We start from the raw sequence: 144,179 nt of genomic DNA, 5'->3' as shown, positions 1-144,179 counted from the left end.
TTTCCCCCCTCACCCTAAACCTATGCCCTCTAGTTCTGGACTCCTCAACCCCAGGGAAAAGATTTTGTCTATTTACACTATCCATGCCCCTCATAATTTTGTAAACCTCTATAACGTCACCCCTCAGCCTCTGACGCTGCAGGGAAAACAGCCCCAGCCTGTTCAGCCTCTCCCTATAGCTCAAAACCTCCAACCCTGGCAACATCCTTGTAAATCTTTTCTGAACCCTTCCAAGTTTCACAACATCTTTCTGATAGGAAGGAGACCAATTGCATGCAATATTCCAACAGTGGCCTAACCAATGTCCTGTACAGCCACATGTACTCCCAAACCCTGTACTCAATGCTCTGACCATTAAAGGAAAGCAAACCAAATGCCTTCTTCACTATCCTATCTACCTATGACTCCACTTTCAAGAAGCTATGAACCTGCACTCCAAGGTCTCTTTGTTCAACAACACTCCCCAGGACTTTACCATTAAGTGTATAAGTCCTGCTAAGAATTGCGTTCCCAATTGCAGCACCTCACATTTATCTGAATTAAACTCTATCTGCCACTTCTCAGCCCATTGGCCCATCTGGTCCAGATCCAGTTGTAATCTGAGGTAACCCTCTCCGCTGTCCACTACACCTCCAATTTTGGTGTCATCTGCAAACTTACTAACTGTACCTCTTATACGCGCATCCAAATCATTTATGTAAATGACAAAAAGTAGAGGACCCAGCACCAATCCTTATGGCACTCCACTGATCACAGGCCTCCAGTCTGAAAAACAACCCTCCAACACCAGCCTCTGTCTTCTACCTTTGAGCCAGTTCTGTATCCAAATGGCTGGTTCTCCCTCTATTCCGTGAGATTTAACCTTGCTAATCAGTCTCCTCCTTTCCAACTATGTCCTCGCTATCATACCAGTGCATCTCTTTATCATTTTCCTCAAGTTTAAGTTGATTGACAATTCCATTAGAAGGGAAATGGTGCATATTGGTATTTTCGCTGGACTAGTCATCCAGAAAACTTGGCTAATATTTGGAGCAAAAACAGAGAATGCTGGAGAAACTCAGCAGATCTGGTGTCAACCATGTAGAGGGAAACAAAGTGAGCATTTTGAGTGCAGTAACCCGGCTTCAGAACTGATATCAAGCTGTTTATCTTGACGATTGCTAGGGGGGGGGGGGTGTGGTGGGTGAATAGAGGGGAAAAGGATTGACTGGCTAGGTGGACAGAATCCCGAGATAGGAAGAGAGGAGAAATATTAGGCTGTCAAAGGGATTATTGATAGTAAGCCAGGGAAGAAGAAAAGGTGATAATGGAGACCATGAGAGGGTGAAATTGGGGTGAATGTTATAAGCAGCCTATATCATGACAGGACCTGGGGGTTTGGCTCTAAAATGATTGAATTTGATATTGAGTCCAGAAGCCTGTAGAGTTCCCAAGCAGAAAATGAGATGCTGATCTTCCAGCTTGTGCCGAGGTTTGGTGGAGCACAGCAGCAAGCCTGAGACAGAGATGTTGTCCAGGCAATAGAGTGTGGGGAAGTGACAGGCAACTGGAAGTTAAGGTTTCATTTTTGCAGACAGAACATAGGTGTTCTGCTAAGTGGACATACAATCAGTGTTTCACCTCCCCGGCGTGGTAGAGACCACAATGTGAGCAGCAAATGATTGAGTGAAGTGCAGATAAAGTGCTGCTGCACCTGGAAGGCATGTCTGGAGCCTTGGATAGAGAGGAAGGAGTTAAAAGGGTAGGTGTGGCTCCTTCCACAATTACATGAGAAGGGTGTTGGGAGTGAAGGAGGGATGGACCAGGGTGTCACAGAGGGAATGGTCCCTGCAAAAGGCAGACAAGGGAAGGGAGGGGAAAGTGTGTTTGGTGGCGGTATCCCACTGGGAGGTGATGGAAATGGCAGCTAATGATTCTCTGGATGTGGATGATGGTGGGATGGTAGATGAGAACAAAGGGGTCTTTATCGCTGTTGCGGAGCAAAGATTGGGGTGAGGGCCAAAGTGCAGGAGAAGGGTCAGACCCAGCTAAGAGCCCTGTCAATTACAGTGCTGGGGTATCCCTGGTTGAGGAAGATAGTGGACATTTCTCATGCTACCCTGTGGAATGTGACATCATCAAGATGACGGACACGGAGGTACTGGGAGAATGGAACAGAGTCTTTACAGGAGATAGGGTGTAAGGATGTACAGTCAAGGTAACTGTGGGAGTCAGTGGGTTTATAATGGATATTGGTGTAGATTCTATCCCCAGAAATTGAAACAGATGTTGAGGAAGAAATGGACCGGGTGAAGATAAGTGCAGGATGGAAATTGCAAACAAAACTTATATAGTTATGAACAAGCAAGGGAAGCAGCACCAATGATGTCCTTGAAAGAGTTGTGGGGAGTGGAGAACCTGAGTAGGATTTGAACAAGGAATGTTCCACCTGCCCCACAACGAGACAGGCAGAACTGGGGCCTATGTGGGACCCAGGGCCACCCATTTGATTTGAAGAAGGTGGAAGGAGTTAAAGGAGAAGTTCTTCAAAGTGAGGACAAGCTGTCCCAGGCAAAGGGGGGTTGTTGCCGATCGGAATGGTTCAGGGCTTTACTCTGGGAAAAAGCAGAGAACCCGGAGATCATCCTGGTGGGGGATGGACATGTGAAGGGAATTACCATGTCCATAGTAAAGCTGAAACACGGGAACTGGAAATTCTGACATAAATCATCAGAAGAATCATGGATATAAGTGGGGAAGGACTGGATAAGAGGAGAAGAGATTGAGTCGAGGCAGGAAGGGATGAGTTCTGTGGACAGGTTCAGACACAAGCAATGGATTTGCCCAGTTAGAGCGGTTTGTGGATTCTAGGGAGAAGGTGGAAGTGGGCTGTAAGGCGTTAAGGGAGTATGAGTCTGGAGGCTGATCTGGGGATGATCACAGATGATATAAGGTTGGTGACATTCGTGGACACAACGATCTGATATTTGATGGTGGGGTGATGGTCCGGGGGATATAGGAGGACGTGGCGGAGAGCTGGAGCTCAGCCTCTGTCATGTAAAGTTCAGTCTGCCAGACAATAACTGCACCTCCCTGGTTAGCATCCTTCATTACAAGGTCAGGGTTGGACCTGAGAGCACAGAGTGCTGTCCGTTCAGAGGGATGGAATGGGTAAGAGGGGGGGAAGAACAATTAAAGAGCTGACCAATGTCACATTGACAGGTCTCGATCAACACATTGAGTGTAGATAAAAGGTCAAAGGGAGGGGTCGTAGTATTGGAGGTGGGTGAAGTGGGTCTGTGGGACAGGGAGAGGACTTTGTCCAAAGAAATGGGCATGGAGGTGGAAGCGATGAAAGGAGAGTTCATGTCATGCCGTGCCCCAAATTTATTGAGGTGGTGAGGCAGAGGGATAAAACAGAGACCTTTGCCCAATATAGAATGTTCAGCATCAGACAGCAGAAAAGATGGGAAATAAGTAAACTCCTGGCAAGAGGTAGGGATAGGAGAGGGAACAGAGTCCGAGGGGAGAGGAGGGGAGGAAGCCTCCAGACGGGCATGTTGAAATGTTGCATCTTGTGTTCCCTAATGCCTGAAGAAGAGAAAAAGTTTCTTGTTAGAACAAGGGTTACGGGGAGAAAGCAGGAGAATGGAGATGTGAAAAACTCACGTGTTATGATTGAATGGTTGAGAAGACTTGATGGGCTGAATGGCCTAATTTCCACTCATGTGTCTTATGGTCGTTAAATAGGCCAGAGAATGAAGTGGAACTGGATGGCAGGCCAGCTCTGAGCCAACATGAGATGGTGCTGATGGAGAGAGAGTACTCGAGAATGTGCATATGGCAGGGCATGAATGTGGATTGGATGGTGTCTTGACGCTGACAATTCTGTGTCGTAATCACTGAGCTATCCACAATAGGAACAGAAGTGCTAATATAGATACCTTTGTCAGTGCATCACTTGCTTTTCCTATGTTTGTATTTTAGTGTGAAATCAGATAAAGTGGTGGCATCCGAACTTTGGACTGTGGACTGCATCAAGTCCATTTCCCAATTTGGACCAGTGTGTCATGTACATCTTCACTGAAAGAAAATCACTCCAATCCTGAACAATCCCTTCCATTCACAATGAGAGCTTCAGAATGTGTTCTATCTCAACAAGACCAGAGAAGAAACAATCCTTCAATGGAGAATACCAGAGATAATGCTGCTGGTTCTCTCATGGAGACAACAACATTGGAGCATGTCTCTCAGTTCCAGGAGCACTCTTCTCCTCCTCCTCTTTTCAGACTTTGTTTAGGGACCCAAACAGCTGAAGAGGGGCAATGCCTTAAACAAGATGGTGGAAGCCGCATGTGTGTTCAGTCTACCATGCCCATGTGCTCCCTCTATCACCAACCTTCTTCCTTCTTTTTATTTATTTAATTTTATTTCCTTCATTTAACTTTTGAATCAAATTGAGCTTGTCTTCCTTTTGCTGCTGTGGTGGTGGAGACAGGTTGCGGGAGCTGTCAAGCAATGGATCCAGTCCATTCCTCTTGGCCAGCCTCTCATGCCGATGAACTGGGTCTGTTCCTTTCCTTTGGTTTTTTGCCAGTGTCTGCAACGGAGGCAGAGTGAATGATCCCTCCATCCTTGGGGGGTTAATCTGGGCGGTCCATTGGTCCTTGGAGGTTGAGAATGGGTCCTAGTCCTTGAGAGGTGAGACAGCCTCCTGGCTATGGTGGCAGCTGGAGTACCAGCAATGATGAGGCAGCTTTGGCAGAGGCGCAACTCTGGGTCTGGTCAGCAGCAGCGGGGGTTACTTGATCGTGTCTCCTCCTTGGTTTTGCATCCTCAGGGAGAGCTTAAGAAATCCTGAAGCCACTTAAGAAATTAAGAAGCTGTGGACAGAAAAAAAGAGATATTTGTCTTAACTATGTGCATTGTTTGTTTCTAATCTAATTAAAATAGCGCTGGATAATTATGGTAACTTATACACATTTTACTGTATTTTCATAAATACTTGTAATAATAAATTACTATATATTATGGAAGTCTGAGAATAATTGCTATACCAGCAGTGAAAATGCACTTGACTTGTTTGTATCTCCAAGCCTTTTTTTTAAAACAGAGGTGTTAATCTATTTAAAATGAGCAATTTAACACTGGAGCACTGAACAGGTTAGTATCGAGTGAATGCATTAAGATGGTGACTTCACAAGACTGAATAATGTAAAATAGCAACTGGAGGAAGGAGGGATAGCAACTAGGTTTAAGATGTCTCACATAAAATAAGAGGGAGAGAAGGAAAATGGTTAAATGTGGAAAGGTGTCACATTTTGGATGCACCACCTGGAAGGGTGACAGAAGAAGAATCTTTAGAAATTTTCTAAAAAGGAATTGGACAATTTCACGAAAAGCAATTATTTGCAGAGCTACTGAAGCATGTGTGGGACTAATTGGATAACTCAGCCACAATGGTTCAATACCTATTGCACGATTCGATGGTGGTTGGAGTTATAATCAAACAAATGTGGCTAATAACATGCTTAAATGTATGTGATGCACTTCCTGCAGAAATTGCTCATTATGAGTTCCTACATGGACATTAATTTCAACTTTTATGTTAATTTGTGGAACACAGACCCAAGCTGCTGCCTCGAAAGATTGCTGCTTCCTTTGTTGGACAACTTCTGTATGGCAATTGATCCAATGAAAAACAGAGTTGAATAGCCACCTAGCTCGCGTTCATTTCACCTTCAGATAATCATGTATCTAATGGGTGGCCTACTGTGTTTTCTGCCTTGTGAACAGTTTAGCTCTCCCTTACATTGCAAACCACAGCCTTCTTCGGTCAACTATTGTCCACCTCACGGCCATCTTTACCACCTCCTTAATATCTTCCCAGATCCTAAGACCAATAACGTTTGCATAATGTAGGCAGATGCCAGTGTGTGGGACAACCCCTTAACATGGAAGAAGGACTTGCATTTATACAGCAACTTTCATAGCCTTCGGATGTTCAAAGACATTTTACAATCAACAAGGTACCTTTGAAATATAGCTCTGGTGGCAATGGAGGAAATAGCTATTTCACAAAATCCTACTATCAAAATGTGATAATAGCTAGACAGTATGTTTTAATGGTGTTGATTAAGGGATAATTCCACCACTTTGTTGAAAAAAATGCTATAGTTCTTTTTGCAACCATACATGAGTGCACCTGGACCTTTCATTTAACTTCTCATTCAACAATGCAGCATTCCCTCTGTACTATGCTTGTCTACATTACGTTCTTGCAGAACAAGAGCCCACAGCATCCAAGACTCAGAGGTGAGAGTGCCAGCTACCTTTATCCTGAACTCAAAATCTTTGAAAGTGTTTTGATGAGATGTGCTGCGTCCCCAGTGCAAATCAGTGGCTCGGTGATGTGGACAACAGGCTTGAGAATGAAAAGAATTCGACCCAGGATGTAGTACAGGGAGTATTAGCATTTCTGCTTTATCTGGACACTAACAAATATAGGGATAACTAAGACGGTAATAACTGTGAGTTGTTGAGATGAATGGCTACATTATCACGTCAGCCAATCTCAGGACTGAAAAGCTCTGGGTTAAAGAAGACTGGTTTGCCCAACGTGGTTTTAAATCTCTAATGGTCTGGGGAGGAATTACCTTGTTTACTAGTTATGCAAGAGCCAAGATTTAAAAACTGTACTTTTTATTTCTGTGCACTTCAGCACGATTTAGAATGGCTAATACCATCTCACAGGTCCTTTTCCTTATGTGTGGCTGTGGAACTCAACAGAGAGCAGTATAGCAAAGGAACAGGCTCTTCAGCCCACAATGTTGTTCCAAACACAACACCAAATTAAATTAATCCCTTCTGCCTGCCCTTGGTTCACGTCCCTTCATTCCCTGTATATTCATGTGCTTATCTAAAATTCTCATAAACATCCCTAATGTATCTGCCAAAGTATTATTAAGCTACACCATGACGTACTGACTCTCGCACTCAATTCCCCAATCAATAAAGGCAACCATGCCATTCACCTTCTTTCCCACCCTATCTTCTTATGTGGCCATTTTCAGGGAGCTATGGACATGAACCCCAAGATCACTCTGCACATCAATGCTGTTCAGGATCCTGCCTTTAACTGTATACTTTTGCTTAACATTTGATCTCCCAAAGTGCAGCACCTCACATTTACACGAATTAAACTCCATCAGCCATTTCTCCACCCATATCTGCAACTGATCTTTATTCTGCTCTATCCTTTAACAAACCTTCTACATTATCGACGACTCCACTGACCTTTATGTCATCTGCAAACTTATTAACCCACCCATCTATGTTTTCATCCCAAGTTATTTATATCACAAACAGCAAAGGTCCCAATACGGATCCCGATGGGGCATCACTAGTTACAGATCTCCAACCAGAAAAGCACCTTTCCACCATTACCCTTTACCTTCTATGGGCAAACCAATTCTGAATCCATGCAGCCAAGTCACTGTGGATTCCATACATCTTAACCTTCTGGTTGAGCCTACCATGAGGAACCTTGTTGAAAGGGGAAGATTTGCACGAAATGCTGGTGTAATTTTGCCTTTAAAAGGTTTTGGAGATCTAGAATAGTTTGGATGTGGCCCAGATTCTATTGCTTCTGCTCCAGAAACCGATGGCTTTGTATTCTTAAAGCACCAGGCTCCTGCGTCTCAGGAATGTGCTGTAGTTAGGTAGATCAAATGTAAGAAATCAAAGATTAGAAAAAAGGAGAATGGAAAAAACTTAAGTTACTTAGGAGAAAATTAACTAGTTTCCTCTTTTTTTATATTGATAGTTTTCTATTCATTTTAACTTAAAATTAATAACTGGCCATCAGATACCACACTCCCTGTACTCTGATGTTCTACCTTGCAATTAACGATGACAGATTTCATGATTCAGGCAATTGGCACACACATTGTTGTTTGACATTAGCAGCCCCGGGGTGCTCATGTGTTGCAAATTGCTACTTGTAATATATGCAGGAGTTTCTGGTTCTTAGGTTTAAGCATGTTATAAGTTAGTCAGAGGCACATCTCTGGCCATTCAATAGCTCACAGTGATTCTAGCCACCGGGTGACATAGTGGCTCAGTGGTTAGCACTACTGCCTCACAGCACCAGGGACCCGAGTTCAATTCCAACCTCAGGCGACTGTGTGTATTGGTTTCCTCCCACAATCCAAAGATGTGCAGGTTTAGGTGGATTGGCCCAAGTTAAATTGCCCGTAGTGATAAGGGAATAGGTCTGGGTGGGTTACTCGTCGATGGGGCCTCTTTCTGCACTGTAGGGAATCTAATCTACTCAGACTTGATACTAAATACCAGAAAGTTAATTGTCTTTGTTAGCTTCTGACATATTGAAAAGTTGCTTTTTTTTTATCATTTCTATTCTTTCTCTTCACGTTTTGTGACAGATGATAGTCATGACATTTGAAATAATTTTCATATTCTCCATTTAAGTTATCCGTTAGAATTTGTGTCCCCTTTATTGCTTCCATATGTTCTTCTGTCAGCAGGATATAGATAGGAGTCAAAACGTTTGGTGCTGGAAAAGCACAGCCAGTCAGACAGCATCTGAGGAGCAGGAGAGTCGACGTTTCAAGTATAAGCTCTTCATCAGGAATGTGGTGGTGGCCCAAGGGGGCTGAGAGATAAATGAGAGGGGGGGTGGGGTTGGGGGGAAGATAGCTGGGAATGCGATAGGTAGATGAATGTGGGAGGGTGATGATGATAGGTCGGAGTGGAGATTGGAGCGGATAGGTGAGAAAGAAGATGGGCAGGTAGGACAGTTCAAGGGGGCGGTGCCAAGTTGGAGGGGAGATGAGGAAACTGGTGAAATAAACATTAATTCCTGGTGGTGGGAGGGTCCCAAGGCAGAAGATGAGGGATTCTTCCTCCAGTTGTTGGGTGGCTAAGGTTTGGCGATGGAGGCGGCCCAGGCCTTGGCGGAGTGGGAGCGGGAGTTGAAGTGATCGGCCACAGGGCGGTGGGGTTGTTTCGTGCATGGAACATAAAATGGTAACCAGGGTTAAAGATTGAGAGATTGTTCTAGAAGGAGATTGGAATTTATTTGCCAGACTATTAATTATTGGAATGAGTGAAGTGGACACTAATTAAATACGGCTTCACACATTGGGAATGTTACCTTTCCTGAAAATGTGTTGCTGGAAAAGCGCAGCAGGTCAGGCAGCATCCAAGGAGCAGGAGAATCGACGTTTCGGGCATGAGCCCCTCTTCAGGGCTCATGCCCGAAACGTCGATTCTTCTGCTCCTTGGATGCTGCCTGACCTGCTGCGCTTTTCCAGCAACACACTTTCAGCTCTGATCTCCAGCATCTGCAGTCCTCACTTTCTCCTAGAATGTTACCTTTTCCTCTGGCGAATCACAGTGGGGCCCTCATCGAGACAATGAAAATTCTCATGCTTTCTAGAGACATGAGTTAACCCACTTTCATCCATTAATGTGATCCCAATTGGTTCAACATGGATATGGGTTACTTTAGCATTAATTCAAGTCAATTACTGAAAGTTCTAGTGAGGTGAGTGGAAAAGGATGTCAAGAATGGTATTTTGATTCTGAGTCAATACAAGGCCAACAACATCATGTCTGCTGAAAAGGTTTGAGGCCAGTTGGAGGAACACAATTTTTTATCTCCTGGTCACGTATCCCAAACAGCAGGCAATATTGCAATTGACAAGAAATATCTCCAACAGTTCTTGCAATAAGAAATGGCACAACCCAATAGCATTACGCTCATTATGGACATGGAAGAGAGTGCCATGTTCCTCAGGAGACAGCGATACAGATCTACACCTAGTACCAATGCCCACAATGTTCTCCAGAACGTTCATAGAAAATGCTCATATAAAATGAATGGTTCTGATTGCATTTGCAGCCTGACCCAGTAAGCAGGTGATTATAAACAATTCTGGCTTTGAGCTCTTTGTAATGTGAAAGAAGAGCCCTTCAGGCCCATTGAATCTATACAGTCGATCTTCCACTTTCCAGCACTTGGTCCATATCCTTGGTTGTTATGATATTTCAAATGCTCATCCAAGTACCTTTTCAAGTTTGAGAGCTTTCCCGCATCTACTACCCTCCCTTGCAGTATATTCTGGATTGCACCACCACCCTCGCTTCCCCCAAAAGAGGTGAAAAACATTTCACCCACTCCCTTCTAAACCTCCTGCCTTTCATCTTAAAAGTGTAACCCCTTGCTATTTGTTGTGTTGCCACAGGGCCTGCTCTCTCACTGGGGAGAAACGACTAGTGGTGATTTAACCTGAGGGTCACCAGACCTCTAGAACTGCATACAATACTCCAACCAAAGTTCTGTGCTGCTCCAACATTACCTCCCTGCTCCATTTGCTTTCTTAATTACTCACTTACGTTCAATGATCTGTGAAGATGCACCTCAAGATCCCTCTGTTCCTCTGAGCTTCCTCATGTCTTACTATTCATTGAGAACTCCCTTGTCTTGTTACCCCTTCTCACACTTAGAGAGATAGAGTTGTACAGTGTGGAAACAGACCCTTTGGTCCAACTCGTCCATGCCAACTTGATATCCTAACCTCATCTAGTCCCATTTCCTGGCTCTTGGCCTATATCCCTCTAAACCTTTCCTATTCAGATATCCATCCAGATGCCTTTTAAATGTTGTAATTGTACCAGCCTCTACCACTTCCTCTGGCAGCTCATTCCATACACACATCACCCTCTGCATGAAAAAATTGCTCCTTAAGTCCCTTTTGAATCTTTCCCCTCTCACCCTAAATGTTTGCCCTCTAGTTCTGGACTCCCCCACCCCAGGGAAAAGACCTGGTCTGTTTATCCTATCCATATCCCTTATGATTTTATAAAGTCCAAGATGGAGATTGGGAAAAAGTTGTAGCTGTAAGAGTTGCTCCTTTTGAGGTATTTTAGGTGTTGGAGGTGATTCCCTTGAAGTCCAGGAGCTGCAATTACTGTTTTATATGCTGTTGCATTGTTTTGACTTTTTTTCCCCCAAAGTTCCAAAACAATGGCACTATTAAGAGGGAGAAAGACAGACAAAAGGCAGTGAGCATATGGTCAGTGAGGGACAGAGAGAGAAAAAACCCTACACTGTTAACTAACACAGCAGTGAGTCTGCACAGTTACTGCCTTTACTGTTTGAGTTCACTTAACAAGGTTAAATTCCATCAACCACTGATTTGTGCTTGGCATTCTGCAAGAACATCGATCCCAGTTCCTCCTTTCAAACAATAAGTAGAAATAGCCATATAATCAGTGTCCATTGTAACTTTGATCACTTGGTCAAGTTACTTTTGTTCGAAAAAACTGCAGATGCTGGAAATCAAAAACAAAACCAAACCAGAAAAGCTCTGGAAAAGCTCAGCAGCTTTAGTAGCATCTGTGGAGAGATAAACGGAGTTAACATTTTGAACCCAGTGACTCTTTTTCAGAAGGGATACTGGTCCAGGAACATTAACCCTGATTTCTCCCCACAGATGCTGCCAGACTCGCTGAGTTTTTCTAGCAATTTCCATTTTATTTTTACTGTTTCACTGTTGTTTAGGATGCCATTCAGTGAAAGCTCTTTATAGATATCAGCCAAAGTCTTGATCACCAGAAAAGTGTGCTGTGCTATATTTGAGAAATTGGGGACAAAGTTCACTGTGTTACAATCTCCATGTGAAGTCTAACTGCAGGATAGATCTCAGAATGTGGAATAGTCAAATGATCAGGACTGAAAATTATAGACATGTGGAGGAGCTGGTGTTGGACTGGAGTGGACAAAGTTAAAAATCACACAACACCAAGTTACAGTCAAACCTGTTGGACTATAACATGGTGTTGTGTGAAAATTATAGAGAGCAGTACTTAGCACCAAACAAAGGTTCATTGTTCAAACATGTGCCAATGACTATTCTAAAATACATAAGTGATGTCTTCAGAGCATGATGGAAATTCCATCTCTTTAAGACTGAAATAACTGCAGATGCCAGTATCCCATCACCAAGCCATTCTTTATTTACTTGTGCACAATACCGGCTGTGGCCAGCCAGCTCAGGGTCAGTCCCCTGAACTGAGGAGATTCTAAACTTCCTGGTTATATTTATTTTTTTCTCACCTGGCTATATGTTTTTTTTTTAACCAGTACAAATTATGAACAGTTAACATAAACAGCCATATACAGAGAAACAGCAACTTACAGGGAAAGGGGCGGCAAAGCCAAGCCTCAAACACAACCGTACAACCAATTCACAGGGAAACGAGAACAAATCCCACTTTCAGTCATCACAAAAGTAGCAGTAACAAATACGTACAAGACAGTCCAATCAGAGAAGGAACAGTGCAATAAAACAGACACCATTAGCAACCCAGCAAGCCACCCGTTCCTTCCACTTTCCAGCCACTCTATGACAGCCCACCCCTATGTCCCTCCCAGCTCTTGGTCTGCCCCGTGTCCCTTCTGGCTCTTGGTCTCCCCTGACACACCTTCCGGCCACCTCAAGGACAGCCCATCCCTCTTCCCCACCCACTCCCGGAGGACAACAGTGATCAGGACAGTTTACCCACCTTCCGGCTTTTCTCCTGGTTATAGTTTTCTAAGCAGAAAGCAACAGCAGCAGGAAGACACTGACAGAGGCCCAAACAGCTCAAGGTCAGTCCCCTAAACTGAGGAGATTCTAAATCTCCTGGTTATATCGGTCAACTAGGGCTTTCCTGATTGTCCCAGGTTAACAACCCCAATCCAGTTTTTCGTACTTTATGAGGTCCAACTGGTTCCAATCACTACAAGGGCCATGGTGAAAAATGGAACATGATTGACTTCCTCCAGCACCAGCAACAAGGGTAATGGACCTCACCCTTGTTCATATAAAACATGGTGTGCTCAAGAATGGCGTCCGTAATTATCTTCTCAGAAAAGTAACTTGTACTGACAGCTCCTTGTGTGCAGATTCGGAGAATGCCACATTCTCATAGAATCATAGAATTCCTGCAGCGTGAAAGCAGTCCATTCGGCCTATTGAGTCTACACTGACCCTCCGATCAGCATCCCACCCAGAACCATTCCTCCGATCTTATCCCTATAATCCCACATTTCTCATGGCGAATCCACCTCACCTGCACATCCCTGGGACACTATGGGGAATTTAGCATGGCCAATCCACCCTAACCTGACATCTTTGGACTGTGGGAGGAAACCAGATGAAATCCATGCAGAAACAGGGAGAATGTGCAAACTCCACACAGACAGTTGCCCAAGGGCGGAATTGAACCAAGATCCCTGGCGCTGTGAGGCAGCAGTTTTCACCTGAGATTTGTCAGGCTCATGAAGTTGGTACTCTCACTCAGATGATGATGATTCATAAATATGCAATTTTTAAGCAAATGTAGTAGGAGAAAAGAAACTTGGAGCAAGATATTCCTACCACATCTCAACTATCAATCTCCAGTCCCCATCCCTTTTATGACCTAAAGAACAATTTACGATTAAATGAATGAATATGGCAATGTTAGATGATAAATGTGTACAAGTGTCCCTCTGAAGTTTAAATTATCTTGCACAGAGTAAATTATTGCTATGGTAGATGCCATGATTTGCAATAGATATGAAAAATAACTTGGAATTATGCACAGAATGAATCCAGATTTCAACTATCCACACTCATAATTTATTTGACCATTTCATGCACAATCCATGTTCAAAGTTCAGCAGATCTGCTGCCATTGCCATGAAAAGGTAATCCACACTATGTTGACATTTTTCACTTCTCTTCAATTATGACAAAATACCATCAACATAAAGTGGTAACGTAGTTTTTCTCTCACCAAGCATATGGCTTACCTCCTGAGTATTTCCAGAATTTTCTGTTTTTATTTCAGATTTCCATCATTTGCGATATTTTTCTATTCTGATATATTCTAACCCAGTAGCACTGGTGACAGTCTTAACACCCCCACTAGCGCTGTGGCTCCGACATGTTAACTCACCACAGTCCGAATGCATGCTGTCCTAATGCGTACAATTCCATTCCACACTTAACAGTCTATCTGATCAACTGTGAGATCAGGAATTTATTTTTGGTATTAACAAAGCTTAGTAAACCACCTGATTAGTTACTACATCATTTATTTTCCCATTTCCACTGATAGTGGAGGCTATTATCCAGCTTCTATAGCCAGTGTAGGGAGATTGGTGGAAAGGGAAGGAGTTCAAGAAAAATAAACAGATGGGGTAAAGAATGGCAGATAGGAATTAATTGGTGCACTTGCAGCAATACTCAGGGGAATTGACTGGTTGGCACGATGGACTGCTCCTTTAGCAAAGTGAAGAGGGAATACAAATCATAGAGTCAGAGAGTTATAGAGATGTACAGCACAGAAACAGACCCTTTGATCCAACTCATCCGTGCTGACTAGATATCCCAAACCAATCTAGTCCCACTTGCCAGAACCCGGCCCATATCCCTCCAAATCCTTCCTATTCATATACTCATCTGGCTGCCCTTTTAAACATTGCAATTGTACTAGCCTCCACCACTTCCTCTGGCAGCTCATTCCATACACGTACCACCCTCTGCATGAAAAAGTTGCTCCTTAGGTCTCTTTTATATCTTTCCCCTCTCACCCGAAACCTATGCCCTCTAGTTCTGGACTCCCCGATCCCAGGAAAAAGACTTTGTCTATTTATCCTATCCATGCCCCTTATAAACTTCTATAAGATCACCCCTCAGCCTCCGAAGCTCCAGGGAAAACAACCCCAGTCTATTCAGCCTCTCCCTATAACTCAAATCCTCCAACCCTGGCAACATCCATGTAAATCTTTTCTGAACCCTTTCAAGTTTCAGAACATCCTTCCTATTGGAAGGAGACCAGAATTACACGCAATATTCCAAAAGCAGTCTAACCAATGTCCTGTACAGCTGCAACATGACCTCCCAACTCCTGTACTCAATACTCTGACCAATAAAGGAAAGCATATCAAACACCTTCTCCACTATCCTATCTACCTACGACTCTACTTTCAAGGAGCTATGAATCTGCACTCCAAGGTCTCTTTGTTCAGCAATGCTCCCTAGGACCTTACCATTAAGTGTATAAGTCCTGCTAAGATTTGCTTTCCCAAAATGCAGCACCTTGCATTTATCTAAATTAAACTCCATCTGCCACTCCTCAGCCCATTGGCCCATCTGATCAAGATCCCGTTATAATCTGAGGTAACCTTCTTCACTGTTCACTGCACCTTAAGTTATTCTAAATTCCTCTTTCTTTGGTTGTATTTTAACTATAGCGTTCGAATAAATTGTGTTTTGCTTAATATTAAGTTAACCTGACATATATGTAATAAACTGGAGGTTGACCCCCTCTGTGAATTAAACACCCAAAGAGAAACATCTTATCCAACAATCTGTGAAAAGGGTGTGAAAAATGGTGTAAGCATCTTTCAGCATCTCTTAGTGGTTAAATAAAATAAATTTCTGACACTCACTTTAAAATCAACAAGTGATTATTTACTTATCTAACTCGAACAGTGAACAAATGAACTAAACTTTTAACAAACTGAATAAATCCCTTCTAGCTACTAACTATTCTTGAATAAAATAAGAATTTCATAGATTCACAGAGTTGCACAGCAATGGACACAAACCCTTCGGTCCAACTCGGCCATGCCGACCAGATATCCTAAATTGCTCTAGCCCCTTTTGCCATCATTTGGTCTCTCGAAACCCTTCCTATTCATACACCCATCCAGATGCCTTTTAAATATTATCATTGTACCAGCCTCCACCACTTTGACTGGCAACTCATTTCATACACGCACCACACGCTGCGTGAAAAAAACTGCCCCTTGGGCCCTTTTAAATATTTCCCTTCTCACCCTACAATGTGGAAACAGACCCTTCGGCCCAACTCGTCCATGCTGACCAGATATCCCAAATTAATCTCGTCCCATTTGCCAGCACTTGGTCCATACCCCTCTTAACCCTTCCTATTCATATACCCATCCAGATGCCTTTTAAATGTTGCAACTGTACCAGCCTCCACCACTTCCTCTGGCAGCTCACTGTATAAAAGCACCACCCTCGGATGAAATAGTTACCCCTGAGGTCCCTTTTAAATCTTTCCTCTCTCACCCTAAACCTATGCCCTCTAGTTCTGGATTCCCCCACCCCAGGGAATAGACCTTGTCTATTTATCCTATGCATGCTCCTCATGATTTTATAAACTTCTGTAAGGTCATCCCTCAGCATTTGACACTCCAGGGAAAATAGCTTCAGCCTATTCAGCCTCTCCCTGTAGCTCAAATCCTCCAACACTGACAATATCCTTGTAAGTCTTTTCTGTGACAGTTGGACAAGGGATTAAGGATGTTAAAAAATAAAAAACCTGAATTTCAACACTGCTACCTACTTATTTCCTATTTTCTGCTAACTATCAGATTTCTAAGCACCTTTTTTAAAATATGTAACTAGATCTGTTTCAATTCACCTGCACGTTTTGTTTACAGATTCAGACCTGAGTCATCATTCAATTTCCACTTACATTGTTTCTTTTAAACTTCTTTCCTCTTTAGCCTCCTAGAACTCTCTTCTCAAGGGCATAGGTTTAGGGTGAGAGGGGAAAAATTTAAAAGGGACCTAAGGGGCAACTTTTTTGAACAGTGCGTGAATGGAATGAGCTGCCAGAGGAAGTGGTAGAGGCTAGAACAATTACAGCATTTAAAAGGCATTTGGTTGGGAATGTGAATAGGAAGAGTTTAGAGGGCTTGGGACTAGATTAGGTTAGGATATCTGGTCAGCATGGATAAGTTGGACCGAAGGGTCTGTTTCCGTGTTGAACATCTCTATACTCTATGACTCTATTCACTTGCCTACTGTCAGTTCTCCACTCTCAGGTGCGTGTGTCCACCCAATTCCCTACTTCAATCTATCAGTATTCCTGGACCTTCCCACCCTTGTGCTCCTGTTCCAGGTATGGATTTCTGGTCACAAAGCCAACAACTTCCACTGTGCCTCTCTTTGCATCCTCTGATAGGCTTATGGAGGCATTTGGAACAATTCCTCCGATTATTCTCTTCCTTAACTTGTTACCCAGTGTGCCGTCTGCAGGCTAAACCTGGCAACCTACTTCCTATCTGACTCTCTCCTCCCACTGCTGACCCTGTGGGCTCTGGCAATAGATTAATCTCACCATCCCTCTCTCGCCATAATGTCCATTTCCTTGTGAATAAAACCTTTGCCATCCAACTATGGATTAGTCGAGAGACATCATAAGCTTAACAAAACCTGGCTGAGGAATTACAACACCTAGTCCCATAAAGAAGCCTTCATTTCCTGGCTGCATATTCTCGGAAAGTCTGTTGCAATGCTGGTCTGGTACTTATGATCAGATCCCAACTTGGCCTTAGCCTCTTTTCCTGTGGCATGTTTCTTGGACCACCTTGTATTATTCCACCCCTCCAACCTCTTTTTCAAACTCAGCATTCTCTATCATACTCCCAAGAACAAGAACATTTCCCCAAGGAGATATTTTCAGTGTTTTCTCTCATCGCTGAGATTCTGCACCAAATGCATTCTCACCCTCAGCATTTTCAAGCTGCTTCTCAACTCATCATGTTTCCTCAGCTGAGTTAATTGCCCCCTTATTCCCTCTCCCTCCATGTAAGCTACCCAATCCATATTCATGGACAGCATCTAGACCTTGCCATCTTAGGGTATCCTAATAATGCCATTGTATCAAATACAGATAAAGTCATCTCTTCTCTCTTTTTTGTATTGTTCATTACCCACATGCTTTCATATCACAGCCCTATCTCCCTCTGTATCTATCCCAGGGAATAAAAAGTAGAAAATCATAATTCACTTCCAGCTGTACTTTCAGAATCCCAGCTGTCAATTCTTTGATCCTTCCTGTGCTGCAACCTTACTGCCATTGCTGATTTGTAGATCTGCCTTCAATGTCCTAGTTTTCAAGAACATCATTCATCTCTCTCACCCTGATATTCCCCTGCTACTGCTCTCATCTCTCCTCCTTAAAGTCTAAGGGGCATAGAGTTAAGTGGAAATGGTAGATAACTGTCTTAGCCACCCACCGTCAGATCAGTTGGACCAGTTAAAAACTTTAGGTCCTGCTCTTGTTTGCTAATACTGCTCCCTGTTCTTGGATGATTCTAGAATAAAAGAATACCCACTCTCCCAATTTCTTTTGTCTTCTGCAAATTATCTTTCTACACCCCTTTCCCCTTTACCCTCACCTCCAACAACAAACATGAGGAGACCATAGACTCCATTGTATCTAAGATCAAAATCACTGATCTGTTGCTTCTGTCACTTCTTTCCCTTCCAGAACTATGTGTCTGGATTTTTTAAAACTTCAATCGTCAACCATACCCTAGTTCTGAACTCAAATCTCCCCTGTCTTTTTTCTCCTTTCATACTCTCTCTGAGATCATCTTGTCCATGAGATCCACCTCCTGCTTCCTCAATCTGATGAATTACCAACCTCCCATCTAGCTCCCCATGTTAGCCGATAGGCCTAACCAGTCTTTCCTTTCAGATGCTGTCCTCCCGCCTTGAAACTGCTTACCACCCCCTACTCAAAACAAAAGTAAAACTCGATGTAATCCTCCCTGCAAATGACCATCCCATCTCCATTCTACATCTCTTCTCCTAAGTCCTTGGATCTGCTGTTGTCTCCCCAATGCACTCACACTTTGAGATCTCAACGTTTGAATATTTCCAATCATGTTTCCAGTGCTACAGAAATTTTCTGTCAAAGATTACATTCAATGTAACTGTGGCAAAGTTAAACACTCCCTCCTCTTCCTTCTTAACCTGCCTTTAACACCATTGGTCACACCATCCTCCTCCAACACTTTTACAATGTCATCCAGCTGGGTAGGATTGCTTTTGCCTGCTTCCATTCTGATGTATCCAACTATAATCAGAGTAACTCCTACAATGGTTTCATTGTATTTTCCTGCACTGTTACCTCTGCTGTTCTCCATTGACCTTTTAAAGAATCCCTGCAAGGTGGAAAGAGGCCATTTGGACCACCAGGTCTGTACTGACTCTCTGAAGAGCATCCCACCCACCTAGACCCCCACTCTTATCTCTATAACCCAACATTTAATCCATGGCCAATCTGCCAAACTACCCAATCTACACATCCCTGGACACTACAGGGCAATTTAACATGCCCAATTCACCTAATGTACTCATCTCTGCTGTATGGGAGGAAACTGGCGTATCCACACAGACACAGGGAGAATGTGCAAGCTCCACACAGACAGTTGCCCAAGGCTGGAATTGTACTCAGTTCCCTGGCACTATGAGGCAGCAGTGCTAACCACTGAGCCATCGTGTGTATTTCTCGTGAACCTCTCAACACCTACATCAGGAAGTGGGCAGGTTAGCTTTCACATGTACGCTGACAACAGCTAGCCCTACCTCACCAGAAACTCTTGTCAATTCCTCAGCTATTGCTAAATTATCAGCCTACTAACCTGACAGCCAGTGCTGAATGAGCAGAAATCTCCTTCAATTCAATATGGGGAAAACATAACCATTGTTTACACTTCCTGCTCCAAATCCCCCTCCCTACTTACTGACTCTATGGCAACTGTCTGAGATTAATCCAGATGGATTGCAATCACATTTAACTCTTTGATGACCTTCCAATCTCCTGTCTACGCTGTCTCTATGACTGCCTGGCTCTACCCCTGTAGCAAAGAACAAAGAAAATTTACAGCCCAGGAACAGGCCCTTCAGCCCTCCAGGCCTGAGCTGATCCAAATCTACTGTCTAAACCTGCCGCCCAATTCCTAAGTATTTGTATCCCTCTGCTCCCCACCTACTCATGCATCTGTCCAGACGCATCTTAAATGAATCTACCGTGCCTGCCTCTACCACCTCTGCTGGCAACGTGTTCCAGACTCCCAACACTCTCTGTGTAAAGTACTTGCCGTGTGTATCCCCCTTAAACGTTTCATTTCTCACCTGGAAAGTGTGGCCTCTCGTTATTGAATCCTTCACCCTGGGAAAAGCTTATCTCTATCTCCCCTGTCTATACCCTTCATGATTTTGTAGACCTCAATCAGGTCCCCCCTCAATCTCCTTTTTTCTAATGAAAACAAACCTAACCTACTCAACCTCTCTTCATAGCTAGCACCTTCCATACCAGGCAACATCTTTGTAAACCTTCTTTGCACCCTCTCCAAAGAGTCCAGATCCTTTTGGTAACGTGGCAATGAGAACTGTACACAGTATTCTAAATGCGGCCGAACCAACGTCATGTACAATTTTAATATGACCTGCCAGCTCTTATACTCAATACACTGGCCGATGAAGGCAAGCATACTATATGCCTTCTTGACCACTCTATCCACCTGTGCAGCAACCTTCAGGGTACAATGGACCTGCACTCCCAGATCTCTCTGCCCACCAACTTTTCCCAAGGCTTTTCCGTTCACTGCATAATTTAGTCTAGAATTAGTCTTGCCAAAATGCATCACCTCACATTTGTCTGGATTGAATTCCATCTGCCACTTCTCCGCCCAATCCTCCAGTCTATCTATATCCTCCTGTATTCTTTGACAGTCCCTTATGCTTTCTGCTACCCCACCAATCTTTGTGTCATCTGCAAACTTGCTGATCATACCAACAATGCCCTCTTCCAGATCATTTATGTATATCACAAACAACAGTGGCCCCAGCACTGACCCCTGTGGAACACCACTGGTCACCTTTCTCCATTTCGAGAAACTCCCTTCAACTACTACTCTCTGTCTCCCTGTTGCTCAACCAATTCTTTATCCACCTAGCTAGAACATCCTGCACACCATGTTACTTCACTTTCTCTATTAGTTTACCATGGGGAACCTTATCAAGTGCCTTACTAAAATCCATGTATATGATATCAACACCCCTTCCTTCATCTATCAACTTGATCACTTCCTCAAAGAACTCTATTAAGTTGGTAAGGCACGATCTCACCTGCACAAAACCATGTTGCCTATCACTGATAAGCCCATTCTTTTCTAAATATAAATAGATCCTATCCCTCAGTACCTTCTCCAGCAACTTTCCCACCACTGACATGAGGCTCACTGGTCTGTAGTTACCCGGAATATCCCTTCTAACCTTCTTGTGTAGGGGGACAACATGAGCAACCCCCAGTCGTCTGGCACCTCACCTGTGTTTAAGGATGCCACAAAGATATCTGTCAGGGCCCTGGCTATTTCCTCTCTTGCCTCCTTCAACAACCTGGAATAGATCCCACCCGGTCCTGGGGATTTGTCCACCTTAATAACCTCTAGCCTACCCAACACATCTTCCCTACTTATGTCAATGTGATCCAAACTAATCAAACTTCTATCTCTAATCTCAAGATTCATTATGTCCCTCTTCTCAGTGAACACTGATGCAAAGTAATCATTCAGAATCTCATCCATTCTCTCAGGTTCAATACACAGCCTTCCTTCATTATCCTTTCCTGGACCAATCCTTTCTCTAGTTACCCACTTGCTTCTTATATAAGAATAAAAGACTTTGGGATTCTCCTTAATTCTGCTCACTAAAGCTATTTCATGACCCCTTTTAGCCCACTTGATTTCTCATTTAAGACTAGTCCCACTCTTCCAATATTTCTCCAGAGCCCATTCTGTTCTTAGCTGCCTGGACCTTATGTTCGCTTCCCTTTTCCTCTTGGCTAGTCTTACAATTTCTCCTGTCATCCATGTTGACAAATCTTGCCTTCAATGGGACATGCCTATTCTGCACTATCTTTAACCTATCTTTGAAAGCCTCCCACATATCAAATGTGGACTTCCCTTCAAAGAGCTGTGTCCAATCCACATTTCCCAGCTCCTGCCTAATTCTGATATAATTGGCCTTGGCCCAGTTTAGTACTCTTCCCTTAGGACCATTCTCATCTTTGTCTACGAGTATTCTAAAACTTACAGAATTGTGGCCATTGTTCTCAAAGAGATCCCCCACCACAACTTCTACCACCTGCCTGGCTCATTCCCCAATACCAAGTCTAATATAGCCCCTTCCCTTGTCGGATTATTGACATACTGCTCTAGAAAACTCTACTGGACGCTTCCCACAAATTCTACGCAATCCAGAACCCTGACGCTAAGTGCATCCCAGTCAATGTTGGGAAAATTAAAATCTCCAATCACCACTACCCTATCGCCTCTACATCTTTCCATAATCTGTTTACCTATTTGTTCTTCCACCTCACCCTCACTGTTGGGAGGCCTGTAATACAGCCCCAACAATGTAACAGCACCCTCTTATTTCTCAGCTCTACCCATAATGCCTCACTACTCAAGCCCTCCATAATGTCCTCCTTTAGTATGGCCATGATATCATCCCTGACCAGCAAAACATTGACCGGTTTTACCCTGTCTCAGCTTGCACACTGTTAAAACACTCACTTGTGCTCTGGTTATCTCTGACGTTTGAGTGCACTCAAGCCCTCTGCAAGCTTGAGCTGATCTGAAACTCTGCTGCCTGCATCATCACTGGCACCAAGTTCCATTTGCTTGTCGCTCTTGGGCTCACTGACATTTGCTTCCAATCAAGCAATATCTTCATTTTAAAAAATTCTTGTCCAAGTTTTCAAGTCTCTCTGTGACCTCAACCCTCTCTACTTCTTTAATCTTTTCCAGCCCCATAAATGTCCAAGGTCTCTGTACTCCTCCAATTCTGGGGTCTTGCACAACCTCGACCTAAATTGCTCCATCATTTGGATCCACTCCTTCAATGTTGTAGACCTAAACTCTACTGTGTCTCCTCCTTACATCTCTCCAGCTCCCCCTCCCTTTTTTCCTTTAATGTCTTCTTTAAGACATATCTCTTTGACCAAGCTTTTAGTCATCTGTCCTAAAATGTCCTTATGTGCCCCTGTAGCATATTTTGTTTTATAAGCTCTGTGAAATGCCTTGCTGCATTTTATTACATCAGAGAAACTGTATAAATGTAATTTGTTGCTGGTATCTATTGTAAAGTCCAAGTAGGTTTTGCTCCAGGAATCATTTTCTTGTGATTTCAGGAGGAAAGGTTATGAAATTACCTGTTGTTACATGTACTCAATGTGCTTTATTTATGTACATCTGAGAAACCAAGAGGCAATTCAGTGACATCCTGGTATTCCAAATGGACATCACTCTGCAATTAAGATTCCATTAACAAACACTAAAGACTGTCATTAACTGCATGAGGCATCCAGAGACCTTTGTCCTTATGGCATTGGTGCAGTATTGAGGAAGTGAGTCACTTCACTGAATGTACCCTACTGTGATTAGCTCAGCAACTGTTCCTCTCTGCATGGACGTGTCTGGATACTTCTCAGTTCTTGCCTTCTAAACATCTGGCCAAGTTACAAACTGCTTTATGAGCAGTCACGGAACAAGCTAATTTTGATGGGATCATTCCAATCTTAAAATTGTTGTAAAGTTCAGGAAAAATACAGGCATCTGCAAAACACACAGTCATGGATGCAATAATATGATTATACCTCTGCCAATTTGGCCCACCTCTGGATTGTCAACTTTACGGTGTTATAGTCATCTATGTCCTATCTCTGACAAATTGAAAATATAGTCATAACAAATCCATTAACTGAATAGGGAAGAGAGTCATAGAGTCCTACAGCACAGAAACAGATCCTTTGTTCCAAACGTGATGACCAGACTTCTCAGTCTGACCCAGTCCCATTTTCCAGCACTTGGCCCATATTCCTCTCAACCCTTCCTATTCATATAGCCACCCAGACGCCTTTTAAATGTTGTAATGAAACCAGCCTCCACCACTTCCTCTGGAGCCTCATTACAAGCACACACCATCCTCTGCGTGAAAAAGTAACCCCTCAGGTCTTCTTAAATCTATGTCCTCTCCTTTTGGACTCCCCACCCTATTCACCCTTTTCATGATTTCATAAACCTCTATAAGGCCACTCCTCAGTCTCCAATGCTCCAGGGGAAAAAGCCCAACCTCTCCCTACAGCTCAAACCTTCCAGTCCATTCTTGTAAACCTTTTCTGCACCCTCTCAAGCGTTACAACATCCTTCCCATAGAAGGGTAACCAGAACTGTATGCAGTATTTGTGCCATACAAATGCCAGGCAATTACCATCTCCAATAGCAGACAATCTAACCACCATCTCTTGGCATTCAACAGTGTTACCATCACTGAATCCCCCACCATCAACATCCTGGGTGTTGCCACTGGCCAGTAACTCAAGGGAGGAATGAATAAAAAGTCCCCTTATCACTAATGCCCAATGTTGTCAAATCCTCTAATTTAATTAAGTTTATGGATGGTGTACTGGCTATTTTCATATGATTCACAGGATAAGTGGGAAAGGGCATTTGTCACGTCTGCTGAATCAAACACATAAGATCAACAAATCCTTCTGGGATTGGAAACAATGGCTATGCTGACTACCTCACAATATAAAAGAAAGATCTTCCATTTGCTTGACTCAACAGGTATTGTAAAAGATATCACGAAACTTGGCACTGCTAAACAACAGTTGTGGGTTTATTATTGTATCAGAAGCAGCCAAACATGACAAATGTTATTAATTACACGTAGGAAAGTTTCAAACAACAGTATTTTCTTTTGTTTCCATCTTACAGATTCACAGCAGAGTCTGTAGGACCTGGACATGCTGAGTCATTATAGACATGATGAATCAGTTTAAAAACTGGAAGAACTGCGGATGCCATAAATCAGAAACAAAAACAGAAGTTGCTGGAAAAGCTCAGCAGGTCTGGCAGCATTTGTGGAGAGGAATCAGAGTTAACGTTTCAGGTTGAGTGACCTTTCCTCAGAACTGATGGTAGCTAGGAAAATGTTGGTTGGTATGCAGAAGATAGGGTGGGGGTGAGGGGCTAAGGACTAAACAATAGGTGGGGATAGAGCCCAAAGAAAGAGAAGAACAGTTGGACAGACAACGGAGTGGGTAACAATCTATCCAGGAGAGTGAATAGTTATTAATGGCAACTGTTTGTGGCTAACAATGGGTTGGGTGTAATAGCAGACTCTGTGATAACAAGGCCTAGTGGGTAGAGGTAGGGGTAAGGACAGGGGAAGGCTCAAGTCCTAAAGTTGTTGAACTCGATATTAAGTCTGGAGTGCTGCAGGGTTCCCAAGTGGAAAATGAGGCGCTGTTCTTCCAGCTTGCACTGAGCTCCACTGGAGCACTGCAGCAAGCCTGAGACAAAAGTGTTGGCCAGGGAACAGGGGACTGATGAATCAGTTTGTTGGACAAGAAAGTTGGAATAGAACCTTCATACAGAAGGTTTTTGTTTGCATAAAAGTTGCGTCACATCAAGAACTGTGAGGGTCAGTAGGCTTGATGAAGCTGAGCTACTCAAAGTCAGAGTCCATCTTTAACAATCCTGAAATGTTATTTTAAAAACCAGGGTCAAGTAAAATTCACAGAAATGGGTCCAGGCACACAGAACGTTAACTGTCTGACCCATTCACGGTGGGACAGCATGTCAGGTTTCAGTACAGGGTTTGTCAGTGGCTTTTTAACAAATCATTGCATTTGTATCTGACCCCCAAGTTTCGTAAACAATTATAGAGACTGGGCTTCCTGAGGAATCTACTCCTCCACTACAGTATATTTCAGCTGAAGTATTTACTGGAACCCTCTGTGGGCCAGTGTTGAAGAATGGGTGAAGAGTCAAAAGATACAGGCAATGTGACAGAACCAATCAAGGTAAATCATTATTTCAGTGACAGATCATCAGGTATAGAGTCATAGAGATATACAGCACAGAAACAGACCCTTCCGTACAACTTACCCATGCCAACCAGATATCCTAAATGAATCTACTCCCATTTGCTAGCACTTGGTCCACATCCATCTAAACCCTTCCTATTCATATACACAATCAGATACCTTTTAAATGTTGTAATTGTACCAGTCTCCACCACTTCCACCAGCAGCTCATTCCATTCATGTATCCCCCTCTACATGAAGAAGTTGCCCCTTACGTTCTTTTTAAATTTTTCCTCTCTCACCCTAAACCTATGGCCTCTAGTTCTGGGCTCACCCACCCCAGAGAAAAATCTTGTCTATTTATCCTATCCATGCCCCTCACGATTTTATAAACCTCTGAAAGGTCACCCCTCAGCCTCCAATGCCCCAGGGAAAACAGCTCCATCTTTTCAGCTTCTCCCTATAGCTCAAACCCTCCAACCCTAGCAACATCCTTGTAAATCTTTTCTGAACCCTTCAAGTTTCACAACATCCTTCTGATAGGAGGATGATGCTACTGTAAGAGTTCTCTGGATATTCAGTATTCTTTGGATCTGGGGAAGAAACGAGGTATTGGTCAAAAGTCATTCAGAAGATCCGTAGCATTTGTGTGATCTCACACTCCAGGACACAATGCCACAAGGTTTAATTAACTAATTAGGGCAGGAAAGGTAAGCAGTCTGAAATATTTGACTATATCCTAAAATGTGTCTAATCCCAACAACTCTCCAAACAAAGTCATACTGTAGAATAGGAGCAAATTACTGCAGATGCTGGAATCTATACTGAAAACAACAAACGTTAGAGATCACAGCAAGTCCGACAGCGTCCATGGAAAGAGAGCAAGTTGATGTTTCAATTCTAGATTACTCTTCATCGGAGCTATGATGAAGAGTCATCTGCACTCAAAAGGTTAGCTTGCTTTCTTTCCATGGCTGCTGTCTGACTTGCTGGGATCTCCAGCATTTGTTGTTTTCATAGTGTAGAGTATCTTTATACCTCATTATACCAGACTTGCTGAGTTCCTCCAGCATTTTCTGTTTTTGTTTCAGATCTCCAGCATCTGCAGTTATGCTTGACCACTCTCACAAGAACTTCCTTTCCTGCATGCAGTACCAACAGACCCTGAGGATGCAACCTCTTATCTTTGTATAAACAACTCCTCATATCTCCATCTGACTAGCTACCATTGACAATCAGTCTCATCTCAACATATTTAATATGCTTCTGTCTCATTGTACTGTCGCAGCAATCCCTCACCATGACCCTTCACAAATGCCCTTCCAACCTTTCAAAACTTAACATTTCTCACACTTATATGTCTCTCACGTTTTCTTCTTCCAGTAGGCGCGAGCACTCAACAGCACAAACAGGCAGAGAATTGGTGGTCGTCACCTCCATGAGTTTTCCATTGGCAGAGACACAGGATATGCCAGATCTAGACATGCCTCAGGTTAGGAGTCCTCAGCTACTTGGTGACAGAATTGAATATTACACAACAATAAATTTTGTAGACACTACTGGCACTGTAGGAGAGAGAATGAACGTTAAAGGTGCCAATCAAGTGGGTTTCTTGTGCTGGATGGTTTCAAACTTCTTGGATGGTTTTGGAGCTGCGTCCATTCAGGCAAATGGGAAGTACTCCATCACCCTCCTGACTTGTGCCTTGTAGATAGTGGACAGGCTTGGGGGAGTCAGGAGGTAAGTTACTTACTGCAGGATTCCCAGCCTTTGTCTTGCTCTTGTATATGGCGAGTCCAGTTCAGTTTCTAGTCAATGGTAACTACCTACGATGTTGATAATGGGGTTTCAATGATGGTAATGCTATTGAGTGTCAAGGGGTGATGGTTAGATTCCCCATTGCTGGAACAGTCATCACCTAATACTTGTGTGGTGCAAATATAACTTGTCAGTTATTAGCCCAGGTCCAACAATTGTCCAGATTGTTTTTGCATATGAGCACAGATTGCTTCAGTATCTAAGGTGTTGCTAATGTTGCAACACATTGTGCAGCCATCAGTGACCTTATGAAGGAGAGAAAGTCATTGATAATGCACTGGGCCGAGAGCACTACCCTGAGGAACTCCTGCAGGCATGTATTGGAACAGCCATCTTCCTTTGTGCCAGGTGTGATTCCAGGGTTTATCCCCAGGTCCCATTGACTCCAGTTTCGCTCGGGCTCCTTGATGCCACACTCAGTCCAATGCTGCCTTGATGTCAAGGGCATTCTGTCTCTTCACACCTCTGGAGTTCAGCTCTTTTGCCTATTTTGGGAAGATGGCTGCAATCAGGTCAGGAGTCAAATAACCTAAACTGAGTCACAACGAGCAGGAGAACTCTAAGAAGCTTGGGAAACGGCTGCACAAAATGTGAAAGTCAGAATTCAGGGTTCGAGAAGCCAATAACGAGTAGTCCGTACATGAACATAATCTTCCTGTCTAAGCTGGGCACTGCACTTCATACTCAGGATAAAGGTGAAGTTGGCAAATTGCCTTTGTACCCAAGGATCTATCAGTATTATTGATAAGTTGTCAGACAACTGGTTAAAACACAAGGTAAGATTACACGGAGCTAGGGGAATTTTCTTTAGTTTGGCTAGAGGAATGGCTAACCAACAGAAAACACAGAGTCATGATAATTTTTTTAAAAATGTAACTCGAGGGATGCCAAATGGTTCAATCCGCAAGTCCCAACTATTACGGTGGCTCAGTGGTTAACGCTGCTGCCTCTCAGCACAAGGGACCTGGGTTTGATTCCAACCTCGGGTGACTGCCTGCGTGGAGTTTGCACATCCTTCCCGGGTCTGTGTGGGTTTTCTCTGGATGCTCCAGTTTCCTCCTACAGTCCAAGGATGTTCAGGGTAGGTGGATTGACCATGCTAAATTGGCCACAGTGTGCAGTGTTGTGCAGGCTATGTGGATTAGCCATGGGAAATGCAGGGTTACAGTGATAGGGTGGGATGCTCTTTGAAGGGTTGGTGTGGACTTTATGGGCTGATTGGCCTGTTTCTATGCTGTAGAGATTCTATTTACAATCTATATTAATGATTTGGATGCTGGGATAGAAAGTACCACAGCCAAAACAGCTGGGAAATATGTTCCAATGAAGAATTAAAAGGTTTACAAATGGATATGGGGAGGTTAGGCAAATTGCCAAAAGTTGGCAGATGGTGTTTTAACATAGATAAGTGTGAAGTGATCCATTTTGGTTAGAGGAATAAAAAGGGGGACTTATTATTCAAAGGAAGAGAATTGGTTTGGTGCTAATTTAGAGGAGGTTCACTTGATTGGTTCCACAGATGAGGGGGTTTGTTTTAGGAAGAGAAATTGAGCAGTTTAGGCCTACACTCTCTCAAGCTTAGAAGAATGAGACGAGCTCTCATTGAGTGAATAAGATGCTAAAGGGGATAGACAAGTAGATATGGAGAAGATGATTCCTCATGTGGGGCAATCCAAAATGAGAGGTGACAGTTTTAGGATAAAGGGTGGCAAAAATAAGGGATTTAAAACAGGGAGGAGGAGAAATGACTTCTTTCAAAGGGTCATGAATCTGTGGAATCCACTACCCAAACCCCAGGATACTGAGTAAGTTTAAGGAGGAAGACATAGATAGATTGTTAATGAGTAATGAGTTGAAAGGTTATGGGGAGCGGGCTGGAAAGTGAAGTTGAGGCCGAGGTGTGATCAGCCATGATTGTATAAAATGGGGGAGCAGGCCCGAGAGGCTGAATTGCCTACTTCTGCTTCGAGTTCTTAGGTTACTGTGTTTCTCTTTTACCATCTCTTCTCTCCTCAGCTTTTGAATCTTGGTGAGAGGAGGGAGTGTGCACTACTAGCCTTTTGGCTGGTAAGATCTAACACACTGAGTGTCAATTCTCCGAGCCACAACTACTTACAATCTATATTCATGATTTGGAGGCAGGGTTAGAATGTACTAGAACAAAATCTGCAGGCAACAGTAAATTAGGTGGGAAAATATGTTGCAATGAAGAAAGAAGAAATTTACAAATGGATGTGGATAGGTTAGGCCATTCATCTACTTATTACAAGAGTTGGAAGAAAACATTTAGAAGAATTATTTCCCTTGTAACTTGGGACTTAATGCCCTCCTGTGAATTGTGTGTCAGTATTCTTCTACCACACTGACATCACAATGGCCTCTCACAGTTCGTGTGAATATAGCTCTGTTTTTTTAACTATCACCAGCATTGTTTTCATTCTAAAGAGCCCACAGTATATGTACCATAAAAAATTATAGATGTGGCAACGTGAGTGATTAGACTGTAATTTAATCGAGAAATTCAAGTGACGTCTGTGAACCTTTTGGCCTGGCTTTGATGACTTATGATGTCATCCAAATGCCTCAATTAGATTATAACCTTGTTGTTCTCTCTCAACCATCCATTATTCTGTATATTTAAAATTTTTAAATCTGAGTGGATGATAATTATGTTGCATCAGGCAGATATATGGAACAGATAAACTTCTAAATCCAGGTTTGTGTCTACAGCATTCAAATGCAATCCATTTAATGTTGTCTGCTTCCCTGTGGGCTGCAGAATTTTATAAATATTATTTGTTTTTTTTTTGCTGGTTGTATATTTAGAATGTCCAATTAGATTGAGGGTTCCCTGTTGTTCTGCTTTCCTCAGTTCAGTGTAGTGTGGCTCTGTTGATATTACTTCTCGCTGCGCTTAGAACTTCAAGTTAAGACACTCACACAGCTATTTCATAACAAATGTAAAATTTCACAGTCTGGGGGCCCTTTAAGTGCCCAAATTGACAGCTCCAGGGATTTTTTTTTTCCCTTTTTCAGCTTCTCCCAATGTCAATTAAGCAGCTGAAAAGCATCACCCTGAAACATCAACTTCGATTTTCTACGCTCTGATTGTCCTGCAAACTAACAGTTTTTTGGTGATGGAAAAGAAACGTGCAGTTGTAGTTGAAAGCACTTCTGTATACAAAACAAAACTTTGATTTACTCTCCCTGGCTGCTACCAGACCTACTGAGTACTTCCAGCATTTTCTGCTTTTATGTGTTTTATTTTGGGGAGGCAAGTGGGTATTATCGCTAGACTGTTAATCCCGAGACCCAGATAGCGTTCTGAGGACCTGTGTTTGAATCCTGCCATGGTGGATTTTGAATTTAATTAAAATCTGGAATTAAGAGTCTAACAATGACGATGAATCCATTGTCAATTGTGGGGAAAACTCATTTATTTCACTAATATGAAACTGCTATCCTTCCCTGGTCTGGCCTACATGTGACCTCCAGACCCACAGCAATGTGGTTGACTCTTAACTGCATTCTGAGCAGTTAGGAATGGGCCATAAATGCTGGACTAGCCAGCAACTCCAACATGCTGTGAATAAATAAAACAAATAATAAAACCAACTATTTGTTTATTATCTCAGTAGGTTTTGAGGGAGTTTGTTGTTTAGAAATTGACTACCACACCTCTTGCATTACAACAGTGACTACACTGCCAACATACTTGATTGGTTGTAAATTGCTTTGGGATATTTTGATGTAGGAAACACTATAGAAAATTCAAGTATTTATTCCTTTCTTTTTCATGGGGTCAGGGCTTCGAGGAGCTTATCTAAGTAGGCATCCCACAAATGTTTACCGCATTATTGAATATCGATGAGAGTGCTCAAAATTCCACACCATTAACATGTGGCTGGCTTTTATTTGCCCTCTGAAATCGCTAAGAAATGCCACACAATTAATGGCGTTAGGGATGGGCAATAAATGTTGGACTTGTCAGTGATTACTGCCTCCTATTAATGATTTTAGATACCCTTATCAAATTGTTACTTGAAGCTTCCAAACAATGCTGTTAAGCTATACTTATGCTGATGCTTGTTTAGTTCAAATTCCAAGATTTTCATCCAACTCCTGATGAAACAGAAGTGTAGGTATGAAAAACAGCAATATATGGCAAACAAATAAATGAATAAAATGGCTATCAGAGACTCAAAGAGGCCATACTCACACATAATATAAAATTACCTGGCTTGTTATCATTTTACAACGCTGCATAGAATGTTCAGGCCATGTTTACATACAAGACAAGTCTCCTCACTCTCATTTTCACTCAAACCTTTAAGTCCATTCTGTCTCATGTGCTTCCCCTTAAATATATCTATGCAATAAAATCAATCATAGCTTTGAGGTCATATGATGTGATACTTGGCATCTGGACGTGATTTCTTTTGTAAACAGATATGTTTGATAACCAGGGCCTGTCCTGTCCTCATGATCTGCCATAGATGTAATCGTGAGTTTTTTCCCTTCAACAGGGTATACGTACCTGATGAAGTGCTACTTATGATAGCTCCCCTAACATTACAACAAAGTCAAGTGGATGAAGGTTTCAATAAAATTTTATTATAGCTCCTAATATCTAAATATAGAGGAACCTCGATTATCTGGCATTCAATTATCTGAACATTCAATTATCCAAACAAAATACACCCCACCCATGTCGTCCAGATAATTGAGGTTCCTCTGTACACTATGTTTACAGACACTCACTTGTCTGGGCTTAAGCTAAGTAATTCAGATGTAAACTGTAACCAGCTTCTCTTGGTACATCATGCTGCCAGAGGCCTCAGTAAGATGGAAACCGATAGCTCAGTAAGATGGCTATCACGTCACATGCTAGGATAGCAATGATATAATGACTATGTTCCTTAAAGGCATATTTATTCATATTCATTCATAGAATCTGGACCTTGATGGATGGACCAGCATGAATTGCCTGTCCCTAATCGCCATTGAGAAGGTGGTAGTGAGCTGCCTTCTTGAACAGCTGCAGTTCATTCGGTGTAGGTAAACGCACAGTGCATAAAGGAAGGAGTTCCAGGATTTCGACCCAGCGACACTGAAGGAATGGCTGTACATTTACAAGACAGGATGGTGAGTGGCTTGGAGAGGAAAGTGCAGAGAGTGGTGTTGCTATGTATCTGCTGCCATTATCCTTCTAGACGGTAGTGGCCACATATTTAGAACATGCTAAACAGAGCCTTGGTGAACTTATGCAGTGTATCTTGTAGATATCATACTCTGCTGCTTCAGAGTATTGGTGGTGGATGGAGTGAATGTTTGTGGATGTGGTGCCAATCAAATGCCTTGTTTTGTCCTGCATGAGTATTAAGCTTCTTGAGTGTTGTTGGAGTTACAACCATCCAGGGAAATGGCGAGTGTGCCATCACACTCCTTCCTGATTTGCTCCTTATAGATGGTGGACAGGCTCTGGGCAGTCAAAAAGTGAATTACTGTTTTGGGACTCCAACCAGCAGAGAGATGTCCCTGATTCCCATTGACTCTAATTCTGCCAGGGTTCCTTATTGCCACACTCGATCAAATGTAGCCTTGGACCCAAGGACAGTCACTGTCACTCTTCCATGTTAACTATGAGATTATAACACAACAGATTTTATCCATGACATTGGCTTTTTGTTGCATGTTTTGGAAGCTGGGAGAATATAATGTGCCCCCACCATTTATATTCAGTGGAACTTGAAGCAATGTTCCCATAATCTTGTACTTGTTTCACATTGGTCATGCTACAGAGATTTCAGTTTAACCTAGGATTTATCCATCAGTGAGGGAATAGTAATTAAAAGCTAGCCTTCTCAAACTCCTTAAGTCTATGTTATTGCAAAATGAACAATATCCCGGTAACCACCGAGTTACCTCAGCTCCGACAGCTGGTTGATTGGGCTCAGACTGTGAGCCTGGAACTGCAGGCTGGATGTGCCTGTGCGGCTACAGCAACATGGATTTATATAATGTCTGCAAAAATTACAATGTTTCAAAGCCCTTACCAGCAACAATAGCAAACAAAATTCACTGAGCCACATATTGAGATACACCTTGGTCAAAAAGGATGAGAGAGAGAGAGGTGGAGAGACAAAGAGGTTTAGGGATGGATTTCCACAGGTTAGAGAAAAGGCATTTGTGCTAGTGCTGGGGTGATTGCAGTTTAGAAAACTCCTGAGGTATATGAGTGCCATTCTCATTGATGAACTAGCCAAGAACTACTCATCACAGTTGTTGGCAAACTAGTCTCCAAAATGCAAGGTTCTTGCTTTAAATTGAACTCCAAGATTTGAACTCAAAAATCACAGCTGACACAGCAGTGACTGTCAGTGGTGCTTATTGTATTATTGTGCAGATCCCAAGTCAAACAGGCAGATACCTTGAAGCCCATTGGCTGTCATAGGGAGGTAATGGCCTAATGCTATTATCACTAGACTATTACTCCAGAGATGATAAAGTGTGGTGCTGGAAAAAACACAGCAGGTCAGGCAGCATCCAAGAGGCAAGAGAGTCGACGTTTCAGACATAACCCTTCTTCAGGACCAGGGAGGAGGAAAAGGGCTGAGAGATAAATGGGGGAGAGGTGGGGCTAGGGGAAAGGTAGGTGAGAGGCAATAAGTGGGTGAAGGTAGGAGGTCCAGAGACCCAGGTGATATTATGGGGACCTGGGTTCAAATCTTGCCAGGGCAGATGGTGACATATGAATTCAATAGGCGGAGAAAGATTTGGAGTTAAGAGTCTAATGATGATCATGAAACAAAAATTGATCAACAAGGAAAGCCTATTTGGTTCACTACTGTCCTTTAGGGAAGGGAATCTGGTCATGTGATTCCAGTCCCACAGCAATGTGGTTAATTCTTAACTGTCCTATGGACAATTAGAGATGGAAAATAAATGCTGGCCTAGCCAGTGATGATGTTCACATGTTATGAACAAATAAGAAAAAGTAGTCTTTTGAATGCAATGTTAAACTGAGGCTCCACTCTGCCTCTGATAGATGTAACTGATCCTATGTGCTATTTTTGAAGAAGTGCAGGGCAGTCTTTCTTGATGAACAAAGAACAAGCAACAAAGAACAATACAGCACAGGAACAGGCCATTTGGCCCTCCAAGCCTGACTGCCACTTGCTGCCCTTCCATACTAAACCAGTCTTCACTTACAGGATCCGTATCCCTCTATTCCTTTCCTATTCATGTATTTGTCCAGGTGCTTATTGCTAGTGTGCCTGCTTCCACCACCTCCTCTGGCAGCGCCTTCCTGGCACTCACCACCCTTTGTGTGAAAAACGTGCCTCACACATCTCTTTTAAATTTCGCCCCTCGCACCTTGAACCTGTGTCACCTAATAATTGACCCCTCCGCCCTGGGAACATGCCTCATACTTTCCACTCTATCCATGCCATTCACAATCTTATAAACTTCTATTAAGTCGCCCCCTCGAACTCCTGCAGTGCGGTGAAAACAAACCCAGTTTATCCAACCTTTCTTCATAGCTAAAATCCACCATACCAGGCAACATTTTGTTAGCCTTTTCTGTACCCTCTCCAAAGCATCCACATCCTTCTGGTAGTGTGGTGACCAGAAGTGTATGCAATATTCCAAGTGTGGTCTAATTAAAATCTATAAAGCTGCCGCATAACTTGTCTATCCTTATACCCAATGCCCCTTCCAATGAAGGGAAGCATGCAATAGGCCTTTTTTACTACCTTGTCTACCTGCACTACTACCTTCAGTGATCTGTGAACCTGCTCACTCAGATTCCTCTATATATCAATTCTCCTAAGAGTTCTGCTATTCACTGTATAATTTCCACCTGTACTTGGACCTTCCAAAATGCATCACCTCACATTTGTCCAGATTAAACTCCATTTGCCAAATTTCTGCCCATGCCTCCAACTGATCTATATCCTCCTGTATCTTCTGACAATCCTCCTCACTATCCACAACACCACCAATCTTTGTATCGTCCACAAACTTAATAATTACACCAGCTACATTTTCCTCCAAATCATTTATTTAGATCACAAACAGCAGAGATCCCAGCACTGATCCCTGTGGAACACCACTAGTCACAAACTTCCATTCCAAAACACAACCTTCCACCACTACCCTTTGTCTCCTATGACTAAGCCAGTTCTGTATCCATCTTGCCTGCTGACTCCTTCCAATGACTTCACCTTTTGTACCAGTCTAACTTGAGGGATCGTGCCAAAGGCTTTACTGAAGTCCATGTAGACAACATCAACCACTTTTCCCTCATCTATCATCTTCATCACCTCCTAAAAAAACTCAATCAAGTTAATGAGGCACACCCTCCCTTGCACAAACCCATGCTGTCTATCACTAATAAGTTCATTTGCTTCTAAATGCATATGCATCTTGTCCCTGAGAATCCTTTCCAATAATTTCCTTTCCAATGATGTGAGGCTCACAGGTCTGTAGTTTCCTGGATTGTCCCTGCTACCCTTCTTAAACAATGGAACAACATTGACTATTCTCCAGTCCCCTGGGACCTCACCTGTGGTCAAAGAAGCTACAAAGACATCTGTCAATGCTCCAGCAATTTGTTCCCTTGCCTCCCTCAATGTTCTGGGATAGATCCCATCAGGACCCACTGACTTACCTACTACTTTAATACTTTTTAAGATGGCCAACACTTCTTCCTTTTCAATAGCAACTTGGCTTAGGAACTCGACACTCCCTTCCCTGAGATCATCCTCCACCAATAACTCCTCTTTGGTGAATACTGACACAAAGTATTCATTTAGGGCCTCACCTACCTCTTCTGGCTGTACACATAGATTCTCTCCTTTGCCTTGAGTGGGCCAACTCTTTCCCTGGCTACCCTCCTCCTTTTTATATATGTGTAAAAAGCCTTTGGATTCTCCTTAATCCCATTTGCAAACAACTTTTCATGACCCTTTTAGCCCTTCTAATTCCTTTTTTAAGTTCTTTCCTACCTTCTTTATATGCTTAAAATTATGGAGTCATAGAGCTGTACAGCATGGAAACAGACCCTTTGTTCCAACTCGTCAATGCTGACCAGATATCCCAACCCAATCTAGTCCCATCTGCCAACACCCAGCCCATATCTCTTCAAACCCTTCCTAATCATATATCCATCTAGATGCCTTTTAAATGTTGCAATTGTATTAGCCTCCACCACTTCCTCTGACAGCCCATTCCACACATGCACCACTCTCTGAGTGAAAAAGTTGCTTGTATGGCTTTATCAGTTCCTATCATCCTAGACCTTACATTTTACTTTTGACCAAGATCATCACATAACCGGTCATCCAAGGTTCAGGTAACTTGCCATACCTATCCTTCATTCTCACAGGAATATGCCACCTTCTGAATTCTTATCAACTGCCGTTTGAAATATTCCCATATATCAATTGTAGATTTACCCTCAAACAGCCAGTGACAACCAAAATTCACCAGTTCCTGCCTATTATTGTTGTAGTTCGCCTTTCCCCAATTTAACACATTCACCCTAGGATTTTGTTATTATCCCTATCCACAAGTAACTTAAAACTGACAGTATTGTGGTCACTACTCCCAAAATGCTCCCCCATTGAAACTTCACTCACCTGGCCAGCCTCATTTCCCAAAACCAGGTCTAGTATAACCCCTTCCCTGGTTGGACTGTTTGCATATTGTGTCAAGAAACCCTCTTGAATGGTCCTTACAAACTCTGCCCTATCCAAGCCCCTGGCACGAAGTGAGTCCCAGTCAATATGGGGGAAGTTAAAATCATCCACCACAACAACTCTGCTGTTCTTGCATCTTTCCAAAATCTATCTAAATATTCTCTCCTCTATTTCCTGCTGGGTACTGGGAAGTCTGTAGTGTACCCCCAGCATTGTGATTTCACCTTTCCTAATTCTGCATTCTACCTATATTACCTCACTACATGAGTCCTCTGATGTGTCCTCCCTCAGTAATACAAGTCCCACACCCCTTTTACCTCTCTTTTTATCACATCTAAATCCTGGGACAATCAGCTGCCCGTCCTATCTCTCTTTCAGCTAAGTCTCTGTAATTGCAATTACTGTCATAGTTCCAAGTACTAACCAAAGTTCTAAGTTCATCTACCTTGCCTATTAAACTTCTCGCATTGAAACACATACATTTCAGACCACCTCCCCTGCTCTTTTCAGCAATTTTTCCCAGCCTGTTTTTGTTCTTAGTAATGTTTACCTCTCCCTCAATTTCTGCATCCAATACCCTACTCCTCTGGTTCCCATTCTCCTCCCAATATTTGGCCAATACTTGTCGCCAACTGAGCATCACAAAAAAACAGATGGTCTGGTCAATATCACATTGCTGTTTGTGACATTGTGAAGCTCTTTCCTACATTACAGCAATAACTACACGTCACAAATGACTTTCTTGGCTATAAAGTGCTTTGAGACATTCAGTGGTCTTAAAGAGAGCTGTACAAATGCAAGTCTTTCTCTGAAATTATGCATACTACTCCATGCTCCTAATGATGTATCCATCCACCTTGACTGCAGGTGGACTCCTATGGCCCTGTAACCCTTTCAAAGAGCTAAAAAAGAACTGCTTTTTAAAGATAATACTAGTGCAATTCAGTGGAGAGAATGGAGAAATTCCTCTCCAACCTCTGAAAATGATCAAAAAGATCACAGTGACCACAAAGTACTTGGGCAGTGTTCCAATGGCCGTAACAATTAGTATTATTAGTTAAAGAAAGAAATTCCTTTTTGAACTATTGTAGCCAAATTATTTAAACAACTAAGTTGTAAAAAGTTTTAGTTTAAAGAAAACCTTCTGATATCTAATTCTTTCCCTTTGCACCTAAACAGGCCCTTAAATGTTTGCTAAAAACAATCATTCCATAAAGATGTAACATAGTCTATAATAATTATTTTAACCACTCATTTATTTCACGACAAAGCTTATGCTTTTCTGAAGCAGAAAGATCAAGTTATCTCAGCCTATTATCTCAGCTTAAAGACCAGGGATCATTATTATGACGCATTGCTGAACAAATTCCAGACCTTCATATTACCAACTACATGGGGGGTCCAAAACTTATGAAGATGATATTCCAGTTATGGTCTGATTAAATCCTTGTACAAGGACAATCACAGTCTTTTAATTTTATACTGACTAGTCCTTGCAATGATGCAATTGTGATATGGCCAAAGCAGTTGACTATCGGCCTCTAAATCCTCCCAATATGCCTGATGGTGGGTGGTAAGGCTGGGGGAGTATCCTGGTCAGTCACTGCAGAAGGAGATGGCAAGCCACGGCAAAAGGATGAGAGAAAAGGCAGATGGACAATCCTGCCAGCATAGTAGCACCTACAGCACATGGACTGCAGTAATTCAAGAATGGTGTGTTAGCTTTTGTTGGTGGAGAGATTATGTTTCGGATCCATGAGGTTATGTTGCAGCTGTAGAAAACTCTGATGGGGCTGCACTTGGAGTATTGCGTACAGTTCTGGTCGCCAGATTGTAGGAAGAATGTGGAAGCATTGGAAAGGGTGTAGAGGGGATTTACCAGGATGTTGCCTGGTATGGAGGGATGGTCTTATGAGGGACTTGAGGCTGTTTTTGTTAGAGAGAAGAAGGTTGAGAGGTGACTTAATAGAGATAAATAGGATGATCAGAGGATTAGTAGGGTGGATCCTGAGAGCCTTTTTCCTTGAATAGTGATGGTGAGCACACGGGGACATAGCTTTAAATTGAGGGGTCATAGATATAGGACAGATGTCAGAGATAGGTTCTTTAGTCAGAGTAGTAAGGGCATGGAACACCCTGTCTGCAACAGTAGTAGACTCGTCAATTTTAAGGGTATTTAAATGGCCATTGAATAAATATATGGATGGTAATGGAATAGTGTAGGTTAGATGGCTTCAGATTGGTTTCACAGGTTGGCGCAACATCGAGGGCTGAAGGGCCTGAATTGCGTTGTGATGTTCTATGTTCTAAGTTCTAAGTCAGCTCACTCACTCAAGAGCAAATAGGGATGAGCAATACATACTGGGCCAGCCAGCAACATCCATGTCCCATGAGTAAAGCATATATCTTAATACTTTAACTGTTTAACTTCATGTCACTCTTGCATATTAACAGCAAAAATTATTGAATAGTCCAGGCAAAGTTACATTTCACTTCATGCATCCTTGACTTGCCAGTAAATTCAAGTAGGCAGTGGAAATTGAAAGCTGTGCAACACCATTAAAGCCAACAAACTATCCTAGGATCAGTGCACATCACAGCATCAAGATGCACATTAAAACTTCATTATCTGTTTACTGGTGCGAGTTTGATTCCTCAAACGTTCACTGGTAAGTTGATTCAATGACTGTGTCTCAAAGGACAACATTTAAAATGTCATTGCACATTTAATCGATCATCAACTACAAATCACTTCTTGCATGACACCAGCACCAAAACCAACTCCCCCTCCTCTCTGCTTTCAGCATTCTGGGGATACATCTATGCACAGCAACTCTTCAATCAACACTAACACCTCCACCCCCTATGGCAACTTCCTTTGTCAGCACATGAAATGCCATACCTGTTCCTTTTATGCCTTCTCCCCTACCATCCAATGCTGGAAACTTTCTTACCTGGTGAAACATGTTTCTTTGTTCAGTTTAGTTTGCTGCTTACAATGCAGTCCGCTCTCCATTGGTAGGGCCAAGCCAGATTGGGTCGCTACTTTGGGGAACACCTCCACTGAGTTATGAAGAATGACCTAAAGCCTCCTGTGGTATGCCATAGTGATTCCCTACCTTAATTTCACACTTACCTCCCTGTCTTTGCCTCCAGCAGTAATGAGGTTTTACTCTAGATTGATGAATAGCTCCTCATGTTTTGATTAGGCGCTTTGCAGTCTTCCAGGCTCAACATTGAGTTCAACAATTTCACTCTGTAATCTTGATCCTCAATTTGTTTCAGTTCTTCTGCATGTTTTAGGCTGAATTGTGCTTTCCACTTGATTTTGCTTTTGGCACTTGTTTATCTGGCTGCCATTCGCACCTCCTCAAGACAGATTATTTTATTCTCTACTTGTCTCATTGCTGTTCGCCCCAGCTCTGCAGCATCAATGTTTCTGTTATTTGTATTTCCACCTTTCCACCCTATCTTTCATTTTGTTTTCTCTCCATCCTTCTCCGTTTCACTTACATCGAAACAATTACATTTTCTAACTTCCCCTAATGTCAATGAGAAGCCATCGACCTGAAACATCAACTCAGTTTCTTTCTCCACAGATGTTGTCTGACCTTTCGAGTTTATGAAGCATTTCCTGTCTAATGTCAGAATACCAGCATCTACAGTGAGTCTGCTTTTGTGGGATCTTGCTTTAACTTCTCATCTGAAAGTTAGCGGCTCTGATAATCTGCCTCATTCCTTTGAGACATTGAATGATCTGCAGTTCATTTTCTGTTTTTATTTCAACGTGCAACGTTGCCCATTTCTCTGCCTTTTATCAAACATCCTCTGGACCTGACTTTGGTCTTGCCTCAGAATGTGAACTTATTGAAACTATTCACAAATTGCAGAATGAATGAATGATAATAGCAAGGAAGGAAGAACTTTTGAAAACATCTTTTTTTGTAAAAAAATCTGCTCAGACCCAAATTGAGTACATATCCAATTCACAAATAGCCATATTTTAGAAAGTTCTGCCTTAACATTTTTAAAATGGTTCAAAAAGAACAATGGGAAAAGGTTAATATATGCACTTGGATCATTGTCTATCTTAGATTTGGCTGTTTTAAATTATCATGATGGTTTTTTTGCTATAACTTCTGTTTCTTATGATCCTGCTCCACAGCTACCTGATGACGGAGCAGCGCTCCGAAAGCTAGCACTTACAAAAATAACCTGCAGGACTATAATCTGGCATTGTATGATTTTTAACTTAAATGGTCATTCCTCTGCTGCAACATTTATGTGCGTGAGAGTAGGTCATTGTTTTAAACTTGAATTCAGTTTATTGTTGACGGGTAAAATTAAAATAACTACTGTATTTATAAATGAGGAATCTTTGTGGAGGATTAAACTGCTCTATATCTCTGCTATCGATTTCTAAGTTCAGCTAAAAACTGGAGACAATCAGCTCTGAGTTGATGAAGGAGAATATTTCTATCCTCACTTTTCTCTCTAATGCTGTTTTACTTTTATGAATCTAAAGATGCTCTCCTCATGTCCCATTTTTACTCACCTTGGACTATTACGCACTGTTTTAGTCTCCTCCCTGTCTCTCTTCCTCACTGATCATGTGTTACCAGTCTTGATATCTCTTGTTCTGACTTTGTATCTTTTTCATGATTTCTCTCTTTGTCTCTGTCACCAGCCTCTGTAGTTACAGTCCCTTCATTATATATTTTTTATTCATTAACGGGATTGAAACCTCACCATCTAAGCCAACAATTATTGGTCATCCCTAATTGCCCAGAGGACAGTTAAAATTCAGCTGTATTCCTGTGGGGTCTGGAATCACATGTAGGCCAGACTGGGTATGGATGGCAGTTTCCTTCCCTAAAAGGCATTAGTGAATCAGATGTGTTTTACCAACAATAATTAATAACAAGCATCATTAATTCCAGATTATTTTCCTTTGTATTGAAATCAAATTCCACAATCTGCCATTGCAGGATTTGAACCAAGAGTCCTCAGAACTGTACCTGGATCTCTGGATTAACAGTCCACCTATAATACCACTAGGCCTTTGCCTCCCCTATACCTTTGGTTATGACCCCCTCTTTCACTCAAGACTGTTAATCCCATGAACAGATCTCAAACAGAGCTTTAGAAAAGCTGAGTCAATAAACGATCAAATCAAATGCGATTATTTCGGATCCACTTTATTGCTCTAACAGAACGAGCAGCACCACACTGCTGGAAAAGAAATACATACAGGTTGCAGCGAAATTACACACATCTCATGCTTTTTTTTATTTTTCAAGTGCATTAAAGAAATATTACCCCCAAGAAACAAAGAAAATAAACAGCAGCAGCTTTTGTACAGTGCTAAATCAGTTCCTTGCAATGTAGCATCGTCTGATGTTAGCAGGAAGTAAAGGTCTTCCAGAAGAAGTTTTTGCAGGAAGTCTTCCGCTCTCGCTGTGGTAACTGACTGAAGCGGGTCCTGTCCTCCACTTTCATCTCTTCCACATCTTCCTGATCCGGGAACGTGTTCTCAATCCCCATTTGATTGCTGCTGGAGTCAAGCAGTCCAGATAACAGCTTGAGAATGACTTCTTTCCTTTCTTTGTTCAGCTCCTGTCAAGACAAACACAAAACTATTCGTAAAAACTGGAAGAAGCTCAGTAAGTCTGTGGCGAGAAATCAGAGGTGACATTTTGGATCCAGTCACCCTTCCTTAGAACGTTTCATGTTTTCTGCTCTATGTTAACCTATGCCAAACTGCAGTCTGAAGGATTGAGCCCATTTATTTGGTTGAGGTGGTTGTTTTATTTTGTGCACATGAAGGGGAGGCCTGCTATGTCTAAAAGTGTAATTTTTCCCCACCTTGATCCTTTGTGGACTTACCTTCTTGGTTATAGAAATAATTTGTAATTCTATTGCAACTTTTATAACACAATGCTCTTCCACTTTATTAGCAACTACCTGTTTCTTTTTCAAAAATGCAGCAACCAATTTACACCCAGGGAGGGCTGAGTAATAATAAAGTAGGTTCGGAGGTAAACAGTGACCAGGACACACATAGGGTAGTTTACCATTCTTAAGCAGGGTCACTGGACTTGAAACATTAACCTTGTTCCTCTCTCTTAGACACTGCCAGACCTGCTGAGCTTCTCCAGCAATTTCTGTCTTGATTTGTGATAGTTTATGTTCTCTTTTAAGGTCTCTGTCTGACATCTCACCTTGAAAAGAGCATCTCAAACAGGATACCCTTGCAGTCACTTCTTAGCCTGGATTATGTGGTCAATTCTGTGGAATGGAGCGTGAACACTCTGACTCAGACATGACAGTGCTAAATAAAAGTACTATACAGTTTTCATTACCCCAATCCCCTGCCCAGCTCCTCCACCAAATGTGGCATCGTTTGTTGGTTGAATAGTTTGCTCAGTATACGCCATCTTCTAAAACATCAGCTGAGCATTGCAGTCCAGAGAGTGAGGGTCAACAAACTCTTTGTTCATGGAGGCTTCCCCACAAGTGTTGAAGGATGATGACCAGGACATTTTTCTTTATCCATTAATGGGATGAGGGCTTCACTGGCAAGGCAACATTTATTGCTTATCCCTAATTGCCCAGAGGGCAGTTAAGAGTCAGCCATACTGCTGTAGGTCTGGAGTCAGACTGACCATGCAGGTCAGACTGGTGAGTACAGCCATTTCCCTTCCCTGAAGGACATTAGTGAGCCAGATTTGTTTTTCAAACAATTGACAATGGTTATCATTAAACTCTTAATTTCAGATATTTATTGAATTCAAATTGCACCATCTGCCATGGCAAGAATCGAACCCGGGTCCCCAGAATATTACCTGGGACTCTGGATTAACAAACCAACAATAATACCACTAGGCCATCACCTTCCCATTTTAGCCCTCCCTTAGTCCTGATGGGTTCAAACAATTGTAACATCCAAGCCACTTCTCCAGCTATGATTAACCAATCCAGCAGAGCCCAAGGAATAATCCAGAAAATTCAGATTAGATCATTTACCAATAATTAAAAGCTGGGAGTAGGACTTATCAGATCTTTCTAAAACCTATTACTGATGCAATGGGCTGAATGGCCTCCTCTGCTATAAGATTCTACATTAACTGTGAATATGCTTTTGCTTTAAATGAAATCACTGGCTACCCTTTAGCAGTGCAGGATTTAAGATACTGTCAGATTTGTGTTGCTGATCTAACGACGCCATTTATAAATTTTTTTAATAACCTGTGGAGGGACTTCACCACAGGCATTCAGGGTAATTTTCCTCAGAGGCAGGAATAAGTGTAAAGGGTTCCTACATGTGCAACAAATTAAAGCTGCACCCAGGATATTAAAGGTGAACCACTATTACCTTCCATGGAAAGTTGTATAGTGAAATCAAGCCCTCTGCCATTTCAATATTTTAATAAAGTAATACAGACTGTTGGACAGAATTTCTTCAGTCATTTTGCAGTTGCTGTATAATGCTTCCTCTGGTTACCAGGTTGTTTGGAGCCTTGAGGTTAGCTGAATAACAGCTCAGTAAAATATGAACAATCCCAAATATGAACTTTCTTACGGTGTAACAGAAACAATGTACCGAGAGCTAAAAAGAGATGATGGTCATATAATACACAAATCAATCATCCGGCACCATGAGCCACGCAGTCTCAGAATACTTTCAGCTGACCTCAAACAAAGCATTCAGACTGCAAAATGACCACAGAGTGTCCATTAACATTTTACATTCCAATGGAAAACTAATGTTTGTGGACTCCAAGGGAAAATAAAATAATGTTTAGTTGGTAATTATTTCCCTCTCTAGACCTACACTCACATATGATCAGATATTCATAGTCCAGCCTCATTCTCAAGTAGGTTATTAGGAAGTCCCCACATTTTGCCATTCATCGCCACTTTCAGGATCAAAGTGGAGAAATCATAGAATCCCTACAGTGTGGAAGCAGGCTATTCGGCCCATTGAGTACATCCGGCCATCCGAAGGGCATCACATCCAGAGCCACCCTATCCCTATAAATTTGTATTTCCCACGGGTAATCTACTTAGCCTTCACACCCTGGGCAACTTAGCATGACCAATCCACCTAACTTGCACATCTTTACACTGTGGGAGGAAACAGGAACACTTGGAGGAAATCCACATAGACACAGGGAGAAAAATGTGTAAACACCACACAGCCTGTTGCCCGAGGCTGGAATCAAACCCACGTCCCTGGCACTGTGAGACAGCAGTGCTAGCTACCAAACCACCGTGTAGCCCTGTCTGACCACTGCTAGAGAAATTGGACTAAGGCCAATTTCAATAAAAGGCAGTCATATCCTGAAGCTGTAACATTCTGCCATTTATAACAAAACCAAGCAATGACTGAGTTTAGTCTGAAAGGGAGATCATTCAGTGGTATCTATGAAGCATTTAGCCTTAGTCCAGTGGATTATAACCTCAGCAATGTTATTTATTGGTCATTTGAGATTTTAGGGACAGATTTTTCCTACCTTTTTTGGGACAGAGCCAGGCTCATCTGGGGGTCCTGTTCTCATGGCTACAAGGCACAGCCAACAGTTAAACCAGAGGATGTTTGTTGGCAATGTTGGTAGAACCTCTTGAAGCAACCTGGTCACAGGCAGGGGATGCAGGAGAGCATTTGCAATTTCTTTAAGCACGCAATGAAGATGAAGAAAACCAACTCCTGTCCTCTCCTGCCCAGTCAGATTGTTTATCAGCAACCAGAGAGTTCACCTCAGTAGCACAAAGCAAAGAGAAATAAGCAGGAGTCCTGCCTTGGATACATAACGACCATCACTATCTATTCCTTCTGCACATTATTGTTGATCTTGAGTCTTATTTCGTGGAAAATGTCTTGAGGTGGAATAATTGGGGAGAAAGATTTCTTAAGCCAAGAAAGATTATGCTTCTTTGCTTCCCTCAACTCTCTGTAGAAACTATGGGATTCACCCATTTGTCTCATTTATCTGTTTCCCCAGTACACAATATTCCCCTTTAACAAGAGATTTGATTGCCCAGCAACTTACAATTGATACAACATCACTTTTGGAGTGGTCTCAACCACAACCCCAACCCACCTCAAAACTCCCTTGATGTTCCCTGCCCCTCATAAAGAAAACGGTTTGTATGAGATGTGACACTTCCTACTGCCCAAATCATAGCCATACGGTGAAGTTGAGCTGACATTACTGTGCTCTAAGGTACACTCAACCTGCAAAAATTATATTCAATATTCTGATGGATTTAATAACTCCAGCTTGTAATATATTAAATTAATGGCCCAATATACTTGCCTTTAAAGGACAGGATAATTTAGATGTTGTCAGCTTTTCAATTTTGTCAGCTTCTGCTAAACAAGGAAGCTCAGCTAATGCTTTTCAGAGGTTCATGTACTGAACTACATGAGCAGCAACTGGACACACAGAGAGACCACAAGATGACTGGAGTGGAAAAAGAAATCTTTACTCTCGCGCCTGTTTTGACCAGGGAGACTGAAATTGAAGGTATATTGTTTGGACAGCACAGAAGGAGCTGTATCTGTGACAGGTCTGACCTGTGAGAGGACATTGCTCCCCGAGGCTGAGAGCACTGGTCATTTTGATAGACACAGAAGTTCATCAAAATCAAGTCTGATTGATGAGCCTTTGAATTGATGCACAGAATCCGCAAATTTGTCATGCAAACCTGGAGCAAGTGGTCTATGAATGCTCACTCATCGACTCATTCTGAGGTGTAAGGTGAAAATGGGTGACTGTATGGACCAAGCACTGCTGGCCATTTGGTAATATAAATGGAGATCAGCATATGGTAGGCATGTCATATTTAATAAAGGCTGATCTCAACAGCAGGACTATCCTTTAGCTCCGAATCTCTCCTTACCCATGCATCCAACACAAATTTGTTATACCTTCCTGGGACCTTTTCCCTTTATCTCAACAAGAGGGAGAGTCTTGCTGTTGGTTTTCTTGCTTCTTTATAATTAAATAGAAATGCATATGACAATGGGATCAATTTATCAGGACAGGAACACCTGTTGGAGATAACAGCAAAGGTAAAATTAACCTGGAATGTACACAATAAAATCTACAACCTCTACTTGGAACTCCAGACATGCATTCACACTGTAGTATTATTAATGTTTTAACAGCTCTGCTGAGCCAGAGGAGAGTCAGATATGAGTGCATGAAATGTTCATACAATTACAACACTGACAGTAATTTGTAGTTTGGGGATCATTTTCAGCTACACGGCACTGAGCACTGAACAATAAGGGGAATGATGTGGCATCAATGAGCAGAGCTGGTGAGTAAGCTTCCATGTCACTAACAGTGACTGAAGTGACTTATTAGTCTAATAACAAGGGGCAGTCTTCGCAGAGATTGTGCACCGGGGAGGTCAGAACACACAGTTTGCAATGTTATTGCTTGTCAGAGCCAAGTGTCTCTGCTTATTAATCCTCCATCTGTCTTTCACTGTTTTTCTTTGTCTCTGTCATTCACTCTCCTACTCACCTTGAAGCCTCACTACTTTTCAAAGGATATTCTGCGTGAGAGAATGAAAGGGTTATTTTCACTTACTCCCTGCTCTTTTTCATTTCTATTCTCTTTCACTCTCATTCTTTTCCCACTTTTATAGAGACGCAGATTTGAGTGAAATTCTGAGAAGCTGGTTGTGTGAACATAGTGTGTTTGCAGTATTAACTCTGATTCTCTTATTCCAGAGGCTATCTCAAGCACTGAGTTTATGTGGGTTTACAAACTTAACACAGCTTTAACTATTGGAGAATAAAATGCAAGAGACTCATCTTGTAAATCAGTCTCTGACATCCAAACAAACCAAGCTCCTGTGTAAAAGCAGATTTTCTCTGCTGCTTATTCACCATGTCTCTCTGTCATTCTCAGTTTCTGATATTCATCCTTCCGCTCACTTTTTGTGTTTTTCTCTTTAACACTTGTCGGTTATCATTTACTATTTCCACTACTGCCTCTCTCATTTTCTATTTTCTTCTATTGTCACTTCCTTTTTTTTTTGTTTTTCTGTCTCACACACTTGTTCCCTCTTGTTCTGATTTCCTCACTCTCTTACTGCCCGCCTGTGACTTAACTGCTATTTTCTTTTACTCTCATTTTAGCCCCAGTCTCTGTCCCTGTTACTTTCAGATCCTCTCCATCTGATTCACCCACTGGTTTCCTCTTCTGAAGGGTTATTTCTTTCTGCGCATCAGGTTTATAAACAAACTATTTCACTGAACCGTAATAAAATCATGTACTACTCACATTTTCTATCTCAAGTTGACACCCCTATGTATGTCATTTGTTTGTTTGCAACTTTCACTTTCTATAATTGCCAACTAAATTCAGCTACCTTTCTCCCACACTGTCTATTTCTCACTCCTTATTTCCTTTAAAGTTCTTACTCATTCTCTCCATCGATCTATCTTTTGATCATATACAGGTCCCACATTTTAAGGCTTTACTCACCTGATTTGCCCGAAGATTCAGTCTGTCTTCGAAAGGTGCTGTGGCCCTCACAGTGGACACAATGAGCAGTATGGACACAAAGCTCAGTGTCCCCAGTAGCTGCATACTGGCTCTTCACTCTGTCGCTTGGAATTGGATTGAAGAGGTGCCTTTTCGAGATTTTTGCAATGCGCCTCGACCCTGTGTGGTTTTGACAGTCTCCAACCCCCTTTTTATAACCCAGTACAGCCCCAGTCACTGACGCACAGACCAAAGCTTCATTAAACATCAGGAGTCCATCAAAGCCACACAATTACACCCAGTCCAAGATTAACCATTCGCTGACCAGACTTAGTTCAGAACCAGGTCATTCAATCGGATGTGTTGAATTTCTGCAATTCTCTGACTGCAGAAGCATTGAGGAGAAAGTCTTCAATTTGGAATTAAATTCAATGCTGAATCTCTGCCTCCAGATTTAAGGCAGGAGCCTTTTCTTCGGGAACAATCTTAAAATTGTTGGTCATTTCTCAGTCAGAATTTCATTTGTGCTAAGGGGTTTGAAAGGTTAACACTGAACAAATGCAAATGACTGTCACCGTGTCTAATAAGGTATTTAAAATATGATTAAAAGATCTTACTAGTGATATTCATGAGATATTATTTGATTACTGAACTGTTTGAAACATGCCTAATCTAATGGTACATTTGTGTCAAAAAGTGATTCCCAGTGAATTGGATTATATGTTTTCACAACATAAGCAGGTTCCCTTTTTGTTCACTTGGTTTCCCTGAATGTATTTTTATTTTTGCTGGTAACGGTTTCACAGAAGCTGATTGTATTCTAGCATTCCTCTTGAGTGCCCCTTCTTCACATGTGAGCCTGGACCATGGATGCTGGCAAACTATTCAACTGTGCCAGCATCATAGCCGGTTCCTGATGCCTTGCAAGGCATTGCTGTTGAGCAATTAGGAACTTGGACATTGGCACATTATCTCTTTCCGATGCCAAGGGACTGATGCCAATTTTGGAGCAACCTGTCAGAGATGGCTCACTCAATAGAAACTGGAGATCGTGCCCAAAGTGTACCAGTAGCACAATGTAGTATCAGATTGTGCCATTATCACCAGTTTTCCTTGGAAAATAAGTGCTGAATTTAAATAGGCCATTTTCAAACTCTTTCCTGCTTTATTTTTTTGACTTCTGTTGGATTTCTTTCATCAGTAACAGGAACATGTACACCCTAAAGAAGCCAGTGAATTTCCTCAGGCTGGCTCTGCAGTTTTGAGGAGCGACCAGATTGTTCAGTCTTGTCAGAGGTTATTGTCCCTTCCAGAAGATTGCATGGGTGAAAATTAAAAGGAGCAGGGAATGCTCAGTTTGGGCATGTGATTATGTGGTATGGGGTGCATAGACAAAGGGTAGGACATACACTAGGCATCATAGTGTGCAGCAGGCTTGAATAATTAGTCTTTTCTACATTTATCAATTTTTGTGGTTGTAGATCCTTTTCATACATACAGTCATTTCTTTTATTCCTCTCTTTACCAATGTACGTACAGCCAGAGGCAGAGAGAGTTATCCTTAATCTCTTTAATCTGGACTATTTACAAGACTAGCTACTAGAGTTGAAGATCAGGGTCTCACAAGTATATAAACCAGTTTTCTGTTCAATGTTTCCGATAGCAGCAGAATGAAAGTAAAGAAAATTATATTAGCCTCTTGTCACATATTACAGTACAATTTAACCTTGTTCGTTCAAAATGATTATTGCACAACATTTCAAATGCTCCAGTCACTCAATTGAAGTGAAACCGATGTTGTTCAAAAAAATTGAACAAAAGGATAGTGCTTGTTGAGCAACTTTCAATAAAAAGGTGTAATTTGTATCTGAAATGCTTCAGACACAATCAGTTCATCTTTGGAGTGCAGTGATTTGTCGTGTGGATAATGCAGCAATCAATCTGCGTCATGAACATGCTTCAGTGAGATTTTGGTGATATTAATTCAATGAGGAACGTTGTTCCAGATATCAAAGGGATCTCTCCACTGCTTTTTGGCAAGCAATCTTAAATACTTGTTTCAACAGGAAGAGCGTCTTCTGAGGAACAGCACCTCCAACAAGGCAACATTTCCTCAGTACTTTCATGAAATATCAGGCTACGTTATGTACTCAGATCTCGGTTCAACCTATTGACAACTGAGATTAGTTTAAAAAAAATACTGAAAGAAATGAAATCTGAAACAAAAATAGAAATTGCTGGAAAATCTTCAGATGAAGGGTCACTGGACATTAACTCGGTTTTCTCTCCGCAGATGCTACCAGACCTGCTGAGCCTTTCCAGCAATTTTTGAGATATCTTCTGCCTGATGGAAGAGGGTGGGAAAGAGTATAACTGGGGTGGGAAGGGTCTTTGATTTTGTTGGCTGCCTTCCAGAGGCAATGGGAAGTGTAGATGGAGTCAATGGAAGGAAGGCTGGTTTGTGTGATGGACTGGGCTGTGTTCACAACTGTCTCTAGTTTCCTGCAGTCTTGGGAAAAGTAGTTGCCATACCACGCTTTGATACATGCTTTCTGAGATGCATCCATAAAAATTGGTAAGACTCTTTGTGGATATGTTGAACTTCCTGAGCCTCCCCAATAAGTAGAGATGTTGTTGTGCTTTGTTAACTGGATTGAGAGCTGGAGGAAAAGAGAGAGAGAGAGAGAGAGACCCACCTTGCCTCTTCCAGTGACTGCCCGCTGACTCACATGCCAATCAAGCACTGTTGAGGTCACGGGCAGGCTTTGCTACTGAGTGCCCAGGGGCAGGAGTCGCAACAAAGAGAGCTGTCAGTCAGTCAGCTCTTGCAATCAATAGGGTCATAAGAGACTGTGTGACTGCTCCCAGAAGAGCACCCCCTGGATTCCGAATTCCAGGATTAACCAATGGAAAGGAGTTTATCAGGTAGTGGGATCAGGGTCAGAATAGGGAAAAGACGGGTGGAAATCCAAGGCTCTCATAAGGACCTCCCAGGAAGACAAATCAGGAAAACTGTATAAATGATGAAATTCACTCTGCATCCCTCAGAATGTAGCTTCAGCATGACTAGTACATTCAATTTCAAGCCATACAGGTTTTGTCTTACTGGTTTGTCTCTCTGGGAGCTATGTTCAGTCCCTTAATAAGACACTGAGTGCCATTGATCAATAAACTCAGATCTTTCTCTCCCCACCCCCACAGCTGATAAGCTGCATACACTGGTTGACCTGCTGGGTATGCACAAGTCAAGTTGCAAGTGAGTTATTCCAAGTGGCAGTGAGCTGAAGCATCTAAGAGGTCCTTCACTGACTACTCAAGAGCTTCAACTGAGGGCAGGGCCAACAGATCAATCCTGGCCTTCCTGCCCAAAACTTACATTCCAGTACAGGTCAGAGATTGTGGGACCTGGATACCACGGCACCTAAAAATGAGGCCTTCCTGCTTCCAAACCTGCCAGCTCCAGGAGCAGAGGATTCTGCTAAGGGCCTCACAAATGCTTGGTTAGCACAAGAGTTGAGAGTGTGGTGTTGGAAAAGCACAGCAGATCAGACAGCATCCGAAGTGCAGGAGAATCGACGTTTCGGGCATCAGCTTGGTTGGCACAGGAGTTGGACAGCCTTCCCTGGAATAGGCAGAAAAAGTTTCTCACCAGCTTCACAAATGGCATACAAGACCTCACCATCATAACAGGAGTGTACTTTTGTGTATCTCATAGCCCGATCCCTGAATAAAGACACAGAACTAAATGACCAAATGGATATTGAAATTAGCCCTCAGTTTCTCTATCCAACTTGATGCTGACACCAGAGACTTAAATCAAATATGTGTTCCATTTCTAAGCTTTTACAGAGTACAAGAGAAAGGAACTGACAGATTAAAAAATATCTCTGGCAGCTCGATTAAGGAAAAGCCAGTAAAATTTGTGGATGATGTGTATTGGTCTTACTTGTCTGGAATACTTCAAAATAGAGTTCCTGTACAATCAAAACAATTAATTTCCAAGTATTGCTAGTTTTCCCTCTGGGAAAGTGCAACTAATGACCTTACCACAGTGCACTGAGGGCAGAGACCAATGCTTCAATGATTTTCCTGACTCTTGCTGTTACTGCAAAGGAGCAAGCAGAGATGAGGCCTAATTTAGCAATGTAAAATGGACAGATGGCCTTGGGTTCTAACTTTGTGCAATCAGACAATTGCCAAGTTGCATTAACAGCTCAGAACAGAAGCTGGAATCTAATAGAGACCTGAACAGTATGAGCTATGACAGAAACTCCAGCAAGGTCCCTCTTCACATTAGGAGCAACACACTACATCATTTCACATGAACATTGGCATCCAACGTGTGCTAGTCATGGCTCATTCTAATCCACTTACAGGACACTTCTACACCTCAGGCTGACACTCTCATTGTAATGCTGCAGCAAGGTTACTGTGCATTCAGGGACACGTGACCACTCAAGGACTGGACCAGGCTGCATCGCAGAGCTGTTTGCTTGCTCTCTTACTGCCCACTCACGCTGAGACGACTCAGACACTCACAGCATCCCTGCCTTGTTTTGCCTTGCCAGGAGTGGCATGGTGACTCAATGGTTAGCACTGCTGCCTCACAGAACCAGGGACCCAGGTTCGATTCCAGCCTTGGGCAACTGCCTGTATGGAGTTTGCACATTCTCCCCATGTCTATGTGGGTTTCCTCTGGGTGTTCCTGTTTCCCCCCACAGTCCAAAGATGTGCAGGTTAGGTGAATTGGCCATGCTAAATTGTCCATTGTGTTAGGTGCATTAGTCAGGGATAAATACAGGGTAGGGGACTGAGTCTGGGTGGATTACTCTTTGGAGGGTCATTGTGGACTTGTTGGGCCGAAGGGCCTGTTTCCACACTGTACGGAATCTAAACTAATCTAAGCAATCTTTGCACCATTCCCTTAGCCAGAAATACCAGGCTCACGTTATTGCAGTATTGCCAATTTAACACAGACACAAAGCCAGGAAGCTTGTCATGGTCATCAACAATCCTGAGTCAAGTCAAGGAAGTTAGCCTTCACTCAGGGCGTTCTGGCACAGTAAGTCAAGGGCAGCCTCTGATATCAGTCTGCCATTCTTACTTGGACTGGTCTCAGCAATGTCGTTGACTCGTAACCATCATCTGGGCAATTAAGGGTGGGCAATTGAGTGTTGATCTTGCTTGTAATGCCCATGTCCCATGAACAAATAAAAAGAATTATAGAGGTTTATAAAATCATGAGGGGCATGGATAGGATAAATAGACAAGGTCTTTTCCCTGGGGCGGGGGAGTCCAGAACTCAAGGGCATAGGTTTGAGGGTGAGAGGGGAAAAATTTAAAAGGGACCTAAGGGGCAACTTTTGCACACAGAGGGTGGTGCATGTATGGAATGAGCTGCCAGAGGAAGTGGTAGAGGCTGGTACAGTTACAACATTTAAAACACATCTGGATGGGTATATGAATAGGGAAGGTTTAGAGGGATATGTGCCAAGTGCTGGCAAATGTGGCTAGATTAGGTTAGAATATCTGGTTGACATGGATGAATTGGACCGAAGGGTCTGTTTCCGTGCTGTATGTCTCTATGACTCTAAATCATAATTTTCTTCCTGCTTGGTAGATTGTCAGATAAGCTGGAGTTTGATCTTAGATTCAGGAAAGATTGCAGTTTTCTGGGGCAGACTTAGAGATGACTACAGGAAAGAATGAAGGAAGAAAAGGAACGGTTGGGTCCTGCACAGGGCACTGAAGAGGGCAATGTCAGAACCTAGCACTGGCAAGGGTGGGAGGCAGAGATTTTGAGGGGTGGGGTGAGGTGAGGGGAGGTTGAGTACTGGTGAGGCTGGTGGTGGGACAATTATGGGGCAAGCTGCAGCTCAAGCAGTTGGAGATGGAGAAGGCTTGTCATACGAGGCAGAAAGATGGTAACTGCAATGGCAGAATCCTTGCTTGAGCTGCTTGGGCAACACTCCTGATCTCCTTGACCCACAAGGATTGCTGTAGAAAGCACTGAATTTGCTTTCAGTATCTTCAGTAGCCAGTATCTTCTACCTTTAGCTTGCTGCCAGATTTTCTGAGTCCTTGATATCCCAATCAGGAACTGCAATACTTTATAAGGAGCTCCCAATTGCTCTATGTGAGTCTGATTCGGATACGTTAACAAAGTGAGTTGCTTCTCTAAGATAGGACACACACACACATGACAAACGAACTGCTCTAAAAGTAATGATGTTCTTGACTCATTGAGGACACTAAATGTTTCTAATATTAACCCTCTCCTGCTCATCGTGGCAGAGATAATATCAGCCCAGAGATCAAGGCTGATGACACTTCGTCAGAGCTGTAACATTGTGTGTAAGTCCTTATCTAAAGTAACTCAAGTTTATTTTTAAAATTCACTCACAGGATGCAGGCATCGCTGGCCCAGCCATGATATATTGCCAAAGATTTACAAGGATGTTGCCAGGGTTGGAGGATTTGAGCTATAGGGAGAGGCTGAACAGGCTGGGGCTGTTTTCCCTGGAGCTTTGGAAGCTGACGGGTGACCTTACAGAGGTTTATAAAATCATGAGGGGCATGGATAGAATAAATAGACAAAGTCTTTTCCCTGGGGTCGGGGAGTCCAGAACTAGAGGACATAGCGTGAGAGGGGAAAGATATAAAAGAGACCTAAGGAGCAACATTTTCACACCAAGGGAGGTACGTGTATGGAATGAGCTGCCAGAGGAAGTGGTGGAGGCTGGTACAATTGCAACATTTAAAAGGCATTTGGCTGGGTATATGAATAAGAAGGGTTTGGAGGGATATAGGCCGGGTGCTGTCAGGTGGGACTAGATTGGTTTGGGATATCTAGTTGGCATGGACAGGCTGGATTGAAGGGGCTCTTTCCGTGCTGTACATCTCTATGACTCTATGACTATCCCCCTAACTGCTCAGAGGCCAGTTGAGAGTCAACCACATTGCTGTGGGTCTGGAGTCACATGTAGGCCAGACCAGATGCGGACAGCAGATTTCCTTTCAAAGAGTCATAGAGATGTACAGCATGGAAACAGACCATTCGGTCCAACCCGTCCCAACCCAATATCCCAACCCAATCTACTCCCACCTGCCAGCATCCTGCCCAAATCCTTCCTATTCATATACCCATCCAAATGCCTCTTAAATGTTGCAATTGTACCAGCCTCCACCACTTCCTTTGGCAGCTCATTCCATACACATACCAACCTCTGCATGAAAAAGTAGCTCTTTGTTCAGAAACACTCTCTGTTATATCTTTCCTCGCTCATGCTAGGCCCTCTAGTTCTGGACTCCCCGGTCCCAGGGAAAAGACTTTGCTTATTTACCCTATCCATGCCCCTCATAATTTTGTAAACCTCTTTCAGATCACCTCTCAGCCTCCAACGCTCCAAGGAAAACAGCCCCAGCCTGTTCAGCCTCTCCCTAAAGCTCAAATCCTCCAACCCTGGCAACATCCTTATAAATCTTTTCACAACATCTTTCCAATAGGAAGGAGACCAGAATTGCACACAATATTCCAACAGTGGCTTAACCAATGTCCTGTACAGCCGCAACATGACCTCCCAACTCCTGTACACAATACTCTGACCAATAAAGGAAAGCATACCAAACGCCTTCTTCACTATCCTATCTACCTGCGATTCCACTTTCAAGGAGCTATGAACCTGCACTCCAAGGTCTCTTTGTTCAGAAACACTCTCCAGGACCTTACCATTAAATGTATAAGTCCTGCTAAGATTTGCTTTCCCAAAATGCAGCACCTCGCATTTATCTAAATTAAGCTCCATCTACCACTTCTCAGACCTTTGGCCCATCTGGTCAAGATTCTGTTGAAATCTGAGGTAACCCTCTTCGCTGTCCACTACACCTCCGATTTTGGTGTCATCTGCAAACTTACTAACTGTACTTCTTATGCTCGCATCTAAATCATTTATGTAAATGATAAAAAGTAGAGGACCCCGCACTAATCCTTGTGGCACTCCACTGGTCACAGGCCTCCAGTCTGAAAAACAACCCTCCACCACCACCCTCTGTCTTCTACCTTTGAGCCAGTTCTGTATTCAAACGGCTGGTGAACCAGATGGGTTTTTATCAATAAGCAACAATGCTTTCAAAGTCATCAGCGGATTCCTAATGCCAGATTCTTTTTTATTATTGAATTCAAATTCCACCAACTGCTGCAGCAGGATTCAAACCCAGGTCCTCGGAACATTAGCTGAGTTTCTGGATTAAATGTCTCGCAATGATACCACTAGGCCATCGCCTCCCTCTTGTACCTATACCTATGCGACTTTTGCATCTTAATTCCAACTTTCTAACATTTATATTTTCTTTTCCATCACTAATAACTGACTAATTGGAGTCTGCAGGAGGAGAGATTAGAAAATGTTTGGGAAATAAATAGCACAAACGCATGTCCACTCCAAAAAAGTGTGATATTTCAAAAATATCTTTTTCACAGGTGAGGGAAACACCATGAGATAAATGAAAGTGTGACATTTAAGAGCTCAAAATTACTTTTGTAACCTTTTAACTAGCCCTTTGCAAATATGAAAGCACGTTCCGCAAAACACAAAATTCTCTTAGTTTTGGGAATTGATTGCTGACACATGCTAAAGGTCTTTGGTTCTAAGCAAACACGAGTTTGAACACAGTCATGGTGCCTCCAGGGGTAGAGTGAGGGGGAGGGATACAGGGAGTGGAGCCGCTGGATTGGATTTCATTTTGACATTTTGTGTGACGTAAAGTCCTTTCTCAAAAAAGGAGCATTCGAGTAACTATCCAGTCTCCTTTCCCCTGCAGGAAATTAAGTGCAACCATACAGTGCAGTCATAAGGTATGGCTCAATACATCCCTCCCTTCAGCCCAGCATGGGACTGAGCTATATACGCCAGATGGTCCAAGTTTGACTCCCCCCATCGTTTCAGCTGAGATACAACTCTTGGCAGGGCAGTGTCAGGGAGGAGACACTATGGACCTTAATTCTTTCAGATAAGAAACAACGCAATTAGTGTAATCTCTGGCTTCTGAGTGTAGCTCAAGAACTCCTGCTGGATAATTTGAATTAGATGTTGATCGAGGGCAAAAGCGAAAGTGAGCTTTTTGTGTGATACTCCACAAGGATGAGTCGTTAGCCAACATTGTCCACCCCTGGAAAAGTCCTGGGTGGCTGTTAATCCTCATAGGCTGATGAGTCTAGGCTGATGCTCCAGTGTAGGACCAAGGTAGAAATGTTAAACTCCAATTGCTGTCTCGGGTTGACAGAAAACACTGACCTGGTTTCTGGACTTAACCAGAATTAAAACTTACTACATATGAATAGATTGTAGCCAAACAATTATGAACCCTATTGGTGTATAACTCTACTAGTTACAGCTGTAATCCCTTTGTAAACTCCCCTTGCACACGTGTGCACACACATACACGCACACAGCAGAGAGAGAAAGAGAGAGGGAGAGAGACTGGCAAGGCAGATTAGATCACATTTGCTGAAATGATTCTTGCCCTGATCAGAGCGATATTTATCAATTTCCTTCTCTGTATGCTTTTCACTTGTTTGTAGGAGGCACAGGGTAGTTCACACTTATAGATGGTTCTAATTTAAACTGGTTTTCTTCAGGCTTAAAGTGGGTTTTGCCACAGAGATCAGAGACAGCTCCTGGGCTGGTGGAATTCTGATAATGTCTCAGTATTTTGTTCACAGGCTCCAAGCTGTTCAGCTGTCTGAGAACCAATTACGTAGCTGTTGGCAGGCAGAGGGCCTTTGCCATAAATACCTGGTCCACAGACCAATCAGCTACCTGTTGCAAACTGAATCTCCATTTGCACACCACTCTAAGCTCTTGCAGGCCTGTACGTTCCCCTATTAGGGTGGCACGGTGGCTCAGTGGTTAGCACGGCTGCCTCACAGCGCCAGGATCCTGGGTTCAATTCCAGCCTTGGGTGACTGTCTGTGTGGAATTTGCACATTTTCCCCATGTCTACCTGGATTTCCTCCGGGTGCTCTGGTTTCCTCCCAAAGTCCAAAGATGTGCAGGTCAGGTGAATTGCCCATAGCGTTAGATGCATTGGTCAGAGGGGGGTGCGTCTGGGTGGGTTGCTCTTCAGAGGGTCGGTGTGGACATGTTGGGCTGAAGGGCCTGTTTCCACACTATAGGGAATCTAAGCTAACTTAACCTAACCTTGAATAAGCAGCTATGCAAACAGTATTTACAATGAGTGTCAGGTCATAGAGTCAGAGAGTCCTATAGCATGGAAACAGGCCCTTTGGCACAAACTGATCCTTCCCCAACAACAAATCCATCCACACTAACACCATTTCCCTGCATCTGACCCATATCTTCTAAATGTTTCCTACCCATGTATTTGACCAAATGCCTTTTAAAAGGTGTTAATGTACCCACCTCAACCACTTCCGTTGCTAGCTCATTCCATATTTGTACCAATCTCTGTGTAAAAGAGTTAACCCTCAGGTTCCCTTTTAATCTTTCTCCTCTAAATATAGACTGATGCCCTTTCATCTGCAATTCCCCAATCCTAGGAAAAAGTCTGAGTGTATTCACCTATCCATGCATCTCATGATCTTATACACTTCTATAAGGTTCCCCCTAAGCCTCCTAAACACTAAAGAAAAAGGTAATAGCACATCCAACCTCTCCCTTTCACTCAAACCATTGAGTCCAGGCAACATCCTTGTAAATTTCTTCTGCACTCTTTCCAGTTTAATAACATCCTTCCTATAACAAGGTAAAACTGAACACAATACTCGAAGTGCGACCTCACCAAAGTCCTGTACAACTGCAACATAACTTCCCAACTTCTATACTCAGTGCTCTGCCTGATGAAGGCCAGTGTGCCAAAAGCCTTCTTCACTGCTCTGTCTACCTGCGACTCCATTTTCAGAGAACTGTGCACCTGAACTCCAAGGTCCCTATGTTCCACTACACTCCTTAAGGCCCGACCATTCACCACGAAACTCCTACCTTGATGTGACTTTGCAAAATGCAAAACCTCAGACTTATCTATATGAAACTCAATTTGCCATTTCTCAGCCCACCTCCCCAGCTGATCAAGGTCTTGCTGCAATTTCTGATAACTTTCCTCACTGTCCACAATACCGCCTATTTAAGTGTCATCAGCAAGCTTACTAATTATGCCTTGGACATTCTCATCCAAATAATTGACGTAGATAACAAACAGCATTGATCCCTCAGGCACTCCACTCCACTAGTTACAGACCTCCAATCCAACAAACATCCTTCCACTATTACCCTCTGCTTCCTACCATCAAGCCAATTGTATATCCAATGTGCCAGCTCCCCCTGGATCCCATGTGATCTCATCTTCCAGAGCACGTGGAACCTTATCAAAGGCTTTACTGAAATCCATATAGACTACATCTACTGGCCTGCCCTCATTAACCTTCTTGGTCACTTCATCAAAGAAATCTGACAGATTTATGAAGCATGATCTTCCACACACAAAGCCATACTGATTATGCATAATCAAACCCTGTCTCTGCAAATGCATGAATATCTTATCTCTCAGAATCTTCTCAAGTAACTTACCTATCTGGTCTATCTTTCCCAGTTTTTCTTTGCGGTCTTCTTGAATAAGGGCACAGCCATATTTTAGTGATAATGTGGTGGGGGGTGGTGGGGTGTGTTTTGAGGCTGCAGCTACAATTGGAGAACACTGAACCTCTCAAGGGGCAAGTGTAAGGTAATTGGTGACTTGGAGAGTTAGATTTCTAGTGTTAGGGGCCACAGGTGATGGAGGGTGCATTTAAAAATTCATGGATGCAGGAATTGCTGGCTCAGCTAGCACCTATTGGGCAGCATGGTGGCTCAGTGGTTAGTGCTGCTGCCTCACAGCACCAGGCACCCGGATTCCAGCCTCGGTCGACTGATTGTATGGAGTTTGCATATTCTGCCCCTGCTTGCGTGGGTTTCCTCCCACAATCCAAAGATGTGCAGGTTAGATGAATTAGCTGTGCTAAATTGTCCATGTATATGTATATGTTAGGTGCATGAGTCAGGTGTAAGTGTCGGGGAATGGGTCTGGGTGGGATATTCTTCGGAGGGTTGATGTGGACTTGTTGGGCTGAAGGGCCTATTTCCACACAGTAAGAATTCCAATTCCTTTGTTCCAATTGCTCTTAAAAATGTAGTGGTGATCAGCAGTGCTGTTGGTGTAATAAGGGAGTTCCAGGATTTTAACCCAGTGAGAGTGAAGGAACAGCAGTATATTTCAGAGTCAGGATGGTGAGTGGCTTGGAAGGGAACTTGCAGGTGCTCTCATGTCTGCTGCCCTTGTTGTTCTAGGTGGTAGAAGTTGCGGGCCATTCAGCCCCCACAGCCTGTTCTACCATTCTATAAGGTTATGGCTGACCTATGGCCTAACTCCATATACCGACCTTCAGCCCATATCCCTTCCTGCCTTTGCTTAATAAAAAAAAAACTCCATCTCAGATTTAATTTTATCGATTGAATTAGCATCGATCGCTGTTTGAGGAAGACAGTTCCAAACCTCCACTACTCGTTATGTGTGGAAGTGCTTTCTAACATCTCTCCTGATTGGCCTAGTCTTAATTCTGAGACAATGCCCCATGGTTCTAGAATCTTCAAACAGTGGAAATAATTTATCTTTATCTCCCCTGTCTTTTCCTGTTAAGATCCTGAAGACCTTGATTAGATCACCCTTTAACTTTCCAGATTCTAGAGCATAAGGATCTATAACTTTAAGATATCTTCTTATTATCTTTCATGACCATTGCAAGTTTTCTTTCATAATCCCTTTTAGCTGCTGTTAAATGCCACCTTTGTTCGTCTATATCTTTTCCCCATTCTTTGGGATCTAGAGTGTTTTTTGCATTTTCATGAGCCCTTTCTCTTAAATTGAAGCTGTCCCTTATCTCCTTAGATGTCTCTTTTGTTGTGAGGTAAACCGTGTTCTTCTCAGGGGTACAAACACCCTTTCTCTTAAATTGAAGCTGTTCCTTATCTCCTTAGATGTCTCTTTTGTTGTGAGGTAAACCGTGTTCTTCTCAAGAGTACAAACAGCTTCTGAATAGCATTTGATGTTTCACTGAACACCCTCTATTGTTCCTCAGTTGTTTTATCTATTAGCAGAGCTTTGCGGTTTTCTGTGGACTATCTCCACCTCATCCCATTAAAGTCTGCCTTACTTGAATCTCTTGTAGTCATGGTATTTATTTAGCTGGCCCAGATCAGTCTTTGGTAATTAGTAAACCCCTGGATGTTGATAGTGGGACGTTCAGCAATGGTAATACTATTGAAATCAAAGGGGAGGATGGTTAGACTCTCTAATGTTGGAGATAGCACTTGTATGGTTTGAATGTTAATTGCCACTTGCCCAGATTTGAATATTGTCCAGGTCTTGCTGCACTGGGGCATCGATGGCTTTTCAGTATCTGAGGAGTTGTGAATGATGCTGAACATTGTGCAGGTAATAGCAAACATCCTTACCTTACAGTGGAGGTAAGATTACTGCTGAAGCAGCTAAAGACAGATGGGCCTATGATACTAGCTGAGGAACTGTTGCAGAGATGCCCTGGAGCTGAGATGATTAATCCCCAGTCGTCATAATCACTTATATTTGTGCCCGGTATGAGTCTAACCAGCAGAGAGTTTCCCCTGATTCTGGGCTCCTTGATGCTACACTTGATCAAATGTTGCTTTGGTGTCAAAGGCTGTCATCCTCACATCCCCTCTTCGGTTCACCTCTTTTATTCAGGTTTAGACCAAGGCTTTAAAGAGGTCAGGAGCTGAGTAAATCTGGTAAAAACCAAACTGCACAACCCTGAGTCGATTATTCCTTTGTAAATGCTGCTTAGTAGTACTGTCAACGTCCCCTTCCATCACTTTACTGATGATTGAAATAGACTGATAGGGCCATGGTAGCGAAACGTAACTGGGTGATTTTCAACATTAGATGCCAGTGTTGTAAGTGTACTGCAACACCTTTGCTAAAGATGTGATGAGTTGTGGAGCAAAAACTTGCTCATGATCCTGAGATTAAGAATCCCATTATCTACAAACAGAGCAAGCCACTGCTGTGTAGGAAATCACTGCATTTGTTCCACTTTGAGTCATAGATGTTTACAGCATGGAAACAGGCCCTTGGGCCTAACTTGTCCATTTTGCCCATTTTTCACAATTAAGCTATTCCCATTTGCCCGCATTTGGTCCAGATCCCTCCATACCTATCCCATCCATGTACCTATCCAAATGTTTCTTAAATTACAAAATTGTACCAACCTCCACCACCATGTCTGGCAGCCCATTCCAGACACTCACCACCCTCTGTGTGATAAAATTGCCCCTCTGAACCCTTTTATATCTCCCCCCTCTCACTTTATACCCGTGCCTCTAGTTTTAGACTCCACTACTCTGGAGAAAAGCTGTTGGATTATCTATATTATCTATGCCTCTCTTGACCTTATGATGTCACTCGTCAGTCTCAACTGTCAAGGGAAGAAAGTACCAACCTATTCAGCCTCTCTTTATAACTCAAACCTTCCAGTCCAGGTAGCATCCTTGTAAATCGTTCCTGTCCTTTTTCTTGTTTAATAATACCCTGCACGCAGTTCTCCAAATGTGGCCTTATGCTGGCACTTGTATGTTTGAATGTTACTTGTACACCTGCAACAAGACATCCTAACTCGTATACTCAATGCTCTCACCAATGAAAGCAAGTGTGCCAAAAGTTTTCTTCCCCACCCTGTCTAATGTGACTCCACTTTCAATGAACTATGAACCTGTTTACCCCTAGACCTCTTTGTTCTACCCAGCGCTCTTTCATTGACTGTGTAAGTATTGCCCTGGTTTGACCTACCAAAATGCAACATCTTGCATTTATCTAAATTAAACTCCTTCTGCCATTCCTTGGTCCACTGGTCCAATTGATCACAATCTCACTGTATTCCCAGATAACCTTCTTCACTGTCCACTATGCTACAGTTGTTCAAATAAAAGCAGCCCTTTGGTGAAGCAGGCAAGGTGACACTGGGTTAAAAACAGCTCCACAACCGGTTCCTCTTAAATATTTCAAAAATCATTATAACTGCTGCTGACTGCTGACTGGAGAGGTGTCAGGAAGAGTTACACCAAGTGACGTTTGCCATATTGCAGGCCAAGTGCACCTGTGTTTCTCTCTGGTTGGCAGCAGAAGACAGAGTGAGACTGTAATGGGCTGGCTTTACTTGGATGCTGTTGTTCAGTCACTGGCCAGCAGTGAAAGTGGCAGGTTGGCACTAATCAAAGAATGCTGCTGGTATCAAAGTTAGTCAAAGAGTTAAGGTGAGGCAATGTTCCAAGTGCAAGTGGAAGCCTATAGAATCATAGCGTCTAACTGGAAACAATGAGGCCATTCAGCCAATCCTGCCTGCACTGACCCTCTTGAAAGGATTAACCAGTTTTGCTCCTTTACCCTGCTTTTTTTATTACAGTCCTGCAAATATCTCCTCTTCAAGCATCTTTCATTTTCTTTTGAAAATTACCATTCAATCTGTTTCCACCACCCTCCCAGTCAATGTTTTCCAGATCACACAATTTCTCTTCCTGAGACCCTCTAATTCTGTGTGCCTCATTTAGCAACTTTCTTTCCAGTCGATACTGTTTCTCCCTATTTCCTCAGTTGAAATTCTTCATCAGTATGACAATCACTGTTAAATCTAAATTAATTAAGAAATAGGAAATGTATTCAGCAAAAACAACCCTTTTTTGGAAATATTCCCATATCAATTTGAGATGTACATGGAATCACGTTAGCAATGACTGAAATGGTTTCGAACATCCTGCTGATCTTCACTGTTAGCAATGTCCACCTTCGTAACATTCTCCACATCAGCTCCTCCCTCAGATCATCCACCTCCAAAACACTCTGTCACATCTTTGTTTCCTCTTGATGTAACTATTCTAATGCCTTGTATGTCACTTTGCGCACACTTGAGCCCATCTACTTTTTAACTTATTTCTTTATTTTTCTGTTTGTGTACCTAAGACTTTGTACCTAGCTGGTACAAAATGGCACCGGGAATGGCGAAATTATACACTTTTCATTGTACCCCTGTACTTGAGTACACGGATAATAAAACCTAAATATAAATCTAAATCTAAAACTGAAAATTCTACTGCCCATACCCTAACTCACACCGAATTCCTTTTGCCCTTCACCCTTGTGCTTCCTGACCTACAATAGCTCCAAGTTGGGCAACACCTCGATATTAAAATTCTGACCTTTGTTTTCTAATCCTTTCATAGTCTCCCTCTCCTGCAGACTCAAATCTCTGTGCAACTCTGGACTGTTAAGCATTCCCACAGTTCTTCTCTCCAGCATTGGCTGCAGGTAGGGTCATATCTCTGGAGCTACCACCCAGAACTTCTTGCTCTCTCTCCTTCTTTAAGAACTTCTGGGATACTTCTCCAGTACAGTGATGGAGGAGATATTTTCAGGAGATGAGAGTGAGAGATAAAGTGGAGCAATACCCAGTTGATTCTGTGTGTGCATAATCAGTGTAGCAGCCTCTCAGTGGCCAAGTGTTGGTCCTTAGAACCATTGTGGCAGTGCCTTGTCTGAGCTTGGCGGTCTTTCAGCCCAGTGTGGCCTCAGTGTAGATTTCCGAAGTGATCCCAGAGTGGTCCCCCCGACCCCAAGATCCTTAAGGTAAAGCCTGGCACAGTCTGGAGTCAAGACCCAGTGAGGACTGGAGGCTAGGTGCCCAGCGTGGACTGGGATGGAAGGACAATTGTTCTGAACTTTTTATTTCTCTATTTTCTCATTTATTCCAACAAACTGCAATGCTGTACTTTTTACTTGCTTGTTTTTCTAACCTTTTGCCCCCCAGAACATGTACTGAAGGATCTGTACCTAGGTACCTTTACCTAAGGTGGCGTTGCAAATGGCCATGTATACACTTTTCGCTTTGCAGAGGAACCTCAATTATCCAGCACTTGATTATTCGAATTTCGTGTTATCCAAACAAGATCGCAAGGTTCCGATGCTAACTATGTTAACCGGCATTCGATTAACCGAGCAAAATACTTCCCAGTCGTGTCCTTTGGATAATTGAGGTTCCTCTGTACTCATTTGAGTACATGCGACAATAAAGCTAATTCATTCATTCATTCATGTGTTAGATTCTGTCATGAAATTTGTCTCTTTGAAAGATGGGAAAAAAATCCAAGCATAGGATTGCGTGAGGTTACATTACTGAGCCCTCCAAGGGATTTTACAGTGTGTTGAGAACAGTGAGCAGGGAGCAGGTCCCTCAGCTATTCTTTTAGCTGCAAAAAGCTCCGTGTGAGTAGATTTCAACAGTCAATGCGAATGTGAAAATTGCAAATTAAATAAGCTGAGAGGACCCAGGCATCATTACTTGGCTTTTTTGATAACTTCAATAAAGCTGCAGAACACGATTTACCTTTAGCAAGAAAAAGTGAGAAAAGATAAACTAAACCAAAATTGACAATGTAAAATAAAAAGGTTGAGCATTTTAAAGGAGTAAGTGTTTGAGTATTTTCAGGTCCAGCTGAGAACAGGTTCAATACTGGGTAGGAACAATGCTTTCCATGGCTTCAATCAATCAGGATGTCAGTAGCTCACTTTGCTTTCACAGTCGGCAGAAAAACCAAATCAAATAGAAAGTGCCACAGGCGTTCTCAATGAACATGGTCATATCACACTGAGATCCATGTGGTGCCCTATTTGTACAATCTAAGAACTAGAAAACGTCAGGTCGCTCATTGTGTTTTCTATCCTGTTCATAAAATACTTTTTAAAAGTGATGTGCTCATTCACAGAGTGTCATCCTTTACAATTTCTTCATGAGGGGCTTGGATAGGGTGAATAGGTCTTCTCTCCAAGGTGGGGGAGTCCAAAACTAGACTGCATAGGTGTAAGCTGAGAGGGGAAAGATTGAAAAGGGACCTAAGGGGCAACTTTTTCACGCAGAAGGTGGTGCATGTATAGAACAGACTGCCAGAGGAAGAGGAAGAGGCTGGTACAATTACAACATTTAAAAGGCATCTGGATGGATAAATGAATCGAAAGAGGTTAGAGGGATATGCCAAATGCTGGCAAATGGGACTAAATTAATTTAAGATATCTCGTCGGCATGGATGAGTTGAACTGAAGGGTCTGTTTCCATGCTGTGCAGCTCTATGACTCTATAATTTGGAAATGGAGCCCAATGTGTGGCAATCGCTTATGCGTAACTAAAGTTCGATAACCAGTCTCTCTTCTGTTTTAATCTACCTGCATCAGGAAGTAATTCAGCTTCTGAAAACTGTGAAAAATATATCAGTTTACAAAATAAGCATGATTGGAGAGACCTCAGACCCCTCCCTCCGGTCTTATCATTTTATTTTTGTCCCAGGGAATTATTTTGTAAAGGTGATTTTTAGCCTTTTACTCTTTAGTCTCTGGTGTTGTGCATCATTCTGAGGAGAGCAGTTAAACCAAGGCTTCCCATTTTCCCATTCTGGACCATGAAGCCCTAGTCAATGTTTAAGAGTAATTGAGGAGGGATGGGGGAGAGGAAGAAGGACTATTGGGGGGTGTTACTGAGGGGAAAGGGAACACAGTTTGGGGGAAGAGGACGGAAAGTGGAAAGGGTGATTCTTCCTCTTCCTTCCTGTCAGGGTGTGAAAACATAAAGCTGGGATTTATGATCTTCAAAGTTGTGCTTTACCCCTCAGCATCACTCAACTGTGTTTCAGCAATGACTTATTGCAATAACACTTTATCATGTTTCTGGCCCTGACTGACTCTTTCAGCTGAGTTCATTTGGTTTCATAGAATCTCTACAGTGTGGAAACAAGCCATTCGACCCAACAAGTCCACACCAACCCTCTGAGGAGTAACCCACCCAGACCCATTTCTCGACATTTACCCCTGACTAATGCACTTAACCTACACATCCCTGAACACTATTGACAATTTAGCATGGCCAATCCACCTAACCTGCACATCTTTGGATTGTGGAAAGAAACCAGAGCACCCGGAGGAAACTCACACAGACACGGGGAGAATGTGCAAACTCCACACAGTCGCCCGAGGCTGGAATCGAACCCAGGTCCCTGGGGCTGTGAGGCAGCAGTGCGAACCACTGAGCCACTGTGCCATCCATTGATTTATTATTGTCACATGTACTGAGATACAGTGAAATGTATTGTTTTGCATGCTAACCAGACAAATCATACTTTGCATAAGTACATCAGGGTAAGAGAATATAGAATATAATGTTACAACTACAGAGAAAGATCAACACTAATATATGCAAGATCCACTCATAAGTCTGACAACAGCAAATTCCCAATATTGAACCTGTTTGTTGCGTGGACAGAGAATCTCCAGGATTTCTGGGCTCAGCTCTGTGTTTGCCATCTTGTGGATAGAAAAGGTGTATCTAATCTTCAATTCAACTCATCACAGTACAACTGGTTAATATGGACCGGATCATTTTGATCCATCTTACAGATCAGGAACATCCCATGCTTGAACTAAGTATGATATCAACTCAATGCCACCCTGCCAGAGAAAGAGAAAATGGGCAGTGTTCCTGCTCTTGTGTGCTATCCAGGAATTACACTTTGTTCCACTGGGTTCTTGTGGGCCAATGAGCAGTATGATGCCACCACCTGGTGACCCTGGACCATTGTAATCCTTCTTTTGTTCCAGCAGAGGTGGTGTCCTGCTCTTGGAGGTCCTCCATAAATGTACTTCTCCAGGTCTTCAGACCCACCTGGTAGTATCCATCCAAAAGCTTGTGGCACCAAGGGACAACTGGGCACGCCTGTGCAGGAAATCTGGTTCAAAAGTTCCAAACTGGAGCCTAGAACAAACACAGATAACCAACAAGATGGCACCACACCATTATGCGGCCAGCAAGGAAAGGGTTAAAACTGTCTGCAAACACATTGAATCAACCAAGATGGTATGTACTCGATGGGCCAAATGGCCTTGCTTCCACATTGTAGGGATTCGATGAAGTTTCAGAAGATGATCAAGTTTTCCATATTGTTAACTTTACCCATCGTGCTGATGATATAAGGTGATCTGAAATCTTCAGAACTACTAATATCATACACCTTAAAAAAACAGAACAATGCACACTAAAAGCTAAAATTAACACGGGAGTTAGTGCCAAAGTATTACCACTATACTTAAGTCAGCAAATGGTGCTCCATGGTACAAGCCTTGGAGAGACCATCTCTCGGCAGACATATAAAAGATCACCAGTTCTGCACATTGTCACAATCACAATGCTCAAGCTCATCTTGGCTTCCTGAAATATTCCACCTCATAGATACCAATAGTCTAGCAGTGGCAGGATTACCAAATGCTCAGATCTCACTGTAGTTACAATTCACAAGATACAAACCCACACGCACTGTGGTGGAACAGAAGCTATATAACAAAAATTGAATCAATCAATGATCTCCCATGCTATGACTTTGAAATGAAATATAAGCCAGCTACTAGGATGATTACACCAAACACACTGAGCGGATTACTCAGTTCGAACAAAGACCATGAAATTCCTCTCATTGCTCAAGGTTGCAAAATTAAGACTCCGCAAGGTTGATCTGTTACACTTTGGTCAGAGCCAGCGTGTACAGTTGTAATCAGTGGCTGCTGAAGATGAGCATCTACAAGATGAAAATATCATTATCCAGATATGGTCTTTAAATGAATACCTGAGAACATTTGTTTATTTTGGTCATATAGATGCAAACTTAATACATGACAACAAGTAATTTTCAAGGGCAAACAAGTCCTAATAACAAAACGGTTAAACCAAAATTTCCAGTTTATACCGTGGACCAGTGTGTATTGAATATACAAGATGGCAAGCATATGAATTTGTATGCCAAGGATGAAGCAGGACAGTCAACAATTTGTGAATGCATATGAGCCATGCCAAACATATCAACTTCAGAAGCAGATGGAGTGTCTATATCCACAAAATGTTCTGCCACTCCTTGGATGAAAGGAGCAACAGAATCACTCATCACATGTGGAGGTGATGATATCTCACTTTTCCATTGCTCAGTGACATAACGACATGGTGAGTCACAGAGGTTTACAGCATGAAATAGGCTCTTTGGCCCAACTTGTCAATGTTGCCTAGTTTTCATTATTAATCTAGTCCCATTTGCCTGCATTTGGTGCTCATCCCTCTACATCTATCCCATCCATGTTCTTGTCCAAATGTTTCTTAAATGACAAAATAGTACTGGCCTCCACCACTACCCTTGGCAGCCTGTTCCAGACATTCATTGCCCTTTGTGTGAAAATGATTGCTCCTCTGGACTCTTTTGTATCTCTCCCTTTCACCTTAAGTCAATGTCCTCTAGTTTTAGACTCCCCTACCATGGGGGAAAGCTGAGTGTAGCAGTTGTTGACACAATGAGCCCTCTCTTTAATTTCTGCAGTGTCCCAGATCAGGTATTGTCTGATAATGGACCTCAGTGCACTGTCAAAACATTTCAAGACATGTGTAGTGTTTGGGGAATGACTCATATTGCATCTTCACTTCATTAATCATGTTCAAATGGTCCAGCAGAGTGCATAGGAACAGCTAACAACCTCCAAAAGACTTTGAACACCCAAGTACCTATCCCATGTACAAATGATAATTCATGAACCAGCAGTGGCAGGTTCTATTGGTGCATGACTTCTTGTTTCAGTTAGGTTTAAAATGGGAAAAGCTTCTTGTAAATTAGCACCAATCAAATCAATGATCATTTAGTGTCAAGCAACAAAGCTAGGTCTTCATTTTACATTCATGCTATTCTGTGCAACATTAGTGGAGAAAGGTTTATCATCCTGAGCACAATGTATATTTGGGAGGAAAATGCACCTTGCCCAGTGACCAATTGTCTAACCACTTCTAGATACAGGATATTCTTCTTTCAATGGAAGAGATACACGATGAGTGAGCAGTGAGGGAGCTACCAAAGCTGTGCACTGAGCAGAGAGTGTGAGTTAGAGATCTAAATCCAAATACTGGAGTACCAGGAAAGGTTTTGAAAATATACAACTTGGCCAAGGTCATACGCAATCAAATCTCATCGTGGTTCTACATTGCAAAGGAACAGAAGTCAGCTTAGATCAATGTACAATATACCAGTCCCATGGATGAAGAGATTGAGGAAGAAATCTCTGATGGTGATGATAATGCCGATGATGGTATGTTGTGCTGTGATGTGACAGCAATCAGCAGCAATACCATCAAGTTGTCAAACATTTGCAGCAGAGAACAACATATACCCCTCCAGAGGTGTATACAGTCACTAGATCAAGATAACTTGGAGGTTAAGGTAGGGGACAGCAGGTACAGCAAGATGTTGCATGCAATAGTGAGAGTAGTAGAGTATGAGTCTTGGTAGGAGATGGGTGCAATAGCAGAGACAGAGTGAGCATGAGGTATTGGAGTGGAGATAGTGGCACTTACACTGGCAGAGTGGCAAAGCTTGTTGACCTTCTTACTACCTTGCTGAGCATTCCTCCAGAGACTAAGACTACTCTGGCCCAAGTGGTAACCTTGGACCAGTCTAGCATGGTCTGGTGTTGTGGTCTTGTACTACAGGAAGATGACTTCCCATGTCTGTAAAACCCCACTCATCACAACCTCCAGGGCCCTGTGCCCAAAATGGGGTCCCCAGTGCCCTCTTCTCTGCCATGTGCAGGAACGGTGAGGCAGCTCTGCATGTGCATAATGGGTTTTTAAAGATGGCGCCAGCACCAGAGATTCCAGTCCATTCCCATATATCTCAGCAATGGCAAATTGTTGTGGGTACATTGCATGGTAGAAAGGGGCTAGATTCACACAAGAGTGGGAACTGTAAGGACAGGGTAGGTTATTAAGGAGGCAAGTTTGGTAAGGTGCAAGCAGAGACCTTGCTTGACCTCATGGCGAGAAACAGTCCATGAAACTTGACTTTTAATGAAAAATCATGAGATTCTGCCCCAGGTGCCTGACAAATGCATTGCCTGTATAAAATAATTAATTCTAATGAATTTCAGTTGGATTCTTCAATACCACAATATACACACACAGTTTCTGATGTGACAGGATATAACGTAAGCATTGCTACATAAGATGAAAACATCATGTTCTAGGCAAACTCATACTGCTTAAAAATGCTTGTGAAAGAGATATTAAGTTTCATTAAAAGCATTCGCTAAAAAGCTCAAAGTTGACAGCTGTTATTTTGCACATCTGTTTTACTATCATTCAGGGTTTGTGATCTGATTTGTTCTTTTGGCTTTGAATATCCTAATAATTTCCACAATATTGATGTTTTTGACCTTCAGATTCTGAAGTTTTACTTCACTGCTGAAATGAAAAACAACACTGAAGATTTTAATCTTCACATCACACATCAGAGAAGCAATTAGATTTTAAAATCGAAGTTTTCTTAGCCTGGTTATGTACTTGGGTACTTTCCGGAAACCTTACTCAAATCTCAGTCTAAAGGAACACCATGGCCTCCAGGCCCTCTGCTTCTTCCTCTCCAACCAACCCATCCAGTCCCCCTCCACCAATACCCTCCTCTGCCTTGCCGAACTAGTCCTCAGCCTTAATAACTTTTCCTTTAACTCCTCCCATTTCCTCCAAATCCAGGGGATGGCCTTGGGCACCCAGATGGGCTCCAGCTATGCCTGCCTCTTTGTTGGCTATACCGAACAGTCCCACCTCAGTACCTACACAGGCACTGTACCCCAAATTTTCCGCACATCCATGACTGAATCGGTGCAGTATCCTGTACCCAGGCTGAACTGGAGCAGTTCTCTGACTTTGCTCACAACTTCCACCACCTCCCCCCCCACACCCACTTTGAATTCTCTTGGTCAATCTCAGACATCTCCTTCCCCTTTCTTGACCGCTCCATTTCCATCTCTGGTGACAGTCTCCAGACAGACGTTTACTACAAAACCACAGACTTCCATAACTACCTGGACTACACCTCCTCGCATCCAGTTTCCTGCAAGAACTCCATCTCATTCTCCCAATTCCTCCTACTCCACCTCATCTGCTCAAACAAGGAGATATTCCACTCATGAGCATCCCAGATGTGCACCTACTTTGAACAATGTGCTTTTCCTCCCTCTGTCATTCTGCTGCACCACTTCCATTCCCCTTTCCACTGCTCTAAACCCCCTCTCCCAAAACAATAAAGAAAGAGTCTCCTTTGTCCTCACCTACCACATCACCAATCTCCGCATCCAACACACTATCCTTAAACACTTCCACCAACTCCAACTAGACCCCACGATCAAGAACATCTTCTCCTCCCCACCCCTCTCTGCTTTCAACAAGGACCATTCCCTTCGACAGTCCCTGGCTTGCGCCACTCTCCCTACCAACCCCCCTGAACACCCAGGTACCTTCCCCTGCAAGGATACACCACTTCCCTCACCTTCATCCGGGGCCCCAAACAGTCCTTCTAGAGGTTCACCTGCCTCTCTTCCAACCTAGTTTACCGGTCTTCTCTATATCAGGGAGACCAAACATAAACTTAGGGAATGGTTTGCCTAACATCTCAGCTGGGCCTGCAGGGGCCAACCAGACCTCCCAGTCACCGCCCATTTCAATTCCCCTAACCACTCCTTTCCAACATGACCATCCTTGGCCTCCTCCATTGCCACAATGAACCAAACCACAAAATGGAGGAACAACACCTCATCTTCCACCTGGGACAGTCTACAGCCTGGAGGACTCAACATTGATTTCTCCAATTTCAAATAATCTCCCTTCCCAACTCCTGGCTCCCTTCCCAGTCCCTCCCCTTCCCTTCCACTCCTCCCTGTTACCAACTGGACTCATTCCTCTCATTGACCAACCACATCGTACCCTCTATCTGTCTTCACCTATCCCCATTTCACCACCCTGCCCCGCCACCCGCTTTATCAGCAGCTCCCCCTACACCCACTCCCAGTCCTGAAGAACGGTTGCACCTGAAACATCGACAACTCCACCTCCTGATGCTGCCTGTTTTGCTAAATTTAGATTAGATTAGATTCCCTACAGTGTGGAAACAGGCCCTTCAGCCCAACAAGTCCACACTGATCCTCTGAAGAGTTACCCACCTAGACCCATTTCCCTCTGACTAATGCACCTAACACTATGGGCAACTTAGCACAGACAATTCACCTGACCTGCACTTCTTTGGACTGTGGGAGGAAACCGGAGCACCTGGAGGAAACCCACGCAGACACTGGAAATGTGCAAACTCCACACAGTCACCCAAGGCTGGAATCGAACCTGTGACCCTGGTGCTGTGAGACAGCAGTGCTAATCACTGAGCCACCGTGTGTTCTTCTAGCCACCTGCCTGTCTATGTTGGATTCCAGCATCTGCAGTTTTTTTTTGTCCTTAGGCATCAAAATCAATCAATGGAAATCTGTGGGGATTGTTTATTAACAAAGTGATAGAGGTGGATATAATTACAACATTTGGAAGAAATTTGGATAGGTATAGGGATAGGAAAGGTTTAGAGGGATATGTGCTAAATGCAGGCAAATGGGAATTAGTTTGGTTTAGGAAATTGGGTCAGCATGAACAAGTTGGGCCGAAGATCTGTTTCCATACTGTACCTCTTTATGACTAATTTATTTTCAGAAACCATTTGAGGTTGAGGGTGTTGATGGCTAGGCCAGCATTTATTGTTCAGCCCTAATATCTTGGAGAAGGTGGGCAAATCACTGGAGCACAAATAAATATAGAGCTTAGAGTCCTACAACATGGAAACAGACCCTTCAGCCCAACTTGTCTCTGCCGACCAGGTATCTTAAACTAACAACACAAAATAAAATATACATAGCATTAATTATATATGATAAAGCTACAAACACCAGTTTAATTCAATCACCGAAGAAGTTCCTGTTCCACAAAAAGCTAGTTTCACTTCAGACAGCACCCTCTGGTGACACAACAGGCTTAGACTGTTGACTTGTGTTGCTAATAGCAACCAGGTTTTAATAGTGCTCCTGTGAGCTGCAGCAGGCCTCTGGTGGTGTTGGTATAAAGTCAGTTAATGCCTCCGAAAAAGAAAACTTTTGTCAAGAGAAAGAAAAAAAAGGTCACCAAAAAAGAGACTCAGAAAACATCTGAGAATAACAAGAATCTTCCAGAGCCTCTTAAAGCTGATTTTGTACCATCGCCCTCTGTGCTGAGGGAAAAGGTAAGGCTATACTTAATCCTCAAGACTCATTGTCAAGAATTGATTTGAGAATTTTTGAGGCTGCTCGGTGGGTTTTGTCATTGTCATCTTTGCTGAGTATTCTTTCCATCTTCTCTATTGTGTATGACACTTAGAGTCTGAAAGGTGCCCCCTGCAATTGTGTGACTCAGAATAAACCTTTCACATTTCCATCTTTCACTGTTGTTTTAGTCTTATTTTTGCTTAATGTTTTATTATATTCTCTTCTTTCCCAATTCACCCCTCTCCCCTTCCTCTCTGAATGAAGATGCTTCTCTGTCAGATACCAACGATGCCACCCATCACCTCAATCCCTGCCCTTGCACCTCTGATGGTAACCTAGCTACTGACTATTAGTCACATGTAATTCTCAGGTGAAGGTGAGATGAAAGGAAATAATAAATTGATTAAAGTATTAAAAGTTGTTTATGGTAGTTTGATCCTGGTTGGTGTTAAAGTTATATGTCAGTAGTGTGTGTTTCTGTGAGTGAGTGTGCATCTGTGTATGTTTGTACATCTGTGTGGGTCTCTGAGTGTGTGAGTGCAGGGCCCAGGAGAGAAATTCGGGTGTTCTTTCTCATTTCCTGGTGCCTTTACAACCACCTCTGCCCCTTTAAGCATCCCATCACATCCTTCTGGAACAATACTCACTCTAAGGTTGAATTCTTACATGACATTGAGATTAATTAGTTCTGAAGAAGTCATTCCAGACTTGAGGCGTGAACTCTGATTCTCTCTCCACAGAAGTTGCCAGACCTGCTAAGTTTCTCTGCCTCTATTTATAAAGCACTTGAAAAGCTCAGTTTTCCATATGATTTGCACTTTACAGTCATGACTTACACATGACTTAGTCAGCATATTGTGCAACCAACTTCACTTTTTTGTACCTAGCCCTACGCAATACCAAAACAGCTATGTCTAAACGACTTGAATTACACAAGCACTCAAACAACAATCCCATGCACCTGCACATCACTCCTGGTTTCGTTTAGGTTTAAAAATGGAAAAGGCTTCAAGTAAATAAGCTCCAGTCAAGTGGGGAACTGAAGTGGGTAGTGAGGGGCCCTATTCTCTCCCTACTTACCCTTTTGTCCTTAATGTATTTGTAAAAACTCTTTGGGGTCTCCTTAATACTATTTGCCAAAGCTATCTCATGTCCCCTTTTTGCCCTCCTGATTTCCCTCTTAAGTATACTCCTGCTTCCTTTATACTCTTCTAAGGATAATGAGGAGAAAGTGAGGACTGCAGATACTGGAGATCAGAGTCGAAGAGTGTGGTGCTGGAAAAGCACAGCAGGCCAGGCAGCATCCGAGGAGCAGGAGAATGGACGTTTCAGGCACAAGCCCTTCATCAGGAATGAAGCTTGCGGGCCAAGGGGGCTGAGAGATAAATGGGAGGGGGGTGGGGCTGGGGGGAAGGTAGCTGGGAATGCAATAGGTAGATGAATGTGGTGGGTGATGGTGATAGGTCGGAGTGGAGGGTGGAGAAGATAAGTGGGAAGGAAGATGGACAGGTAGGACCGTTAAAGAGGGCAGTGCTGTGTTGGAACATTGAGAGTGGGATAAGGTTAGGGGGAGAGGAAATGGGGAAACTGGTGAAATCCACCTTCATCCTGGGTGGTTGGAGGATCCCAAGGTGGAAGATGAGGCATTCTTCCTCCAGGCGTCAGGTGATTGGGGTTTGGCGATGGAACCAGGACCTGCATGGCCTTGGTGGAGTGGGAGGGGTTGTTGAAGTGTTCATCCACAGGGTGGTGGAGTTTGTCAGTGTGGATGTCCCAGAGATGTTCTCTGAAATGTCCTTCAAGTTGGCGTCATGTCTCCCCAATGTGGAGGAGACCACATCGAGTGCAACAGATGCAAAAGATGGCCTGTGTGGAAGTACAAGTAAATGTTTGTTGGATGTGGAAAGATCCTTTGTGGCCTTGATGGAGGTGAGGGGGGAGGTGTGGGCACAAGTTTTGCACTTCCTGCAGTGGCAGGGGAAGGCACCAGGATTGGGGTGTGGGTCGGTGGGGAGGGCATGGACCTGACAAGAAAGTTGCGGTCTCTCCAAAACACAAATAGGGGTGGGGAGGGAAATATATCTCTGGTGGTGGGGTCTGTTCTGTAAGTGGCGGAAATGGCGGAGGATGATGTGGTGTATCTGGAGGTTGGAAGGTGAGGACCAGGGAGATTCTGTGAAATGAATGGTCGACTTTGCTTCATTGACAACTTTAAGTGTTGACAATAAATTGTTTTCTCTGTGATCTGAAACCAAAAGAGAAATGCTTGAAAATCTCAGTAGGTCTGGCAGCATTTGTAAGGAGAGAAAAGAGTTGACGTTTCGAGTCTGACTGACCCTTTGTCAAATTTCTCTGTGATCTCTTTTGTCAATGTCTGTGTTTATCATGAGACAAGATAAAGCAATATTTGAGGGTCCTGTTATTTGTTCTTTAATTGTCTGCCTGTTTGAAATTTTTACAAAGTTATCGGAATATTGATTTTGTTTTCACATGAAATTGTATTTTCTTTCTTTCTTTGCTGTTCCATACTTACCATTGTTTCTCTACTGCTGAAAATGTGTTGCTGGAAAAGCGCAGCAGGTCAGGCAGCATCCAGGGAACAGGAGAATCGACGTTTCGGGCATAAACCTTTCCTGAAGAAGGGCTTATGCCCCAAACGTCGATTCTCCTGTTCCCTGGATGCTGCCTGACCTGCTGCGCTTTTCCAGCAACACATTTTCAGCTCTGATCTCCAGCATCTGCAGACTTCACTTTCTCCTCATTGTTTCTCTACATCTCATTGGTTATGTACATAGTACATCCTGGGCATCCTGAGTACAAGTTGACAGGTTGGCAAGATTTTGTGAAGGATGAGGTTTCTGAATACTCAGAAGTGTATGGTAAAATAGAGCAAAGCCAGCAAGCGGAGGTTATGCCTGACAAATCTGTTGGAATTCTTTGAGGAGGTAACAGTCAAGCAGAGTTAATGGATTTTATCTACCTGGACTTCAAGAAGGCCTTTGACAAGGTGCCGCACAGGAAGCTCCTGAGTAAGATAAGGGTCTCAGAGGCAAAGTGCTAGCATGGATAGAAGCTGGGCTGTCTGGCAGAAAGCAGAGAGTGAGGATAAAAGAGTTCTTCTCAGGATGGCAGCCGGTGACAAGTGGTGTTCAGCAGGGCTCAGTGTTGGGCCGGGCTCAGTGTTGGGACCAAAGCTTTTCACTTTATACATTTACAGGAAATGAGGGCATTCTGGCTAAGTTTGCAAATGATACAAAGATAGGTAGAGGGACAGGTAGATTTAGAAGGCAGGGAGGCTGTAAAAGAATTTGGACAGGTTCGGAAAGTGGGCAAAGAAGTAGCAGATGAAATACAACATGGCAAAGTTGCACTTTGGTAGGAAGAATAGAGGAATGGACTATTTCCAAAATGGGGAGAAAATTCAGAAATCTGAAATGCAAAAGGACTTGGGAGTCTTCGTCTAGGTTTTTCTTAAGGTAAATGTGTAGGTTGAGTTGTTAGTTAGGAAGGCAAATACAATGTTGTCATTCACATCAAGAGGTCTAGAATATAAAAGCAGGGATGTCCTTCTAAGGCTTTATAATGCTCTGGTCAGATTACACATTTAGAGTATTGTGAGCAACTTTGGGCCCCATACCTCAGGAAGGATGTATTGGCTCTGGTACAGGTCCAGAGGAGGTTCATGCAAATGACCCCAGGAATAAAAAGCTTACATATGAGGATTGTTTGAAGACTCTAGGACTATACTCAGTGGAGTTTAGAAGGATGAGGCAGGATCTGATTGAAACTTACAGAATACTGAGTGGCCTGGACAGAGTGGATGTTGGGAAGATGTTTCCATTGGCAGGAGAGATGAGGACTCAAGGACACAGCCTTAGAGTAAAGGGAGATAAGGAGAATGAAGATAAAGTGGAACGTCTTTAGCTGGAGAGTGATGAATCTGTGGAATTAATTGCCACAGAAGGCTATGGAGGCCAGGTCATTGAGTATATTTAAAACAGAGATAGATACGTTCTTGATTGCCAAGAGGATCAAAGGTCATGGGGGGAAAGTGGTAAAATGGGGTTGAAAAGCCTATCAGTCATGATCAAATGGCAGAGCTGACTCGATGGGCCAAATGGCCTAACTTCTGCTTCTATGTCTAATGGACATAGATGGGGTGTAGCAAGTCCTTTGGAAAAATCTTTCAAAAGGTTCCCAGATCCAGACTATGGTTCATGATTGCTCTGAAGGGTTATTAATCACAACTGGGAGGTCCAAATCGATGTAAGTTATTGGGGGTTGGGGGAAGTAGAATGCCAGGAAATGCATGCCAGGTAGTGAAGCTAGTTGGATCAGGAATACAGTGCAAAGTGCAGATTCTTACCATGTGCCAGCAAAATGTGGGAGCGCTAAACATTCTTAGATAAGGTCCTGTTTGCCATTTCTAAATGTCCCTAGAGTTAATCCGACTCTGCAAAACTCTAAGACTTTTACCCATCTTTTTTTAAGTCATTTGTTAAAACCCACCCTTTTGACCAAGCTTTTAGTCATTTATCTGAATGTTTCTTTTATCCGTGTGGTGCAAATTTCTTCTGACCATGCCCTACTTTAATGGGCTTTGGGTCATTTTACTATATCAAAGGTGCTCTATAAATGCAAATCATTGTCTTTTGTACTGTTGAAGTATTGGACAACTTTGATGACCTGTGATCCCCTGAATCTTCTTTTCACTACAGATACTGACTTTTCTTCAGGAATGGAAAGATGAACAGCAGGAGATGGCTAAGAGAGAACTGTCAGACAAAATTCACCAGGAACTGACAGCCCAGGACATAAGGGATCTCAGGCTAGTGTTTGACACTACTGACACAAGGAATGCAGGGTAAATATCAGAGGAACTGCTACATACCTCAGGACTAACAGAAAAAAAAACGTAGCAAGACCGAAACAAGAACATAAAATGCTGAAAATATACAGCAAACTAGTCAGCGTCTGTAAGGGGAGAAGTGCCTCATCATATGTTTGCGTATATATTTTTTATATACCACTGGCTTGGTGCCAGATTTCATAGAGTTATAGAGTTATACAGCACAGAAACAGACCCTTCAGTCCAACTCACCTGCGCCAATCAGACATTCCATTTTGGCCCAATCCCATTTGCCAGCACTTGGCCCATATTCCTCTAAACCCTTCCTATTCATATACCCATCCAGATGCCTTTTAAATGCTGTAATTGTATCACTTCCTCTGGCAGCTCATTCCGTACACCCTCTGCATGAAAGATTACCCCTCAACCCCTTTTTAAATCTTTCCCCTCTCAAATAAAGTGTATGCCCTCTAGTTTTGGGTAGCCTCACCCCAGGAAATAGACTTTGGCTATTTAGCCAAATCATTGCCTCTCATGATTATATAAACCTCTATAAGGTCACCCCTCAGCCTCTGGCATTCCAGGGAAGAAACTCCAGCCTCTCCCTATATCTCAAACCTCCATTCCCAGCAACTTCCTTATAAATCTTTTCTGCACCCTCTCAAGTTTAACAAAATCATTCTTATAGAAGGGTGATCAGAATTATATGCAGTATTTCAAAAGTGACCTCACCAAGTGACATCCCAACCCCTGTACTCAATGCACTGACCAATAAATGCAAGCATGTCAAACACCTTCTTCACCACCCTGTCTACCTGCAACTCCACGTTCAAGGAACTATGCACATGTATCCCTAGGTCTCTTTAGCAACTCTCCCCAGGGCTCTTCTATTAACTGTGTAAGTCCTGCCTCGACTTGACTTACCAAAATACAACACCTCACATTTATCGGAATTAAACGTCATCTGCCACTCCTCAGTCCATTGGCCCGTCTAATCAAGGTCCTGTTGTTCTCTTGAGACAACCTTCCTCACTGTGCATGACACCATATATTTTGGTGTCACCTGCAAACTAACTAACCATACCTCCTATATTCATGCCTTCTAAATCATTTATATATGCAAAAAAAGCAGTGGACCCAGCACCAGTCCTTGTAGCACACCGCTGGTCACAGGCCTCCAGTGCGAAAAACAACCCTCCACCATCACCACCACCACCTTACGTGTCCTACATACAAGCCAATTTTGTATCCAATTAGTTAGCCTCTTCTGGATCCCATGTGATTTAATCTTACTAATCAGTCTACCATGCGGATCCTTGTCAAATGCTTTGCTGAAGTCCATATAGACAATGTCTGTCACTCTGCCTTTACCAACTTTCTTTGTCACATCTTCAAAAACCTCAATCAACTTAGCGAGACATGATTTCCAAAGTACAAAGCCATACTCACCATCCTTAATCAGCCCTTGCCTTTCCAAATACTGCCCCTTAGAATGCCCTCCACCACTGACATAAGGCTCATTGGTCAATAGTTCTTTTCCTTACACCCTTTCTTAAATAATGGCACCACATTAGACACCCTCCAATCTGCCGGCACCTCACCCATGATTATTGACGATACAAATGTCTCAGCAAGGGGCCCAACAATCTTTTCCCCAGCTTCTCATAAAGTTCTGGAAAACACCTATAAGGTCTCAGGGATTTATCTACCTTTATGTGTTTTACGACTTTCAGCACCTCCTCTTCTGTAGTATGAACACTTTTCACAACATCATTTATTCTCCTTGTTCACTACATGTCCTTCTCCACAGTAAATACCGACGCCAAATATTTGTTTAATATCTCACCCATCTCCTGCGGTTCCACAAATTGACAACCACATTGATCTTTAAGGGCCTTATTCTCTCCCTAGTTACTCTTTTGCCCTTAATGTACTTACAGAATTTCTTTGGATTCTCCTTAACTCTCATGTCCCCTTTCTGTCCTCCTGATTTCCCTTTTAAGAATACTCCTACCGCCCTTATATAGATCTAGGGATTCACTCAATCCCAGCTCTCTATAGCTGATATATGCCTCCTTTTTCTTGACCAGAGCCTCAATCTCTAATCATCCAGCATTCTGTACACACATCAGCTTGCCCTTCATCCTAACAGGAACACATTGTCTCTGAACATTAGCTGTGCCTTTTGTCATATTCAGCACAGAATATATACAACAGAATTTCATGTGTTGCCATTAAGAACAATGTATAACTTAAAGTTATTTCAGATTTTTGTATTTTTTTTCTGTTCAGAAGGGGAAAACATAGTGAGTTATTTTCGAGTTTCATTCGTGAACCTTGGTGACAGAAATCTGGGAGCATGTTTTGTTTACATACATTTTTGTGAGGTTTTACAACCTGAAAGTAGCGATAGGGTTAATGGTTCAATGTATTAATAAAACGTTGGAGAGAAAAAGAATTGTTTAGTAGCAACTGATGTTCCCTCTCTGCCCAGAGGGTCCACACGTGTCAATTGGTATGTGGACACACTGACCTCCGGTCCTGAAAGTCATTACCAAGTATGGACCTCAGAGATCTGGGCAGCAGCAGGAAAAGTTAAAGGGAATGTAGCTAGCAACAGGTGTCCAGTAACGCAGGAAGGGAAAACAATCCAGAAAGTCAGTCAGTCTGTGTGTGAGTTTGCCATGAAGCTGAGGCTGAACTATTAAACTCTCTGGCAAGAAATCTGGCAAGAAAGCTGAATTCAGGGGCACCTGTCTTTGCTCTGAAGTTAAAGTAATAATAAGTTTAATTTGTAGGTTGTTTTATGTGTTTCAGGGAGGTACCGCAGAAAGGAAATTGGTTACAGTTTTGCTAACTTGAGTAAGATTTCTTGGTGTGGAGATAGCAGTGGCTTCTTGCTGAGGTTATGGTATGGCTAGGTTAAAATGAAAAATGTGACTTGAATTTTTTTGGTGTTAAAATCTTTCCAACATTTTGTTTACTGCAACAGAGTTCAAGTTGTTCCCCTTGTTTAATAATTATTTAATTCAACATTGCTAAAAGGAGAATAGAAGTTGGAGCTTTTTGTTTTACACTCATCAGAACTAGGAAGCAAGAAACAGACTTTAAATGAAAGAGACATCATTTTTGTCATGGAGATGCAGCAATAACTGTTAACTGTCAATCTTAATTTTTATACCAGGCAGGTAAATTCTGATTGGTCAGGAAGTTGCCAAGGAGTTGCAGCAGAGGTTGACTGACTCCATGCTCCCGATTTATAATATGTACAAATTCCTTTTGCCCATATAGCTGTATAGCCCCTGATAAATCCTGCACATGGCAACAAGTGTTCCATTTCCAGGCTTCTTCCTCCAGAAGCTGCTGCTACACATGGACCTCAAAGCAAAAAGCAATACAGGGAACATTGGTGTTTAGTATGCATTTATGTGTGTGGCTTCTTGCATGTACATCACATTGCAAGCCTGGCTAATGATCTTAAATTGGTTTCCAGCGTAACTCTTCGCACAGTCTTGATTATTTATCCAATGACTTCCAATGACAAAATTGCACCTAATGGTGGATATACGTTCCTGAGGGACGTAAACAGGAGTAGCAGCGACTTTCTTTGATGTGGCTGGAGGTTGAAATATTGCAAATGTGCAGATTGCAAGGGGCAGGAAGTTAATGGTCTTTCCATCAAAGATGCACTTCTCTCAGAAACCAACAAAGATGTTAGCTAGTGCTGGATCTAGAGGGGATCCACCGTGATGATATCTATGTGGGAGTACATGCTGTCATTGAAACCAAACTCAACTGCATGAGTTGTGAAGTTTGTGAATTCATTGAACATAGATTTGGATACATTCTAAATTGTCATGATAAAGTGAATTAGTGCAGATGTCAATAGCTTCTTTGAGTGGCATGTTGGTAAGTAAGCTGGCAATGTGATCACATAAGCATGCTACTGGTCTCAATATGTATGTCTTGTATGGTCTTAGCAAATGTGAAGTACTTTGGTAGCTCAGTTAAGGACCCTGTAAAATGTGACAAATCTCTCCAAACATGTCCTTTTTCCAAACAAAGCATTTATTCTCATTTATGAGTTCAATTTTACAAGATGAAGAATCAAAGGGAGATGCCTGACAACTGAGCAAACATAGTAACAACCACTGAACTATGCCTCAGTCCCGGTAATGGCCCTGTGCAGCCAGTGTGGTATGTATACCCAGATTGTGCTCTGCAATGACGTCAAACCAGGAATATAAGGAAAAGAATAAAATTCATGGGTGCAGCAGTTGGAAGAAAAAATTCTTCAATTAAGAAATTCAACAAAATTAATCTGCAATTCATCCTCTCAATCACCAAATTGCTGAGCCCATGTTGAGGCATAGATTCAAGGGGTCAATAATACCAGGTTAACTAGGGCAATTGTATTCTTTAGTGGGTAAGCTGCAGATAATCAAGAGTTCCTTAACAGCACTGTTAACCTTTCACCTTCTGTGACTGGCTATTTCTACAAATAGTGGGATCTTCGTGTTGGTATCTTATTTCCGATCCATTTATGTGTGCTCAGCTTATATTCACTCCTATTCGAGATTTTCATCCTCATTTTCAAATGCCTCCTCAACTTAGTCCTTCACAACTTTGTAACCTATTCTAGCTTTAAAACTCTCTGAGATGAGATCAGTCGTGATCATATCAAATGAGGGAGCAGGCTCAAGTTGCCTTCTTCTGCTTCTAGTTCTTATGAGAAATCTGTGCTGCCTCCTATTATTTGAGGTCGCACGGTGGCTAGCACTGCTGCCTCACAGCACTAGGATCCCAGGTTCAATTCCAGCCTCGGGAGACCCTCTGTGTGGAGTTTGCACATTCTCCCAGTGTCTGTGTGGGTTTCCTCCCACAGTCCAAAGATGTGCAGGTCAGGTGAATTGGCCATGCTAAATTGCCCCTAGTGTTAGGTGCATTTGTCAGAGGGAAATGGGTCTGGGTGGGTTACTCTTCAGAGGGTCGGTGTGGATTTGGTGGGCCGAAGGGCCTGTTTCACACTGTAGGGAATCTAATCTATTATCGGATTCTCGTCATACCACCACTACTTTCAAGCATCTGGAACAAAACTCTGGAATTTACTGTGTCAAACCTCACTGCCCCTCAGCCTTTTGTTCTGACTTTAAGTGCAATTAAATCCTATTTCTCTGAAAGCTTTTGGTCACCTTCCTTAACACTCTATCTCATATGAGTCAATAATTACATTTGCTTGGTGATGCTCCTATGAAGCTTTTGGGACATTTTTCAAAGATAAAGACACTTTATAAATGCATATTGCTGTTTTTGCTAAAGCAGAACAATTTTTTGATCGATTCTAATCAGACACACATATTGAAAACAGTGAACCAGCACAGTCAGAATTTAATAGAATTTTTAATTTATCTAACCGAGGAAAATGCTTCATCTGTGCAAATTACTAATTTTATTCAGGTATCTTAATTCCAACGAAGTCTGTACAGCTCTGCAAACTTTAGGATTTCTTGTCAACCAACATGACCTGAAGAAAACGATGAGGAATTTGAAACTTTCTAAAGAAGAGTAAGTATCACAATTGCCACATTTCCCAGTCGGAATCAACATTTTGATTCCAGCTCTCCTCGTATTACACAATCCGCTCAATGCATTTCCACCACCAATCAGACCCCACCACCATACATATACTTCCATCCCCACCCCTATCTGTGTTCCACAGATTCCCTCCATGATTCCCTCGTTAGGTCCACCACCCCACCCCCACCAATGCACCCTCCACATCCGGCACCTTCCCTTGCTGCCGCACGAAATGCAAAACCTATGCCCATACCTCACTCTTACCTCCGTCTCAGGCCCCAAAGGATCCTTCCACATCCAGCAGACATTTTCCTGCACATCCAAACACCCCATCTACTGTAAATATTGATCCCAATGTGGTCTCCTATACACTGGGGAGACAAGACGCCAACTCATCGAGCATTTCAGGGAACACCTCTGGGACACACGCACCAAACAACCCCACCATCCCCTGGCTGAATACGTCAACTCGCCCTCCCACTCCCCCAAGGTCATGCAAGTCCTGGGCCTCCTCCACCGCCAAATCAAAGCCACCCACCAAATGGAGGAAGAATCTCATCTTCCGCCTTGGGACCCTTCAACCAGACGGCATCAACATCGACTTCATGAGTTTCCAAACCTCCCCGCTCCCGCTCAACTTATCCCAGATCCAACCATCCAACTAGCAACACCCTCTTGAACTGTCCTACCTGTCCATCTTCCTTCCTACCTATCTACTCCACCATTCAGCCCAACCTCTCACTATTACACCTCACCTGCATTCACCTATTGTCTTCCCAGCTACCTTCCCCCCAGCCCACCCCCACCCCTCCATTTATCTCTTGGCCCCCTTCCCCCACCACATTCCTGATGAAGGGCTTATGCCCGAAATGTCGACTGCCCTGCTCCTAGGTTGCTGCCTGACCTACTGTGCTTTTCCAGTGCTACACTTTCTGACTCACAATCCTTTTAATGCAGCTAGACAGAGCACATTTGCTGCTTATTCTCTTTGATTTTACATTTACTAAAAGTGATGACACCGAAATTGGAGGTGTAGTGGCCAGTGAAGAAGGTTACCACAGAGCATAATGGGATGTTGATCAGACGGCCAATGGGCCGAGGATGGCAGATGGAGTTTAATTTAGATAAATGTGAGGTGCTGTATTTTGGAAAGGCAAATCAGGGCAAGACTTATACACTTAACAGTAAGATCAGGAGTGTTGCTGAACAAAGAGACCTTGGAGTGCAAGTTTATAGTCCCTTCAAAGTGGAGTCACAGATAGACTGAGTAGTGAAGAAGGCATTTGGTGTATTTGCCTTTATTGGTCAATGCATTGAATATAAAAAGGGCACAGTGGCTCACTGGTTAGCACTGCTGCCTCGCAGGGCCAGGACCCGGTTTCAATTCCAGCCTTAGGCGACTGTCTGTGTGGAGTTTGCACATTCTCCCTGCGTCTGCGTAGGTTTCCTCCGGGTGCTCCGGTTTCCTCCCACAGTCCAACAGATGTGTGGGCCAGTTGAATTGGCTATGCTAAATTGCCCATAGTGATAGGTGCATTAGTAGGGAGTAGGTGAATGGGTCTGGGTGGGTTACTCTTGGAGGGTCAGTGTGGACTGAAGGGCATGTTTCTGCACTGTAGGGAATCTAATCTAATCATAAGAGTTGGGATGTCATGATGTGGCACAAGACATTGGTTCGGCCACTTCTGGAATACTGCGTGCAACTCTGGTCTCCCAGCTACAGGAAGGATATTGTGAAAATTGGAAGGGTTCAGAAAAGAGAGAGCCTAATAGGCTGGGGCTATTTTCCCTGAAGCATCAGAGGCTGAGGGGTGATCTTATCGAGGTTTATAAATCATGAGGGGCATGGACAGGGAAAATAGACAAGTCCTTTCCCCAGGGTGGGGAAGTCCAGAACTAGAGGGCACAGATTTAAGATGAGAGGGGAAAGATTTAAGAAGAACCCAAGGGGCACCCTTTTCACACATGCGGTATGTGTATGGAATGAGCTGCCAGTGGAAGCTGGTATAATTACAACATTTAAAAGGCATCTGGATGGGTATATGAATAGGAAAGGTTTAGAGGGATACAGGCAAATGCTGGCAAGTGGAACTGGATTTATTTGGGATATCTGGTTGGCATGGACAAGTTGGAGGAAGGGTCTGTTTCCACGCTGTACATGTCTATGACTCTATGTTAACTTATGATGGCGAGGGTTTATTGGGTACCAACTATTGTGTATAGAATGAGTTGCCAGAGGAAGTGGTAGGGGGCAAGTACATTACAACATTTGGACAGGTACATGGATAGTCTAGGTTTCGAGCGATATGGGCCAAACACAGACAACCAGACTCATTCAGTTTAGGAAACCTGGTCAGCATGGATGAGTTGGGCAGAAGGGCCTGATTTATGATGTTCCGAGATCACAGGAGGTGGAAATTTCATGGGTTACTTGATGGTAGGAATACTCATTGTACTTCTAAGATGTCCACTGCATGTGCACGCTTTGCTGATGCCAATTAATGCAGCTAAGGAGTGGAAATCTGGTTGATATTATTCCTGTCATAATCCTCATGGACAGGGGCCCAAATATCAATTTGTCTGGTATGAGTATAGAGGAGGTAAAAGGACCACGTTAGCTTGTCTGTTCAGTATCCTACCACATATCCCCCACTTACTGAGAAAACCGGAAAGCTAATAACTTCCATTTTTCTTGTTTATGATGAATAGTTCAATTGCCTTGGTCTTACTTCAGCTGCAATTTCTTTGCTACCATTCTGTGGTGTTTTTTGGAGTGGAATAAAGGTGAGAGTACTGGAAAACTTCCCAACTTTCTGATGTTTGTATTTTCCACAGGGGAGTAAGTTTCTCTGATTTCCTTCAGATTGTAATGGAGCACCAAGGAGATTCGAGAGACACTTACGAGGAGATTAAACTGGGATTTAGTCTCTTTGACTGTGGTAGGTAACATAAGTTCAAATTTAAAAATTGAAGCAGAAATTCTCACCAGACCTAAAATTGAAGGATATAACATTGCACCAAGATGCAGAATGACAAAATGGTAGATTGTCAGCCTGAAAGAATATCTGTTACTTGCAGATATTATTAAGCTGAGGTCCAACTGGAAAAGAAAACCATGGCAAAATTTTAAAGACAAGCACAAGAGTGATCCCCAATGTCCTGACAAATATTATTCCTTCAATTGATAATCTTGTCAATATTGCATTACTAGTTGTACATGCTTGCTGTATGCAAACTGGCTATTGGGTTTCAATCATCTACGCTTCAAAAATATTAAATCTGGCTCTAAAGCACTTAGAATCATCAAGACATACAGCATGGAAGCAGACCCTTCGGCCCAACCAGTCCATGTCGACCATAATCCCAAACTAAACTATTCCAACCTGTCTGCACTTGGCCCATATCCCACCAAACATTTCTTAGTCTACTTATCCAAATGTCTTTTAAATGCTGTAATTGTAGTTGCATCCACCACTTCCTCTAGAAGTTCATTTCACACACAAACAACTCTTTGTGTAAACATGTTGCCCCACATGTCTTTTTAAAATCTTTCTCCTCGACCTCAGGAATATATACCCTAATCTTGAAAACCCCCACTCTCGGGAAAAGACACCTGCCATTCACCTTATCTATACCCCTCATGATTTTGTAAACCTCCATAAGGCCACTCCTCAACCTCCTACACTCCAGTGAAAAAAGAATCCAGCCTCTTCCTTTAATGCAAGTCAGGCAACATCTAATAAATCTCTTCTGCATTCTCTCCAGCCTAATAATATCCTAAGTAACAATCACTTTGAGATGTCTGTAAATGTGCTGTACAAATGACTGTAAAAACGGGGGCTTTTACAATGATCCAGTAGTTTTATAGTCACCATTTCTTGAAATGAACATTCTTTTCCCAAGATTATTTAATTAATTGATTTTAAATTCCTCAGATGCCTTTGTGAAATATAAACTCATGTCTACTAAATCATTATAGTGTCATAGAGTCACACAGATATACAGCATGGAAACAGACTCTTCGGTCCAACCCGTCCATGCCGACCAGATATCCCAACCCAATCTAGTTCCATCTGCCATCATCCAGCCCAAATCCCTCCAAACCCTTCCTATTCATATACCCATCCAAATGCCTCTTAAATGTAGCAATTGTACCAGCCTCCACCACATTCTCTGACAGCTCATTCCATACACGTACCACCCTCTGCGTGAAAAAGTTGCCCCTTAGGTCTCTTTTATATCTTTCCCCTCTCACCCTAAACCTGTGCCCTCTAGTTCTGGACTCCCCGATCCCAGGGAAAAGACTCTCTATTTATCCTATCCATGCTCCTCATAATTTTGTAAACCTCTACCAGGTCACCCCTCAGCCTCCGACACTCTAGGGAAAACAGCCCCAGCCTGTTCAGCCTCTCCCTGTAGCTTAGATCTTCCAATCCTGGCAACATCCTTGTAAATCTTTTCTGAACCCTTTCAAGTTCCACAACATCTTTCCGATAGGAAGGAGACCAGAATTGCCCACAGTATTCCAACAGTGGCCTAACCAATGTCCTGTACAGCCGCAACATGACCTCCCAACTCCTGTACTCAATACTCTGACCAATAAAGGAAAGCATACCAAACGCCTTTTTCACTATCATATCTACTTGTGACTCCACTTTCAAGAAGCTATGAACCTGCACTCCAAGGTATCTTTGTTCAGCAACACTCCCTAGGACCTTACCATTAAGTGTTTACGTCCTGCTAAGATTTGCTTTCCCAAAATGCAGCACCTCGCATTTATCTGAATTAAACTCCATCTGCCACTTCTCAGCCCATTGGCCCATCTGGTCCAGATCCTGTTGTAATCTGAGGTAACCCTCTTCGCTGTCCACTACATCTCCAATTATGGTGTCATCTGCAAACTTACTAACTGTACCTCTTATGCTCGCATCCAAATCATTTATATAAATGACAAAAAGTAGAGGACCCAGCACCGATCCTTGTGACACTCCACTGGTCACAGGCCTCCAGTCTGAAAAACAACCCTCCACCACCACCCTCTGTCTTCTACCTTTGAGCCAGTTCTGTATCCAAATGGCTAATTCTCCCTTTATTCCATGAGATCTAACCTTGCTAATCAGTCTCCCATGGGGAACCTTGTTGAACGCCTTACTGAAGTCCATATAGATCACATCTACCGCTCTGCCCTCATCAATCGTCTTTGTTACTTCTTCAAAAAACTCAATCAAGTTTGTGAGACATGATTTCCCACGCACAAGCCATTTTGACTATCCCTAATCAGTCCTTGCCTTTCCAAATACATGTACATCCTGTCCCTCAGGATTCCCTCCAACAACTTGCCCACCTCTGAGGTCAGGCTCACAGGTCTATAGTTCCCTCGCTTGTCTTTACCACCCTTCTTAAACAGTGGCACCACGTTTGCCAACTCTAGTCTTCCGGCACCTCACCTGTGATCATCGATGATACAAATATCTCAGCAAGAGGTCCAGCAATCACTTCTCTAGCTTCCCACAGAGTTCTTGGGTACACCTGATCTGGTCCTGGGGATTTATCCACTTTTAACCATTTCAAGACATCCAGCACTTCCTCCTCTGTAATCTATTTCCCTACAGTCTATATCTTCCATATCCTTTTCCACAGTAAATACTGATGCAAAATATTCATTTAGTATCTCCCCCATTTTCTGTGGCTCCACACAAAGGCCGCCTTGCTGATCTTTGAGGAGCCCTATTCTCTCCCTAGTTACCCTTTTGTCCTTAATATATTTGTAAAAACCCTTTGGATTCTCCTTAATTCTATTTGCCAAAGTTATCTCATGTCGTCGTTTTGCCTTCCCGATTTCCCTCTTAAGTATACTCCTACTTTCTTTATACTCTAAGGATTCACTCGATCTATCCTGTCTGTACCTGACATATGCTTCCTTCTTTTTCTTAACCAAACCCTCAATTTCTTTAGTCATCCAGCATTCCCTATACCTACCAGCCTTCCCTTTCACCCTGACAGGAATATACTTTCTCTGGATTCTTGTTATCTCATTTCTGAAGGCTTCCCATTTTCCAGCCGTCCCTTTACCTGCGAACATCTGCCTCCAATCAGCTTTTGAAAGCTCTTGCCTAATACCATCAAAATTGGCCTTTCTCCAATTTAGAACTTCAACTTTTAGATCTAGTCTATCCTTTTCCATCACAATTTTAAAACGAATAGAATTATGGTCGCTGGCCCCAAAGTGCTCCCCCACTGACAACTCAGTCACCTGCCCTGCCTTTTAGCCTGACAGCTGGATTACTAATAGAGTAACATAACCATTTTGATACCATACTTTCTGACGATACATGTTGTGAGATTTTGTTTTAAATAGTAATAGCTTTATGAAGATAAGTAGTGATTGTGTAATTCAACTGAAGTTTACACTATTCTTCCAGCTTTTTACATATAGTAATTGGATATCACCATTCTCATGTTGTCCTCAAAGTGGTACTCAGCAACTCATTAGTATTAGTACTGACTGTTTAGATAATAGACAGCATTTTATTTTTGTAAACTGTTCAATTCAATCTATCAAATTTAACCCTCAATATCTTCCAAGAAGGCATTCCTTTGCATTTGTAACTAACTTTCATGTCAGCATTTTGCAATTTCATTCCTCCACTCAGTTCTAAAGTCACTAGCTCATGCAAGTGTTTTTAAATCTCTCACTCAAATTGCTTCCCCAAGTCAATAAAGCTTGGCAAAAAGATCACAGCCAATTGCAATTCCATACAGCGCACCTTACCTTATCAAGGAAGACAGAGCAGAAATGCTTTCTGTAGCTTAGAGCAAATATGAATAATTAGGTTGATTGATTCATTGCAGTACAGCATCCCAGAAATATCAACTTTTGATGTTGTGGTGTGATTTGCTGACCAATTTTACATAAAATGCCCTGCTGTCAGTTTCTGAGTAGATCTGGAGGAACAAAGTATCTGTTGCAACAAGTATTTTGTTCTCTCCCTGACAACAAGATTGCAAAGAAAAATGGGAAAAACAAAAATCAAAAAGAAATATTGTTCATTATATAAGCGTATCAATATGATTACTTACAGATGGTGATGGGAAGATTACTTTTGACAATCTCAAAGATGCTTGCAAATCTGCAGGTGTCCACTTTTCACATCATGACTTGCGGGAGATGATCAAGGAAGTGGACACAAATGGTGATGGTACAGTTGACATGGAAGAGTTCATCAATCTCATGCTACAAACAAACTTGTTCTGACTGGTGAACCTCTTGGACATTTTCATTCAGTTGGCATGTTCACTCCCATTCAAATTTTAACCATTTCTCTCTGTATCTGGTCAAATCTGCCTGAGCATGAACAAAAAAGGGCACAGCTGTTTTCAAGGTACAAATAAAAACTTTACACCTTCATCTGTTGTTGAACACTTTGAAATGCAATCAGAAGTAATTCACCTTTTCGTACAAGACAGTAAGAAATGGGAACAAAGTACGCCGTTCAGCCCCCTCGAGCCTGCTCCTGCATACAATAGGATCATGGCTAATCTGAATTTCTCACATCCACCTTCCTGCGTTTTTCCAGTAAACTTTGATTCTCCGACTGATCAATAATTTGTCTATCTCAGCTTTAAATATGCACAAGCCCTCCCAGCTCTCTCTGTGGCAAGGAGTTCCAAAGGCTCATAACTTGACGAAAGAAATGCCCCCTCTTTCCAGTCTGAAATTGGCCATAGTGTCTCTATTCTGTGATTGTACTCTCTGATCCTAGACTCTCCCGTGAAGGGGAGCATCCTCTCAGCATTTGTCCTGTTAAGCCTTTAAGAATCCTATAGATTTCAAAAAGAATGTCTCTTATTCTGCCAAGTCCAGTGAGTTGAGACAAAATACAATTCCTCCATAATATAGTGAACTTTCCCTGAATTGCATTCAATGAAATATCCCTCCTTAAAAAAGACCAAAACAATCTCAGTCCTCCATATGTAGTTTCATCAGCACCTTGTATGGTTGCAATAAGATGTCCCCTACACTTTAACTCCAACCCCTTTAAGTAAGGGTCAATATTCCATTAGTCTTTCTGATTACCTGCTGTACCTGTGTGCTGGCTTTCTGTGTTTCATGAACAAGTATCCCCAAACCCCTTTGTGTTACAGCTTTCTGTAGTTTTTCTCCACTTAAAGATGTCCTTCTTTATAGATGATAAAGCTGCATTCTCTATATTCATTATAGATTCTGAAATATTAGAATGAACTCTATGTTTACTGGGGATGTTTCTCAGGAAGCCCAATAGGGGAGTTGAATTTCACCAGAGTTTCTAATGGCCCACTGCCATAACTCGATTGAATTTTTGTTTATGTTTACATCATGGTTCTGCCAAATATTTCATTGAAGGTATGACAGCAGAGGCCCCAAGGAGGTGATGACATTTACTTTGTATTTCTATTCACACTTAAATCTTTCAACAAAATGTTAGTCCTCACTCCAACATTTGGACTAGAATTGTTTAAGTTCCAATCTCATGTTACTATTTTTCTTGAGCATCCAATTAGGACAGTTTGTAGACTGGTTGATCTTTTTGTAGATTTGTTAGATTTTACCTGTCATTCAGCTTTGTATATATGCACTCGGAATATTCCCTTGTTTTGTTATTTCTTCCAACATACATCGGGACACTAGGAAGCTCAGAGGAACAGAGGAATCTTGGGGTGGTTGCCCACAGATCCCTGAAGATGTTGGGACAGGTTATTAAATTGAATAAGGCGACCTAAGGAACACCTTTATCTGTCATGGCATAGAATGAATGAGCAGGGAGGTTATTTTGGAGCTGTACAAAACTTTGCTTAGCCCACAACTGGAGTACTGTATGTAGTTCTGGTCACATTATTGTAAAATGAATATCTCTCTATTCCAGTGGCTCCAACTTTTGTAGTTTCCAGTTACGTGTACACCATGGACAGTATCAAACCATTCTGAGAAGATGTGCAAATCAGGTCAATACTCTTTGGACTTTAGAAGAATGAACAGTGATGGAGAATGACAGAGAGACTGAAATGTTTAAAATTCTAAAAAGAGATTTGTCAGGATAGACTCTGACAGATTGTTTTCTTTGCTTATTCTCAGGATAAGGGGCTAATTATTTAGGACTGAGGTGAAGAGACATTTCTTCACTCATAAGGCATATCTCCAAGAATTGGCAAGCTCAATTGTTGAACACGCTCAAACCAATGTTTGACCCCTCAAGGAGTCAAGGGATATGGAGAATGGGTATGAGCGTGGAGTTTTCAAATTGATGATCAGCTAATATCATATTGAAAGCTGTAGCTGGCTCAACAGGTCTTACTCCTACTCCCATTTCTTCTGCCCTTTCTCCCTATCAGATGTAGTTATACTGTACAGCTTTGAACTGATCTGTGGAATTGTTTAGCTCTGTCCATGATGTATTTTCGGTTCAGCATCCTTGCATTCCTGAGTTGCACCTTCCTCAGGTTGGCAGCTATGCTATTAAGTAAGCAGATTATAAATCTGTCTCTGGCAGATCACATTACCTATTTTGATGTTGCAAATGTCCATTATTCAAAATGAAATGTTTTTTGTTGCCATATATTACAAGGATATCAGCAACAGCCTGATGTTACCAAATAGGCATCATTATACTCCCTCCAGTTAACTGCATTACATGTGAGCATTAGGATAATGACTGTAGCATTAGGTCCTAGCAGTGTTCCCATTTCTAGTGATTGAAAACCTTTCAACCTGTTATTTATGCAGTTAAGTAACAGAGAACCTGTTCACAGTAAGGTGGAATGGGTATCATTGTTTAATAATGCAATTGTGCAACGCATGAATTCGCACTGGAGCTGCTGTTGTTTGTCAGTGTCCTTTCAAGAACTTAGCTTGTTATCTGGCATGGTAATATTCTGAACCAAATCAGCACAATTACAGATCAGAAACAAAGGGACAGCTCCATATACATACTTGAGTTTATACTGTCAGTGCTTAAATGATTTATGTGCAGGACTGTCAAAGTATAGACCTACAACCAGTAATGCTCCAGCTACTCTGAGTAAAGGGCCCTACCACTGAGTTGGGCAATAGAACAAGGATTTTGAAGCAAGAAGATCTGGTATCTTATCAAAACTGCAAATGATGATGATGATGATGATAAAGAGGAATAGTACTGTAATCAAAGGCGTGAACAATATCATTCATGACATTAGATTGTAGAGCTATGAAAGGGGCAGAAATCTAATTGGGGAGATTCAAGTTAGAATCATAGAATCATAGAACCCCTACCGTGTCTAAATGGGCCATTCGGTAAATCGAGTCCACACAGATCCTCCAAAGAGCATCCCACCCAGACCTCTGTCTCCCCTAAAATCCTGCATTTTCTATCTGTAATCCATCGAGCCTGCACAGCCAGGACACTTTGGGCAATTTTGCATGGCCAATCCACCTAACCTGCACATCTTTGGTGTGTGAACGGAGACCAGGGCAAACCCACATAGACACAGGGAAAACATGCAAACTCCACACAGACAGTCACGAGAGGCTGGAATTGAACCTGGGTCCCTGGCGCTGTGAGGCAGAGTGCTAACCACTGAGCCACTATGCCACCCTCATGGGAGAGCTCAAAATGGCTGAAAAAGACAACATATTCAAAGGAAGCAGCTTGACACATGTACAAAATGCAATTTAAACGCAAAATTGTCATATGGAAATGCTAATGGCACTTTTATAACAAACCCTTCTCAAATACTCTCGGTACAAGATAAATATTGAGTTATTGACATAAATAATGAGCTACAAAATGTCCACATAAACATTAATGAACTGTGAGAAACTGAATAATTGAATAGCTGTGCTATGCTGTGGTTGTTATTCAAAGATGGAAGTGCTTGTCCTGATGTCCAGCTGCATCAGTCCTTAAGTGGGAGGAGATAATTGCATGTTGGAGATTAGCTATAGTGTCTTCACAGCTGATGGCACAGCCTGAATTGGATCAGGTTTGTGCATAGCTAATTCCCTTCCGCTGTTGCTAAATAGGTGCAGCAGGCATTGTAGGTACAGTCAGCTGACATACTCTTAAAGATAATTAAGGGCATGAATGCTTTGAAAGAAAGTGAAACAGAAGATTTAACAAATGAGCAAATATGATGCATAACTTGTATTCTTTTCCCCAATGTGACAACTATTGTCCAATGTTATCAACTTTTAAAAGGCAGACAAGGGAGGACTGGTACTTGATTCTGCCAGTCAAATGAGAAGTGAAACAGAGGCACCTTACCAGTTGAGGGATAGACCACAACTTGCACGTTTAAAATAGATTTGATTTGTTACAAAATAGACCTGCAGACCACCTTGCACAATTAACAACCCTTATTTTTTCCCCACGCGGACAGCATATGAACTTCATACTCCCTGTCCATTATGTGATTACAGCTTGCAACCAGTGATAACTGCACTCCTGAATGACTGCACACCTAAATACAGAACGCAAAATTGAAAGGCTAGCACCACTTAAAGCTAGCTAGATATACAAGTTTCCAGCAAAATCCTGTTACATTTGAACCTTTTCCATCCATCTTCACTAGGTTCTATGTTAAAGATTACTCGCATCAATGCACTATTTCTTTATTGTGCTTAGTGCATCTCCACTAGCTAAAATTTAAGATAAATATTTAGGAACATGTCCAATATAATAAACAGAAAACTTTGCTTATAAATAACTTCATCTACAGAAGTCACTGTGTAGTTTCTAAGAAAAACTTCTGCTTTCGAAAAGCAATTAAGTCATGACATCAGATTGTGCTCTAGAGTTTAATTAAATGAATGGTAATATCTAGAGTAGGATGAAACATACTTTAACAGTAAATAGAGAGTACATTAATCATTAAATAAATAGTTTCTCTTCATTAACAGTGTAGAGATTCAGATTTTATTTTTCATGGAACCACATGGTTGGATCATTGCATCGATTGATAGTTCAGATATGTGTTTAGCCTTTGAAACACTGAAATAGATGGGAGGGTTCTTTAATTGGTTTGTTATTGATTCAGCTATTATTTTCCTACTTCAAAAGTTTCAATATATTCAACTTTGGAGGCTTTTGTGACCCAGTGTGCAACAGAATTTCATTATGAATACCTGGCTAAACTCCTAATCTTACTATTTGATTTATCTCAGCTGGGGTTGTTAATATAGTTTTAAGGATAATTGTGATATATTTTGATTGACAGTTTTAGAAGTCTCAGAAAGATTACGCTGTTTCCAAACCAAGTTGAATAAAAGTTCATTTTCACAGTTCCCCAAGTTATAGGGTTAGAAAATTCTGTCTATATTCAACGTGTTGCACGACAGACGAGGACGTCTAACATTTACTCACAAAACTAGGCCTACATCCTGCCTGCATTAGCTCACCTCACCTTGTATTTCAGGAGGTAGTGGCCTAGACACCAGCCAATCTCTGCCCTTTCCTTATGAAAATAGCATGGGTGGGCACTGCCAGACCAGAGGCAGCATTGCTACTCATGATTTCCATCTCTGATAAAGTTCTGGCCCCTTGTTTCGTAACAGTTGCCAAACTAAACATGACCAAATTATTTGTTTTTGGAAAGCTTCCATGAAAACTCAGCTTTTATTGTAAACGTGGTTTTGGACAGATGTGGCTAGCTCTGGCCTCTGGCACAGGGGGTTGAGTAACCAAATACACGCAACAACGGAAGCATAGAAAAGCTATGGCATGGACAGAGGCGATTCAGCTCATGTCTGCATCAGATGAATAAACCAGCCATCTATCCTAGTCTCGTTTACCAGTACCTACTCTGTAGTCTTGTAGATGATAGCACTTCAGGAACAGATCAAGGTTCCTTTTATATGATCTCAAATCTTGCAGGGTTCCACTCAAAATTAGCACGAAAGGCACGGAAATGGATGGCTAATACTCAGTACCATTAGCTTACCAGAGATGACCAATTTATCATCTCAGAACAGCAGGCCTCAATACATCCTCCTCAGGAACAGATATGACATGTTATCTAAGCACCTTAAACCCAATGACCACTGTAGCTAACCATCTCTACAGTACTGTTACAATGCATACACAGAAGCAGAAATAGAAAGAAATAACAGAATGGAGGTAGTTATCGAGTTTCAATAATGCCAGTGTAGCTGCAAGAATAGGAACCAGACCAGGGCCTGTAGATAAGCATTTGTGCAAAGGAAAAGCAAGATTTGGGCAAGACCATTTAAGCTTTAGGTAAATGCGTTCTTTGCTCACAAATACTCCTTACTAAAAACATTAGTTCTGGTTGACAGATCCTTGGAATTACCTTTTTAGGCCTACCCTGAGGATGCCACTTCTCAAGATATCATCCTACAGACCCTGAAGGCCTGTAGGAGCACCTGAACCACCATTCAGTGTATGCGAAAGTAGCAGATGACAATCCAAAAATAAGCACAGAGGTCATTAGCTTTTTATTTCATGGGTAGAACCCATCAATTTTGTTTCTGGTTGAGAGCATTGATAGAAAAGACCATCTTAAAAATACAACATCATGGTATCATCCAAGTACACAAGTAAAATGTTCACTTTCTTAATCAGGGGCATTGGTCACAAACTAGCTGGACATGAGCACACATACAATCTTTTCCAGTTGATACATTTAATGGAATTTGCAATAACTTAATTGAAGAACTCCCCAAAAGCACAAAGTTAAAATGTGGCAAATCTGGTCAATATTAAAAATGATTTCACAGTCCAATAGATATCCATTCCTAGCCCAACATAATATTGCATTTAAAAATCAGAAAATATCTGAGGGAATATCTAGCCTAGTTCCTTTTCTTTTGGATTCATTGCTTCATCTCAAGATTTTGTTATCTCAAGTTCAGACAGCAGAAAGTTATAACAGAGAATAGAATTAAGAAAAAGGTTTGCGCGTAATAGCAAGGCTTTTCTCTAGGAAGTTTACGTTCAAATACCTGAAGGAAAGTAGCAAATATTTCAATGGTTGGACCCTGATTAGGTCAACTCTCCAATCAAATTGAACATAACTGCCCATTTTGATGATTAAAATTTTCATTATTATTAGGTGTATATTAAACAATGTTAGCAATTATCAAATAATTGAGCACCAGTTATACAACAGCTTTTCAGAATAAACTCAGATTGCCTGGCCACAGTGTATCTGAAACAGCAAATTTTGAATGTGTGACATTATTTTCTGTAATGGCCCAGAAACATGCTGTTGTGGGAATGCCTTGGGGTATGTGTTAATACTTTTATTTTTCATAGTATCCCTACAGTGAGGAAACGATGACCCAACAAGTCGACACCGCTCCTGTGAAGAGTCACCCACCCAGACCCATCCCCCCCCTACCCTACTAGTCTACATTTACCCCTGACTAATGTACCTAACCTACACATCCCTAAACACTAATGACAATTTAGCATGGCCAATTCAGCTAGGAATGCCCTCACCAGCTGTTCATGGAAAATTTGCAAGTCAAGTACAGATCAAATATTGCAAGTAAAGTTGGAGGTACTTTGGGAAATATCCCCTAAATGGCACAGAACAGAATGTAATAAAGTTATTCTAAATTAGAGAAAAGCTGGAGTATTTAAAGCTTTATTTTCTCATGAACATTAGTACGAATATCTGTAGCATTAAAAAGATTTATACATCGCCAAGTCGAATGAATAAATAATGAAACACATTATTATGGTACAACACAAAATCTTTACGTAGATGAAAATCCAACAAGCAGCGGCTAGAAGTTGCTGTTAAAAAGTCTGTCTGGGTCATATTTTGTAAAACTGTTTAGATGTCCACCTCTTTCCATATCAATTTAGCGTCATGGTAATCCAAGCCATTCCAACATAGGTGGAAACTGATGTGCGAGGACATAGGAGATCACTTAGAGAATGGATTTACAAACTTGGTTACTTAGTACAGCAGGAGGAAACCTTATTCATACCTTCTGGCTCATTGGAATGTCAAGTTACCGCTCATGACCAAAGGAGGCACTAAAGGCTTTGATCCAATCTCACTCAAAAGAATAACATACCAGAAAACTAAGGTGGAAATCCAAGACAACAAAATTTAAGCTGCAGATGTCAAAAATCCAAACCAGGAAACATTAGTGGGCATATACATAAAAGCCCATGTAGAAGTCACGCCTCTATGGAGTAGTTAATTGTAAAACCTGAACAATCTGTGGGATCGCTGAAGCCAAAATAGGGACTTAAATTGGGAAAGCCTCGTGAATTGGAGCATTACTTGTTAACCAAAAACAATTGTCAGTTCATCAGTATTAAATGAAACACACCAAAATATGCTGAAGACACCATACAATTTAACATGTACAAAAAAAAGTTAATTAACCTCTCAGATTCCTCCAACAGTACAACAAAACATTAGTCTGTCTTTTTCCTATAAATATCCATAGACCTGTGCTGTATTTTCAGTATGTTATGTTTTAGATTTTCTGAATTCAGCTCCCAACTTTCCTGGCACCCCGACCTCAGACTGGCAGAAATCGGGAAACTACCAAACCATTTCAAATTTACATGATTACACTCAAGAAGCTACAGCTCAAGAACTAATTCATCCATTCAGTGTCAGCAAAAAAAAAAGACAAATTAGAGCCAAAATTACAACAAGAGACTTTGAAAACTGTTGAATGTATATGAGAGAATCCTTTGTAAAAGTACTACAACATTTGTATAACACTAAAAAATCACTAAAGGAAAGTTAGGTATTATAAACAGCATTTAATAATTAGAGTGTAGATTCTACTTAAAAGTTTTATAATAGAAATATAAGTCAGCAAAAAAGGCCACTTTTGTCAGAAATTCTTTTCATCTTTATTATGCACTTCTACTAGATTAATTTAGTATTTTAAAGCCTTAAAATAGTCTTTGCTGAACTCAGGCTGCTCTCTCTCTGCTCATGATAAGAAATTAAACACTATTGCCAATGTTCAGATCTTAAAAAAATTAGCCCAAAGCCAATGGCAAGCAGATTCCCTTTAAGATGAATTGTAAAGAATTAAAAAGTAAAGTGCCTGTATTTAGGGCTGGAACACTTGCCTTATTTCAGGCACCTAGCTGGCAGAATTAAGCATTCCCCAGATCAGATACTTTACCATGAGATGTAATAAGGGTCCTATTATTTTGCCCAACGATTATTCTATCAGGTTTTTAGTCTCCCATACCAATTTTCTGACTTCCAAAAAGGTATATACTTTGGTGTCAAATTTTATGAAGGAAATGAAGGTTCGTGGCCTTTGTAACATTTGTAGTGCAGAAAAATATTGAACTTTGTTGGATTTAAACCCAAGCCCCAGAGGTGAAGCTGTGCATTTGCTACAATATAGCAACAGATGCGGGAAACCACAAAGAGAATTCAAATGCCCAATTCTACTTTGGAAAACAAAACTTGAAATATGTATTGAAATTGCATATAAATGCGTATACCCTATTCAGATGAAGAAAGTTCCTGACTCAAGATCAAATTCTGTCAAAAGCTGCTGACATTTGATACTAATCTTACAAACATTAATCCTTAAATACATAATTCAAATCATACAAGTTAAATTAGTTTAAATAGTTAATTTACGACAAACAAGTTAGAAGCCCAAAGAGGTAGAAAATTCCTACATGACAGCTCTTTGGTGCTAAATTCAGATTAGCAGTTATTCCTCTGTCTAAACTATTGCTTTTGAAATGGCAACGTAGATTCTTGAAATTTATAAAAAGGTGCATAAGGCTCTTCATTAGTACCATTAATATTGGAAATTGTTTAATAATACACATTATTACTTCCTCTTCAGAATGCTTGAGCATGATATTGTCGATCTGTTATTCAGACTAGCCCTTTAAAAAGGCTTAATGTAGTTATTTCAATTGATGCGATTGATGCCCCCAACAGGGCTCTTGTAGAACAATGGTAGTCTCCCTACCTCTGAGCCAAGAGGACCAGATTCAGGTCCTACTTGCTCCAGAATTGTGGCACAAGTCTGAGCAGTTTGTTATATTAAAAGGAAAAAAAAGGTTTACTGCAACCAAACTGAATTCTGCAAAATCTTTCAATTGCTGAATACTTATAGAAGTGTCAACAATGTTGCATTTCTTTTAGAAGATTAGCTTAGATAACAATGACACCCTTACATACTCACGTCTTGCTGTTATGGTCATGGACAGCATACTTATGCTGATTTCCTAATGTACATAGTAGGTTAAAATTCCCTTTTTTATTATTAGTATTGGAGATGTTTAAGCACCTTTTGGACTACAATCCGTTCACCAAAATGGAAAACCTGCAACTAAATGCTTAATGTCAATAATTACTGTAAATTAATGTCCAAAGTCAAATGACATTTTATAACATTAAATTCCTACCAGCATACTGAGGATCATATTCTATTCTTATGAAACAAGCAGTGTGGATTTGAGAGGATTCTATTAGAATATTGCACAAAACTCAACACTTTCAAAAAATCAAATCCCTATCTGAAGGCTCAAAGAATCAGTCACCTTCCTCATTCCACAACGGAGAAACAGTATCAGTATTGAAAAGGCCAGTGGTAGTCATAACGGAGAGCTGATCAATGGCTACAGACTGTAGAAAAGTAAGTCACCGATTTGGATAATTGAAAAAAAAACTTCTGGAGTATTCCTTCTCCCAAGATGTAGAATTAACAGCGACCAATAACTCAAAACCGCAAGTCCAAGTTGAGGTACTGAACCATCCGAAGACTAAATGTTAAAGACAAGGTGACTTAACAATATGCTGAAATTGACTTGCCTCTGCTGACAAGTTTTAACAATTGACCAGAATGCTATAATCTAAAAACTATTCAGAGTTCTGACCTCCCTCACACAAACACCCCTTCTCTCCATATTTCATTAATGTGGAGGGTGAGTAAAAGCCACCCTAGTCAGAAGATCACAGGTTCCGCTCAGAGGAATGACCAGTGATGTGCTTAACTTCATGGTTACCACGTCTCAAGCAATGGGCAGGGTTGGAACGGCAGCATCTACAAGGGGAAATAACCTCTCCGCATCTACCCAGTCAAGTCCAAGTGTCTTGTACGTTTCAAGAAGGTAGCCTCTCATTCTTCTAAACTCCAGTGACTGCAAGCCTAACCTCCTCAACCTCTAAGAAAACACCTCCACACCCAGAATCAACCTACTGAATCTTTGCTGAAGTGACTCCAATGCCAATATATCTCGCTTTAGATAAGGGGAACCAAAACTGTTCAGAGTATTCCAGCTGTAGTCTGACTAGCAAGACTTACTTATTTTTATTTCAAAAAACTAAAAAGGAGGGTAAAGGCCAGTCCATCTGTCTTCCCTATTACCTACTGCACTTGGATGCTAGATTTATAAGATTCATGCAAGAGGACATCGAAGTCTGTTTCTGCTGCAGCTTTCTGCACTTGCTCCCTATTTAAGGAATATTCAGCACTTCTTTTTTCCCTGCCAAAATGCATAGCTTTACATTTTCCTACATTATTGTCAGCTAGTGACCACTCATTTAATCTGCCTATATCCCTCTAGTAAGGAAATCACACTTGCCTTCCCACCCACGTAGGTCATCTACAAACTTGGCAACAATACATTCACTTCCCTCATTCAAGTCAATAACGTTTGCTTGGTAAATAATTGCAGCCCTAGCACCAAAGTCCTGTGGCACTTCACTAGTTACAGGGTGCCATTCTGAGAATGCTACCTATACCCCAACTTTGTCTTTTATGAGTTAGCCAATCCTCTATGCTAACATACTACCACAGGCTTATATTAAGGAGCCTTATGTGGAACACCTTTTGGAAATCCAAATATATTACATCCACTGGTTCCCCTTTATCTATCATGTTACCTCCTCAAAAGAATTGTAATAAATTTGTCTGGTATGAAATCCCCTTCATGAAGGCATGCTGATACAGCTTGATAATATTATTTCTAAATGTTCTGCTACAATATTCTTTGGAACAGACTTGAATATGTTCCTAATGACAAATGTTAAGGTGACTGGCCTATAATTACTGGTTTTGTACCAAGATTTGGGAGAAGATTTGTAGCTCAGGTGCTTGTTGTTGTGGTTCTGTTCACAGAGCTGGGTTTTGTACCATTCTCCCTTTTTTGAAGAAGGGTCTTAGTAGTTTTGCTACTGTCTGGGATTTTCTTCCCCCAGAATCTCAGGATTCTTGGATGCAACCAATTAGGTACAGGATTCTCATCAACCTTTAATGTCGTTGGTTTTCCTTGTACTTTTTTCCTCTAATAGTTGCATTTATTTTTTTCATCCTCTTTCTGCTATTAGTACCTTCTGTGAAGACTGAAGCACAAGTATTTATTCAATTCCTCTATAATTTTCTGTTTCTCCACTATATCTCCAGTCTGGTTCTTTAAAGGGTCTACGTTCTCTCCCTTTTAAAATATTTAAAGAAGCCCTTAATGTCTATATTATTATAATCTTATTAATTTGTCCTCATATTATGCACGCCATTTCTTTCTGGAATCTTTTGTTGGCTTTTAAAACACTTTCATTTCCCCAGTTTACCACTCATCTTTGCCACACTGTCCTCAAGAATCAGCCCCTAATTCTGAGACTGTCCCACTGTATTCTAGATTCTCCAGAAAGGGGAAACAATTGCTAATTTTCTAACCTGTCAACACCTTTATAATCTATTAGTACATTAATAAAACTATTAAATATGGAAGTCACTCATTAATTTAGCTGGTTTGAAAAATTTCAGTACATACAAAGGCTGCTTTGGGGTGAGGTAGGTGGGGAGAAGAAAGTCAAACTCACATATTGTATGTGCTTGCCTATCCAAAAAAAGAGAATTAAAATAATGTGACAGTGAAAGTAAAAAGGTGATGCTTAAAGGAAAAACAACAATGCAAAGCAGGGGGTCAAGACGCAATTCATTCCACATTGAGTTAATTGTGATTAGCTACTTCAACACAAAAGTAGTGAATCCTACTGAAGAGAGCATGACACTTTAAACCACAAGCATCCCACTTGATTTATGTTCAATCAGAAATTTGTGTCCCTTTTTTTTCTCATTATGAAAGTACTTGATGTCAAAAGTTTTCACACAAGTTCAAGTTCCAAGCATTATCTGGTTGCATTTTTATTAATATTTTCTTTAAAATTTTAACCCTTTCCAGTCTAGGGCCATCATAGATTTAAGCCTCAGCGGTCCACGCTGTCAGCCACGTGCAGTATCTATAAATGGAGTTTATTGATTAGTCAGCTGACCTTACAAGGTCGAGAAGCCAACTCCACAAGAATGAGAGATCACCCAGGGGGAAAAAAAAAAAATCACAGAGCAGTGACTTTCTTTAAAAAGAACTGAAAACATGGTCTTTTATTCCCACCAAGAGCTGCTGTTTCCTGGTTTCCTGGGCAGTTGAAGAATAATTTTCCTCTTTGTAGACAGGAAAGGGTTAATTTCAGTATAGAACATTATGAATCCATTATAAACCGATGATAGAATTTGTAAAAATGTTTCCAGTATTGATGACATCAAACATCAGGCAATAGAGTTGGCTTTATGCATCAAGTGCCTGCAAGGTAAAAGGAAAACACATTTAATTCTAAAGCAAGAACACAGCTTTCAAAAAACTATAAAATAAAGGACGAAGCCTGCAGAACATGATCCTCAAACTGCAGGGATTTTTGCAAGGAAGTTCAGTTACCACAAAATGCTGTTTTTGGAATATAGCAGATAGCAGTCTTGGTTGCAAGGATACTACCAATTTGATATCATTCTGTTTGAAAAGCTATTGGCATAAGTTCCAGAATAATACTTACATGTTTGTAGCAATAACAGACACAATTTAGTCATGGCAAAAGTAGCCCATCAATACTTGCATTTTTAAAAAATGTATTCATTTTGTGGGATGTGGGTGTTGTTGGCTGGCATATTGCCTGTCCCTAGTTGCCCTTGAGGTGGTGGTGAGCTGCCTCCTTGAGCTGCTGCAGTCCACCTGCTGAAGGTTGACTCACAATGCCATGAAGGAGGCAATTCCAGGATTTTGACCAGTGACAGTGAAGGAACGGAGATTTAGTTCCAAGTCAGGATGGTGAGTGACTTGGAGGGGAACTTGAAGATGGTGGTGCTCCCATATATCTATTGTCCTTTGTCCTTCTAGATGGAAAGCAAATCTTAGCATGGCTTATACACTTAATGGTAAGGTCCTAGGGAGTGTTGCTGAACAAAGAGACCTTGGCGTGCAGGTTCATAGCTCCTTGAAAGTGGAGTCGCAGGTAGATAGGATAGTGAAGGTGGCGTTTGGTATGCTTTCCTTTATTGGTCAGAGTATTGAGTACAGGAGTTGGGAGGTCATGTTGCGGCTGTACAAGACATTGGTTAGGCCATTGTTGGAATATTGCATGCAATTCTGATCTCCTTCCTATCGGAAAGATGTTGTGAAACTTGAAAGGGTTCAGAAAAGATTTACAAGGATGTTGCCAGGATTTGAACGATAGGGAGAGGCTGAACAAGCTGGGGCTGTTTTCCCTGGAGCAGAGGCTGAGGGGTGACCTTATAGAGGTTTACAAAATTATGAAGGGCATGGATAGGGTAAATAGACAAAGTCTTTTCCCTGGCGTCGGGGAGTCCAGAACTAGAGGGCATAGGTTTAGGGTGAGAGGGGAAAGATATAAAAGACACCTAAGGGGCAACTTTTTCACACAGAGGGTGGTATATGTATGGAATGAGCTGCCAGAGGAAGTGGTGGAGGCTGGTACAACTGCAATATTTAAGAGGCATTTGGATGTGTATATGAATAGGAAGGGTTTGGAGGGATATGGGCCGGGTGCTGGCAGGTGGGATTAGATTGGGTTGGGATATCTGGTTGGCATGGACGGGTTGGACCGAAGGGTCTGTTTCCATGCTGTACATCTCAATGACTCTATGATTGTAGGTATGGAAGGTGCTGTCTGAGGATCTTAGGTGAATTCCTGCACTGCATCTTGTAGATAGTACACACTGATGCTTCTGAGCATCGGTTGTGGAGAGAGTGGATGCTTTTGGATGTGGTGCCAATCAAGCTGCTTGTCCTGGATGGTGTCAAGCTTCTTGAGTATTGTTGGGGCTGCACCCATCCAGGCTAGTGTGAAGTATTCCATCACACTCTTGACTTGTGCCTTGGAGATGCTGGACAGGCTTTGGAGGAGTCAGGAAGTGAGTTATTCGCCACCGTATTCCTAGTGTCTGACCTGCTCTTGTAGCCACTATGTTTGAAGTGAGTCCAGTTCAGTCTCATATGCTGAATGCATTTCACACATGATTGTAAAACTAATGTAAAGCACCCCAACATTTTGTAAACGTGGGTGAAGACGTCTGCTTTTTAAAAGTATTTCCAGTGGGCCATCAGAACAGGCAACAATTGAATTATTCCCTCAGTAAGGGAAAGCTACATTGGCAAAATAAGTGAAAACATGTTTAAATATAGGGTTTATCATTGCTAACCAAATCTGATGAGCTTAGTTAAGAGTCACAATAGCAGTGTACGCACAACATGCAAAGAAACAGGAAACATTTAAACCAAATCAATCTAAACTTGAAGCTTAGCTGAACTAAGCTAATTGTGGCGGATTACCTTTCTGGCAAACTCAGGCAAAACAAATGCTGCCCGGTGCATATTTGCATTGTAATACTTCAGTTGCATTCTGTCCACTTCCTCTGCTGATAGCTGTCTCACAGGTTCACGAAAATTAGTGTCCTATAAAACATAATCCAATTATCAAACTTCCACTGAATAATGAACCCATGGTAAAACATTTTACATCAAAAAGCCAGGATATTCATCTGCATCATTTCCAATATTCAATTGCTACTCCTAATCAAATAGCCTCTGCATGCACACAACTCCACTTTCCCTGTTGGTCTGTCCAGGCAATGCACATGGAAATTATTTTCTAACACTTGTATTTCAGATATTCAAAGTTAATAATGTTCACTGAAATAGGGAGTGGATGGTTAGTTGATAGGTCAGCAAATAATGTCCACTTTTATTTCCAAAGTTATCTTAGTTCCAAATTTATCATTTATACTGGAAAACAGTACATATAACTACAATAAAATCATTACTGTCTGCAGATTTGTCTTAATGTTAGAAGCTCTGCAGAGACTAACAATATCGAAAACCACACATTGACATTATAAATCTGCTGACAAGTGATGCAAATCGAAATCTGCACCCTCAGCTGCCAGTTTCCCACCCTCCCCGAAAATTGTTGGAGGTGATTTGCAATGTTGTTGGGACTAGTTCATAGAGTCAGAGATGTACAGCACAGAAAGAGACCCTATGGTCCAACTCGTCATGCCAACCAGATATCCTAAACTAATCTAGTCCCATTTTCTAGCACTTAGTCCATATCCTCTAAACCCTTCCTATTCATATATCCATTCAGATGCCTTTTAAATGCTGTAATTGTACCAACCTCCACCACTTCCTCTGGCAGCTCACTCTATCCCTTATTTTGATGTTTGCTACCCCACACCATTTCGGCTTATATGACTCATATCTGACTGCTCAAAATACATCAGTATGGTTTCTTGCTTCATAGATGCAGCCCCCATGTTGTGCTTTTTATTTCAGATTTATTAATTTCACAAAAGCAAAATGTTAGAAAAGTCAGGAATTGTGCTCATTTGGTCTGAGCTAAGAATGGCTGCTTCACCATCAGATGCTGATATTCCACTGTCTCTACCTATTATTTTGTATTGTAAGCAGCATTAATAGCAGCAAGCATTATAATGTCACTATTGCATTATGGCTAATCTGTTAAAAGTCTCAATAAAGAAGGGTTTATGCCCGAAATGTTGATTCTCCTGCTCCTTTGATGCTGCCTGACCTGCTGCGCTTTTCCAGCAACACATTTTTCAGCTCTGATCTCCAGCATCTGCAGTCCTCACTTTCTCCAAGTCTCAATGAGCACCAGTACCTAACATTTATTTCACTTTCTTTGAGAATTAATTATTGAACTGGTCTCAGCAACATCGCAAATCACTTCCAAGTATTTTTTTGAGGGGGGGGGGGGGGGGAAGAGGAACTGGCAGCTGAGGGTGTAGATTTCCATTTGCGTCGCTTGTCAACAGTTTTTACATTGTCTACGCGTGGTTTTTGATATTGTTGGTCTCTGCAGACCCTCTAACATTAGGACAAATCTGCAGACAGGGTAATGATACCATGATTTTATTGAACTATATGCACTGTTTTCCAGTATAATGATAAATTTGGCACTAAGATAACTTTGGAAATAAAAATGGACATTTGCTGTTCTATCAAACTAATCATCCACTGTTTATTTCACAGTGAAGATTGTTAACTTTGAATATCTTAAGTGCAAATGTTAGAAAATAATTTACAAGTGCCTTAGATGTTGACGGTTAGCACGAGGGGACAGATCTTTAAATTGAGGGATGATCGATATAGGACAGTTGTCAGAGGTAGTTTTTTTACTCAAAGTAGCAAGGGCATGCCTGCAGCAGTAGTAGACTTGCCAACTTTAAGGGCACTTAAGTGGTCACTGGAAAAATATATGAATGATAATGGAATAGTGTAGGTTAGATGAGCTTCAGATTGGTTTCACAGGTCGGCGCAACATCGAGGGCCAAAGGGCCTGTAATGTGCTGTAATGTTCTATGCATTGCCTGGACAGACCAGCAGGGAAAATGGCATTGTGTGCATGCAGAAGCTTTTTGGCTAAGAGTAGCGATTACTGGAAATGATGCAGATGCATATTGGGTAATCCTGGCTTCTTGACGTAAAATATTGCAGAGTGAACCCTCATGAAGGACTTATGCCCGAAACGACGATTCTCCTGCTCCTTAGATGCTGCCTGACCTGCTGTGCTTTGCGAGCACCACAATCTTGTTTCTGATCTCCAACATCTGCAGTCCTCACTTTCTCCTTACTCAATATATAGCCGCATCATTACCAGTAATGCATTCTTTACTTTAACTAAAGAGCCCACTTCTGACATCTGCCCTATGTCTATCACCCCTCAGTTTAAAGCTATGTCCCCTTGTACTTGCCATCACCATCCGAGGCACATGTAAACAATTTTCTAACATTTGCACTTCAGATATTCAAAGTTAGCAATCTTCACTGTGAAATAGGCTGTGGATGGTTAGTTTGATAGATTAGCAAATAACGTCCACTTTTATTTCCAAAGTTATCTTAGTGCCAAATTTATCATTTATACTGGAGAACAGTACATATAGCTACAATAAAATCATGGTATCATTACCCTGTCTGAACGCCTGCAGAGGCCAACAATATCGAAAACTACACAAAACAATGTAAAATCTGCTGGCAAGCGATGAAAATGGAAATCTGCACTGAGCTGTTAGATCCCCACCTCCCACCCCCACCACCGAAAAATAAAATACTTGGAGGTGATTTGCAATGTTGCTGAGACCAGTTCAATGATTAATTCTCAAATAAAGCGAAATAAATGCTAGGTATTGGTGCTCATTTAGACTTGTAACAAATTAGTCATAATCCAATAGTGAAATGATAATGCCTGCTGTTATTAGTGCTGCTTACAATACAAATAATAGGTAGAGACAGTGGAATATCAGCATCTGATGGTGAAACAGCCATTCTTAGCTCAGACCAAATGAGCACAATTCCTGACAAAAGCAAAACGCTAGAAGTCTGAAATGAAAAGCAAAATGTGCGGGCTGCATCTATGAAGCAAGAAACCATACTGAAGTATTTTTTAAAAGTCAGAACAGTCAGTTATGAGTCATGCAAGCAGAGACAGTGCAGGGGAACACACATCAAAACATGGGATAGAGTGGAAAACAAGAGAAATTAAACTGCAATGATCAAATGTCGGCTTTACTCAGGAGGAGGAGGATGATGCAAGAACTGAGAAGTTCACGAGCAAACTGATAGAAGAAGCAAGGAGGTATTGGAGGTTTTGAAGGTTTAAAAGTGGACAAGTTGCCGGAAGAATTATAATCCAGACAGCTTTGAGAGATGAGGGAGAAAATAATACACAAATCTTTAAAATCATCTCTGGCCACAGGGAAGGTGCTAGAGGACAGCTAATATTGTTCCACTTTACAAGAGGGAGGTACAGGTAGATGAGGGAACTGAAAACCAGCGAGCCTCAGTGATAGGGGAACTATTGGAGAAAATAGTGAAGGAGAAAACTCATCTCTATTTAGAGAGGCAAGGGTTGATCATAGTCAGCATTACTTTGTCAGAGGGTGGTCATGCCTAACAAATCTGATTGAATTTTGAGGAGGCGATCAATGAGGGTCAGGCAGTTGATGTTGTTTATTTGGATTTTAGCAAGGCTTCTGACAAGGTCCCACATGGCAAACTGATAGAGATAGAAGCTCATGGGATCCAGTTTAATTTGACAAGTTGGATCTAAAATTGGCTTATGGGCAGGAGACAAAAAGTTGGTAGTAGGTGGCCATTTCTGGAAGCAGAATACAGTGTGCAGTGACAAATTGTTTGTAATAATCATGAAAAGTGAGCATGAGATTGCTAAGTTAAAAATTGATTGATCACATGAACAGATCAGTGGCAGGTGGAATTTAGTCATAGAGTAACATCAGCATACAGCATAGAAAGAGGCTCTTCAGCCCACCAAGTTATACCACCCAAATATCAAACTATACTCAACCCATTTACTTACATTTGGTCCAGACTACTATGTCCTGGTATTTTAAATCCTTGTCCAGATGTTTCTTAAATGTTGCATCTTTCCAGGGGTGCATTCCCTATTAATACCACCCTCTGGGTGAGAAGAATATTTCCCCCGATTCTCTCTAAACCACTGCTCATCTAGGAATGTCTGCCATGGGGAAGAGATTCTCAATCTACTCTGTATATGCTTTTGAATTTTGTCCATCACAATTCGCCTTCCCTGCTCCAAAGAAAACAATCCCAGCCTAGCTGGTCTCTCCTCATAATGGAGACTTTCCACCCAGCCAACATTCTGGTGAATCTCCTCTGCATCCTTTCCAATGTAATCATGTACTCCCAACAGTGTGGTGAACAGAACTGTACACAGTATTCCTAACCAATATTCTATAAAAATTTGCAACAAGACTTCCCTGATCCTATATTCTACGTCCTTGCTAATGAAGGCAAGCCTTCTTCACTACATTATCTACCTGTACTGACACTTTCAGGGATCTATGGACTTGTATACAGAGGTCCTTTGTTCTTCAATATTCCCAGGGACAGATCTTTCATGGTGTAAATCCTTCCCTTTTTAGACCACCCAAAATGCATCACTTCAGACTCATCAGGATTAAATTCCATCTGCCTCTGCTCTGCCAATTTACCAGCTGATCAATGTCAGACTGTAGCCCAAGACCATCTCAACGACACCAATTTTCATCTCTCTGAAAACTTACTAATTATACTTTCAACATTCACAGTTATTAATGTACATTAAAAAAAACAGTACTGGACCCTACGATACACCACTGGTCACAGGCTTCCAATCACAAAGGCAATGCTATGCCATTGCTCTTTGCCTTCTATTTGCAAGCCAATTTTGGATCAACCTACAAAGATGTGTAGGTTAGGTGACTTGGCCATGTTCAACTGCCAAAAGTGTTCATGGATGTGTAGGTTAGGTGCATTAGTTAGGGGTAAAATGTAAAGTAATAGGGGAATGGGTCTGGGAGGGTTACTCTTTGGAGAGTTGGTGGGGACTTGTTGGGCCAAAGGGCCTGTTTCCACACTTTAGGGATTCTATCTATCTAAAAAAGGTTTGCCAACTTGTCTGGGATCCCACAAGCTCTTACTTGTTGGATCAGCCTTCCATTGGAGACCTTGTCAAAGGCTTTTCCAAAATCTATGTAAACATCATCAACTGCACTGCCCTCACTACATTGATTAATTTTGTACCTCAGAACTTTTTTGCAATAATTTCCCTACCACTGATGTCAGACTAACCGATCTGTAATTACTTGGCCCATCCCGGGTGCATTGTTGAACTAAGGAAGCACGTTAGCTATCCTCCAGTAATCTGGCAGTTCACTGGTGGCCGGCAAAGTATTAAATATCTCATTCAGGGCCCCAGCAATGCCCTCCCTTGACTCCTATCACAGTCTGGGATACATCTCATCAGGTCCAGAGGATTTATGCACCTTTATGCCCACTAAAGCATCTAATACTCCCTCCTTACTAATCTTAACATGCTCGAGAACCTCGCCATCCCAAATTAAATCCCCAGTTATAACGTCTTTCTCCTTTGTGAATAAAGATGAGAAATATTAATTTAAAAGGCCTCATCCACATCCTCTAGATCCAGGCACAAATTGCCCCTTTGATTTCTAATAGGCTCCACCTTTTACCTGGTAATCCTCTTGCTCTAAATATAGCGATGAAATGCGTGGAGTTTCTCATTTCTAGAAGTCAAAAATATTTAATGGCCCCTTGTTGCCCTCTTAATTTATTTATTTGAGCATGCCTATACTCCTGAAGGGCCACCCATTTCTATTGTTCTGTACCTAACATATACTTCCTCCTTTTTCTCAGAGGCTCACAGGAACAGAAGGGTCTTTGGGTGTTTGCCTACAGATTCCTGAAGGCAGGTCAGGTTAAGAGAGAGAGATAAGAAGTCATAGTGAGACACTTGCCTCAGTTGAAACATAGTTTATAGGAGCAGGGGAAGGTTATGTTGGAGCTGCATAGAACTTTGGTTAGGCCACAGTTGAAGTATTCCATGCAGAAGATTAGCATACAATAGGAAGGGTGTGATTGCACTGGAGGGAGTGTGGAGGAAATTCATGAGGATGTTGCCTGGATGGAGCAATTCAGCTATGAAGAGAAGCGTGAAAGCTTGGGTTATTTTCTTTGGAGCAGAGCAAGTTGAGGAGGGATCTGATAGTGTGGGCGCATGGACAACATGAATAGAAAGCAGCTGCTCCCCTGAGTCAGAGAGTCAAGAACAAGGACTTGAAACCTACAGCATTTCACTCAGAGGAAAAACCTTTTCACCCAGAGGATGGTGGGCATCTGTAATGCACTGCCTGGGAGGATAGTTGAGGCAGGCAACCTCTCAAACTTTAAAAATTACTTGGATGATACAAATTGTCATAACATTCAAGGTTATGGGCCTAGAGTGGGGAAGTGGGACCGGTGTAGGTAGTAGTATATTTTTGAAGGTACAGATCCAGTGAGTAAAAGGGCTTCTTTTGAACTGTATTATTCTATAATGCCTGGATCATCCCTGCAGACTGAATGCAGGCGTTTGGTTTCCCCAAGTGAAGATGATGGTCATTTAACTTTCATCCTGCTCCAGATTACTGGAGGATAGCTAACGTGCTTCCTTAGTTCAACAATGCACCAGGGATGGGCCAAGTAATTACAGATCGGTTAGTCTGACATCAGTGTTAGAGAAATTATTGCAAAAAAGTTCTGAGGAACAAAATTAGAATGATCTGTCCTTAGCATTCTAAATAATGCTAAATAAAAAACCTATTACACCTTTCAAGTAGGATCTTTAACATCTCCTATACAAAGATATATTACTCCTTTTTTTCAGGAAAGATGATGTTGAAAACGATTTTAATGATGCCATTTGCAACTCCTCTCGACCCATTTCATTGCTTTTCTCTTTTCCAACTATAGCTTTTGTCACTTAATCTCTCCTGCTTCTGTAAATCAAATATGGATTTCATTTCTAAATATTTCCAGTTGCTTTGCAAGGTTATTGTCCTGAAATGTTTTCTCAATTTCTCTTCCTGCAGGTGCCACTTTACCTGCTGAGAAATTCCAGTTTTTTGCTTTTACTATCCACCTCACAGGCTACCTGACAGCAGATAGAACAATCCAGAATTGAACACTAGAATCGAACGTAACTGAAAGGCACTTGACTCACAGGATTTTTACTGCACAACATAAAACCAATCTGTCCACTGGGGTACGTAGGGATTGTGCTGTATGCATATTCAACTACAGGAAACAAAGATTTACAGAATCTCCGCATCTCCTTTATGAGTTCGAGGTGCAGCCACTGACATTCACCTGCAGAAATCACAATTAGATCAGGTTCAAATCCAGGTTTCCTTTAAAAACAAATTGTTAACTTGTAAAACATTTTTCTCCAACATTATCCCTTCAATTCGCACGATCTGACATCTAATAGTACTTTAAATTCACATTAAAAGTAGAAAACTAGTTTGGCTTTGATCTATTTCTAGGTCACTGAAGCCTTTACTGAGATTAGCTATCTCAGATGAAACCTGAAACTTTTGTAATTTGTATGGCTCATTACTCATTTGAATAGTGGGTTAACTTCTAAAGCAAACACAAATAAAAAATTATAGATGCCCCACATCTTACAGGCTTAAAATTTGAATTTCTTTTTCCATTTAAGAGATCAGGTAGTGCCTTTGGCCAAAAGACCAATCTGGCTCATTTGCTTAATTCAACAGTAATAGTATTGTTTCTGTACGAAGGAAAATTCTGTACAATTCATTTCATGTTGAAGACTTTTACATGAAAGGAACAGACATGCAAAGCATCCATATCTTGTAGTACATTCGCCATTGCAGTTTACATCTTTTATTAATTGCATTATAAATGTATGGTGTAGGTCTTAAATCTACAACATTAGTGTTCTCAAAACAATGTTGGTAGGGTATCTGCAAAAGGTGTTTTCAAAATGCTGAAATTGATTAGACAAGTTATTCAGTTTATGCCATGCAAGAGGGAAGAGCATGCATAAATTGTTGCTAATATTATGGAAAAAAGGGGGAATACCCAATGAAAAAAATGCTAGTATTATATTGCTAGTGGAGAAACTGAATAGTGGATCTGTTAAAGGGGTAATTGAACAATTGAAAGATTTCCTCACAGAATAAATATTTTTTTAAAACCATAGACAGATATCTTGGCTTCTGACTTAGAAGTACATTGTTAATCTAACAGCCCTAGAATTGCAGTGGTTCACAGCAGCCCATCACATTCAAGAAAATTAGGGATGGGCATTAGCCTAGCCAGCAATACCCACAATTCATGAATTAATAAATAAGAAAATGCAACAAGTTAAATTACTGCAGAAAAATTTCACATTTGATAGGAAGAACAAGGAGAAGTAATACAAAAGGATATAATTCTAAAGGAAGGTGTAAAGGTATGTGAACAAATTGTTGAACGACAGTAGTTAATAAAACGTGTGAAATTCTGGGCTCCAAAAATTGGGCACGCTGCTCAATGTCGGAATATTCTTTGGGATACAAGAGCAAAAAACACCTACCTTGCGCACCAAGGATCCCATCTTCATGCAGAGCATTCTTCATCAGCTGGTAGTAAGACTCCTGAAACAAACTCTCAGCGGGTCCTTGACGTTAGACAGAAAGGTAGGAGTATGGAGAGGAGCCATGGAAAAAAAAAGTGGAATAGATTATAAGCAGGCTGGACTATACAAATGTAGAACTGATTTATATATTCATCCACTTCATTTTTAAATTTTCAGCTTCTGGATTTCTTCCATTTGTTTGTAAATCAGGTTACCAAATTGTTAGCAGCAGCTATGACAAGCAATTTTCTTCACAACTTGTTTAAAAAAAAGTTAAAAATCTGTAAGTGAAAGCCCACTAATCATGAGTATTTCAAAAATGTCTTAAGCAAATTCCACATTCTAACACAGTATTACCAGTTCTTGAAAAGTGGGTTAACCAGAATAGCCTGTCAAGGCTAAATGCAAAACTGGGAATCACAGGTGCCATTCAGCCTGGAAGACCTGTTGAAAATAGGCTATGCCTAGACTCATTTTACCAAGTCTCAGGAACTGTTGGCAGAACTACAGTTGTGCCACGCAAAATCAGTTTTGTTTAGGCCACAACACAAAGACGACATTTATATGATTAACAAAATAGCTGGTTATATTCAAAGGGTTAAGTAGCAGGAAATGTGTAGCAAAGTACTTTGCATTTTAAATGTGCTGTTGACCGATCAGAACCAAGAATCCATTTAACCCTGCTGAAGAACCAAAGTTAAAGAACTGTCTTCCAACTGTGACGACACCTCAGCTGAGCCAGGCCATTTGACCAATCTTACTTCACCTTCCAGGAAGGTCCAACAGTGCCCCCCCTCTCTACAGTGTTCAAATGTTATCAAATAATACCATGTTTTGAACACTATAAGATCCATAAATCTGTTCCAAATGCTGATCACTGTCTGAAGAAAACTACTATTCAAGTTCTATTCACGTTTTTGCTTGAAGTAACTTCCAATTTACTTTTCTAGTTTACAGTTCAATATTGACAAGGCAGGCGTCTCCTGAAATCATCAAAAGATTGATATTGCACATGCAAAGTTCTGTGCATGCACACATGTAGAATACTCTGCCAGTGTAAAGCATGGTGATGCCCAAATAAGCACAATAAATGAGCAATCAGGACAGAACGATGTCACTGCATGTGTATATCGACTGTTTTCAGGGTGCCAGACACATTCGCTATTTACAATCACGTGCTCTATAAAATTGAAGCTCTCTTTCAAACAAAAAGTCAACCATGCAAAATTTTAAAAGCCTAAGAGGTTGACAGGGATATTTCATGATCACAACCCTTGTCAGTAACAAAATAATCAGCCTTTCAATCAGATGTCAAAGACTACATAACATTTGAGAATATCTCCACCTTGTTATCGAGAAGACAGCTGAAAGAGACCCATAGCGAGTTAACATCACTCAAAGTCAGCTGAACTTATCAGAATTCGTACCTACTGGATCTGAGGAATCAGTGATAATTACATCAAATGCATCCTGGTTCTCTTTCATGAACTCAAAGCCATCACCAACATGAAGTTTCAACTTGGGGCTCGAGAAACCCACTGCCATACTAGGAAGGTACTGTTTGGAAACCTTTATTACATCCTAAATATTAAACAAAATACAAATTACACAGGCATGCATTACAATGTTAGCACTCAGTTAATGGTCCATACAAATTTCACCATAATGTTACAGTGGAAAAATAAGAGAAAGGCAGAGTGAAAATTGGATGTGCCACGCACTGGCTTGTTAGCTCTGAGATCAGGTTTGATTAAATTAACATCTCTTGATTCTTAAAAGGTCTGAGTGGAACACAATTGGGAATGTGTCACTTCATCCAATCTGGGAATATGCAATTAATGTGGAAAATGAGAAGAGTTCAATTTTCCCTCAATGTAATTTGACAGCTTGATAAGCAAAAAATTGAAATACAGAATGTACAGCAAAAGGAATTGAATATTGAAGAACAGCTTGTGACATTAGAAAATGAATTGTCAAATTAAAACTACTAGATCTATAGCAAGGACACCCAATTCAAATCCGCTCCAAAAAAAAAATCACAAAAAAGAATTGGAAATAAAGAGGAATCATGGGACACTCCTTTTGTCACAGCAGTTTTGAAAACTATGGTCTATACGACATACGTACATTTCATCCCATGCTAATAAACCACCTCAGTTCATGTGATGGAACTGATCAAATTTAGAAATAGATAACATGTTTGTGCACAGAATACATAACTGGAAATTGTCTGTTTTACTGAAGCTAATGATTGTACTGGTGCTTAATTCAATTGTCACACAAATAAGTTATACAGAAATAGCAGTAAAGAACAAATGATCAAGTATGAATGATGTGTTGTGCATTCTGTAAAGTTTCAAATGCTTTTGGTTACATCAAAAATTAACTTAAATTGAACACTGATCATCACTTGTCTGCCTCAGATGATAAAAGGATTTAAATCTGCAAGTGGATGGATCATAGTCATTCATGAAACATAGGCAGCAATCGTTTTGACAGATTGAAAAACAAAAAAAAACTATGTAGCCATAAATATTATTTTAAATACAAACTAAGTGTATGATAAACTGTTCCTCTACATAGCTAAGGGTTAGGTTTTACCGGAACTGTTGCAACACAAAATCAGTCATATATTATTGACATTAGTCAATTAACAAGGGCAGAATTCACATTTAATGTCAGAAAGTTTGTTTGGGCGTAATTTCATGCCAAGTCTGACACAGGGTCCAGAGGATCAGGTTAGTACCAATCAGCTAGGTCACCATTTCTCCAGCTAGTAGTTTGCCTATACACCTTGCAATTCAAAAGTTACTCTCCTGTCTATTCATTTCATGCGTTCCTGATTCAGGAAAGAGAAGGAATGAGTGGGAGGAACAGGGAATAGGAAACAATTAGTAAGTCAGTATACTTTTTAAGTTTTCACTAAACATAGAAATTTAGAAATGTCATGTTTAAATATTTTAACACAGTTAGCATTCAGAACAAGGTACAAATAGAGGTAAATGAATATGACCTCATTGCCATTACAGAAACATGGTTACTGGAAGATCAAAACCGGGATCTTAACAGTTGATATTTGGAGAGATAGGACGGATGGAGAAGGTACTGAGATAGCATTGTTAAGAAGAAACAAAATGAGAACATTTGAGAGAGATGATCTAAGCTCAGATGATGTTGAATCCCCATTTGGGTAGATGTAAGAAGAAATAGCAAGGGAAAGAAGATTGGTAGGGGTAAATGTCCTGACTGCCAACAGTAGCAATTCCAGAGGCAAGGCTATAAAATCAATATATAGAAGCATGTAAAATGAAGAGTAATAATTATGGGGTACATTAATCTTCATGTTGATTGGGTGAATCAAATTGAAAAACATATCTATGGCAATAACTTATTAGCACATTAGGGATAGTTTCCAAGAGCAATGTTACGGAGTCAATCAAGGAGCAGGCCGTATTGGATCTGGCGGTGGGGATCTACGCAGATTTAATAAATGAATTCCAAATAAAAGACCCCATAGGAAGTAGTGATCATAAATGGAGTTTAGAAAGATAAATGCTGAGAGGAGGTTTCCCCCTCATGGGAGTCTAGGACCAGAGGGCACAGTTGCGGAATAAAAGGGGCACCAACTTAGAACTGAGAGGTAGAGGCATTTCTTCTGAGGGTTGAATGTCTTTGAAATTCCTTTTCCCGGAGAGATGTGGGACAGAGTCCTTGGATAGATCAGACAGATTCTTGATCAGCAAGAGTTATAGGGAAAGCACAAAAACGTGAAAGCAAGCAATATCAGATCAATCGTGATTTTATTGCATGATGGAGCAGGTTCAAGAGGCCAAATGGCCTATTCCTTTTTCATATGGTTTTATTGTTCAGAGCAGAAGTAGGCCACTCAGCCCCTTGAGAATAGAGCCAGAAAAAGGTCCTGAAGATGGGTTACACCTAAAACGTCAACATCTCCACTCCTGATGCTGCTTGGCTTGCTGTGTTCTTCTAGCCCCCTGCCTGTTTATATAAACTAAAGAAGCAGAAATAGGCCATTTGGCCTAATGGGTCTGCTCCGCCTTTCGATCATGGCTGACAAGTTTCTCAACCCCATTCTCCTGCCTTCTCCCTGTAACCTTCGATTCCCTCATCAAGAACCTATCTATCCATCTTGGTATTAATGACTTAGCTTCCACAGCCTTCTGAAGCAATGAGTTCCACAAAGTTACCACCTTCTGGCTGAAGAAATTCCTCCACATCTCAAATCTAAAGGGATGGCCCCCTCAGATTCCAGTCTCTCCTACTAGTCTACTTAACAATAATGTATCCAGGACACTCAATATTCTTGTATCAATCAGATTACTCTCAACCTTCTAAACTCCATTGAGTACAGACTCAGAGTCCTCAATCACTCCTCCAATGTCAAGCCCTTCATCCGGAGATCATTCTCAAGAACCTCCTCTGAACCCCCTCCAATGCCAGCACATCCTTTCTTTAATACAGGACCCAAATGCAGTTTGACCAAATGCCTTATATTGCTGAGGTTACACATCCTTGCTATTGTATTCTAAACCTCTTGAAATGAATGTTCATATTGCATTTGCCTTCCTAACTGGCAAGTGAACCTTCACATTAATCTTAAGAGAATCCTGAACTAGGACTCCCAAGTTTTCCAAAGCCTTTGCTCATTTAGAAAATAGTCTGTCTACATTCTTCCTACCAAAGGGCATAATGTCTCACTTACTCACACTATATTCCAATTGTCGCTTCTTTGCTCACTCTCCTAACCGGTCATTCCGCAGCATCTCAGCTTCCTCAACACCACCTGTTCCTCCAACTATCTTTGGGTCATCAGCAAACTCACCAATAATGCATTCAGTTCCTTCGTCCAGATCGTTAATGTACAACGTGAATGATAGTGCGCCCAACAATGCCCTTGTGGAACTCTACTAATTACTCGCTACAATCCTGCAAGACCCCTTTCTCCCTATTCACTGTCTTCTATCAGACAGCTAATCCTCTATCCATGCCTGCACCCTGCCCCTAACACCACAACTCTTATCTTATTTAGCAATCTTGTGTGGCACCTTGTCAAAGGCCTTCGGGAAATCCAAATGGATCACATCCACTGGTTCACCTATCTGACTTGTCTGTTGCCTCCTCAAAAGAAAAGAATTCTAACAATTTTTAGGCATGACCTCCCCTTGGTGAAGCCATATTGACTCAACCCTATTTTTACCATGCACTTTCAAGTCTCCACAATCTCATCCTTAATAATGAACTCTAAAATCTTACTAACAACTGAGGTCAGTCCAACTAGCCTATAGTTTCCGGTCTTGTTTCACCAACCCATCTTAAAACAATGTGTTACATTAGCTATTTTCCAGTCCTGTGAGACCCGCTCTGACTTTGATTTCTAAAGGATCACCACCAATGCCTCCACAATCTCCCCAGGTTTCTACTTCAGAACATGCTTCACCATTCATGGCTGATTTTTCTTTGTATGTGGAGTATGCCAGAGCATAAGTAATCCCTTCAGCCCCTCAAGCCCCACCCTGCAGTTCACCAAGATCATGGCTGATCTGACTGCAACCTCCACTCTGCATTCCCACCTATTCCTGGTAACGTTTCACACTCCCGTTCAACAAGAATCTACCTATCTCTGCCGTAAAAATATTCAAGGGCTCTGATTCCACTGGCTTTTTAAGGAAAAGCCTAGCAAAAACCTTTTTTGCCTCAGCTCTATTTTAAAATGACAGCCCTGATTTTTAAACAGTGACCCTTATTTCTAGATTCATCTCAGACTCACATCTACCCAGTCATGATCACTCTGGATTTTATATTTCAATCAAATCACCTCTTCCTCCAAATTACAGTGGATACCAGCTTTTGTGCCACCTTTCCTCATAAGACAACCTACCTATTCCAGGAATGGTAAACCTTCTCTGAACTGCCTCCAACACATTTACATTCTTGTAGGAGACTAATACTGTACACAACGCTCCACATGCAGTACCACCAGCACTCTATATAACTGAAGAATAACCTGCCTACTTTTGTATTAATTTCCCTGACAAGAAATATTCTATTAGCTTTCCGAATTACTTGATTACTTGCATAAAAACCTTATGATTCACATGTTAGAGCACCCAGATCCCTCTAAATCTCAGATCTGCAACCTCTCAATCTCTTTTCTGATGAGAAGTCCTACTGAATCAAACCAGAGCTTTTACACTGTTATAAATGGAAAAGCCCAACTCATTTAACAACTTTAACTGAACCAATATTACCTGAAATGCAGCCATAATATTAAGGACTTGCTGTACATGTTTGCAAACAATGATAAAAGCTTACAATTTGCTACCACAGGAGTAGTTTGGAGGGAGATTCCATAGGTGTGCTCAAGGAAAAACTGGAAATGTACATGAAGGAAAACAGTAGAAACATACCCTCACACAGAGAGACAAGTGTGACAAGCATTTTAATGATCCATAAACAGTGGCACATAGAAACTGGTCAAATAGTCTGTCTTGTATGATAGGTTTTCTAATTTTTATGTCACTGCAGAATAAATAGAGATGCACAGCAGAAGAAAATAGTTTCTTGTTCAATCAACTGTTTATTTTCATTACCTCATCGATTTCACATTGTGCTACAGACTCTACAGCAGAATGTTTGACCACTTCTCGCAGCACACCACCATCACCACCTCCAATAATAAGTACCTAAAATTGGAAAGAAAAAAAACTAATCTGAGCAATTATATTTCTATTCAGCATACATTTCTAACAAATTCCTTTAACCATCAAGAATGTAAACTCAACAGCAATTTCATCAAATTTCAGATTGCCTAAATGCCTGTAGCATTTGCTCACAAAAGAACATGGCTTAGTGTTTGCAATATCACCCGAGAACCCTTTCCAGGATTCGTGTGCATAATCCCTGTTGACACATACTACAGGAGAGAGACAGTACATAAATACTGGTAAGCCACCCCCTGGATAAAGCATTAAGTAGAAACCCGCACTTGAAAGATATGAACAGCTCAGAGTCAGAGATGTACAGCATGGAACTAGGCCCTTCGGTTCAAGCCGTCTGTGCTGACCAAATATCCCAAACCAATCTAGTCCCACCTGCCAGCACCTGGCCCGTATCCCTCCAAACCCTTCCTGTTCATATACCCATCCAGATGCCTTTTAAATGTTGCAATTGTATACCACTTCCTCTGGCAGCTCATTCCATTCATGTACCACTCTCTGCGTGAAAAAGTTGCCCCTTAGGTCTTTTTTATATCTTTCCCCTCTCACCCTAAACTTATGCCCTCTAGTTCTGGACTCTTCCACCCCAAGGAAAAGATATTGTCTATTTAATCTTATCCATGCCCCTCAATTTTGTAAACCTCTATAATGTCACCCCTCAGCCTCCGGCTCTCCAGGGAAAGCAACCCAAACCTATTCAGTCTCTCCCTCTAGCTCAAATCCTCCAACCCTGGCAACATCCTTGTAAATCTTTTATGAACCCTTTCAAGTTTCACAACATCTCTCCGATAGGAAGGAGACCAGAATTGCACACAATATTCCAAAAGTAGCATAACCATCATCCTGTACAGCCGCAACATGACCTCCCAATTCCTCAAGTGTATAAGTCCTGCTAAGATTTGCTTTCCCAAAATGCAGCACCTCACATTTGTCTAAATTAAAATCCATCTGCCACTTCTCAGCCCATTAATCCATCTGATCAAGATCCCGCTGTAATCTGAGGTAACCTTCTTTGTTGTCCAGACACCTCCAATTTTGGTGTCATCTGCAAGCTTACTAACTATACCTCTTCTGCTCACAATAAAATCATTTATATAAAATGATGAAAAGTAGTGGACCCAGCACCGATCCTTGTGGCACTCCACTGGTCAGAGTCCTCCAGTCTGAAAAACAAACCCCTACTACCCTCTGTCTTCTACCTCTGAGCCAGTTCTGTATCCAAATAGTGAGTTCTCCCTGTATTTCATGAGATCTAACCTTGCTTACCAGTCTCCCATGGGGAACCTTATCGAATGCCTTACTGAAGTCCATACAGATCACAGCTACTGCTCTGCCCTCATCAATCCTCTTTGTTACTTCTTCAAAAAAGAAACTCAATCAAGTTTGAGAGACACAGAAAGCCATGTTGACTATCCCAAATCAGTCCCTGCTTTTTCAAATACATGTACATCCTGTCCCTCAGGATTCTCTCCAACAACTTGCCCACCACCGGCGTCAGGCTCACTGGTCTATAGTTCCTTGGCTTGTCCTTACCACCTTTCTTAAACAGTGGCACCACGCTCACCAACCTCCAATATTCCGGCACATCACGTGTGACTTTCGTTGATGCAAATATCTCAGTAAGAGGCCCAGCAATCACTTCCCTCTTCCCACAGAGTTCTACAGTGTAATACTTGGTCATAAATAACTCTCAACCAACAATACTAAATAGTTTTACATAATTTAATTGAATTGCTGTTCACAAATAGGCTATCATAGTTTGCAACATAGTCACACGATTATTCTGTAAATTCTATTTGGCTAACTGAGTCTGTGCTGACACAGTATGAACAATGTAGCTAATACAATTCTCTCAACTTTCATTTGTATTCTAGGAAAAAAAACTGTTCGAGTGCTTCCAAAAACCACATATGAACATCAACACAGAAGGTATTACCATGATGGCTGAAGTCACCTAAACAAATGAGTGAGTAAGAATGGAAAGGAGCCCTTGGAAAGTAAAACCAAGAAGTAGCCTTCAAGAAAATCTTAAGAGCCCTCAAAAAACTTTGTTGTGCACTGAACCAGGGCACTTATTCCACATGTCAAACCAGGATTTAGTCTATCCTCATCCATCCAACTGTCATGACATGGATAAAACTATTTTCAACATGGTTTTTGTTTAATATTACAACAGACTTTAAATTTGCATTGAGTACTGCCGTGCAAGTTGTGCTTATGTCCTGCTGTTGTCTTTACAGCTGTTTGAATCTTTCCTCTCCACAGCTTGGCTGCTGAGCATTTCATCCTTAACATGGTAAATACTGCTTAGATATTATAAGAGTTTCTGACTCACCCTTTCAGGGCAGTGAGTTCCAGACTTCGAGCACCCTCTGGGTGGAAAATGTTCCCAACTCTCAGCGTTTACCGCTTACCTTAAATTTACATCATTTAGTTACTGATCCCTCTTCTAATAGCAAAAAAGTTCTCTCTTACCTAGTTAATGCCCTGCTAAATCTTATGCACATCTATCGGGTACCCTTTCAATCTTTGCTGCTCCAAGGAAAACACCACCGGCCTATCCAATCAGTCAGACCCTCTAGCACGGCCAGTAGGCATCCTGGTAAAACTTTCCTCTGAACCTTCTCTAGTAAAACAACATCATTCTTATAATTCGGTGATTCAAATTGTACGTAGTACTTCAGTTTTTGCCTAATCGGTGTTTTATACAGGTCCAACATACCCTCTTTGTTGTTTGACTTGATTAATAAGGCAAGTATCCCATATGCCCTCTTAACCACCTGCCTTTATTTATCTACCCTGATCTCTAGATTCAGTGATCTCCAGATAACCACACCAAGGTCCCGCTGATTTTCATTACTACATCACCAAATTCCCTCACTGCAGGAGCTATTTGATGAATTTTGTGATTATTTACTTGTAACGAGTTTGTACTTCATACTTTTATTGGAGGACTCATTTCTGCCCCTTGATTACTATACAACATGGATTCAAGTAGATGAGATATTCCACAAGTTGACTCTAGGTAATAAAACATGTATTGCTGGGGAAAAAGCTAGAACAACTCAATGATAGGATAACATTTCTTAGCAGAAACTTAGTGCGCAGGGTCAATGAAATTACATTCTAAAAGGAGTCTAAATATGATTTATACTGCTAAAAAGATGAGATGCTCCGTACCCAGTTATCTATGCTGCCTTTCTTCATAGGACTGATTGCATACTTGAGCACCAGAAGGGAGTTTGAGTGGTACAGTCAGTACTTGCGAAAAAAAACAGAACAAACGGTTGCATATTCTCTTGTCTAATGCAGTTAATAACCGTCATTTATTTGGCAACTTTAAAAATAAAGGCACCATAAGCAGCTCATTAGATTTCACACGTTTCATTACTCTACATAAATGCAAGCTGTTTCAGCGCATCAATCTTGCCCATCTTTAGACACCCAATGAATTACTGTTAAAGAACATACAGTCACTTCTGTTACATAGGTAAACCGACAATGTGCAGTAAACAAAGTCAAACACAAACAATTAAAGTCACTGGATAATCGGTAGTGACGGTTGAGAATTGGCTCGGAACAACATTCCTTGATTCCAAACGGATTATGCAGAGAATGCTAACAATGCATTCAATGTTTTCTTTAAAAAAAAAAATCAAACAGTGACATTTTTATTCCCAAAGATTCTAAAAAGGTTAATTGAATCATACCTTTTTAGGATTAGGATGGCTGCACAGAGTTAGATTTGCGATCATCTCTTGGTAAGCAAATTCATCCCTTTCAGTGCACTGTATCACACCATCCAGTACTAAGACATTGCCATAGGTTTTGCTGCACCAAGAAAAACAATTTTAGTTTGCAAGAGGGCACCTCAAGCTCTACAGTCTAATACAGTCATGTCACAAAGCAGTTGAAAAATATTTTGTAGTTAAAAAGTATCTTGTGAAAACTCAAGCGAGGCATGCTTCCAAAAAAGAAAGAAGAGACAGAATTCTATAAAAGCACAATGGGTAAAACGTATCAGTTTGATACCAAATATAACATCAAATCTGCGTTAGATTGGAGTCAAGACAGTAGTTAGGGGGATACTATCAGTCACAGTGCACTTGGAGGAGGAAAAAGGGGAAGGAGATAACAAGGGTTCTAAGGGAATCAGGCAACTTCAGGATCACCTGCAATTACTTACATTCAATACTTAGGTTCAGCCATACACAATGACCATTTTAGCATTCAATATCACAGATCTCAGAAACCAGCCAGACAACTGAAAAGAAGTTTAAAAATGCAAGTGTCTTCCCACTAGTCGTGTAATTTTAGCCCTGAGCACTGACTTTTATTTCTTCAGTGATTGATCATAAGAACAGAGTTTCAAGAAATCACAGAATTCCTACAGTGTGGAAATAGGCCATTCAGCCCAACAAGTCCACACTGACTCTCTGAAGAGCATCCCACCTCGACTTACTCCTACCCTATTCCTGTAACCCAATGACTAATCCACCAAACCTACACATCCATGGACACTATGTGCAATTTAGCATGGCCAATCTACCTAACCTGCACATATCATCTGGCTGGTTTCTGAGATCTGTGATATTGAATGCTGAAATGGTAATTGCGTATGGCTGAACCTAAGTATTGAATGTAAGCAACTGCAGGTGATCCTGAACTTGCCTGATTCCCTTAGAACCCTTGTTATCTCCTTCCCCTTTTTCCTTCTCCAAGTGACTGATAGTATCTCCCCAACTACTGTCTTGACTCCAACCTAACGCAGATTTGATGTTATATTTGGTACCAAACTGATACGTTTTACCCATTGTGCTTTTATGGGCGGCACAGTAGTAAGCACTGCTGCCTCACAGCGTCAGAGACCCAGGTTCAATTCCCACCTCAGGTGACTGACTGTGAGGAGTTTGCACATTCTCCCCGTGTCTGCCTGGGTTTCCTCCGGGTGCTCCGGTTTCCTCCCACAGTTTAAAAATGTGCAGGTTAGGTGAATTGGTCATGCTAAATTGCCTGTAGTGTTAGGTGAAGGGGTAAAATGTAGGGGAATGGGTCTGGGTGGGTTGCGCTTTGGCAGGTCGGTGTGGACCTGTTGGGCCGAAGGGCCTGTTTCCACACTAAGTAATCTGATCTAATATCTGGACTGTGGGAAGAAAACAGAGCACCCAGAGGAAAACCACACTAACAGTCGCCAGAGGCTGGAATTGAACCTGGGTCCCTGGTGCCATTAGGCAGCAGTACTAACCACTGGGCCACCTTGCTGCCCCTAATGTTGATCTGAAACATTAAAATTAGGTAAATTTGTTCACTAGACTCATGACATTCACAGAACGAATGCACAGGAATGAGAATCTCCAATAAGAGACAATCTAACAACCACCCTTCTCATTCAACAGTTCACCATCACTGAATCAATCCCCCATTATCAAAATGATTGGAGTTACCATTTACCAAAAATTCAACTGGACACATCACAGTGACTATAATAGCAGGTCAGAAGCTAGGAATACTGCAGTAACTCCTCTCCTGACTCCCCAAGCCTGTCAATCATCGATAAGGCACAGGTCAGGAGTGTGATGGAATACTCCCCACTTGCCTGGATGAGCACAGCTTCAACAACACGAGAAGCTTGACACCGTACAGGACAAGATTAGAGTGGTGCTGGAAAAACACAGCAGGTCAGGCAGCATCCGAGGAGCAGGAAAATCTATGTTTTGGGCAAAAGCCCTTCATTAGGAAGCAGGATTCCTGATGAAGGGCTTTTGCCTGAAATGTCGATTTTCCTGCTCCTCGGATGCTGCCTGACCTGCTGTGTTTTTCCAGCACCACTCTAATCTTGACTCTAATCTCTAGCATCTGCAGTACTCACTTTCACCGTACAGGACAAAGCAGCTGCTTGATTGATGCCACATCCACAAACGTCTACTGCCCTCACCACTGATGCTCAGTAGCAGAGTGTGCTACCTACAATATGCATGCAGAAATTCACCAAAGATCCTTAGACTGCACCTTCCAAACCCACAACCATTTACATCTTAAAAGGTTAAAAGGTAGCAGTTCCCTGGGAATACCACCAGCTGCCAGTTTCCTCCAAGCCACTCACCATCCTGACTTGAGATATATTGCTGTTTCTTTAGTATAGCTGGGTCACTATTCTGGAACTCCCTCACGTATGGGCATTATGGGTTAATGTACAGCATGCGAACTGCCCCTTCTGAAGGGCAACAAGGGACAGGCAATAAACGCTGGTCAGCCAGTGACACCCATGGGTCAAAAAAAATGTGGTGCTGGAAAAGCACAGCCAATCAGGCAGCATCCGAGGGGCAGAAGATTGGACGTGTCGAGCATAAGCTCTTCATCAGGAATGTCCCATGAGCGATTAAAGAAAAGATCATAAGAAGTGGAAGTGAGACTTAGCATAGAAAAAGGATCCACCTCAGCAGAGACTGGGTTCACAGTCCCTGGAACTATGGAATTTGCGAATGACCTTAATTTGTGATATATGAAAATCATTGTTCCCTATTTATAAAAAGCTAGAAAAATATTAATGCAAATATTAAGGTCCATTCTAAAATAAACTTTAGCTGTGATAGTAAATATTGTGCTACAACTTGCCTTGGCCTTCCTGGCACTGAGATGGGTAGTTGGGAATAGGGAATCATTCATCAGCCGGAAGATGAAAACGTACATTAGGTGAAAATAGCAGGCTCAGTTGCAATGACCTTCTACAGGTAGAAGGGCTTTCATTCACACAGCACCAATTATGACCCAAACAAACGAACAAGCACTTTATATGCTGTAGAAAACATTAAAATGTAGTCATTGATTCAATGTCGAGAGAAAAAAAATTACTCCAAAAGTATATAGTTTGAGACTTATTGTCTACACTCATTAAGTGTGAATGGTCAATTGAGAAGGATACACACAATGGAAGGGGCATCCCCCAGAGTGGAGCAGCTACAATCTGTGTCTCCAGAAGTGATAGAAATCAAAAAAGAAAAAAAAGTCCTCAAAGACACTTCTGTAGAATAGTTTGTTAAATTATTCCTTGATGGAGCATTTAATGTTTAATTAATGTAAAATGAGATACTAAAATGTACATTAAAGATCTAGTTAAATGCGTATCAGTCAGGCAAGATAAAAAAAACATGAAAAAACACAGCATCATGTGTAAGCAGAACATGATAAACATGCACCTCACAAAAAAAAAACTGCTATTTTTCAGATCTATGCACTAAGCAAGAATTTGAGAGTTTCTGATAGTCTGATAAGAGGTTATGGTCTGATATGCTGTTTTGCTCTCAGATGCTGTCTACCATCCGTTTATTTCCAACATTTTCCATTTTGTCAAATGATTCAGTTTTGTTCATTAAAGAGACTACAAAAAATTTACAAGAAGTTAAACACTAGATTTAAAAACCTAAAGGTAACTTTACAACAGGCAAGATGGGATTAATGTTGAAATAAGTTTAAAATATTTTGTTGCACCTAATATTTAAAAAAGAAAAATCAAGCACTTTAAATGCAGCAAGTGTTTTAAAAAATTCATATGAATTCAAAAAGCCCAGGTTTGGTTCAATCACAATTTTTAAAATTCATTTTTGTGGGATGTGGGTGTCACTGGCTGGCAAGCATTTATTACCCAGCCCTACATGTCCTTCAGAAGGTAGTGGTGAGCTGCCTTTGTGAACTGCTGCAGTCCACCTGCTGTGGGATGACCCACAAAGCTGTTTGGAAGGGAATTCCAGGATATTGACCCAGCAACAGTGAATGAATTTATGAAGGCAATACACTTCCAGGTCAGGATGGTGAGCAGCTTGGAGGTGGACCTTGCAGATGGTGGTGTTCCCATGTATCTGCTACTCACGTATTAGCTACTCTAAGCATAAGGGTGATAGAGGGGTGGTATTCTGCGCTCAATACTCTCGGTTGAAGGATCTCTATTGACTATCTCATCCTGGGGCCTGTATTATGATGAGAATGACAGGAAACATTCAGGAGACCAGACAAGAACTGTTAAATTGAACCTAGTGAGACCCATGTGTACCAAGCTACATAGTTACTGTGTAAATCACAGTAGATAGATTTATAAGCAGAAAAAGCTGACAGGTTTGGAGTAGTTACTGCTTAAAAAAAATTGACAAAGCTCATTTCAGTAAAATAGCAGCAAGAACTCTGAAATAACTACAATCCAAGAATACTGTTTGTATTAGCGAGTGAGCCAAGTCATAAGAAGCTCTGTTGATTCAGCTCCCATCTGCCAGTGTGCAAAATCAAATGCCACGTGTAGGGAATCCAGCATTACAAAAAAGGAAGCTGACAGATACCACAGGAGTTAAATTACATTCATTTTAAAAAAATGACAAAAATGTACGAATGCAAGAAAAGTTAATCAATTAAAAGATTGCAGTAAAGTATGAGATATCTGCCAGAGAATCTAAATTATTAGGAACAAAGATATATTGCTTAGAAGAGGGACATTAGTTCATTATGTCAGAGTTATCTAGTCTGTTATATTAAGAAAACGAGGGTCTCCAAAAACTATCCATTGACTCAGTCATTCTGCAGACCCACGACATTCATGCACACTATTCACATAGTTCAGTTATTCAGTTCATGTATTCATGTCTGTTCAGTTTTGAGAAAAGGTACAAGAGTATACAGTATTTAAAATCCAATATTGATTAACTACACAAACACTCTAGTGAAGGATTCATTCATAACAGCAACACTGAGTAGTAGAAAATCACAGATCTATCGTGTCCCATAACTCTGGTGAAAGATACTTTTCTATTGTTTTAACTTCATTTTGAAGTAAACTCAAGAGGTGGACTGGTTTCCCTAAAAAGTTTCATCAGGGCTTTTATGGAAAGAGGGAATGGATATGGGCACACAAAAGTCTGCAAACAAGAAAATTTGTGGGGTCAACAGTGAAGAGGATAAACACAAACTTTAAGACTGATGAAAATGGCAGTCACTAGTCAATGAAAACTATCACAGAAATGATACTTTGGTAGCAAGAATGAGGGGAGGCAACATATAAACTAAACAAACAAAACTTTGAAAAAGGGGGACAAGGATAAAACAACAATAGGAGGGGTGAATGAAGGTGCATTTATGTGGTAGGATAAGGCAAGTTGGGAAAACTGATAAAAGGTATATAAAAAAAAATGATGATTCAGAAATATCACTGGGTAGATCTCAGTTTCAGTATTGCGACCAACACTAAGAACACTCTTTAAGGCTTTGATATTTGTCCTAAAGTAGGTGCAATGGTAATATAATAGAGGAATAAAATATTTCAGTTAAGTGGAAGCAGCAGAGAAATTGATTTGCTGCTCTTCAAGGTTTGATCGAGACAGACAGACATTCAGAGGGTACAGGACCCTTCCTGTCTCAACATTATTTTATTTAGGCAAAATCCTGCTCCCAACTATACTGTCCTTTACCACTACTGCATTCCCTATTTCCCACCCCCAGTTTGACTAACTCCCTACACCATGGGGAAGTAGTCATTGGGTATCAACCCTGCCAGGGTACACAGTTGAAGCTGGACTGCCCAATGACTTCATTTAGTGGTTGCTGAGAAAATCCACTGAATAATGAAGGCATTGGCAGAGGGCTGAGAGAACCAGATTGAGCAAAACCAAACACATCTCGAGACTAAACAACGAAAGGCAGATTTTTATTTTATAAGAGGGCAAATGAGCAAATGGAGAAGAAAACAGATCTTACAGTTTAAAGAACTAGGGTAAAGACTGTGTGATCTGTCAGGACAGTGGAGGCCTGGACTATGCCTCAGGGACGTACATCCGCCCTCAGTCAGAACAAGCTCCATTTTCATTCAGAAACTTGAACAGTATGTTTCAGAACGTGCTGACCTTTTGAAGACAACCACATCTTGGAAAGGGGATTTCTGGTTGTAAAGGACCTCATCCACCTCCAGGGACATGGCTTGGCCCGGCCACAAGGTAGAGGTTTCGGTGAACCAGCCGCGCTTGATGATGTCCATGGCTGAGCTTGCGGCCGCTCTCGGTAGTGAGTGAGTGAGGGTGTCGGTATCGACCCTCAGTGACCGGCCTCACTCACTGACTGACGGAGCGGGAGGGCTGGGGCCTACAGGGGCCTCGCCGCCCAACGACAACACCGCGAGGCGCCGGTTGAGTGACGGCCGGAACCGCCAATCGGCAGCCGCGGCCCGGCCGCGCGCTCAAGCAGCGGCCAATCGGCGGGGTGGATAGCTGAGGGCGGGGCGGGGCTAGATCCTGAACTGATTTGGACCAGGGGTTTCCTGGAAACGGGGGGGGGGGGGAACCAAGAGTGGGCGTGAGAGAGAGTGAGGGGGGGGGAAAGGGGCGAGAGTGAGGGGGGGGGAAAGGGGCGAGAGTGAGGGGGGGGGAAAGGGGCGAGAGTGAGGGGGGGGGAAAGGGGCGAGAGTGAGGGGGGGGGAAAGGGGCGAGAGTGAGGGGGGGGGAAAGGGGCGAGAGTGAGGGGGGGGGAAAGGGGCGAGAGTGAGGGGGGGGGAAAGGGGCGAGAGTGAGGGGGGGGAAAGGGGCGAGAGTGAGGGGGGGGAAAGGGGCGAGAGTGAGGGGGGGGAAAGGGGCGAGAGTGAGGGGGGGGAAAGGGGCGAGAGTGAGGGGGGGAAAGGGGCGAGAGTGAGGGGGGAAAGGGGCGAGAGTGAGGGGGGGAAAGGGGCGAGAGTGAGGGGGGGAAAGGGGCGAGAGTGAGGGGGGGAAAGGGGCGAGAGTGAGGGGGGAAAGGGGCGAGAGTGGGTGTGAGAGAGTGAGTGGGGGAAAAGGGGCGAGAGTGAGTGGGGGAAAGGGGAGAGAGTGAGTGGGGGAAAGGGGAGAGAGTGAGTGGGGGGAAAGGGGAGAGAGTGAGTGGGGGGAAAGGGGAGAGAGTGAGTGGGGGAAAGGGGCGAGAGTGGGTGTGAGAGTGTGAGTGGGGGAAAGGGGCGAGAGTAGGTGTGAGAGTGGGTGGGGGAAAAGGGGCGAGAGTGGGTGGGGGAAAAGGGGCGAGAGTGGGTGGGGGAAAAGGGGCGAGAGTGGGTGGGGGAAAAGGGGCGAGAGTGGGTGGGGGGAAAAGGGGCGAGAGTGGGTGGGGGAAAAGGGGCGAGAGTGGGTGGGGGAAAGGGGCGAGAGTGAGGGGGGGAAAGGGGCGAGAGTGAGGGGGGAAAGGGGCGAGAGTGAGGGGGGGAAAGGGGCGAGAGTGAGGGGGGGAAAGGGGCGAGAGTGAGGGGGGAAAGGGGCGAGAGTGGGTGTGAGAGAGTGAGTGGGGGAAAAGGGGCGAGAGTGAGTGGGGGAAAGGGGAGAGAGTGAGTGGGGGAAAGGGGAGAGAGTGAGTGGGGGGAAAGGGGAGAGAGTGAGTGGGGGAAAGGGGCGAGAGTGGGTGTGAGAGTGTGAGTGGGGGAAAGGGGCGAGAGTAGGTGTGAGAGTGGGTGGGGGAAAAGGGGCGAGAGTGGGTGGGGGAAAAGGGGCGAGAGTGGGTGGGGGAAAAGGGGCGAGAGTGGGTGGGGGAAAAGGGGCGAGAGTGGGTGGGGGGAAAAGGGGCGAGAGTGGGTGGGGGAAAAGGGGCGAGAGTGGGTGGGGGAAAGGGGCGAGAGTGAGGGGGGGAAAGGGGCGAGAGTGAGGGGGGAAAGGGGCGAGAGTGAGGGGGGGGAAAGGGGCGAGAGTGAGGGGGGGGAAAGGGGCGAGAGTGAGGGGGGGAAAGGGGCGAGAGTGAGGGGGGAAAGGGGCGAGAGTGAGGGGGGGAAAGGGGCGAGAGTGAGGGGGGGAAAGGGGCGAGAGTGAGGGGGGAAAGGGGCGAGAGTGGGTGTGAGAGAGTGAGTGGGGGAAAAGGGGCGAGAGTGAGTGGGGGAAAGGGGAGAGAGTGAGTGGGGGAAAGGGGAGAGAGTGAGTGGGGGGAAAGGGGAGAGAGTGAGTGGGGGAAAGGGGCGAGAGTGGGTGTGAGAGTGTGAGTGGGGGAAAGGGGCGAGAGTAGGTGTGAGAGTGGGTGGGGGAAAAGGGGCGAGAGTGGGTGGGGGAAAAGGGGCGAGAGTGGGTGGGGGAAAAGGGGCGAGAGTGGGTGGGGGAAAAGGGGCGAGAGTGGGTGGGGGGAAAAGGGGCGAGAGTGGGTGGGGGAAAAGGGGCGAGAGTGGGTGGGGGAAAGGGGCGAGAGTGAGGGGGGGAAAGGGGCGAGAGTGAGGGGGGAAAGGGGCGAGAGTGAGGGGGGGAAAGGGGCGAGAGTGAGGGGGGGAAAGGGGCGAGAGTGAGGGGGGAAAGGGGCGAGAGTGGGTGTGAGAGAGTGAGTGGGGGAAAAGGGGCGAGAGTGAGTGGGGGAAAGGGGAGAGAGTGAGTGGGGGAAAGGGGAGAGAGTGAGTGGGGGGAAAGGGGAGAGAGTGAGTGGGGGAAAGGGGCGAGAGTGGGTGTGAGAGTGTGAGTGGGGGAAAGGGGCGAGAGTAGGTGTGAGAGTGGGTGGGGGAAAAGGGGCGAGAGTGGGTGGGGGAAAAGGGGCGAGAGTGGGTGGGGGAAAAGGGGCGAGAGTGGGTGGGGGAAAAGGGGCGAGAGTGGGTGGGGGAAAAGGGGCGAGAGTGGGTGGGGGAAAGGGGCGAGAGTGGGTGGGGGAAAGGGGCGAGAGTGAGAGTGGGTGGGGGAAAGGGGCGAGAGTGGGTGGGGGAAAGGGGCGAGAGTGAGAGTGGGTGGGGGAAAGGGGCGAGAGTGGGTGGGGGAAAGGGGCGAGAGTGGGTGGGGGAAAGGGGCGAGAGTGGGTGGGGGAAAGGGGCGAGAGTGAGAGTGGGTGGGGGAAAGGGGCGAGAGTGGGTGGGGGAAAGGGGCGAGAGTGGGTGGGGGAAAGGGGCGAGAGTGGGTGGGGGAAAGGGGCGAGAGTGGGTGGGGGAAAGGGGCGAGAGTGGGTGGGGGAAAGGGGCGAGAGTGGGTGGGGGAAAGGGGCGAGAGTGAGGGGGGAAAGGGGCGAGAGTGAGAGTGGGTGGGGGAAAGGGGCGAGAGTGGGTGGGGGAAAGGGGCGAGAGTGGGTGGGGGAAAGGGGCGAGAGTGGGTGGGGAAAAGGGGCGAGAGTGGGTGGGGAAAAGGGGCGAGAGTGGGTGGGGGGAAAGGGGTGAGAGTGAGGGGGGAAAGGGGTGAGAGTGAGGGGGGAAAGGGGTGAGAGTGAGGGGGGAAAGGGGTGAGAGTGAGGGGGGAAAGGGGCGAGAGTGAGAGTGAGGGGAAAAGGGGTGAGAGTGAGGGGGGAAAGGGGCGAGAGTGAGAGTGAGGGGAAAAGGGGTGAGAGTGAGGGGGGAAAGGGGCGAGAGTGAGAGTGAGGGGAAAAGGGGTGAGAGTGAGGGGGGAAAGGGGCGAGAGTGAGAGTGAGGGGGGAAAGGGGCGAGAGTGAGCGTGAGGGGGGAAAGGGGCGAGAGTGAGAGTGGGTGGGGGAAAGGGGCGAGAGTGGGTGGGGGAAAAGGGGCGAGAGTGGGTGGGGGAAAGGGCCGAGAGTGGGTGTGAGAGAGTGGGTGGGGGAAAGGGGCGAGAGTGGGTGTGAGAGAGTGAGTGGGGGAAAGGGGCGAGAGTGAGAGTGAGGGGGGAAAGGGGCGAGAGTGAGAGTGGGTGTGGGAAAGGGGCGAGAGTGGGTGGGGGAAAGGGGCGAGAGTGGGTGGGGGAAAGGGGCGAGAGTGGGTGGGGGAAAAGGGGCGAGAGTGGGTGGGGGAAAAGGGGCGAGAGTGGGTGTGAGAGAGTGGGTGGGGGAAAGGGGCGAGAGTGGGTGTGAGAGAGTGAGTGGGGGAAAGGGGCGAGAGTGAGAGTGGGTGTGGGAAAGGGGCGAGAGTGGGTGGGGGAAAGGGGCGAGAGTGGGTGGGGGAAAGGGGCGAGAGTGGGTGGGGGAAAAGGGGCGAGAGTGGGTGGGGGAAAAGGGGCGAGAGTGGGTGGGGGAAAAGGGGCGAGAGTGGGTGGGGAAAAAGGGGCGAGAGTGGGTGGGGGAAAAGGGGCGAGAGTGGGTGGGGGGAAAGGGGCGAGAGTGGGTGGGGGGAAAGGGGCGAGAGTGGGTGGGGGGAAAGGGGCGAGAGTGGGTGGGGGGAAAGGGGCGAGAGTGGGTGGGGGGAAAGGGGCGAGAGTGGGTGGGGGAAAAGGGGCGAGAGTGGGTGGGGGAAAAGGGGCGAGAGTGGGTGGGGGAAAGGGGCGAGAGTGGGTGTGAGAGAGTGAGTGGGGGTAAGGGACGAGAGTGGGTGTGAGAGTGGGTGGGGGAAAGGGGCGAGAGTGGGTGTGAGAGAGTGAGTGGGGGAAAGGGGCGAGAGTGGGTGGGGGGAAAGGGGCGAGAGTGGGTGGGGGGAAAGGGGCGAGAGTGGGTGGGGGAAAAGGGGCGAGAGTGGGTGGGGGAAAAGGGGCGAGAGTGGGTGGGGGAAAGGGGCGAGAGTGGGTGTGAGAGAGTGAGGGGGGAAAGGGGCCAGAGTGAGAGTGAGGGGGGAAAGGGGCGAGAGTGGGTGTGGGAAAGGGGCGAGAGTGGGTGTGGGAAAGGGGCGAGAGTGGGTGGGTGTGGGAAAGGGGCGAGAGTGGGTGGGGGAAAAGGGGCGAGAGTGGGTGGGGGAAAAGGGGCGAGAGTGGGTGGGGGAAAAGGGGCGAGAGTGGGTGGGGGAAAAGGGGCGAGAGTGGGTGGGGGAAAAGGGGCGAGAGTGGGTGGGGGAAAAGGGGCGAGAGTGGGTGGGGGAAAAGGGGCGAGAGTGGGTGGGGGAAAAGGGGCGAGTGGGTGGGGGAAAAGGGGCGAGAGTGGGTGGGGGAAAGGGGCGAGAGTGGGTGTGAGAGAGTGGGTGGGGGAAAGGGGCGAGAGTGGGTGTGAGAGAGTGAGTGGGGGAAAGGGGCGAGAGTGGGTGGGGGAAAGGGGCGAGAGTGGGTGTGAGAGAGTGAGTGGGGGAAAGGGGCGAGAGTGGGTGTGAGAGAGTGAGTGGGGGAAAGGGGCGAGAGTGGGTGTGAGAGAGAGTGAGTGGGGGAAAGGGGAGAGAGTGAGTGGGGGAAAGGGGAGAGAGTGAGTGGGGGAAAGGGGAGAGAGTGAGTGAGTGGGGGAAAGGGGAGAGAGTGAGTGAGTGGGGGAAAGGGGAGAGAGTGAGTGGGGGAAAGGGGAGAGAGTGAGTGGGGGAAAGGGGCGAGAGTGGGTGTGAGAGAGAGTGAGGGGGGAAAGGGGCGAGAGTGGGTGTGAGAGAGAGTGAGGGGGGAAAGGGGCGAGAGTGGGTGTGAGAGTGAGAGTGAGGGGGGAAAGGGGTGAGAGTGAGGGGGGAAAGGGGTGAGAATGAGGGGGGAAAGGGGTGAGAGTGAGGGGGGAAAGGGGTGAGAGTGAGGGGGGAAAGGGGTGAGAGTGAGGGGGGAAAGGGGTGAGAGTGAGGGGGGAAAGGGGTGAGAGTGAGGGGGGAAAGGGGTGAGAGTGAGGGGGGAAAGGGGTGAGAGTGAGGGGGGAAAGGGGTGAGAGTGAGGGGGGAAAGGGGTGAGAGTGAGGGGGGAAAGGGGCGAGAGAGAGTGAGGGGGGAAAGGGGCGAGAGTGGGCGTGAGAGAGTGAGTGGGGGAAAGGGGCGAGAGTGGGCGTGAGAGAGTGAGTGGGGGAAAGGGGCGAGAGTGGGCGTGAGAGAGTGAGTGGGGGAAAGGGGCGAGAGTGGGCGTGAGAGAGTGAGTGGGGGAAAGGGGCGAGAGTGGGCGTGAGAGAGTGAGTGGGGGAAAGGGGCGAGAGTGGGCGTGAGAGAGTGAGTGGGGGAAAGGGGCGAGAGTGGGCGTGAGAGAGTGAGTGGGGGAAAGGGGCGAGAGTGGGCGTGAGAGAGTGAGTGGGGGAAAGGGGCGAGAGTGGGCGTGAGAGAGTGAGTGGGGGAAAGGGGCGAGAGTGGGCGTGAGAGAGTGAGTGGGGGAAAGGGGCGAGAGTGGGCGTGAGAGAGTGAGTGGGGGAAAGGGGCGAGAGTGGGCGTGAGAGAGTGAGTGGGGGAAAGGGGCGAGAGTGGGCGTGAGAGAGTGAGTGGGGGAAAGGGGCGAGAGTGGGCGTGAGAGAGTGAGTGGGGGAAAGGGGCGAGAGTGGGCGTGAGAGAGTGAGTGGGGGAAAGGGGCGAGAGTGGGCGTGAGAGAGTGAGTGGGGGAAAGGGGCGAGAGTGGGCGTGAGAGAGTGAGTGGGGGAAAGGGGCGAGAGTGGGCGTGAGAGAGTGAGTGGGGGAAAGGGGCGAGAGTGGGCGTGAGAGAGTGAGTGGGGGAAAGGGGCGAGAGTGGGCGTGAGAGAGTGAGTGGGGGAAAGGGGCGAGAGTGGGCGTGAGTGAGTGAGTGGGGGAAAGGGGCGAGAGTGGGCGTGAGAGAGTGAGTGGGGGAAAGGGGCGAGAGTGGGCGTGAGAGAGTGAGTGGGGGAAAGGGGCGAGAGTGGGCGTGAGAGAGTGAGTGGGGGAAAGGGGCGAGAGTGGGCGTGACAGAGTGAGTGGGGGAAAGGGGCGAGAGTGGGCGTGACAGAGTGAGTGGGGGAAAGGGGCGAGAGTGGGCGTGACAGAGTGAGTGGGGGAAAGGGGCGAGAGTGGGCGTGAGAGAGTGAGTGGGGGAAAGGGGCGAGAGTGGGCGTGAGAGAGTGAGTGGGGGAAAGGGGCGAGAGTGGGCGTGAGAGAGTGAGTGGGGGAAAGGGGCGAGAGTGGGCGTGAGAGAGTGAGTGGGGGAAAGGGGCGAGAGTGGGCGTGAGAGAGTGAGTGGGGGAAAGGGGCGAGAGTGGGCGTGAGAGAGTGAGTGGGGGAAAGGGGCGAGAGTGGGCGTGAGAGAGTGAGTGGGGGAAAGGGGCGAGAGTGGGCGTGAGAGAGTGAGTGGGGGAAAGGGGCGAGAGTGGGCGTGAGAGAGTGAGTGGGGGAAAGGGGCGAGAGTGGGCGTGAGAGAGTGAGTGGGGGAAAGGGGCGAGAGTGGGCGTGAGAGAGTGAGTGGGGGAAAGGGGCGAGAGTGGGCGTGAGAGAGTGAGTGGGGGAAAGGGGCGAGAGTGGGCGTGAGAGAGTGAGTGGGCGAAAGGGGCGAGAGTGGGCGTGAGAGAGTGAGTGGGCGAAAGGGGGGAGAGTGGGCGTGAGAGAGTGAGTGGGCGAAAGGGGGGAGAGTGGGCGTGAGAGAGTGAGTGGGCGAAAGGGGGGAGAGTGGGCGTGAGAGAGTGAGTGGGCGAAAGGGGGGAGAGTGGGCGTGAGAGAGTGAGTGGGCGAAAGGGGGGAGAGTGGGCGTGAGAGAGTGAGTGGGCGAAAGGGGGGAGAGTGGGCGTGAGAGAGTGAGTGGGCGAAAGGGGGGAGAGTGGGCGTGAGAGAGTGAGTGGGCGAAAGGGGGGAGAGTGGGTGTGTCTGTGTGAGTGGGCGAAAGGGGGGAGAGTGGGTGTGTCTGTGTGAGTGGGGGAAAGGGGGGAGAGTGGGTGTGTCTGTGTGAGTGGGGGAAAGGGGGGAGAGTGGGTGTGTCTGTGTGAGTGGGGGAAAGGGGGGAGAGTGGGTGTGTCTGTGTGAGTGGGGGAAAGGGGGGAGAGTGGGCGTGTCTGTGTGAGTGGGGGAAAGGGGGGAGAGTGGGCGTGTCTGTGTGAGTGGGGGAAAGGGGGGAGAGTGGGCGTGTCTGTGTGAGTGGGGGAAAGGGGGGAGAGTGGGCGTGTCTGTGTGAGTGGGGGAAAGGGGGGAGAGTGGGCGTGTCTGTGTGAGTGGGGGAAAGGGGGGAGAGTGGGCGTGTCTGTGTGAGTGGGGGAAAGGGGGGAGAGTGGGCGTGTCTGTGTGAGTGGGGGAAAGGGGGGAGAGTGGGCGTGTCTGTGTGAGTGGGGGAAAGGGGGGAGAGTGGGCGTGTCTGTGTGAGTGGGGGAAAGGGGGGAGAGTGGGCGTGTCTGTGTGAGTGGGGGAAAGGGGGGAGAGTGGGCGTGTCTGTGTGAGTGGGGGAAAGGGGGGAGAGTGGGCGTGTCTGTGTGAGTGGGGGAAAGGGGGGAGAGTGGGCGTGTCTGTGTGAGTGGGGGAAAGGGGGGAGAGTGGGCGTGTCTGTGTGAGTGGGGGAAAGGGGGGAGAGTGGGCGTGTCTGTGTGAGTGGGGGAAAGGGGGGAGAGTGGGCGTGTCTGTGTGAGTGGGGGAAAGGGGGGAGAGTGGGCGTGTCTGTGTGAGTGGGGGAAAGGGGGGAGAGTGGGCGTGTCTGTGTGAGTGGGGGAAAGGGGGGAGAGTGGGCGTGTCTGTGTGAGTGGGGGAAAGGGGGGAGAGTGGGCGTGTCTGTGTGAGTGGGGGAAAGGGGGGAGAGTGGGCGTGTCTGTGTGAGTGGGGGAAAGGGGGGAGAGTGGGCGTGTCTGTGTGAGTGGGGGAAAGGGGGGAGAGTGGGCGTGTCTGTGTGAGTGGGGGAAAGGGGGGAGAGTGGGCGGGTCTGTGTGAGTGAGGGAAAGGGGGGAGAGTGGGCGGGTCTGTGTGAGTGGGGGAAAGGGGGGAGAGTGGGCGGGTCTGTGTGAGTGGGGGAAAGGGGGGAGAGTGGGCGTGTCTGTGTGAGTGGGGGAAAGGGGGAGAGTGGGCGTGTCTGTGTGAGGGGGAAAGGGGGGAGAGTGGGCGTGTCTGTGTGAGAGGGGGAAAAGGGGGAGAGTGGGCGTGTCTGTGTGAGAGAGAGTGAGGGGGGAAAGGGGGGAGAGTGGGCGTGTCTGTGTGAGAGAGAGTGAGGGGGGAAAGGAGAGAGAGAGTGAGGGGGGAAAGGAGAGAGAGAGTGAGGGGGGAAAGGAGAGAGAGAGTGAGGGGGGAAAGGAGAGAGAGAGTGAGGGGGGAAAGGAGAGAGAGAGTGAGGGGGGAAAGGAGAGAGAGAGTGAGGGGGGAAAGGAGAGAGAGAGTGAGGGGGGAAAGGAGAGAGAGAGTGAGGGGGGAAAGGAGAGAGAGAGTGAGGGGGGAAAGGAGAGAGAGAGTGAGGGGGGAAAGGAGAGAGAGAGTGAGGGGGGAAAGGAGAGAGAGAGTGAGGGGGGAAAGGAGAGAGAGAGTGAGGGGGGAAAGGAGAGAGAGAGTGAGGGGGGAAAGGAGAGAGAGAGTGAGGGGGGAAAGGAGAGAGAGAGTGAGGGGGGAAAGGAGAGAGAGAGTGAGGGGGGAAAGGAGAGAGAGAGTGAGGGGGGAAAGGAGAGAGAGAGTGAGGGGGGAAAGGAGAGAGAGTGGGTGTGAGGGAGAGTGAGGGGGGGAAAGGAGAGAGAGTGGGTGTGAGGGAGAGTGAGGGGGGGGGAAAGGAGAGAGAGTGAGGGGGGGAAAGGAGAGAGAGTGAGGGGGGAAAAGGAGAGAGAGTGAGGGGGGAAAGGAGAGAGAGTGAGGGGCAACGGAGTGAGGGGCAACGGAGTGAGGGAGGGGAAAGGAGAGAGAGTGGGTGTGAGGGAGAGTGAGGGGGGGGAAAGGAGAGAGAGTGAGGGGGGGAAAGGAGAGAGAGTGAGGGGGGGAAAGGAGAGAGAGTGAGGGGGGGAAAGGAGAGAGAGTGAGGGGGGGAAAGGAGAGAGAGTGAGGGGGGAAAAGGAGAGAGAGTGAGGGGGGAAAGGAGAGAGAGTGAGGGGCAACGGAGTGAGGGGCAACGGAGTGAGGGAGGGGGAAGGAGAGAGAGTGACCGGGGGGAAGGAGAGAGAGCGAGGGGGGAAGGAGAGAGAGCGAGGGGGTAAGGAGAGAGAGCGAGGGGGGAAGGAGAGAGAGCGAGGGGGGTAAGGAGAGAGTGGGGGTGGGAGGAGAGAGAGTGAGGGGGGGAAGGGGAGAGAGTGAGGGGGGGAAGGGGAGAGAGTGAGGGGGGGAAGGGGAGAGAGTGAGGGGGGAAGGTGAGAGAGTGAGGGGGGGAAGGGGAGAGAGTGAGGGGGGGAAGGGGAGAGAGTGAGGGGGGGAAGGGGAGAGAGTGAGGGGGGGAAGGGGAGAGAGTGAGGGGGGGAAGGGGAGAGAGTGAGGGGGGGAAGGGGAGAGAGTGAGGGGGGGAGGGGAGAGAGTGAGGGGGGAAGGGGAGAGAGTGAGGGGGGGAAGGGGAGAGAGTGAGGGGGGGAAAGGGGAGAGAGTGAGGGGGGGAAGGAGAGAGAGTGAGGGGGGGAAGGAGAGAGAGTGAGGGGGGGAAGGAGAGAGAGTGAGGGGGGGAAGGAGAGAGAGTGAGGGGGGGAAGGAGAGAGAGTGAGGGGGGGAAGGAGAGAGAGTGAGGGGGGGAAGGAGAGAGAGTGAGGGGGGGAAGGAGAGAGAGTGAGGGGGGGAAGGAGAGAGAGTGAGGGGGGGAAGGAGAGAGAGTGAGGGGGGGAAGGAGAGAGAGTGAGGGGGGAAGGAGAGAGAGTGGGTGTGAGAGAGAGTGAGGGGGAAAGGAGAGAGAGTGGGTGTGAGAGAGAGTGAGGGGGGAAAGGAGAGAGAGTGAGGGGCGGAAAGGAGAGAGAGTGAGGGGCGGAAAGGAGAGAGAGTGAGGGGCGGAAGGAGAGAGAGTGAGGGGGGAAAGGAGAGAGAGTGAGGGGGGAAAGGAGAGAGAGTGAGGGGCAACGGAGACAGTGATGGGCAACAGAGTGAGGGAGGGGGGAAGGGGAGAGAGTGAGGGGGGGGAAGGAGAGAGAGAGAGGGGGGGGAATGAGAGAGAGGGGGGGGAAGGAGAGAGAGAGAGGGGGGGGAAGGAGAGAGAGAGAGGGGGGGGGGAAGGAGAGAGAGAGAGGGGGGGAAGGAGAGAGAGAGGGGGGGGGAAGGAGAGAGAGAGAGGGAGGGGAGGAGAGAGAGAGAGGGGGTGAAGGAGAGAGAGAGAGGGGGGGAAGGAGAGAGAGGGGGGGGAAGGAGAGAGAGAGAGAG

At 43.4% G+C, this 144,179-nt stretch overlaps 3 protein-coding genes across 4 annotated transcripts; 1 reads left to right on the top strand and 2 right to left on the bottom strand.

Annotated features, from left to right (window-relative positions):
• Window positions 1-42,439: 42,439 nt before the first annotated feature.
• On the bottom strand, window positions 42,440-48,953 carry LOC122540204 (somatostatin-2-like). Its single transcript, XM_043675583.2, has 2 exons — window positions 48,770-48,953; window positions 42,440-42,878 (listed from the first exon to the last, which is right to left on the bottom strand). The coding sequence occupies exons 1-2, from the start codon at window positions 48,872-48,874 to the stop codon at window positions 42,663-42,665; spliced, it is 321 nt and encodes a 106-aa protein (XP_043531518.2). The 5' UTR covers window positions 48,875-48,953; the 3' UTR covers window positions 42,440-42,662.
• Window positions 48,954-74,798: 25,845 nt separating this feature from the next.
• On the top strand, window positions 74,799-92,856 carry LOC122540206 (uncharacterized). The gene is made up of 5 exons (XM_043675585.2): window positions 74,799-75,000; window positions 79,741-79,886; window positions 85,329-85,436; window positions 88,284-88,387; window positions 92,531-92,856. Exons 1-5 carry the CDS (start codon window positions 74,854-74,856, stop codon window positions 92,701-92,703), a joined length of 678 nt encoding a protein of 225 aa, XP_043531520.1. The 5' UTR covers window positions 74,799-74,853; the 3' UTR covers window positions 92,704-92,856.
• Window positions 92,857-98,896: 6,040 nt separating this feature from the next.
• srm (spermidine synthase) lies at window positions 98,897-133,632 on the bottom strand. Of its 2 annotated transcripts, XM_043675584.2 has the most exons (8): window positions 133,366-133,629; window positions 127,195-127,315; window positions 123,359-123,451; window positions 118,175-118,328; window positions 116,706-116,789; window positions 115,326-115,471; window positions 108,059-108,181; window positions 98,897-106,018 (listed from the first exon to the last, which is right to left on the bottom strand). In XM_043675584.2, exons 1-8 carry the CDS (start codon window positions 133,494-133,496, stop codon window positions 106,004-106,006), a joined length of 867 nt encoding a protein of 288 aa, XP_043531519.1. In that variant the 5' UTR covers window positions 133,497-133,629; the 3' UTR covers window positions 98,897-106,003. The 2 variants fall into 2 exon arrangements, with proteins under 2 accessions (XP_043531519.1, XP_087836710.1); XM_087980584.1 differs by lacking the exon at window positions 108,059-108,181 and having other exon boundaries at window positions 133,366-133,632.
• Window positions 133,633-144,179: the final 10,547 nt, after the last annotated feature.

This window comes from Chiloscyllium plagiosum, unplaced genomic scaffold (genome assembly GCF_037043375.1).
Source record: "Chiloscyllium plagiosum isolate Xiang-an unplaced genomic scaffold, Cpla_swu_hap1 HiC_scaffold_37, whole genome shotgun sequence".
NCBI lineage: Eukaryota > Metazoa > Chordata > Chondrichthyes > Orectolobiformes > Hemiscylliidae > Chiloscyllium > Chiloscyllium plagiosum.
Note: the sequence above shows the minus strand (reverse complement) of the source record. Positions and strands in the feature narration are given on the sequence as shown.

Coding starts and splice junctions, on each gene's coding strand:
- LOC122540204 (XM_043675583.2), bottom strand. CDS start 48,874: ATGCAGCTACTGGGGACACTGAGCTTTGTGTCCATACTGCTCATTGTG. Junction 42,879..48,769: donor TGAATCTTCGGGCAAATCAG/GTGAGTAAAGCC, acceptor TTGTCTTGACAG/GAGCTGAACAAAGAAAGGAA.
- LOC122540206 (XM_043675585.2), top strand. CDS start 74,854: ATGCCTCCGAAAAAGAAAACTTTTGTCAAGAGAAAGAAAAAAAAGGTC. Junction 79,887..85,328: donor ACTGACACAAGGAATGCAGG/GTAAATATCAGA, acceptor AATTTTATTCAG/GTATCTTAATTCCAACGAAG. Junction 85,437..88,283: donor TTGAAACTTTCTAAAGAAGA/GTAAGTATCACA, acceptor TATTTTCCACAG/GGGAGTAAGTTTCTCTGATT.
- srm (XM_043675584.2), bottom strand. CDS start 133,496: ATGGACATCATCAAGCGCGGCTGGTTCACCGAAACCTCTACCTTGTGG. Junction 127,316..133,365: donor GATGTGGTTGTCTTCAAAAG/GTCAGCACGTTC, acceptor TTCTTGGTGCAG/CAAAACCTATGGCAATGTCT. Junction 123,452..127,194: donor GCCATCCTAATCCTAAAAAG/GTATGATTCAAT, acceptor TTCCAATTTTAG/GTACTTATTATTGGAGGTGG.